This window comes from Rhinoderma darwinii, chromosome 3 (assembly GCF_050947455.1).
Source record: "Rhinoderma darwinii isolate aRhiDar2 chromosome 3, aRhiDar2.hap1, whole genome shotgun sequence".
Taxonomy (NCBI): domain Eukaryota; kingdom Metazoa; phylum Chordata; class Amphibia; order Anura; family Rhinodermatidae; genus Rhinoderma; species Rhinoderma darwinii.
In genome coordinates, this window is record NC_134689.1 from 114,756,041 (window position 1) to 114,900,219 (window position 144,179).

The following is a 144,179-nucleotide window of genomic DNA, read 5'->3' on the forward strand; positions in this document are numbered from 1 at the left end:
TAAATAAATACTGGTCATTGACCAAGCTTGAATTCAGTAGTTGAAATTTCCAGTAATCAGCCTGCATTTCTTCTGCCAGTGCCACATTCTCGATGTTTGGTTGAATGCCACAGCATTTTTTTTATGTAAACTGCAAGTTTGACAATCATGAAACTTGACCTTCCATGTATGGAAAGAAGCAATACATTAAATTAATACCATAAATAAAATAAACTTTTCCAAGATCTGTAGAAGATGACAGGCAGGCTTGAGACGCATGTATGCCTTCTTATGCTTTAAAACAAAATAAAATAAACTGATTTGATGGGCCAGATGGTTCTTATTTGCCATCAATTTCCATTTCTATTATTATGTATGCGAAAAAGGCATTTGAGTACATTTTTCATAACTCTTTTTCCCAAGGACTAAGCAGAAAATAAATTTGATTTAACACTTTGTTGTTAAGAAAATTGTTAGGCTAAGGAATGGAATTTAGATAGTGGTAAAAGATCGCGTATAAACAAACGTGGGGACTGGGGAGCAAAAGCTGTGTCTCACTGATGTTAATATTTTCTGCTTTTATTGAAAGAAAGCTTATGAGATTATATTTTATTAAAGTAGCATCCTAACAATAATAAAATCCCCAAATTTAAAAAATAAAGTTTTTTATATACAATACTTATCTAATTTGCTCTGATATTTTGCTCCTGATGAGATGAAGTGTCCTCTATAATGACATTACATCAAAAGACTACATTGGCGAGTCGTCATAGTGACTTTATGTCTATAGTGACATCAGGGGACCGCCATAGGACATCAGCAGAGGACTGCAGCGGAATTTCAAAGGTTATTGTTATAAGTTTTTTATATAGATTTAGATGTTTTTTTCATTGTTGGAGAACCCCTTAAACTTTAAATTAGAAAACTTTCCAGTATGATGCTTATTATTCTAAATTCATTAATGAATTGTGTATAAGATCACTCTCATTTACTCCATAATAGACGATCCTGTCCCATTCAACTCTTGTGAGATACAGCTTGTGATACAACAGTCGTGTGACTTGTATGATATTTGTCTACACCCAATTTCTTGCTATCATAAATACTATTAATTAAAGCCATATTGCATGTTTAATATTGTGTATGTGTCCAGAATTGCATTTAGTGCAATAACCATAAGTAATCCTAACTCAGCCCATGAGTATTAATTTAAGTCATTTGATGTCAATATTCATTCAACATGCTGATTGGCCAATGGGCATAATTTACAGAAAGTCGTATGATTACTTTGACATCAGTAAACAAGTTACTGTGGCATAGATTGTATTATATAGAGTTAAAATCTGTATGCTTCAATTCCTTTAGTTGCACTGGGTAAATGATCACGACGCGTGAACTGCCTATTATCTCCATCATGAAATGGGCGTGGCTTTAAACTGGCGTCGATTTCACTCTGTGGGGCATAGCAAGGTAGAGGTTCATGCCGGGTTCGGTTTCTTGTCCCTCCCAGAAAAAAGTTGCATACTTCTCTGAACCAACATGCATCCATTTTAGACATTCTACCCTGAGACTAAAATGTTTAGCATCGGTGTAAGGTGCTCAAGCATTAATATGTTCCAGTCACACTGAATGTACAATACCCCAAACAAAAAATTGTTACCCTCGGCCACCAATTTTAGACTATTCTATCCAAGTCCTATCAACTGTTTTGCCTTTACTAAAATATTTCTGTACTTGCATGATAATCACCCAAGTACAGAGACTGCATCTAAAGCTAAGGGAGGGAGATATATTTAATACTAAAATAGGGTTGTTGTTCTTGGCGCTATAGCGACGTCAGATGTTATACAATGTACACATATTTGGCATCTCCCTGCGTGGGAGAATTAGAGGATTATTTTCAGGGTAAATATTATTTATTGAACAAAATGTGTCCTGCAAAAAAGAAGCAAACCATTTTGAGGGCGACTGAGAAATAAGAACAAAATTCACCAATAGAATACAGTATACCAAAAGGTGAAAATTTGCTCTGGATATGAAGGCCATAAAAGGTTAATGTTGTTCAAGTGACTTAATTTGAATCACTGGATTTATCATCAAAACGGCTATCCAGTGACAGAAATTGATGGCCTATCCTCAGCATAGGCCATCAATACCTGATCGGTGGGGGTCTAACTATCAACACCCCTGCCGTTCAGCATTTATAAGGGGCATTGGCGCTCTGGCGAGTGTTGTGCTCCCTTCACTTCTTACACAGCTGAATGCTGTAAACCGCCCACACATTTGTTGCAGCAGTTCACGTTGTTACAGCTTCCTCCCATATACTTGAGTGGAATCAAGCTGTAATTCTGTGAATATGTCTGTGTTTTACAGTGCTGAGCTGTGTTAGAAATTAAAAGGAAGCAGTGCTCCGGTCCCTTCAAATAGCTAAGCAGCGGGGGTGCTAAGAGTCGGACCCCCACCAATCAGATCTTGATGGCCTATCACTTTTATCAATCCCTTTAATTGTCAATTGTGATTCCACTAGATAAATCCTCTAATCAGGATGAGTTGGAAGTACTTGAAGTAAGAACTGAAGTACGGACACTGCTCTGTCTGCTGGTTATTTTTTTCTCTTGAAAAGCTATCTATAGCTACAGGAGATTTGAATCAATATATAAACTCCAAAAGCAGTTCTGTTAAGGGCTGGGTACTGTTTATAACACAAACATCCCCCCATGATTTACCCTGCAGGCCGCTCCATAACTATATCAACCATACAAAAAGGAACGAGAGCTTATAGCCAGAAATATATAAAAGTATGAAAATTTTATTGGACAAATATGACAAACAATATATTAAAATACATATAAGGACAAGACCCTAGTATAGTTAGTGGAGCGAAGCATGGAAATTGCTGGATAACATGTGAAATCTGTACAGGCTGTATTAAGTGGTTAGAAGATTTATTTTAGACCTAAAAAGGTTTCCATACTGATTATCCCTGATCCCTGTAAACATAACCGATTAGTAGAAGGGGGAACAGGAGAAAGTGTCAGTGCATAGATATATAATTTAGAAGACAGCCTTACCCATAGCAGCAAAGAGATAGTGATCTACGTTCGCTCTACCACATAGACCCCAACGAGCATTTCGCTGTAGGTGCTTCCTCAGGGGGTGTGTGTTGTGTCCTGACAAAATCCAGCGCTTATATAGTGTAGGGAGAGTATACCTGGTGTGTCTCATCATTATAGCGAGATCAGCGGCACATGCTCACTGAGGCGGCCGGAAAACGAGGCAGGCCCCACTTCCGGCTTCAAGCACTGGAGCACACATCCGAATTCCCGACGCGTAACGGGAGTTCCGGACATGCGCAGTGTGCCCAGGGAGCCGAAGAGGGCTATGCATCGCCGCCAGCAGCCACAGCGAGCATGCACACCTCATCGCCAGGGATGGTTCCAAGTAATGTAAATCAAAGATACTAAGATTTATTCGCTCCATAGATCAACACCTCGGATTAGAATAACGAACCCAAGAAAAAGGTAAGTTGAAAGCATATGTCCCGGATATATTGCTGGAATAGATATATATGATGCTAAATATATAGAGAGAAGCCCTGTGGAGTAGAAATTTATCATAGGAATATAGTGATAATAAAATAAGTGAAAATAATATAATAAGTGAAAAAATAAGTCAATACACTAAACAAATTAAATATGAAGAGTACTAAAGTGTATCAATGCAGAAAATAATGAATACTAAAAAAATAATAAGATGAAAAGAATAAATAAATAAAAATAAAATAAATAAAGTGAACGACCACACCAAAATAACCTACATAGCTGTGTTGCAATTAAAAACAATCAATACATACATTAAGGGGTTAATATTAAACCCAATAAACACAATTACAGAGTGAGTTGTCCCGCAATAGAGATGAATAATCATATTTCTTAAAGGTGATAAAAAGAAATATATTGAATTATACATATGTGATATTAAATCCTAATGCTATACAGGGGGACTCTCCAAAAATATGCAGCATTTTTCATAAACAAGGCAAAAAATAATTATGGCTAAATACAGTAAACAATGAAAAAATGGTAGAAGAATAATAAAATAATAAAAAATAATGTTGAACCAACTACAATATACATATCAATTCCACATAAAACGAAAAGGGGCAATGAGGAAAAGGAAGATTTGGTTGCACTTATCTACATGCCCCAAATCGTCATGTGTCTTCAATATATACTGACTTGTCTTTATTGGTTACAAGAAACATTAAAGGGGTTTTTTGACATATTACATTGATGGCTTATCCCTAAGCTAGGTTATCAATTTATGATTGGTGGGGGGACCAACCCACTAGACACTAACCCTAACTCTAACTGAACCCCAATAATAACCCCACTGGACCCCAACAATCCTCAAAACGAATGGGAGCCGCCCCTTCCCTTGGCACAGCAACATCCATTCAAGTGTGACTGTGTCTGGTACTGCAGCTCAGCCACGCTTAGCCGTTCAATGAACTGAGCTTCAGTACCAGGCACAACGAAACTAGTATGGACCCCTAAACCCTTGTTGGGGGGGGGCTAACTAAGTTTTAATACAATATAACTCTTGCAGGCATATAGAGTCTATTAGTAGTTGAAGTGGACTACAGCCTCTGATTTAGAGAGCAATGAATTTGCTGGAATTTGTGACAGCGCAGTACTAGTCAGACACCTGGTGTCTGTAATTCACTGTTCTGCCAGTTTGCAATTGTGTGGTGTATTACTGTTACTCAATAGAGGTTACGTTTTAATAAGATAATAGTACAAAATGGGTAGTTGGGAAATAGGGCTTTTTTGCCTTTTTGCAATTAGGTATTATAATTGCTATTTTCTACACGCAAACTACCAGGGTCTTCATAGGCATTAGCCTCCCACCGAGCATACATTGATGGTCTATCCCTAGCTTAGGCCAGCAATGTGATATGGTGGAAATCCATTTTAAGTACTAGGGAGAAGAAAACGGATAGGCTGGGTGTATTACACAGTGAGAGGTATAGGTCAAATAAATTAAGGTTGTAAAAGTGCATGTGATCAGAGCCATTCATCATTTCCTTTTTATTATTCATTATTGAATATATGTCCTAATTTTCTTGTATTACATTATTTTAAAGGGGTTGTACAGGAGTAGATTAACATGGCTGCTTTCTTCCAAAAACAGTGCCACTCCTGTCCACAGTTTGTGTGTAGTATTGCAGCTCAGCCCCATTCACTTCAATTGAACCCAGCTGCAATATCAGACACAACCCATAGACATGTGTGGCGCTGTTTCTGGAAGAAAGCAGTAATATTTCTGTAGTTCTGGACAAACCCTTTAACCATTTAATCACATGGCCTGATGAGCCACAATTTGGAAAACGCAAGCATTAGACTGAATGTATTGTAGCTAACCATCACAAAGAACAGAGCCCATATAGTTGTGCAATATGCATTACCTGGAATCTGTTTACTGGACAATTAACACTGTGTGTGGTATAAAGTAGATGGCTATGAGATGGAACTGTTTAATGAATGAGGGTTTGTGCGTTATGTAAAGTAAATAATGTATGACGTGTAGAGAGCACCTGAGAGTGTATATTGTGTAATAACCATTGGAGCTAGTTTTTTTAAATAGCTGACATCACAGAGATCTCTATTATTGTGTAAAGGGTATCAGAGTAGTCTGCTTACATCTGGAATTTGATATTTGTATTTTCAAATCTGGCGTATATCACACACGAAGTGCACATTTAGTGCTCAGCTAAATGAGTATTATTGGTATAAAACTTTACAATTCCTTTAACCCCTTCCTGCACCGCATACTATTACAGAGTGTCACGTTTGGTACGTGGACGTACCCACTGGGCCGTACCACCTTGACGGTATGGTAGCTGGCCAACAGGATACAGGTCACAGTCTATAGTTCATATAGTGTACCTGTGGCAGCTCGGACAGTAGCATGACAGGCTCGGCGGGGACTAGACAGCAGGCAGACGTCAGGCGTGGTGTAGGAGGACAAGCGTGGTATATAGCACAGCACGACTTCAGCTCAGCACGGCACTTAACGAGGATAGCAGGGGATACAGGATACAGGTACAGAAACGGGGAACACTGGGAACTGGGACAAACTTTGCTTAGACAAACTTTGGGTACGACAACAATGCTCAGGTATGGGAGGAAGGGGCTGAGCCCTTCTTATAGTCCAGGGTGCTCATGGGCTAATTTTGACATTAACTTCCGGTGCACGCGCTGGCCCTTTAAGAGCGGGCACGAGGGTGTGCGCAGACCCTACGGGACGTAAGCGGAAGTGAGCGCTGGCATCTCCTTAGGAGGAGACTGGGGCCAGCGCTCGCAGACCCATGGCTGCTGCCTTCAGGAGGTGAGTGAGCCTGACGGCCTGCGGCCATGGACATGACACAGAATAGGAATGACACGGGTAGAAGCTATGTCCACCCACTCAGCAGTGGGTGTAGGCTGTAATATACAACGAACGTCCAGCTGAGATGGCAAGGATCGGAGATAACGCTGATCCTGGTCATTTAACCCTTGCAGTCATGATGTAGGGGTTAAGTGATGTTGCAGTCATTAGTAACTGTGACACCAGAGGGAGGAGGACCCCACTATAAGCCCATAGCCTTGCCATGTCTGTGAGCCTAGGGCCCAGCTTAAAATATACATGTTATTTTTACTGAACAGTGAATGAAGTTGAAAAAAAATTCTATGTACCCCGCTATGGTACATGCCAACCACAACTTGTCCTGCAAAAAAAAAGTCCTCATATAGCTATATCTACAGAAAAGTAAAAAGTTATGGCTCTTGGAATGCCGTGAGACAATAAAAAGCTCTTTCCTTGGGGAAAAGTAGTTAAACAGTATACATTTTTTGTATCTATATAATCGTAACCACTCATACAGTAGAGTTAACATATAATTCAACCGACAAGATAAATGTTGTAACAACAAATCCCCCAAAAACTGTTCCACAAAAACAAAAAAATGAAATAAATAAAAATCACTGAAAATAGGCCACATACACTACTGTTCAAAAGTTTAGGGTCATTTAGAAATTTTCTTATTTTTGAAAGAAAAGCACAGTTTTTTTCAATGAAGATAACATTAAATTAATCAGAAATACACTCTATACATTGTTAATGTGCTAAATGACTATTCTAGCTGCAAATGTCTGGTTTTTAATGCAATAACTACATAGGTGTATAGAGGCCCATTTCCAGCAACCATCACTCCAGTGTTCTAATGGTACATTGTGTTTGCTAACTGTGTTAGAAGGCTAATGGATGATTAGAAAACACTTGAAAACCCTTGTGCAATTATGTTAGCACCGCTGTAAACAGTTTTGCTTTTTAGAGGAGCTATAAAACTGACCTTCCTTTGAGCTAGTTGAGAATCTGGAGCATTACATTTGTGGGTTCGATTAAACTCTCAAAATGGCTAGAAAAAGAGAGCTTTCATGTGAAACTCGACAGTCTATTCTTGTTCTTAGAAATGAAGGCTATTCCATGCGAGAAATTGCCAAGAAACTGAAGATTTCCTACAACGGTGTGTACTACTCCCTTCAGAGGACAGCACAAACAGGCTCTAACCAGAGTAGAAAGAGAAGTGGGAGGCCCCGTTGCACAACTGAGCAACAAGACAAGTACATTAGAGTCTCTAGATTGAGAAATAGACGCCTCACAGGTCCTCAACTGGCAGCTTCATTAAATAGTACCCGCAAAACGCCAGTGTCAACGTCTACAGTGAAGAGGCGACTCCGGGATGCTGGCATTCAGGGCAGAGTGGCAAAGAAAAAGCCATATCTGAGACTGGCTAATAAAAGGAAAAGATTAATATGGGCAAAAGCACACAGACATTGGACAGAGGAAGATTGGAAAAAAGTGTTATGGACAGACGAATCGAAGTTTGAGGTGTTTGGATCACACAGAAGAACATTTGTGAAACGCAGAACAACTGAAAAGATGCTGGAAGAGTGCCTAGCGCCATCTGTCAAGCATGGTGGAGGTAATGTGATGGTCTGGGGTTGCTTTGGTGCTGGTAAAGTGGGAGATTTGTACAATGTAAAAGGGATTTTGAATAAGGAAGGCTATCACTCCATTTTGCATCGCCATGCCATACCATGTGGACAGCGCTTGATTGGAGCCAATTTCATCCTACAACAGGACAATGACCCAAAGCACACCTCCAAATTATGCAAGAACTATTTAGGGAAGAAGCAGGCAGCTGGTATTCTATCTGTAATGGAGTGGCCAGCGCAGTCACCAGATCTCAACCCCATAGAGCTGTTGTGGGAGCAGCTTGACTGTATGAAACGCAAGAAGTGCCCATCAAACCAATCCAACTTGTGGGAGGGCCTTCTGGAAGCATGGGGTGAAATTTTTGTCCCGATTACCTCAGCAAATTAACAGCTGGAATGCCAAAGGTCTGCAATGCTGTAATTGCTGCAAATGGAGCATTCTTTGACGAAAGCAAAGTTTGAAGGAGAAAATTATATTTCAAATAAAAATCCTTATTTCTAACCTTGTCAATGTCTTGACTATATTTTCTAGTCATTTTGCAACTCATTTGATAAATATAAGTGTGAGTTTTCATGGAAAACACAAAATTGTCTGGGTGACCCCAAACTTTTGAACGGTAGTGTACTTAAAGGGTTAAAGGGTTTTACCGGGCATTTTATATTGATGGCCCCGGATAGACCATTCTTAGTTATCCTTAGGATAAGCCATCAATATCAGATTGGTGAGGGTCTAACTCCCGGCATCCCCGCCGATCAGCCGACTGAAGGGGCCCACGGCCTCTTCAGTGTTTACCAGGCACAGCGCCGTACATATACATAGCGGCTGTGCCTGGGATTACAGCTCAGCCCCATTCACTTGAATCGGACAGGAATGGCAATACCAAGCACAACCACTATGGATGTGTGCGGCGCTGTGCCTGTAAACTGGGAAAAGGCCACGGCAACGAACAACGCAGTCCCATCAAACAGCTGATTGGCGGGGGTTCCGAGAGTTAGACCCCCATGATCTGATATTGATGGCCTATCCTAAGGATAGGCCATCAATATAAAATGCCTTGGGAACCCCTTTAAAGCTATTCTGGAGCTTTTAGTGAAGCTAGTTTGTGACAGGGGATGCTTCAAATCTTGTAGTAGCCAGAGCATTGTGTCACATTTATATACAGCAACACTGCATATCAATTGTTTGTATCTTAATGGGACACTATAGCCCTACTTCAATTCCTCATTAAGTTATACGAAGGGTAAGTTTAAATTAAAAGAAACCTGTCTCATTGCAGTGTCAGCATCTCATAATGCCATCAGGTCTGCCAACAAATTTGTGAACAAATGCCATGATGCATACCCTAAATTCTACTTGTATTTCTCCAAGTCCCTGTGCTGACTGTATATAGAATATACACATTGTGCAATGTGACTGCCCACATACCAATATGACAGACCGCATACAATTCCCAGTTCTTTTAAGGGGTCTAACATATATTAATTCAGAAGAAAGTTTAGTGGTATATTTATGATACAACATTGAGGGACATTATAATAGGGGGTTGATGAATTTGACTAAAATAACACAGACGTTACACCCTGCGAGATCAGAATAACAACACTTAAAACCACTCACCAAGAGTAGCCGAACTGTTTAATCATTGATAAGGCACTATATTTAGATGCAGTCCTAAGAACCTCTATCTATTCATCCTAGGCCAGAACTTAAAATCTCTCAGCAAAAATAGAAAAGAAGTACTTGTTGTAGAATACATATTTATATTTATGGGTAATTTGAAGGGGCATTTTAATTTGCTTAGGGTATTTCTCACGTGAATACTAAAATTATCACAATAACAACAATCAAGTACAAATGAACAACCTACATAAACCTCTAACCAAACCAATGGCATAAACAGGGGTCCCTATTATACAAGTAGACAACCTAGACGCGAACCATGAGGGAACATATCCCATAAAGAAATAATGATCAAAATATATGCAAAAGTAGAAAATCTTTATTAAATATGATATACAATGACATATCACGGAATAAAAAAGGATGAACCATACACGGAGAAAAAGAGAATGTGGTCAGATGTAAAAGACCAGTGACAAACAGTAACGACCAACCGTCAGTGGCCAGAAACCACTCATGTAACCCACAATAAGAATTTTTTTTTAAATGGAATTAGATGGTACGTGCTGGGATATTAAGCCCAAATGTAAGTGTAAGCCCACATGTTAGTGTAAGCGTTTCGCCCTTAGACCGACTTTGTCAGGAGGTCTCCTAGACGAAGCCGGTCTAAGGGCGAAACACGCGTCGAGGCTCTTTTTTCATCCAGTCCTGAGTTTACCATTTCCACTCCCCACTATGTCTCAGGGTACGTGCTCATTTCTATAATTGATTCTGTATGATTATCATTTCAGTTTACTTTCTTTGTCTCTCTGCCTGCATTCTTGTGTCAGGTTATTAGGACATCTTACTCTATTTATTGTGTATTGTACTTAGGTTGCACTTCATCTATTTGTGGGCACTGCTACCACTTACATGTGGGCTTAATATCCCAGCACGTACCATCTAATCCATAAAAAAAAAAAATCTCATTGTGGGTTACATGAGTGGTTTCTGGCCACTGACGGTTGGTTGTTACTGTTTGTCACTGGTCTTTTACATCTGACCACATTGTCTTTTTCTCTGTGTATGTTCCATCCTTTTTTATTCCGTTTTATGTCATTGTATATCATATTTAATAAAGATTTTCTACTTTTTCATATATTTTGCTCACTATTTCTTTAGGGGATATGTTCCCTCATGGTTCACGTCTAGGTTGTCAACAATTAAGTACAATACTACTATTTCTGTAACATTTGAGAAAAGTGACTCCCCCCAAAATGTGTGTCATTGTCCTATAATATATCTTGCTTATTTATGTTTTTCCTAGGTTTCTATTTTTTATTATTAGGTTTTCATGAAACTCACCATGCTCACACACTAAGGGCTAGTTCACACAGCGGATTTTGCTCGGCGGGTCCTGCTGCAAAATCCACCGCGGAACTGTTCCTCCCTCCCATTGACATCATATAGAGGTTCGGGCGGAATCTGCCCAAAGACCGAGCAGGACGCTTCCTTGAAATTAATGGCAGGCGGAATTTTGGGGCGGACCCTGCCTGCAAAATTCATCTGTGTGTACATACCCTAATTGTGTATTGCTTTACTATCGACTGCGCTATTGTTTCCGCCAAATCAACGGAAACCTTATGGAAAGGAGACAAACAGAAACCATTAGCAACGTAAGCATTACCATTGAAATCAACAGTAATGCAAACGGAAACTATGGTTTCCGTTTGCCTTTCTGGTGATGGGTTCCTGCGATGGAAAGGTTTGACCGAACCCATCAACGGAAACCGAACGGTGATGTGAACACACCCTGATTCTGCAGTGTTTAGAAATATCCCATATTTGGCCCTAGTCAGCAACTTCACTGAAACATAGGCCTTGGAAACTAAAAAGCACCTTATGGATTTAATGGCCTCTTTTTAATTAGTATGTTTTCCAGGCACTATTATAGGTTTACAGAGGCCTTGAGGTGCCAAATATAAGAAATACCCCCAAAATACCCTATTTTGGGAACTACACACCTCAAGTAAATTATTTAGGGGAATAGGGAGAATTTTGACTCCACAGGTGTTCATAAATTTTATTAGAATTGGCCTGTGAAAATAAAAATTAAATTTTTTCAACAATATGTATTTTTAGCTCAAAATGTTTCATTTTGATGAGGAGTAATAGGGAAAAAACACCCCACAATTTGTTACGCAATTCCTCTCAAGTACAGCAATACACCATATGTGGCCATAAACGGCTGTTTGGGTACATGGCAGGGCTCAAAAAGGAAGGAGTGCCATTTGGCTTTTTGAGCGCAAATTTTGCTGGATTGGTATTCGGACACCATGTATAATGTAGCAGAAGAATTTATTTATAAAACTTAGCTTTTATCAAGCTTGGTTAAAACATGGAACATCACATGTTCATTACAAGACATACACTGACATACAAAACATATAGATGTCAAAGAGGCATCGGTATATATTCCTGTGCTCTGTAGATAGTGTTAGGTCATGGCATACTTTGTCATGTAGTGCAATTGTTCACTACCTTTCGTGCCCTGTCCTGTCTATTATCAGGTCTGCATTCAAACCAGATAAACCTACTCAGAGTCGGAATTCCCTAATATGCCTAAAGATTATCTGAGTACAGTAAATAACTCCTCCTCCTACGCGTTTCACCCTATTTTAGGTTCATCAGGGAGATGTCGGGAGTTTATATGGTCTGACTCATTGGTGTTTGGCAGTGGCCATTGCCAAACACCAATGAGTCAGACCATATAAACTCCCGACATCTCCCTGATGAACCTAAAATAGGTTGAAACGCATAGGAGGAGGAGTTGTTTACTGTACCCAGATAATCTGTAATGAACATCTGTAATGAACATGTGATGTACCATGTTTTAACCAATCTTAATAAAAGCTAAGTTTTATAAATAAATCCTTCTTCCTCATTATACTATAAATGAAATTTGAAGGAACTAACGGGAACCAGCCCAGCATTTAATATCTGGGAACGTTACAAATCGGACACCATGTTGCATTGCCCTGAGGTACCAGTACAGTGGAAACCACCTAAAAGTGACCCCATTTTAGAAACTACACCCCTAAAGGAATTTATCAAGGCGTTAAGTGAGCATTTTGCCCCCACCTATGTTTTCCAGAAATTGATACGTAACGGATGGTGCAAAGTAAATTTAGCATTTTTTTCCACTGATATGCCATTCCAGTGCCCAATATGTTGTGTCCAGCTTGTGCCACTGGAGGCAAACACTGCATAAAATGTTAAGCGAGTTCTCACTGGTATGTAATGCCATACAGTATATGTGGATGTAAACTTCTGTTTGGGCACACTGTAAGGCTCAAAAGAAGTGCAATTTGACTTTTGGAGCGTGGATTTGCCTTGGTAGTAGTTTTATTTGGGGTTTTATTGGTATTTCCATTTATAATGTGGGGCATATGTAAGCTGGACGGAGTACATCAGGGCATAATATTGGGGTAAATAAATAATAAAGATAATCCATAGATGTGTGGAAGCAATCCTTTATGCACAAGCTTTTGTCTGCACCTTATTTGGGACATTCCCTTCTTTGTAGTTTGGAGAATTTCACTGGCAATCTATTGCCCTGGTAAAATACTGGCTCCCTCGATTCGAGCAGATGTGTTTGCGGTCCCCCTTCTTGGAGGGACTTGAAGGTCCAATTATCTGAAAGCCGCCTGATCGATGTTATAATACATTGCACTACTTATGTACAGCTACATTCAAGTGATATATGTGAGCCAAAATACTTACCTCTAATTTCTCTGTCGAGCTTCATACGGCAAAGCCTAACCAAATCTCCCCATTAATAACCAAGGCACAATTTTCAGAACCTGTTTCAAGAAAAATCACATTATCTAACCCAGTAACTACTGCTAATGATGTCATAACTCATGACTTGTCCTGGTTGAAGGAAATAATGGTCCAAAATAGGTTTATCAAAAAAAATGTGAATAAGGCTCCTGTGGTCGATGGTTTACATCCTCGTGTTCTTAAAGAATTTAGATTGGTGATGGCGTACCTATTATTTTTGTATTTTAAGGATTACCTAGATAGAGGTATGATGCTATTGCATTGGAAAAAACTAATATGCTTGTTTTTTAAAAAAGGTTCAAGGATAATGCCCAACAACTATAGACCATAAGTTTAACATCCATAGTTGGAAAATTACTTGAAAGTATAAGATACTTTATATTAATATGTAAATTGTATCTATAAAACAAATGTGATAAGTTATTCTTTTTGCGGACCCCACAGAGAACACGGGGCCACTGCTTATGGTTAAAGGAAGTGCAATTGCATCAGAAAGTTCAAAACTATTACTTTACTGTCCTTGAGAAACACAATATACAGGGCTACTGGTATTAATGTAGAATGTGGATCCAGGGATCTGTTAAGCTTGAAGAACTTTGAGCTTTTTTCAACCCCTATATAACTTTGTCTAGTGAAATTAGCACTTCATTTTAATTTTAGTATAAACATTCTATAGAAATGTAGTGAAAAGTATGGTGTACATTAGTTTCCTACAATTGCCAAACTATAAAGACATGTTAACCCGGCTCAGACACGCTGCATAAAGGCACACAGCGTATCCACCTTGTGAGCCACAGGGAATTCCGGGTGAAAAAGTGCACCAAACTGTGGTGCAGTTTTTCGCCGGGAATGTCTTCTCCGGGAAAACTGCTGCATTAACCGGACTGCTAGCTGACCGGCTTCCTGGGATGATGTTTTATCCCATGAGACTGCTGCAGCCTGTGATTAGCTGCAGCGGCGATCACTTGGGATGAAGCGTCTTCCCAGGAGGCTGGCTTTCTGACGTCATCCAGGCCAGCTTCCTGGGATGATGTTTCATCCCTATGACCGCTGCTACAGACTGTGATTGGCTGCAGCAGTCACACAGGGATGAAGCGACATCCCAGGAGGCCAGCTTTGAGGAAGAAACACAGACTCCTAGGTAAGTATAGTGGTTTTTTTATTCAGAGTTCGCAGAGATTCCGCCGCAAAAACGCAACTCTGGATAGAAAAAACCCACTATACTTACCTAGGAGTCTGTGTTTCTTCATCCAAGCTGGCCTCCTGGGATGTCTCTTCATCCCGTGTGACCGCCGCTGCAGCCAATCACAGGCTATAGCAGCGGTCACATGGATGAAATGTCATCCCAGGAGGTCGGCCTGGATGACGTCAGAGAGCTGGCCTCCTGGGATGACGCTTCATCCCATTTGACCGCCGCTGCAGCCTTCTCCTGGGATGAAACTTCCTGCCTAAGAAGGCTACATTGAGATATGAGATCACTATGTGTGTGGTCATCATTTTCTGTGTTTTCTCTTCTCATTTATGATATAAATAGTGTTTTGGCTTATTGTCAGTAAGAGTTGACTCATCCTAAAATCAAATCATTAAGCAAATAAATACTATTTAAAGGAATAGAACTAGGATTTTTAAAATCTGTTATTACTTTAAATACAGTTGAATAATTGAAAATCAAGTTCTCTGTAAATTTGCTAAAATTGGACCATGGAGCCTTTTCTGGTCTTATCCACCCATAAGGAAAGTGGTATTTAAATTCGGTCACGTTACAATGCAGTTAGTGCCAATATTAGCTCTATATACTATTGGTTTTGAGAGCTAATACAACCAAATTTTAGGGGAATAATATGGCGTAGTTTTTTTTCATTAGATAATAAATGAGCGGATAATGCAAGCTGTAATAAAATGGAAGTCCTCACAATCTCTGCTCACATTTAAAATGGCCCATATGCGACTCCGGTTGAAGTATTATAAAAAATGATCCAAAATACAATGAACCATGCAAAGTGGAACATGAACCTACATTAAAGCGAGTTATTTTGTACTAGGCTGAAGAATGCATTGGGCCATGGTTGCATTTTTAGAAACACTGCATTTAAAAATCAAAACACAGTTATGAAATAGTGTTACATACTGTAGTTACATAGTAACCTTTAAATTGTAACCTTTAGGGCGGGTTCACACATGGCGGATTTTCACTTAAATTCCGCTGCGGACACTCCGCAGCGTTAATCCGCAGCGGAGCCGTTTCTCCATTGACTTTCACTTTAATTTCGCAGTGTTCGTTTACACGATGCGTACAATTCCGCTGCGGAGCATAGGCTGCGGAGCGGAATGTGGTGTCCGCAGCATGCTCTGTCTGTTGCGGAGCAGTGGCGGACTGGTTGCGGACTCATGGCGGAATTTCTCCATTGACTTCAATGGAGATTCTAAGTTCCGCAATGAAGTCCGCAGCTGTCATGCACATGTTATGTGTGGTGCGGAGCGTATTGGTTTTTTAACATGACATTTCTTCATTCTGGCTGGACCTATGTATTTCTAGGTCTACAGCCAGACTGAGGAAGTCAATGGGGCTCCCGTAATGACGGGAGCGTTGCTAGGAGACGTCAGTAAATAGTCACTGTCCAGGGTGCTGAAAGAGTTACGCGATCGGCAGTAACTGTTTCTGCACCCGGGACAGTGACTACCGATCCCAATATACATGTATCTGTAAAAAAACATATAAGTTCATACTTACCGAGAACTCCCTGTTTCTGTCTCCAGTCCGGCCTCCCAGGATGACGTTTCAGTGGAAGTGACGGCTGCAGCCAATCACAGGCCAAGCACAGGCTGCAGCGGTCACATGGACTGGCGCGTCATCCAGGGAGGTCGGGCTGGATGCCGAAGGAGGGACGCGTCATCAAGACAACGGGCGGTAAGTATGAATTTCTTTTACTTTCACTAGGGAAAGTGCTGTCCCTTCTCTCTATCCTGCACTGATAGGGAGAAGGGAAGCACTTTTCCTGCAGTCCGCAGCGGCCAGTCCGCATCAATTTTCTGCACATTTTGTGCAGACCCGCAGCCGTAATCCGCAACCCGGATTAGGTGCGGCATTGATGCGGACAGTTGCGGAGGAATTCCGCCATGTGTGGTCATGCCCTTAAAGGGTGAAGTCTTTGTGCTTCGCTTTGCGTTGCTAGGGTCTTAAAAGATCAGTGGCACGATCACTGAGGCTTATATTTACACCCCACCCCCCCCCCCCCCCCCCCGAAAAAGAAATACATTCTTACATACATATCGGAGTTCGCATATCTATAAGATTAAGGCTCTTATAGCTACATCGCTGGATAGAATTGGATGCATTGTCTCAGCAGACAGTATCACACGTGATAGGCTTAGATACTTAGCCCCAGCAGACAGTATCACACATGATAGACTTAGGGTATGTTCACACGCCGTGAGCAAAAACATCTGAAAATCCGGAGCTGTTTTCAGGCGAAAACAGCTCCTGATTTTCAGACTTTTTTTTAACAACTCGCGATATTCGCTGTGTTTTTTACGGCTATTTTTGGAGCTGTTTTTCAATGGAGTCAATGAAAAACGCCTCCAAAAACGTCCCAAGAAGTGTCCTGCACTTCTTTTGACGAGCCATCATTTTACACGCCGTATTTTGACAGTGACGCATAAAATAAAGTCTCGTGGGAACAGAACATCGTAATTCCCATTGAAAGCAATGAGCAGATGTTTGTAGGTGTATTAGGGGCGTTTTTCAGGCGTAATTCGTGGCGTAAAACGCCCGAATTACGGCTAAAACCACTGCGTGTGAACATACGGCGTAATGTGTTACCAATGGTTTTCTCGGTGACTGTGGTCCCAGCTGCCTTGAGATCATTAACAAGTTCCCCCCGTGTGGTTTTCGGCTGAGCTCTCACCTTCCTCAGGATCAAGGATACCCCACGAGGTGAGATTTTGCATGGAGCCCCAGATCGATGTCGATTGACAGTCATTTTGTATGTCTTCCATTTTCTTACTATTGCACCAACAGTTGTCTCCTTCTCACCCAGCGTCTTACTTATGGTTTTGTAGCCCATTCCAGCCATGTGCAGGTCTATGATCTTGTCCCTGACATCCTTAGAAAGCTCTTTGGTCTTGCCCATGTTGTAGAGGTTAGTGTCAGACTGATTCATTGAGTCTGTGGACAGGAGTCTTTTATACAGGTGACCATGTAAGAGCTGTCTATAATGCAGGCACCAAGTTGATTTGGAGCGTGTAACTGGTCTGGAGGAGGCTGAACTCTTAATGGTTGGTAGGGGATCAAATACTTATTTCTCTGTGCACAATGCAAATAAATATATATAATTTTCACAATGTGTTTTTCAGTTTTTTTTTAAATATAATCTATCTCTCACTGGTAAAATTAACCTAGCCTAAAAATTCTAGACTGTTCATGACTTTTACAGTGGGCAAACTTACAAAATCAGCAAGGGATCAAATACTTATTTCCTCCACTGTATATAACAAGTTCTTTGTTCATGTCGGACACATCTATGGAAGACACCGCCCCCTGGAATGCAAGAAGAGTGTGCATAAGAATTTGCAGCTGAGAAGCCGGTTGGGGCTTGGGCACTGCCACATCCCTAGGGAGGGGTCTTTTCTGTGTGTTTCTGTTTTCTGAATAAAGGGCAGTGTTTTCCTGGCTGATCTAGGGAAAGCTGTGTACCAACACCTTTGGCTGGTTTACTTCTTTCCAGGCATGCCTTCAGCTTTCAATTTACAGAGGTGGTTATTCGGTGTGAAATAACAGGGAGAAGGGAGCTACCCTGATATACGGACCTGACACATGAACAGATTTACGTTCGTTTCTTACGCACGGAAATCTGTCATGCTCATGTGAATGTAGCCTTAGATACAGGGCCCCAGCAGTAAGTATCCTTGTACTAAGCCTCAGGGGCAAATTTGGCATTTCAATTATGTCTTGGGGCTCTAATCAAAAATACATGTAGAGAGTTCCCCACACAATGCCCCCTGTATATAGTGTTATAACACCCCTGTATTGTTCCTCAGTCCCCCTGCCATATATCCCCCTTGTGGACATTGCCATGCAGTCCCCTGTAGGTAGTCCCGCATAACCACCTTTTCTCAGCAGACAGCATCATACATGATAGGCTTAGATACATGGCCCCAGCAGACAGTATCACACATGATAGGCTTAGATAAATGGCCCAGCAGACAGTATCACACATGATAGACTTAGATACAGGGCCTAAGCAGTAAGTATCCTTGTACTAACATAAGTTCACACCCCCGGAAAAAAAAAGTGTGTGCGTGCATGTATATGTGTGTGGCGAGGCTTAATGTTAGCTGGAGAAAAGGCTAGCACTAACCACCATTATTACCCCGGTATCCACTGCCACCAGGGGTACCGGGAAGAGCTGAGTATGATCCAGTACCGGACCATCTGTAGTGATGGTCGGGTTCTGGGGCAACTGCAGGCTGGTATCATTAGGCTTGCAAAGCCAAAAAACAATGACCCTTCCCACACTGGTAATGCCAGCCTGATGCTGCTATGTTGTATCTGGCTGATTATGAAAAATGAGGGGACTGCACAATGTTTTTTCCATTTAAAAAAAATAATTATGTTGGGTCTCCCTGTTTTTGATAACCAGCCAGATACAAAATAGCAGCAGCAGGCTAGCATTACCAGGGTGGGAAGGCCCACTGTTTTTGGGCTTTCCCAGCCTAATAATACCAACCTGTAGCTGCCCCAGTACCCGGCCATCACTACAGATAATGGGGTAATAATGGGGGTTAGTGTTAGCCCCTGCACCGGCTAACATTAAGCCCCACCTTGGTAATGTTAATCAGTCAGTGGCCATTAGTAAGGCGGTAGTAATGAAGTTCAACACGTCATCGAAGTAGTGCTCGAATCCGAAGTAGTCCTCGAATCCGAAGTAGTCCAACATCCAAACCTGTAATAAAACACAAACACACAAAAAACCTCATTAGTAAGGGCTTATTCAGACGAACGGGATATACGTCTGTGCAACACGCTTGATTTTCACGCGCGTCTCACGGACCTATATTAGTCTATGGGGCCGTGCAGACATGTGCGTGATTTTTACGCAGCGTTGGTCCGCTGCGTAAAAGCCACGACATGTCCGTTCTTTGGGGGTTTTTCGCGCATCACGCACCCATTGAAGTCAATGGGGGCGTGAAAACCACGCATGTCACACGGAAGCACTTCCGTGTGAACAGCGTGATTCGCGCAACAGCTGTCAAAAGGATGAATGAAAACAGAAAAGCACCACATGCTTTTCTGTTTACAAACATCCAAATGGAGTGTAATAATGATGGCGGCTGCGCGAAAACCACGTAGCCGCGCATCATATGATGCTGCCACACGGAACTATCAAGTGCCTTTTTCGCAGGCAAAACGCCGCATTTTTTGCGTGAGCAAAAGGCACACGCTCGTGTGAATCCAGCCTAACACAGGTGGTAGGCTTAGAAACAGGGCCCATGTGTGATACTGTCTGTTAGACCATGTATCTAAGCATACTGTATAAAATTACTGTTTGCTGTGGCCCTGTTCCTTAGCCTACCATGTTTAGGCTTAGATACAGGGCCCACCAGACAGTATCATACGTGGCAGGTATCTAAGCCTACTATGTGGTAGGCTTAGAGAAAGGGCCCATGTGTAATACTGTCTGTTGGACACTGTATCTAAGCCTACCACATGTTAGGCTTAGATACAGGGCACCAGCAGACAGTAATCTTATACAGTATAAGATTACTGTCTGCTGGGGCCCTGTATCTAAGCGTATGTTGTGGTAGGCTTAGATACAGGGCCCTTCAGACAGTATCATACATAGTCATGTATCTAAGCCTGCCTTGCGGTAGGCTTAGATACAGGGTCTAACAGACAGCATCACACATGGACCCTGTATCTAAGCCTACCACATGGTGGGCTTAGATACATGACCATGTATGATACTCTCTGAAGGGCCCTGTATCTAAGCCTACCAAGAATATAGGCTTAGATACAGGGCCCCAGCAGACAGTAATCTTATACAATATAAGATTACTGTCTGCTGGGGCCCTGTATCTTAGCCTAATATGACCCCAGCAGGCAGTAATGTTACATTTACCCTCCTCTTCGGCTCCGGGTGCAGCAGATGTCTCGACACCATCCAGCGTCGTGACGTTATGTCGTGAGAATATGTCAGGACTTTCGCTGTGCTTGGGAAGGAGGGTATGTATGGTTTTATTACTATAGTAGCAGGGGCACGTGTATTTTATGACATAGGCTCCAGTTACTATAGTAACTTTTACAGACACGGTGGGGGGGCCGTGGCCTGGTCGCAATTGCGACCGCTGTAGCTACACCACTGAATGTGGCAGTCGCCCGGGGATCCGGGGCACCGGGGCAAAGATCCAGGGGTTTGGCCCCGGAGGCCCGGTGCTAGCGACGCCCCTGCTTCCAATAGTGACTGTTATCTGCATGACACAAATTGTTTCAAGGCTAGTAATTGTGTCAATTACCTCTCCCTATAAAAATATCAGTTGGCAGGTTCACACAGCTAAGCTCCCTCCAGGCTGCGGAAATTGGCAATGTGAAATTTATGTATCATAGGAAAAATAATGTAAAGAAGATTAGGATTTTGTACATGATAAAGTTTTCTAAGCCCCATCGCTGGTATCTTCTTAGTATCCTGCAGAGAGGTAGTGATCATCAAAGGCTTGCAAGAGTAGTATATGGGCCTCTTGCTTTCGAGCAGCTTACCATAGAGCAATCCATCAGTTATTGTGAGCTGTAAAATGCATTAGCTTAGTCTCTTACATGCAATATAATATATAAGTTGGAAGCTGCCTTTACAGTTGCATTGGGTCCTATTAGCTACCAGGCCCACAAACTTTAGAGACATGTAGAGTACATGACTGTAAAGAAAGGCTGAATGTTTAGTGTGACTCTTTCAAACATTTAGCCCTGGACCCAGATGATCATACTGAGGCCCATGCTCTATGGACATTTTACAATATGCTATACTTTGGGAGGAACTGCTACATAAGTGACAGTCCTTTATAGCCAGCTGTCCAGTCCTAGCAGCTTCCTGTTACACGCTATTAACTTTCATGCACATGTTGGATATCGGTGTGCGTAGGTACTGTATGGGTTATAGCCTGTGTGCATGAGCTCATGAATTTTTGTGCACATGAGCATATACAAGAATGTCCATGTGCAAGAGCGTAAGGGTAAGTTCACACGGCAGAATTTTACAGGCGGATTCCGCTGCAAAATTCCATCTCCAATTCATTTCAATGGGTGTCGGACGCTCCTTTTTCCCACTAGCTGATTATTTCATGATTGGCAGCATGGGTGTATGTGTGTGAGAGAGTGTATGGGAAAATGTGAGAAAGCACTTATCCTTACATGTCCAGACGAGAGCACAACTGTACATTGTATGGTGGGGGTGCAGCAATGGAGAGTTTCAGAGCGCCATTTAACCTAATGTACGTCCTGATCTGTAGGAATCATTCAGTGATAGCAAGCAAGTAACAACTGCACCCTGCAGTGTTTTAAATGGGGCGTTACAGGAAAAGTAGCACAAGATGTTCTGTTCAGAGAACAGTTGAGACTGGGACCCAACATGATCATCTATTCTACGGTTTCAATGTTTAAAGACAACTATATTCCAAAACACTCTTTAGCCTAGTACAAAAAACATATTTCAAAATAGTTCTATACTTAGCCATATGTTTTTAGAGTACTGAATTCAATTTACTTTATACTACCAGCTAATAAATAGTTGTATTATAGTGGCATCCAGCATATGGTATGATATGAGTGACGCTCTCTTCCCTTGGCTATAGACTAAAGAAAAATGTAATTATGAATAAGATACATTGCAGTTAATTAAATTTACTAATTAAAAAGCCCAGACACCTCTGTTTCCTCGGGGCATTTAAACTAAAACATGAATCCATTTCATCATAATCCCATTGTTCTCTTACTGATAATACACTAAGCTCCTGTATGGAGGAATTGCTCACATTGACTGCGTTTACTTGTATATCAATTAGTAGAAGCGCAGTTTGCGTTAAAGCCTTGCTCAGTATCCCATTTTTACAAAAATAAACAGAAAAGTAATTTACAAATTCCCCGATTTTTTTTTATAACACAATATACATGGTCATTTATAAAGCATATGAAAGACTCCATATCGAAAGTTGCCTTCTGACCATTTTTTCATGGAGTATTCCAAATTTTAGGCTAGAGCTTGTAATTAAAAGTAGAATTAGGTGCTACCGCGACCTAGGCACATGGGGGGTGGGACATGGGCGACTTGTGAGGTTTGCAAGAGTTCCAAAATGGTTCAGATTGGTCCCCAACATAGACACAAAGATAAAATTCTGACTTCCTACAGCAACCACTAGGGGGAGTTTAGGAGCTTACTGCATACTCTTTATGCAACCAATAATAAAACAGTATGCATTATACACCTAAGCTCCCTCTAATGTCGGCTGTAGTTATACAACATTTGATCAAATAATGCTATGTCTATACCGAGTATTTGGATCTCTGTATAAGAAAATTGAAGCTCCGACCTCTATAAAGATATATATTAAAAAAAATGACATTGTGTTAAAAGGTAGGTATACCTAGAGTAGGTAATGTTATAACTTTCATCATATACCTTAAAATGACCTATACTTATATGTTAGAAAATTACAAAAAATGTAAACTTCTTTATACACTGATACAACAAAGCTAAATTTGTAAGTTAACTAAACAAAATAATGGTTTGTTGACAAATTTAGATGTCGGTGATAATTTGCAATGGTAAATGATATAAGGAGAAACAAAGAACCGCAAAGGGCATATACTGTAAAACAGGTTATTACCATATTTGTTTACAAAGGAAACTCTTTTTAACTTCCATACAGCTGAGAACCAGATTATTAAAATTATTGCCACTAATAGACTTACTCAGAGCACAGACGGAAATCAATATATTGCTCAAAACGTCATTTGTAATGTGAACCTCAGAACACAGAAGTCTTAAACCCTTTTTAAACACCGGCAGCAGATTGTAATATAATTCATATTATGTTTGGAATACTATTTAGCATACAATACTTAGTTATTAACATTACTATGACAAATATATATAGTACATCTACAGTGTGTGTATTTAATATACTATAAAAATGTATATTCTGCTTTACAAAATAATAAAAATGAACTATATGGTGGATCGAAATCACCATCCATAATAATGTTTGTGCACGTTTAAGCCAGTTGAATTCACACAAGGTCTCCAGGACAACTCTGCACCAGTTATTTGTTCCGGTAAGTCTCCTTTAAAGAAGAAATCTATAAGTTTGGTGGTCTTGACAATGGTGCTTAGCAGTGGTATACGAGTGCCACCAAGGCTATGGAGATCCATTTATCCTTACAACCACTTGACGAAAGAGAAGTTACAATCAGTCTGGGAAAATGTCATCTTTAGAATAGGGGCGTTGTTTTTTTAAGATGCAAAAGTGCATATTTCACTCTTTAAAAGATAGTGCAACATTTTTTAATTAAATCATACCTTCAAAAACTGACCACCATGAAAAGTAAAAAGTAAATTCTATTATTCATCTCATGCATAACGTAATACGAGGGCATTGATGGGATCTATGATGCTGTAAGTTCGGTTTATTAGACCCGCGGTTTGGCAGTGATAATATGAGCTAAACAAAGTGTCCATATTACGCTTGTCTGTAACCTGGCGTAATACTTCTATATTGATGGGGCGGGCTTCCAATAATTTATAAAGAAAAGGTATTCGCATTTGCCAATGTAGAGTGTTTCTATCTTGGACGGGTGACAGCAATATCCTAAAAATTTACAAACCGTATAATGTGAAGATACTCTAACTAGTCTATTATGGAATGGAATTGTCAATAATTCCACAACATAAACATGTTTTCCAAATAGATCTCTTTTCTAGTTGGAATAATCCGTTCACATATGCGTCGGGACTCTGTTCATGGGTTCCGTCAGACCTTTCCGTCAGGGGAACCCATGAACGGGATACAAACTGAAACAAACGGAAACCATCGTTTTCCATTTGCATCACCATTGATTTCAATGGTCACAGATCCGATGCAAATAGTTTCCATTTGTCACCGTTGTGCAAGGATTTTGTTGTTTTGACAGAATCAATACCGTAGTCGACTGCGCTATTAATTCCGTCAAAACTACGAAACCCTTACACAACAGTGACAAACGGAAACCATTTGCACCGGATCCGTCACCATTGAAATCAAGGGTGATGCAAACAGAAACCCATTCAGTTTGGAAAGCTCAGACGAAACCCATGAGCCGTGTCGCGACGCGTATGGGAACGAAGCCTAATAGAGCAAGGGAGCAGCTGATTTTTGCACTGCGGCTTTTTATGCTCTGATTTTAAAAGATGTCACGTTTACAGCAAATGTACTAAAGAAATAGACAGAGCAGATGGACTGCAATGCCATATCCATACTGCAATGTAAAGCCTCATTCACATATGTGTTCTGGTTTAATATGGCCCGGCTCCATAACAGCAGAACAAAGAAAAAAACGTATGATAGACACTAACAGCGCCCAAGTTTCCATCGGGTTTCCATCATGGTGTCTGTCATTTTACCGGAAAAAATAGCACAGCATGCTGCACTATTTTGTCTTGCATTTATCACCGGATCGGCTAACAGCACCTCTGATGCAGATGTGAACAGAGCCTAAGTGTAAAATCTTTTCTAACCCCATATAACTGAAGTGTCAACACAAGTATCTCATAATGGAATGAAGGTCTGTGATGACAGAACACTATAATCCAGTATAAAGACCACCACATACAAACAGCCTTTTATACATCAAATGAAATAGTTTCTTCTTAAGACTAGAGTCAGTAGCAGCTTACATTCATCTGGAGAGTTTATTCTCTTGTAGATTTATGCGCCTCTTATCTGTCTACGTAAAGTAGGCCAAATAATGTATTAAGACGAACTAAAAGGTTATAAAGCAAATATTTTTTGTCAGGAATTAACAATATTTATGCAGGCAGATAATGGATAGAGCTAGTATTTCTTTCCGCAATGTGTTCACTACAATGTTTCACCTGTTTCCTTATTATCCTTTCCAGTCATCCTCATCTCATGGAGTGCGATCTCCCTTCTTCCAAGAAAAATTATAATTGCCTAATAACAGGTTCCCAGATGTTTCCAAATAGAAGATATGTTTATGTTGTCTGTCTGTTGTATGTGAACCATTTAACCTTTCCTTTATAGCCACTATAACTGAAATGAAGCCATTTGCATTGCATAGAAGATGTAAAATAATGAGTTTCAAGTGTAGTTTCCATATTAATGATTACCTACCATGTTAGCATGAGCTGATCTGTCATCCCACATATACAAACATAACAATGTGACATTGTCAAAATGCTAAGCATTAAACTAACGGTGTTGTATCTGCAAAGTCCTTCACCCAAGGAGACCAAACGTGACAGAAAGAGTTGACGAAAATGTATTCCATATACATAATGTAAGTCTAAACTTCACTTAATATCTACCGGTAAAATAAGTGCCCAAAATTTAGGCAATATGGCAGCCAGGGGCGGACATACTGTTGTTGCAACCCATGCAGCTGCACAGGTGCCCAGTAGGTAAGGAGACCCACTGTTAACTTAAAGTTCCTCTGTCAGATTACATGTAAATGCTTCAGCTAAAAGATTGTATGGCTAATAGATTGTTAAAGAGGCATAAGGGTGATTTATGATGAGATACTGGAGATCAGGAGGCCCATATACAGTTCTTGCACAGGGTCCCACAGCTTTCTGTGTCCACCCCTTATGGCGGATATGTAAAAATGTTAGATTTTATATGTATTTCTTCTCTGCGCTGTAATTGAGTGACTTAATGCTTAAAAGACATTAAGCTGTAGCTTTGGGTTAGTTATATGTGGTAGATGAAATGTTTAACTAATATACAAGGGTATAAGTACAATAGAGGCAGACAATACCAGTTTGGCTGCATCCTTTATTTTAATGAGTGGTGAGAACCTGTGCAGGGGTCCCCTCTCCATAAATCCTACAAACAAGGGTGTGGGGAATTAACCCAAGGATCATGCAAAGGAGATGGTGGCTATGGGTATGGGGTATATTCCAGCACTAGAAAGGGGCTCAATTTCAATATCTGCTATATGGCCCCCTTACCTCTCTGTACGCCCCTGATAATATGTAAACAAATGTGCCCTCTGGGGGATATTTTTATTAAGTTATTTGCGTCAGTTTTTGGCAGAATTTTTTTTGCCATAAGCCCGTTTCTGAAAAAAATTGTGCACGTTTTTACATTTTCTGCCACTCTTGTCACTTTTCAAGATACTGGATGGGGCTTAGCGAAAGAGGGCCATCTGTGACCCAATAGATATACAATCATTTACATCAGAAATTTGCATAAATGATAGCAGAAAATTTCACCATGGCTACTCATGGCTGGCGTAAATTTAGGTTTTTGGTGCCTTTTCTTGGAGCGCCTTAATAAACTTAGCGAATCTAATGCCAATGGACTTGTATTTAAGACTGACACAAAAAAAAGGCAGTCTTAGTAAGTCTGACCCTTTATTTTTAACACTGAAAAAAATATACTTTATATATTTTGTAAGCTTATCAGAAACTCACATTGTAGTTACCCCTCGCAGATGTGTGCAGGAGAGAAATATATGTATTGAACTTTCCTACTTGTCATCCAAGGGAAAATATTTACTTTGTACAGTCTGAACCAACTCATGGTTACCATTTTTCAGTTTGAACTTTGCCTCTGAGTTGAATATCAATTTATCTAATTTGGTTTATTTGGGCAATTGATTGCTTCTACACAGATCTATCTGACAACGAATCTTTTGTAACATATTATACATGAGAGCTCTGTATCGTTCTTGAACACAAAATCATTTTTTTTTTAAATATTTTTTAACTAGATACACGAAAGTGTTGAAAAAAGTTTGTTTAGTTCAAATTATAATCCTGTAATATTGAGGTAGTTGCCAATTATCCGCTCTTTCTTATACACACGTGCCTACAGCTGTACAAAGTATTCCATGTGTGGCCTGACCAGTGAGTTATATAAGGTGTATATTAGGGAATATGAATATCATAGAGGGGGTCCCTCTGTCAGGGACCCACTCTATGAGCAAGAAGGGAGAGTCGCTCTGAATGACCATCTGAATGGCCGTCATGCAATACCATATTTCCTGTGCAGTAGCTGCTACAGGGGAAATGCCTGGCTGGCAAGGGCTTACCTTGCCAGGGGTGCCAGCAGCGACACCCAAGGTTTGTCACCTGATCATTCCAGGGGCCGCGTTCTGAAAGTAGTTGTCACTAATGAGGCAACACCTTTCACCCCTTAGTGCCTTTCCACGGTGGTCACTAAGGGGCCTTAGGCTAGGCCGCTACATTTTTGCGGAAGCCTAGTCTAGGTCTTGCACAGGTGTCCCGTGCAGGCTGAAGAGGGTCCTCGGCTGCCTCGTGACAGCGGTGCTCCTGCAGTAATGGTAGTGATTAATGTTTTCTTCAATTGCATCTGTTTAACCCCTTAAAGGAAGTGTTTCGTAAATGAATTTTTTTTTTTAAGTAAGTTATTTATTTTTATTATATTTTTTTACGTTTTTTGCTGCATTTTTTTTGTTCCACATGATGGGAAGTATAAAAAATTAAATAATAATTTGACATGTTTTCCTATATTGGCCACCAAAGGGAGCACTTCCCAGAATTACAGCAAGGTGAATAAGGGAAAGCTAGCTGACTCACAGCTGCTGTAAATGTGGGAGGAAATCTCACCCCCTCCGTGTTTTTGGCTACAAGCCAGGAAAAGATGTCTTAAAATTGCTAAGCATTGTCCGGCTGACATTTTGGGAGTGATTGTAAAAATTGCAGCTGGCAGAAGCTATAGGACACACCAAATAGCTAAGAATGATGAAAGTTAAGAGGGAAGCCCCTGTGGTGAATGACTTTTCAGTTGACCAGTTCACACGGCATGTATTTGACGTGTTTTTTTGCGCATGTTGCGTGCCAAAAACCACATTAAAGAAAACGCTTGATTACGCTTGCCATTTACATAATTGGTGAAGCGCGCTGTTAGTACATACAACGCGCTTTTTTACACACGCGTTTAAAAAAAAACCGGCTGCAGGCTGGTATTATGAGGCTGGAAAGAGCCAAAAACTGTGACTTTTCCCACCCTGGTAATGCTGGCCTGCTGCTGAAGTGTTGTATCTGGCTGGTTATAAAAAATGGGGGGGACCCCACGTCTTTTTTTAATAAAAAGTATTTTTTTTTAATACGACGTGGGGTCCCCCCTCCTTTTCATAACCAGCCCGATACAACACAGCAGAAGGCAGGCTAGCATTACCAGGGTGGGAAGACCAACAGTTTCTGGCCCTTTCTCAGCCTAATAATACCATCTTGCGACCACCCCAGTGCCCGGCCATCACAACAGATGGACAGGTACTGGATCGCACCCGGCTCTTCCCGATATCCCTGGTGGCGGTGGGTTCTGGGGTAATAATGGGGGTTAGTGCTAGCTTATTACTGGCTAACACTTATCCCCGCCTTAGTGATGGATGTAGTTAAACTGACAACTGGCATTATTAAGATTGTAATAAAGTATTAAAAAAACAGAGACATGAGAAAATATTTTTATTGAAATAAAAACTCCCCCACACAATCCTCGTTAACCAATTTATTAAAAACAAAAACACGTAGATCATCACAGTAGTCCAACAAATCTACGATGTAGTCCAATATGTCCAGCGGAACCTGTAAAACAAACAAAAAATAAAGTTAGTAATATGAAAAATATAAATACATATACTCACCTACAGCAACTTCTGTCTTCTCCCCACAATAAATACTAGAGGTCCCCACAAGCACCCTGCACCCCCCCCCCCCCACACACACACGGCCATGCAAACCATCACACTAGTCCCCCAAAAAAGCACCCTACACACAACCCCCCCACAGTCACCCACCCCAACAGCACCCTTCATGCACCCCCCAGACACACATGCCCACGCAAACCATCACACAATCCCCCCACAAGCACCCTGCACACAACCCTCACACACACACGCCCACATCACACAACCCCCGCACAAGCACCCTGCACACAACCCCCCCACAACTCTGCCACACGCGCACACACAGCTCTGCCACACGCACACATATTCACAGCTCTGCCACACATGCAGCACTCTATACACACACACACACAGCTCTGCCGCACACACAGCTCTGCTACACACACACACACAGCTTTTCTACACACACATACACAGCTCTGCTACACACACACAGCTCTGCTATACACACACAGCTCTGCTACACACACGCACAGCTTTGCTACACACACACACAGCACTGCTAGACACACAGCTCTGCTAGACACACGCACACACACACACACACACACACATACAACAGGTGTGGGGGAAGTCGCAAAGGGGGGGGGGTTGTGAGGGGGGGTCAGAAGGGGAGGGTCATGGGGTCGCAAGGGGGTCATGTGGCTGGGTCGCGAGGTCGCAAGGGGGGGTCACAAGAGGGGGGGCTGTGAAAGAGAGACACAGACACACACACCTTACCTGCAGATGAAATAAAAAATGGCAGCCCCCAGTAAAGTAAGAAAGTGTTAATTAAAAAAACATTGTGTGTGAAAAAGTCAATATAATATTTTATTAGATAAAAACACATAAATTTATAAAAATAAAAATCATGACACCTTTCCTTTAAATGCTGCGATCAATATCGACTGCGGCATTCAAGTGGTTTACAGAGGGAGGGGGCTCTGATCGCGGGCCTCCAATGGGGTGCCAAGTAATTAATGTTGAATACAAATTATTAATAAAGTTGCCCATTAAAAAAACAATAATAATTTTTTTTTCCCATTAAATTGTGTTTTTATTTAGTAAAAGTGTAAAAAATAAATAAAAATACACACATATGGTATCACAGCGATCATAATGACCCAAACAATAACGTTAACATGTATTATAAATCGCAAGTTGAACGCCGTAAAAAAAATGGAAAAAATCAATGGCAGAATGGCTATTTTTTTCCATTGCCCCTCCAAAAAGTAATTATAAAAGCGAATCAATAAGTCCCATGTATCCCAAAAACGTACCAATGAAAACTAACTCTTGTCCCGCAAAAAACAAGCCTGCATATCACTATATTGACGAAAAAATTAAAAAGTTATGGCTCTAGAGAAAGCGACGATGCAAAAAACAAATAATTTTAGTTCAAAAGTGTTTTTATTGTGCAAAAGTAGTAAAACATAAAAAACCTCCACATATGTGGTATCGCCGTAATCGTACCGACCCATAGAATAAAGGTAACATGTTATTAATGGCGTGAATTTAAAATGCATAGAATAATGGCGGGGTTTTCTTTTCTATTCCAATCAAAAAAAGTTAATAAAAGTTCATCAGAAAATATGTACGCCAAAATGGGGCCATTAAAAAGTACAACTAATCCCGCAAAAAAACAAAAACATCATGTCGGCGGAAAAATAAAAAAGTTATAGCTCTTTGAATGCGACGATGGAAAAACAAGAAAAATTGGTTGGTCATTAAGGCCTAAAATAGGTTGGTCATTAAGGGGTTAAACTATGTTATAATTTTGTGCATTTATGCTGTACAGAGCTTAGTATGGAAATATAATTAACTACTGCATGTAAGGCATTGTCATTTTTTATGTATTGTATCTTGAAATAGAAATGACGAAGTTGCACAAATTTATCACAAGGCGAAATGCTTCTGATTTGTTCATGTAGTCAACACAAAGAAGTGCTACTTTGTTTTTACCTACTTAAACTTTAGGTTATAGATGAGAGATGCATAATTGAATAATTCTAGTTATTAGAATAGTCCATGAACTCTTATTTTATTTGTTTTAAAGTGAACCTCCACATTTGGGTAACTTTTTGGAAGGAATAAAGGCTTAGTGGTCTTTCTTGGATGGAGTAAAGGATTATGGTCTATTAAAAGTAAATTGATTTATCAGCAAATTACGTAATGTGATGATAAATCACAGCAATCTGCTTTCTTCTACTCTTTTTAACCAATAGAACCTACAGCTGTGGAGTTACGAAAGGGTTCCAGAGCAAAGACTTCTCCAATTCTCATGGTGGTTTGTATAGTAAATGATGACATACTTTAAACCAGATAGCATTCGTATTACTTTAAGTAACTGAGTTTACATTAGCACACATCTTTATAATGTATTATAAACAATTTAAAATTGTATTGTATTAGTAATACATGTATATAATAATCTGACAATTGTAGACTTTATCATTGTTACAGTTGTTACATAGTTGTGGACCAAATGGATCAATAGAATAAATAACTAGGTCTTGTGTCCAAATTGTTAGACAAAATACATGAAATAGGTACATTTCAATTTTCAATACGTTCAATTAGATGATTGCATGTGACATTATTTATTAAATATGTGAAGATAAGACATTATTCGGGGGGCTATCCTTTTCTTTATAGATATACTATAATTCATAAACTTGAGCTCACACTGCCACCTTAGGGCCAATTCACAATGAGTTTTTTGACACGTTTTTTGACGCGGAAACCGCGTCGGAAACCACGCCAAAAACGTCTGAAAATGCCTCCCGTTGATTTAGATTTGAGGCAGAGCGGAGAAACCGTCTCGCGGGAAAAAGAAGCGACATGCCCTATCTTCGGGCGTTTACGTCTCTGACCTCTCATTGACATCAATGGGAGGCAGAGGAAGCGTGTTTCGAGGCGTTTTTTACCCGTGGTGCTTAATGGGCGCAAGCGAAAAACGCAGCTAAAACGGCGTGCAGGCATATCAAAATCTGCATTAAAATGCCAAAAGGAATTTTTAAGCAGAATTTTCAGAATCTGCAGAGTACATATATAGTCATGTCAAATAAATATTTTAAATCTAGCTTTAATACGTATATTATATATATATGGTAAACATGTGTATTTTCCACTTTTACAATATATGTTTGAAAAGTAAAGTTTACCAAAATATAATTTAAGAAATACTGCATTACCCAGTACTAACAGTAAGGTCAAACAAGAATCAGAAAAAAAATAATAATATGAAAAGGCACACACTACCTTCTCATAGTAAAAGTAAAATATTTGTATAACAGATCAGTTGGAACTCTGTGTGCCACTGTATGGTACCTTCTTGAGCATTGCTTCTAGAGGGGAATACCACCCTAATATGGCAACGGAATATGCAGAATATTTTGTTTTCTTATGGTTTCCATAGGAATCTGTGAAGAAAAAAACCACAATGTGCCCATTATAAAAACGGAGTCACATGGATGTACAGTGTGGGTCCACGGCAGCCTGTGTACTTGAGGATTGTGTACAGATGAACAATGGAATTTTGGGTTCCAAATGTTGTTTTATTAGTATATCAGTGAATTAAACATTATTGAATTACTGTAATGCCAATAGAATCTGAAATATATGCATTCCAGATAATCAAAGATTTGCTCAGCCTAGGACTTCATACGAAATTCCACAAGGTCTTGTAAAACAGCCATCCATATAATCATTTCTCATGAGAAACAGTCACTGGGAATGTCAGGAGGAGAGTTTTTGTAGGTCAAACATATGGAGATTTTACAAATGTATATTTATTAGCATATATGGTTGTGTTCAGATGGCACTGGTTTCTTTGGGTGCTCGAGGTAGGGTCCCAACCCGGGTATAGGTTAAGAATTTGTACTCGGCACACCTTGCTTGTGTTACAAAAATATATTTTTATTTTTATTATGGATGCCAGAGGCTGTATGTGCGACGTCGACGTTTCGGTCAGACAGACCTTCGTCGGGCACTGAGCCGTGCTGGGGACTGGATCGGTACAAAATGATGCGTGTATAGCGCTGCTGTGGTCAGTAACCGCCGGTTACTGACCACAGCAGCGCTATACACGCATCATTTTGTACCGATCCAGTCCCCAGCACGGCTCAGTGCCCGACGAAGGTCTGTCTGACCGAAACGTCGACGTCGCACATACAGCCTCTGGCATCCATAATAAAAATAAAAATATATTTTTGTAACACAAGCAAGGTGTGCCGAGTACAAATTCTTAACGTATATTTATTAGCGTTCGTTTAATTTTCTTCGTTTCATTTTTTCAAGCAAGTGTCAAGTCAAGCGATTGGCATCTGTGAACTGGATATATATATATATATATATATATATATATATATGTACTATATGTCAAAATGTATGTGGACACCTGGCTGTCAAACCTACTGTATATATGATATCAGACTGCCGGATAGTGAAAGTAGAGAACATATTTCCACTGTCCAGTGGCGGCATGCTTTACACCACTTGAACCGGTGCATGTGCAGCTTCTCAACAATGGAGACCCCACTTTTTTTTGTGGTCTACCGCTACATGGCTGAGCAGTTACTTCTAGACAGTTCCACTTTACAATAACAGCATTTACAGTTGATAGTGGCCGATATGGCAGGTTAGACATTTCATGGAATGTCTTGTGGCAAAGATATCATCCCGACAGTGCCACATTTAAAGTCACTGAGTTCTTAATTATGATCTATACTACTAGCAGTATTTGTCGAGGGAGATGGTTGTGTTAACTGAAATTAATAGCTAGGAGGGGTGTCGGCATACTTTTGAACACTTAGGGGCAGATTTACTAATACTGTCTACGTTTTAGACAATGTAAACTTAGACAAGGCAGTCAGAAAATTTGCCCAATTTTTCAAAGTGGTGTATGCTGTCCTTGTCCCACTAAGCCACACCCCCTTATCAAGCATGTCGGAAAAAAGTGTCAAAAAGCGTTATTAAATGTGGCGCACGGCATGTAAGCTAAAATTCTAGCTCAATTAGAATAGTAAATCTGCCCCACTGTGTGTGTGTGTATATATATATATATATATATATATATATATATATATATATTGTCACATTGGGTTCGTGGACCTACTGAGCCGTACCAGTCTATAGTTCATATAGGGTACCTGTGGCAGCTCGGACAGTAGCAAGGCAGGCTTTGCTGGGACTAGGCAGCAGGCAGACATCAGGCATGGTGTAGCAGGACAGGCATGGTATGCAGCACAGCAGGACCACAGCTCAGCACAGCACTTGACCAGGATAGCACGGGATACAGGATACAGGTACGGGGAACACTGGGAACTGGAAAACACTAGGAGACCATTTGCATAGACAAACTTGGGTACGACAACAACGCTCAGGCATGGGAGGAAGGGGCTGGGCCCTTCTTATACTCTAGGGTACTCATGGGCTAATTTTATATTAAAGTCCGGTGCATGCGCTGCTCTTTTAAGAGTGGGCACGAGCGCGCGCACCCTACGGGACCCGGCTGAGGTGAGCGTAAGTGAGCGCTGGCGTCTCCTGAGGAGGAGACTGGGGCCAGCGCTCACAGAACCATGGCTGCGGCCGTCAGGAGGTGAGTGAGCCTGGTGGCCCGCGGCCTTGGACATGACATATATACATGTGTGTGTGTGCGCGTGTGTGTGTGAATATATATATATATGCATACATATATATATTCATATATATATATATATATATATATATATATATATATATATATATATATATATATACGTATATATATATATGTGTATATATATATATATATATATATATAGATATATATATATATATAGATATATACACAGACACACTACCCCTGAAGGCTGCTCAGTTCCTCCCCCATCTGCTCTGTGACTACTGCACATGTCACAGAGCATGTTCACAACGCTCTCCCATAGTCAATAGGTCATTTTATGACTTTCTTCTGTTTTCTTATGTCTTCACACCTGCTATAACTGCTGTTGCAGCATTTCCGGAAAGATTGATGCCCTATAATTATGTAGAGAAAATAGAAATGTAAAATATACAAGCAGAAAATATAAGAAAATTGGTATAAAAGAAATTACCCAAAAAAATGTAAACGATGCATTCCGTTTTAAATAAACTTCAGTAGGTGGCATACTATATATAATTTCCCCCTGACGACGCCTTGTGGCGAAATGCGTTGGGTGTGTAAGTGGGCTCCTGGCACATTTCTACTCGTTACCCCATTGTTCCTCTGCATTTTATCTTGCCTGTTTCTCTTTCACCTTTTGTCATTGTGCTTTTAAACTGTATCCTTACCTGATTGGACAAATTTGGTTTTGTCCTCATACATGCAATCTTTTTTGGGCACTCTTTTGCAGACTATTTACAATGTATTAATTTATGGTATAGGTGTTATTGCAAGTAGCCCACTCAGAAACTGTCTATGTGGACTCTTTTTGATACCCCTTTTTTTTATGCTATTGTTGTAACTTTTAATATATGTCTCAATAAAATCATGTTTTTTATTTGCTCAAACGTTTAACACTGTCAATTCTTGGTGTGTACCTATGGATTTTGGTGTAGACCTATATATGTACCTCTAGGGCCCATACTTCGTGTTTATATATTAAGAAAATATAATGTTAGAGCAATGTTCTTATAGCCACTACATTTAATGTTTTCTCCTCAGTGTGTAAATGAGGTTTGGTAATACTCCATTACATGAATTGGATCACATGAGTTGTACTGTACTTTGTTGCCGGTACCCTGTGGATTTTGGACTAAACATTCACAACAAATCTGCAGCATGTGAATGTTGTCTAATATTTATGGCTAATATACACACCCTTTCTTCTTACCCCCTTCTGTGCCTTTACAACCGTGTCGCAGTTTCCGCTTCTAATGAAAGCCATGGCGCAGTAACTGGCGGGCTCCATTGATTCATGATTCAGTTCTGTTTTGGTGGGCGTCTTTTTATTGAGAAGAATAGCACTGCAAATCACTGAAAAGTAGATCAAATTTATAACATATCACTAAACAAGGCCATACTTACTCATTCAAGAGCAGGTTAAAACACCAGTTCCCAGGAAAATACAGAAAAGTCACAATACTACATAGAGGGAGAGTGCTCGGGTGCAAAATACTGATGAACATACACTCTCACACCTAATATTCATGAGGGGGGTGGGTGCTTGGCATTATCATTGTACACAGATAAGGCTTCTAGAGGGTACCATTTACACGGTTACGCATAATACACCATGCTGGCTCACAGCCTATTTGCTACGTCAATACTAGTAGATCAGGCGGGCTGCCCAGCACCTTTTAAGTTTACCACACAAAGTACTGACACACCATTCTCCCCCAACATCACACTACAAGACAACATCCTGCCAAAATTCTATACTTTGAGGTATCAGTTGATATTTTGACCAAAATACGCAAGTTCGCAACCTACGTCAAGGGTCCTCAGTGTTTTGTGAGTCCCTTCACTAAAATTAGAAGCAAATCACTGAACAGGGGTAAAATTTACAAGATATCACTGAAAACAGGCCATACTCGGTAACGCTGTAATCTGATGGAATTTGTGACGCAGGCTCCTAACGTAGTCTCTGAGGCAAATGTGAACTTAGCCTTACCCACACTTTTATTGGCTGTTGATACTGAACACCTTTGACTTTCTGCTAGGTACGGTGCTTCCCGTCAACCCCTTATACTTTTTCAAGGTCAAAACACTAAACCAACCCCCTCTTCTGCACCCTTCCCAACTCACTCTGCCACTCTTTGCTGGTTTCCTTTAAAGGTTATGAATCCATATTTTCTTATTAAAATGAGTACTGTTTGCTAGTTAAAAATAAATGTCGTGTATGTTCTGCGCTTCTACTACTTACTGTAAATTTTTAAATAGTGATATCCAGATGTCTCATTGTGGATTGCACAAACCTAGTAAACGCTGCAAATGTCCTCAAATTATTTGCAATGCATTCTTTTCTACAATTTTTTATAACAAAAACTTAGTGGAACAGCTGTGGTTTTCCAATTTCTGACATGCACCTCTTACCGAACACCTGTGTGTCCTTTTTATAGGCATCACATAACCTATAGCTTTCCAGTTTACAGCTGTTCTGAGTCAATATAATGAATTTATTACCGTCATAAAGATTAGTTAATTCAGCTTGAGCTTGGCATTTACCTCTTACTAGCTGTTCTATACAGGGACTTATATATTTTTTTATTTGAGCTGAGTAGTAAAGTAAATGGGAAAAGGTGTAATCCTACTTAACTCTCTCGTCTGTCTCATGGGCGGAAAACAAGAGAGTTCTTTTATATAATCAAGTCTAAAAACAGTCTATAAAGTGTACAATATGTACAGTAAACAGACGCTTAGCCAAGTAGATAACACTAGAGCTGCGCGATTATCAGAACAGTTTTGGCAAGGCACTGACTGCATGTGTCAAATCTTTGTTTCCACAGTATGCAAGAGACACTGGGTCCTGTATGTTTGTTTATAATATTTTGCACATTATTTGATATTAAGGATTCACCCTTCTCCTTTTAAACCTTTTTATCCTCTACTACTTATTACATGTGTCTTCTATAAAGGATGCTAGTTGTAATATATGAATTATGTCAGTTACGAGGTAGCTGGGTAGCGGCCGCGTTACTGCATTTACAGGAGTTTTCCAGTTCTCCGTAAATTAAGCTTAAAGAGAAACTGTCACCAGCATTTCACCTATTAAACCAGCAATACCTGGTGGAAGTGGGTGAAAAATTATTTTTATGTAACCTATAATTGTCTTCTAAGAAGGCTCTGTACCTTTAGTATTCAGTTTTTTAGTGTTCCCGTGCTTTATGCTAATGAGTATAAAATAGTCATATCTTCGTTTGAAAAGAGTAATTTCTTCATTAGGCTTCCTCAAGCCTTTTCGAGCTTACCATGCCTCCCTACTTTTGATTGACAGCTCCCCACCTCCCCCCAGCGCACACGAAATGCCGCACTTGCACATCGATGTCCTGTTGTGGTGCATGCGCACAATGGGACACAATAGTAGCGCATGCGCAGTAACTAGATTTGAGGCCCGGATGAAGCAGGGACGGGCGCATCCACGAGTTCTCAGATGAGTTTTCCCCATTCGACAAATTTTGGCGCAAAATGTTTGCAGACCGTTATTTACGATAGGAGGGGGAGTTTATCAGAGGGGATAACTGCAATGAACTCTTGACAGCAGCTGCCAGCGAGGGTGGGTAGAGTTTAATGAAATGCTATTGATAGGTTCCCTTTAATCATTTTGTAAAGCATATGTAGGTAACTTTCTAATACACTTTGTGTAATTCTTCATCATGTTCATGATCTTGTTTAAATACAGTGGCTGAAAACCCATAGAAGTAAAATACTCCTCACAGCTGAGAATTAAATAATATTGTATCCAGTCTTGTCAATCCCCAGGGAGCTACATACATCAGAAAAAGCACTGCGTCTAGGCTGCTCTAAGGGGTTTTCCCATCACATAATGTAGTTGGCATGTTGCTAGGATATGCCTTCACTTTCTGATTGGTGGAGGGCTGACCTCTGGGGTCCCACAAGTACTGAGAAAGAAGCCCCTTCATACTCAGAATCGGAGGTGGTCCAGGCAGAAGCCCTAGCAATATGCCATCACTTCTTGTGATGGAAAACCCCTTTAAATCTGAGGAGGACTGCTACTTTTTTTTTTATATGTAACCTCTAATAAAATAACCGGATAAATGAAATACACTTGCATTAGTAAATATGCCACATTTTTCATCCATATTAACTTCCTTTTTTGTCTAAATAAAAAGCTATATATAGTCCTTTTTAAAAACATATTTCTATTATATTCACATATACAAGTAGAATAGACCTTTAAAGGGAAGGGGTTTCCTATTAAAGTATATGATAACATATCGCTATCTGTCCCATTGTTCTCCGGATTGGCAGGGGTCCCAGGAATTTAACCCCCACTGATCAGAATGTTTTAGCATAACCTAGCTATTTGCCATAACACTCCCAGATGAGATTACTCCATGTCACGATCTGTGGGTATGTGGACCCACTGGGCCGTACCTCCGTAGCAGTATAGCAGCTGGCCAAACAGGGTACAAAGTCAATATCTATTGTTTGGATAAAGGTACCTGTGGCAATTCAGACAGTAGCGATGGTTTAGGCTCGGATGGAACTCTGGCAGCAGGCAGACAACAGGTGCGGAGAAACACAGCGGGTGTGGTAGGCGACACAACACGACTCCAACTCAGTATAGCACAGGAAGACAATAGCACGGGAAACAGGATACAGGTAGCAGGAACGGGAACACTGGAACTGGAAAACACTCAAGGAACCATTTGCAAAGACAGACACGGGTAGATACAAAGACGTTGAGGCAATGCAGGGAGAGGCAGAGCCCTTCTTATTGTGCAGGGTGATCTGGGAGCAATCAGCTCAATCTCACACATGTGTGCGCTCTGGCTCCTTAAGCTGGACTGAGCTCGTGAGCACACCCTAGTGGTCACTGTTATGTGTGGTATTGCAACTCAGCCTGGGGTAGCAGATACAACCCATGGACAGGTACTATAGGGTCCTGTTTTTGGAAAGTTAGAATTACATTTGTGAATGTACAATTTCAATATTAAAGGGGTTTCAATTTGTTTAAGTAATTTATTTATAGCATAGAAAAACATACAGATTTCTAATACATACTTATTTAAAATTCGAATTACATATCTTACTTATACCAGTATAGTTGCCTTTGTCTAAAAAAAAAAAATGGTATAGCCCACAGAATAGTCAATAGAAATGCATCCATAGGATAACCGAATGGACTAAAGATGGTGTCAGTCATGTAACCCACATCATCTGACCCCCTGGCAGACATTATAAAGTATTTCTACCTACTGTGTTGGTGCTTCCTCTACAGCAACGTCTTTTGTCGTCGCTGTAGAAGAGGCCGATGAGCGTTCTTGTGAGCACTCATCCTCTAAGCAGGAGCTGTAACTTACAGCTCCTGATTTTAGAGTAGCCTGCTAAAAGCAGCTGGGGTCAGAAAACATTTGGGCCCCAGCTGTTTAACTCTTTGATCGCCGCGCTCCGTGACCGTGGCATGATCAAAGGGAACTCCCCTCTTTGATCGCGTCACTGGAAACCCGGTGACATGATCAAAGAGCAGGAAATCCCTTTGCAGTCAGCCCTGGGGACCTAGAAAGGACCCCAGGGCTGTCTGTTCAGATTGCCTGCTGTTAGGGCACACTATGTGCTGCCCTAACAGCAGCCTGTGTCAAAGTGACAAAGTGTAATGTATTAGCATACAGGAGTATGCTAATACATTATAACTACAAAATAAAGTTATAAATAAAGTAATCCTTTAATAGGATTAAAAAAAAGGAACAAAAAAATTAAGAAAAAAAAAATGTCCCAAAAAAAGTCATTATTTTGCATAAATGATATTTTATTGCCCCTACATTAAATAAAAACAAAACAAGTCTACACATATTAGGTATATAAACGACCGTAATAACCTGAATAATTAATTGAGCAGATTATTTAGTGTGAAACGTGAATGGAATAAAAAATAAACAATAAAAACGTTGCCAAGTATCGCTTTTTCATATATTCACGGCGTAAAAATATTTTTTTCTACCCCCAAACTGCAAAAAAAAATAATACAATTTCTCCCGCATAAAACAAGGCCTCAAATGGCCACATCAATGAAAAAATAAAAAAGTTATGGCTGCTGAAAGGCAGAGAGGTAAAAGCTAAAAAATGTAGCTGGTCATTAAAGGGGTTGTCCGGGAATACATTTTATTTCAATTTTAGCATAATTAGTCCTATTTAATAATATTTCTAATATAGTGTCTGCTTACCTGTGCTAGCGTTACCGTGTTCCGATCTGCCGTCACGTGACCGCACCCAGGGTAAATTTTTTATTTCCTGTGAGGTACCGTGTCTTTGCTCAGCCAGCACTTCCATATGAGAAAGGTACGGCGTGTCATCAACTACATTTACAGGCAGTGGGCCGGGTGGATGTTTCATGAGCTCTTCAGAGCTCCGCCTCCTCTGGTCCCGCCGCCTGTAGATGTAGTTGATGACGCGCCGTGTCTTTACACAGCAGGAAGTGCTGGCTGAGCAAAGACGTCTATCTCGTCGTCCACGCCTACTCAGCCCTCTTCACACTCGTAGTTCCCGCACTGCCTGGCCGTCTTGTCTCTTCCCTAACAGACCCCCTCCTCCTTTTATCTTGTCCTCCACGCTCCCTCTTCCTCCTCTATTGTCCTCCTATCGCTAATGGCCCATTTTTTTTAATCTATTAGCCTAACTACTGTCTGCAACAACATTTGTTAATTGAATAAAGTGTTCAAACTGTTTTCATCTATCTGTTGGACTGGCTTATTTCTCTACAAACCACAGCACTATATTATACTTTGCTCAACACAAACCATTTATGTAAGTATAAAAGGGATGTGCCCTATCAGGGCAGATTCACACGAGCGTTGCGTTTTTGCGCGCGCAAACAACGCGGCGTTTTGCGCGCGCAAAAAACATTTGACAGCTGCGTGTGTCATCCGTGTCTGATGCGCGGCTGCGTGATTTTCGCGCAGCCGCCATCATAGAGATGAGGCTAGTCGACGCCCGTCACTGTCCAAGGTGCTGACAGAGCTAACTCTTTCAGCACCCTCGACAGTGAATGCCGAACACAATATCGAAAAACCTGTTGAAAAAAAGAAAAAGTTCGTACTTACCGAGAACTTCCCGGCCGTTGCCTTGGTGACGCGTCCTTGGTGACGCGTCCTTGGTGACGCGCCTCTCGACATCGGGCCCCACCTCCCTGGATGACGCACCAGTCCATGTGACCGCTGCAGCCTGTGCTTGGCCTGTGATTGGCTGGAGCTGTCACTTGGCCTGAATTGTCATCCCAGGAGGTCAGACTGGAGGAAGACGCCGGGAGTTATCGGTAAGTCAGAACTTCGTTTTTTTTTTACAGGTTCATGTTTATTGGGATCGGAAGTCACTGTCCATGGTGCTGAAACAGTTTAACTCTTTCTGCACCATGGACAGTGACTATCTCCTGACGTCGCGTACCGATAATTTTTTTGCCGGGTTCGGCCAAAACGAGTTCGGCCGAACCCGGTGAAGTTCGGTTCGCTTGTCCGGCTTCGCTAATCGCAAAGACACTCCGTTTGGATGTTCGGAAACAGAAAAGCACGTGGTGCTTTTCTGTTTACATTCATCCTTTTGACAGCTGTTGCGCAAACACGCAGTTCGCACGGAAGTGCTTCCGTGCAACCTGCGTGGTTTTCACGCACCCATTGACTTCAATGGGTGCGTGATGCGCGAAATACGCAGAGTTATTGAACCTGACGCGCTTTTTGCGCAGCAGACAAACGCTGCGCAAAAAGCACGGACTGTCTGTACTGCCCCATAGACTTGTATTGGTCCATGCGTGCCGCGTGAAAACCACGCGGCCCGCACGGACCGAATACACGCTCGTGTGAATCCCCCCTCACTCTTTATACTGGATTGTGTGTAACAAGATGTCTGAAATAGGTGGACTGGGCAGAATTACATTTATCAGTCAGTGAAAGGGGCGGGGGAGGGAGATAAGTGTCTGTAATTAGATCAGAGATAGATGGAGGCACAAAGGATAATGATGATTATTAGTGTGTAAGACAGTGTGTAGGGAGCTGGGTGCCTGTAATTAGAGCAGGGAATCACACTGTGAACATAGAGGGGCGTGGCAGTGGCTGAGATGCTTTGGAGAAAGGGGGGATGTAAGCTGTCTCCTCAGATGCAGCAGGGGATCATGGGTATGGTGGGTTACAAGACAGGAAACAGCCAGGACCAGAAGCAAGGGATGTAAACAAACAGAAACAGCAACAGTGACTATTTAGATCCAATTGAAACTGGTTAGAAGGTTAATAGGGTGTATTAGGGAAGGCAAACCAAGGCTGGGGGACAGTTTTTAGAAAAAAAAAATTCCTGGACAAACCCTTTAAGGCCTTTTCAGGCCCAGTCATTAAAGGGTTAATATTTAACTTTATTTTTATTAGCAACATGACAACATCTCATAGAGACAAGCAGCCGTTTTATAAATCATCTAGAGACCGTGAATACAGGCACAGTGAAGTAGATGTTTATTATTACTCCACCACTAGCCTATGTATGTGTCCTCTGTGGCCCCAACACATGTATGTCATGTAACCCTGTTGCTAACTGAATGCTAGGGGACACATAGTGTGTGTGTGTGTGTGTGTGTGTGTGTGTGTGTGTGTGTGTGTGCGTGCGTGTGTGCGTGCGTGCGTGTGTGTGTGTGTGTTTGCGGTCACATGACTGACGCCATGTTTACTCATATTCAGTCAGCCTGTGGATGAATTACACAGAACTAATCCGTGGGCTGTACCATTCTACTGTGACAGGGCCCTCATGCACTATAAGAAATGTATGAGAGCAGAATTTCTAATATATGTGTATTGGAAAACTGTATGATTTCCAATTCTACAAAGAAATAAAAATTAACTAAAAACTGGACAACTCCGTTAAGTTTTACAAAATATGGGTCACTTAAATTTAGATGTTTTTCCTCTTTTTTATCCTCTCGCTTTAGTTAATCTGGATAAATGAGTTCCTAATTCCCTTTTGACCTATTCTAGATCACTTTGATGTTAGATTTGTCTGCTCCATTGCAGTAAAAGACTTGGCGGATACTCTGGAAATTTTTTCTTGAGCCAGTCCAGAGCAAGGTAAATTGTTAAACAGCACAGCGGCTGCTCAGTGATACATTGCAAAGGCAGACATTACATGTGCTTTATGGAGCTGGACTAATACCAGCTGCTGCAGCGTTCCCAAATAGGAATTTACAAGGCAATCAATTACGTTAACCCAGTGGTCAAAGTGACTTTGCGCTGCAATGATAATGTGCGTTTTCAACAACTCATAAATCTGTTATATTCTAGGACAAAGCTATGCAGATCCTATTAGAGTTCGGTGCACTAGTAACTGCTTTCATCTTGGCGGTATTTATGTTTTTACTGCTCATGGATGTGGCGGGCAGCATGCAGGCCTCTTAGCTGTCCTACTCATGTGCTTGTTCCAGTAATAATGCCAATATTGACTTAATTAAAAATATGTCAAGTGCGGCAATGGGTTTGCATTTAGGTTCTGAGTCTCCCACAGAAATGGCCTCAGCGCTTCAGTAGCTCTCTTTTATATAATTCAGATCATGACCTTCCGGCACAAGGTCCCTGAGCACTTCTCGAGTACTTGTATTAACTCATTTATTGAATTATAAATCCCATCCTAGACTGTCTGGTCATATCTCTGGTGTATATAATTACGCACTCCCTTGTGATATTTGCCTGTAGATATTCCTCGAATACTTTTCTGACACTTAGAAATGAGGGGTTGTGCTTTCAGTGTTCTATCGTTGTGCTACTTGTGAGAGCTTTAGACGATTTTTAGGACATAAAAGGTGTTCTTAGTATTACCAGATATGCTTTATCTAATATTAATTAAAGTAAGGAATTATGCACATGTCCATACAACCTCTGAGTTGTACGGAACGGTAATACAGCGCCTATAAATGTGTATGGGACCGTACTATACCTCCGTATACCTCCGATTTGTAAGAAGATATATATAGTTTTTCTTTATGTCAAATTCTGTATGAATCAAACGGAGATAAAAATGTGGCATCAGATATCATATGTAGCATTGCTTCTAGGATATGAGAATATTTTCCTGCATACAACACCCCACGGAGCCTATACGGCTGCACACGGAGGCTGTCCGACTCCAGCTAGCTCTGGCATGAGCCCTTAGGTCGGTTTCACTCACAGAGAGATTTATTAATACTGTCTTAAAGTTAAACAGGATAAAACTAGACCGGACAGGTAGAAACTGCTCCAAATTTATGACAATGGCCCATGCTGAGTGAAAAATTTGGTGCAACTTGCTCGACATATTAGACACTTTTCTCTTCCTTACGCTACCTCATGGGTGGCATTCTTTGCATTGATATTTTGTGTTAAAGCAATGGCACATGTCATTAATAAATCAGGCATATTTTATGACTCCTCTTATTCACGTCTCTTTTTCTAGACATTTTTCAAAACTAGGAAGTTGAAAAAAGTGTCTAAAAACATATACAAAGCGGTGCTACAGTTCGATGGCTGCTGGGAGTCTATAATAAATTATGATCAGGTCTAGCCACACAGGGTTTTGTTTTTTTAGCATTTTTGGAGTCAGCGGTATCGTCACGTTCCTTACCTTGCGACGCCCGCGACCACAGACCGTTGGCATCCCGCCAGCGTCTCCCTCCCAGGAGACGTCAGCACTCCCGAACTTCCAGCCCTGCTCTGTCTGTTAAGGTGTGCACGCTCGACCCCGGCATTAAAGGGCCAGCGCGTGCACATGTTAAAGTTCCCTAATTAACCCCTGTTCCTCCTGGACTATAAGATGGACTCCGCCCTTCTACTCCCTGCCTGAGCGTTGTTGTCGTTTTCACATGTTTGTATTGAAAATGGTCCCTTAGTGTTTCCCTGCCCCCAGTGTTCCCGTGCCCTGCCTCTGATATCCTGTATCCCATGCTGTGCCTTGTTTCTGGGCCTGTTTAGTATCTGAGCTGTGCCTTGCCTCGCCTGCTGGAATACACCACATCTGGTATCAGCTGCCATCCGCCACGTCTGGCGCAACATGCCACGTCTGCTGGAATACACCATCTCTGGTGTCATCTGCCATCCCGGATACCATCTTCCATGTCTGGTGCAACCCGCCACATGTAGCCCCATCTGTGCCATACCCCTTGCTGCAGTCTGGACTATACCTGGTACCCTTGTGCTACACTCCTTCCATAGACTTTTGCATAGCCTGTGAGTTGGTCAGCTGCCTCTCTGCTATGGCGGAGCGGCCTAGTGGGTCCACATACCCCTAGATCGTGACAGGTATTTTGTATAAAATGCTACATGCACAAGATATGACGTTTTTTCAGGCGTTTTTCCTCCATATGGTTTTCAATATAACCTACTAAATGCCTGTACGAAACAATACTATTTAATAAAGGCCAATAAAAATGCATGTATAATACGCAATACAAAAGGCTTCACTAGGCATTTTTTGGTAGGCCTTTTTAAATGTGTTGTTATAGGAGTATTCTCAAAATCATAAATGATCACCTTTCCACAGAATAGGTGATCCTTTTCTGCTCGATGGGACCCCCACTACTGGGACCCCCCACCGATTGTTCCAATCCCCCAGATCCCCTCACTGCCTGCAGTGAGGAGGATGTTGAATAAAGCGGTAGTTGAGTATGCTCGCTGCCGCTTCATTCAGTCTATTGGAATGATGGAAACAGCCGAGTACAGTGCTCGGCTGTTTTCGTCATTCTCATAGACAGTGAATAGAGCAGCGACCGCATGATCAACTGTTGCTCCATTCAAGTTCCTCCTCACTGTGGGTAGTGCAGTGAGGAGGTTATGGGGGTTCGGGACCCCCATTCTTACAATCAGTGGGGGTTCTCACCGGTGCTGCCCCCAGAAATCAGAAAAGTATCACCTATCCTGTGGAAAGGTAATAATTTATGATTTTTGGATTACATCTTTAAATGCTACAAATATGCCTTATAGTAGTATTACTAGTATGATGACCATATACTGAACATACCATGGGGGGAATTTATTAAGACTGGCGTTTCAAAATAGGAATAAGATGCGAACGCCTCTTAATAAATGTGTTGCCTCTTTAAGACAGTTGTGCGCCACAATTTTTGAAGCAACGACCGCAGCCATGTGCCATCCATTCCCCCCTTCAGCATTAAAAGAAGAAAAAAAGCACATTCTCACCTCACTGCTCCTCTTCTCCCCTCCGGGCTCCTTCAGCATTTCAACATGGCTCATACAAGGTAAATTATACTAAATTTGTCGGGCCGATGTGGTCCCGCCCCTTTTGTGAAACCACACCCCCTTTCCACAGAATGGGACGGGGGCAGTGCAAAAAGGCCAATATTTGCAATGCAAAGTTGAAGAATTCTCCCCAATATTTTTAAATCCTACACATAGAATAAATTGATTTACGTCTCAGTTCATGGCATATTAAGCATTTAATGTCAACTTGATGTAATGCAATTGAATATTGTTTTCTGTTTATGCTACTGTGTTGGATTTCCTAAGAGATCTTTATTATCATCCGCACCTGCAAATGTTATTTTGTTTTTCTTAACTATAAGTTGTGCGAAAAATGTCTTCATGTGTAATTGCCTCCAGTTAGAGGCTCCTTGTTATATTTTTCTATGACTTGTAAACTCAATAAAAACTTTCTTGCTAAAAAAAAATTGATTCACACCTCCACATTTAAAAAATAAATAAATTGTATTCGCTTATGCCTCACTGTGTTTGCTCACTAAATAGCACATACTGAGCCCTAATCAGCACACTAGATGAACATATTACTCTCTTCAGTGGTAAATAATTTATTTTTTGTTTTCAAGGAACTTAGGCTGGGCTGGGGTGATGCAAAATAATTTTAGACCCAGGCTTCCTTCTGTAAAACCCTCTAAGATAAGTGTGATTATCGACAAGGAGTATTTCCTTATACAAATAAATGTGTTCAGGCACTGTGCAGCTTCTACGGCACAGCTTTCTATCTGTATGCTTGCCAAACCGCTCTGACAAAATAACACTTTTAACCCTGTCCCTGCTGTATCTGGACACAGATGAAACCAAATTACTTTTTCCAATTTCATGAATTGGATTATTCTGTGCTAAATTAATGAAATAGGGAAATTCTCACAATTCTTCCTTTTTATAATAACTGATTTTGTTTTGTCTATGGTGTTCTAAAACATGAGCCATCCAAGAACGTAGTAGTTTGTATATATTACGGCTGTGTACTCGCTGGTCAGTAGTACTAATGTAATGTTGTTTGATGAGCCCATAGTAGTTTGCATGGAAATGCTTTATTCCAAGTGTTTTTTATTTTATTTTCACATTGTCTATGAGAGGAAGAATTACAGGAAAATAACTAGATAACACCAATTGTTGGGAACAGGGTTAGACTGGCCCACCAGAGTACCAGTTGATCCTCCAATGGGCCCAAGCTCCTGAAGGCCCCAAAGGTCCAGCTAAAGACAGCTCAATTTGGTGCAGACTTTGCAGACAATTACTTGTCATCACCAGGGCTATTATTTATTTTTTTAGCACAAATAACCTATTAGACCTTATTTATGACAGGTCCTGTGTGCGCAATGATAACAACAAAACTTATAATGTAGTTAAAAGAAGTTCTGCATAGGCTCTATAAAGTTGGAATCGATTCCTCTAGTGAGCTTAAGGAACCCCAGTCCAACACTGTTAGGGTATGTTCACACGCTGAGAGGCAGTTACGTGTGAAAAGACAGACTGTTAACAGCTGCCTCGTTTCACACGTAAAAGCTCCTCCTCGTAATTTACGAGGCGTCTGAGACGCTCGTAAACCTTGAGCCGTGCTTCATTGATTTCAATGAAGAACGGCTCAAATTACGTGGCAAAGAAGTTCCCTGCACTTCTTTGCCGAGGCAGTAAATTTACGGGTCGTCGTTTGACAGCTGTCAAACGACGACTCGTAAATAACAGGTCGTCTGCACAGTACGTCGGCAAACCCATTCAAATGAATGGGCAGATGTTTGCCGACGTATTGCAGCCCTATTTTCAGACGTAAAACGAGGCATAATACTCCTCGTATACGTCTGAAATTTGGCCGTGTGAACATACCCTTAGGGGACATCTTTCTGAGCCCTGACTTCTTGGCTCTCCTGGCATTATGACCATTAGGTACAAGCGGTCTGTGTCAAGAGTGGATTACTGTTATTCTTCCAGTGGTCTCAATTCATTACTTATATACACATAATTTTGCACAATTTGAAGACAATTACCACACAGAGGTTCTTGCTTGATAAAATAAATTTATTTTAGGTTTGCTTTGTGCATTCATTTCCATAGAGCGTGAGTGAGTTTATTTATTGGAGGGACCGAAGGTACAAGGCATTTTTTTTTTTTTTTAAAACAGGCTCCTACTATGTTAATCTAAGTTACAGTGGAAAAAAAAGTCCATCAAGTGCAACATATTATCCTACTGTGTGGATCCAGAAGAATAGAAAAGAACCCATCTGCATTTGTTTTTTTCTCCGTTGTTCTGTAGAATAATGAAAGAAAAAACAAAAGCATTGGATCCATTGCATGACGAATACCAATGGCACCCAATGAAACCACTCAATGAAACCCATTGACTTTAATGGGTTCCGCCGGGCTTTGGTCATGGTGTACGTTGTTTTGCCAGACAAAATAGAGCAGCAACATAGAGTCCAAAATTGTACATAATATTCCATGTGGGGTCTGACTAGTGATTTGTATAGAGGCAAAACGATGTCCTTGTCATTCAACTATTCCTCTTTTGATGCATCCCATGATGCCTGGCACTGGTTGCTAAAGTCAAGTTTACAGTCCACCAATATCACCAAGTCTATTTCAGTGGCAGTTTTTACCCAGTGCTTTACTATTTAATACATAATTGTAGAATTTGTTTCCTCGGCCGAAGTGCATAACCTTACATTTATCCACATTAAATCTATTTTCCAATTTCTCTGCCCACGCCTCCAGCTACCCTATATCCCTCTGTAATATTATATTATCCTTTTATTACTTTATAGAGCTTAGTATTATTTGCAAATATTGACATTATACTCTGTAGACCCTCTACAAGGTCATTAATAAACATATTACAAAGAAGATGGCCCAATACTGACCCCTGTGGTACCTACCTGATGGTAACTGTGACCCACTCTGAGGATATACCATTAATTACCACCCTCTGCTTACTATCACTGATCCAGTTGTTAAACCAATTGCACATATTTTCCCCCAGTCACAGCATTCTCATTTTATGTACCAAGCTTTTATGTGGCACAGTATCAAACACCTACTGCTAATATGCCAATCAGAAAAAAAACTATTTCCAGTAATCTAGTACATATAAATGTAGTATTATTTATTTCAAGGAATGTATCCAGGTCAATTTTAGACCTTCACAACATTCTATGGGAGATGGTTTCCAAGTGTTAGTGATCTAATATGCTGAAAAAAACAAAAACAAATAACCCCTAATTTGATATTTTTGGTACTTCAGTCCACCTGTTTCCATAATTACTTTGGTTGGTCTCTCCTATACCTGTTCCATTACATCTATGTCTTTCTGTAGAGACAAAACTATGTGCGTCTTTGCCTCTTTTGATGCATCCTGTGATTATATTGCCTTTGGTAGCAGCTGCCTGGCACTAGTTGCTTACTTTCCACCAATATCACCAAATTCCGTTCAGTGTCAGTTTTACTCAGTGTTTTACCTTTTAAAGAGGCTCTGTCACCACATTATAAGTGCCCTATCTCCTACATAAGGAGATTGGCGCTATAATGTAGGTGACAGCAGTGCTTTTTATTTAAAAAAAACAATCTATTTTCACCACTTTATTAGCGATTTTAGATTTATGCTAATGAGTTGCTTAATGCCCAACTGGGCGTATTTTTACTTTAGACCAAGTGGGCGTTGTACAGAGGAGTGTATGACGCTGACCAATCGGCGTCATGCACTACTATCCATTAATTTAGGCAGCACATAGGGATCCTTTTAGATCAGTATGCGCTGTCTTATACTAACACATTAACAATACTGAAGTGTTTAGACAGTGAATAGACATTCCACGGGATGTCTATTCACAATCTCTGCACTTCGTTACTCTGTCTGTGGTAGTTACAGCAGAGGAAGAGTAATCTCGCGAGATTACGCGGTAAATGACAGATTACAGCGAGATTACACTTTGCTCTGCTGTAACTACCACAAAAACAGTAACGAAGTGCACAGATTGTGAATAGACATCCCGTGGAATGTCTATTCACTGTCTAAACACTTCAGTATTGTTAATGTGTTCGTATAAGACAGCACATACTGATCTAAAAGGATCCCTATGCGCTGCCTAAATGAATGGAGAGGAGTGCATGACGCTGATTGGTTACTGATTGGTCAGCGTCATACACACCTCTATACAACGCCCACTTGGTCTAAAGTAAAAATACACCCACTTGGGCATGAAGCAACTCATTAGCATAAATCTAATATCGCTAATAAAGTGATGAAAAGAGATCGTTTTATTAAATAAAAAGCACTGATGTCACCTACATTATAGCGCCGATCTCCTTATGTAGGAGATACGGCACTTATAATGTGGTGACAGAGCCTCTTTAAATTGCAATTGTGAAATTTGTTTTCTTGTCTTTGTCCAGTACATCCTAATTCCCAACTGAAATTTTGGCTTTAGCTATGAATGTTGAAACTTCATTAATACAAATCAAATAATATTTTATCTACTTTCAGCAAGAGTATTGATTTTAAAAGCTTTTGTAAATACTTCATAGATATTGATTTCCTATACTAGTGTGCCCATAGGTAATGGAGTGCATATTCTCCTTCTACACTGGTAAGTCATAGAAGATGATCTTAACATGACTAGACATTTAGCTCCAGTTCTAGTCCACCCATAGGTTATTGTGTCCTTAGGTAAATATCCAACTCTTGTACTAGTACTTTCATATGCAATATAATGGTTTCCACTGGAAAATATTAACCTCGATGTTGCTAGAGAGGTAAAGATTCAGTTAGTAGGCTCATGTGTCCATAGATAATAATCTTTACAGATAAATATACATTTTCTTATACACTATTCTGTGGTTTCTTTTCTGGTCACTAGATTAGTGTCTTATATTGTGATAGATAAGGCCTTTTTACACTGGACAATTATCGAGCAAACGAGTGTTCATCAGCTAATCATATCATTTTAAATACTGAAAATACAATTTAAAAAAATAATAATTCAACCACTGGGGCCCCCAACTAGAACGGGGGTCCCGAGTCCCCATTCCTCCTCACTGCATCAGTACAGTGAAGAGGAGTTTGATTATAGCAGCGATCAATCATGCGCGCTGCAGCTCTATTTAAAGTCTATTGGACTTACGTAGATAGTGAAGCACTGTACTCGGCTTTCTCCATCAGTCCCATAGACTTTGAATAGAGCGGAGAGGCACATTCTCAACCGCTGCTCCATTCAAACTCCTCCACACTACGGTCGTGCAGTGTGGATGAATGGGCAGTTTGGGACCCCCGTTCTAGTGATTAGTGGAGGTCCCAGCGGTGGGGCCCCCAGCGATCAGACCTTTATCACCTACTCTGTGGATAAGTGATAAATGTCGATCTTGGCACAACCCATTTAACCGACACACAGGATTCCAGTAAAACTCCCTTAACATTTATCTTCTCATTTCCAACCTGCTTTACAAAATGTTTCACTACTTCTTTTTTTCTATTGCATTATCCACCTTCAGATGTATTCACAGGGGATTTTGGAAATATTTTTAGCCCAGTGCATTATTCAGAAATGTTGCTAATAATTATAGCAGCATACTTTGTCTAGGAATGCTGTGTGCAAACATTTTTGTACTGAAACAGTCGGAGTTTAAAATATATGCAGAGTACTAGTCCAACATTACATAGCATACTTATAAATGCAAAGTACATCTAAACAACACAGCATAATTACATCAATATTGACTGCATAGCAACTCAACATATACCTCTGACCAGTGGTGGATTAAGTAGACCATAGGCCCTGGGCTGTTCCACAAACCCCCTTCCCCACCACCAATCTGCGGTGTCTATAGTGAACACCACCATTTTGTGCGAGCATTGACAAATGGGTGTTACTATTCCTCTTGTCAAAGGGCTGTGTACCTACATACTGACAGTTTCGAACCATCGCTGACAGTATCACACTGTGTAGGGACACATCCCCCTGACCAGACCCCTAAATACAGACCCCATAAACTAATACAGACCCCAGACCAGACCCCTAAATACAGACCACATACCTGACCCCCTAAACTAATACATACCCCAGACCAGACCCCCATCTAATACAGACCCCAGACTAGGCCCCCTAAATACAGACCCCATACCTGACTCTCTAAAATAATTCAGAACCCAGACCCCTTAAATACAGCCCCCCCTAAATACAGACCCCAGACCTTCTAAATACAGACCCCCAGTCCCTTTAAACTAATATAGACCCCCTAAATACATACACCTTAAACTAATACAGGCCCCCTAAATACAGACCCCTTAAACTAATACAGACCCCCTAAATACAGACCCCTTAAACTAATACAGGCCCCAGACCAGACCCCCTAAATGCAGACCCCCTAAATACAGACCTCCTAAACACAGACCCCAGACCCCTTAAACAATTCCATGATCCCCTTATACTTACCTCACAGCTCACTTCACCTCACGGTCTTCTCTCTTGCTGCTGTTGTAGGATCTGCAGCCATGTGACCAGCAAGTCTCTAATCAGTAACAAGAAACTGCAGACATAAGGTCATGTGACCTTTATGTCTGCAGGTCCTTTACAGGACATACACAATGCCGGAAAAATCGCGTCAAAAACGCATTGAACTTGGAGCAGCAACGGGCCCCACCAGGAGCCTCGGGCCCCGGGCGGCCGCCCAAAATGCCCGATCATGATCAGCCATTGCCTCTAACTTTATACTAGAAGACAACCCTATAGATTGGTTAAAGGGGTTATGTGGGGACCAAAAATTATTAGCAGTCTGATCATTGCAGTATGTGAGTACACTGGCTAATATACATTCCGGTCCCCCGTCGCGGTGATTCTGAGATTTTTCATAGATTTTTATAGCGCTGCCGGAGGACTGGAATTCGAATTGCACAGACTTCTTTGATACGACTCTTCGTCATGTAATAGGCCCCACTGTACTCTAACTAAACAATGTACTACTGCTACTGCTTATACATAGAGTACAGCAGGGCCGGCCACATGACAAAGAGTTGTATCATCATCAAAGAAGACACAATAATCACGTCCCTAGCCCAACAAATAAAAAAGTTATAGTCGTTTAACCGATTCCTGACCAACGGATGTATATAAACGTATGGCGGTCGGGGGCCTTAACCCCTTAGGGCATGTTCACACGTGGCGGAATTTCTGTGGAATTCCGCTGCGGACAGTCCGCAGTGGAATTCTCCAGCGGACGTTTTTTACATTTGTTTCAATACATTTTTAGGCAAGTTAGTTCAGACATTGCGGAAAACTCCGCTGCGGACCATAGGCTGCAGTGCGGAATTTTCCCTCCGCAGCATGCACTGTCTGTTGCGGAGAAGAAGCGGAATTTCACTGCGGATTCAGCCTTTGCAATGCAAAAACTGAAATCTGTGGCACGTCCGCTGTCTTTTCTGCAATGTCTGAATTACCTGTAAAATATGCAAATGTTGGTGCAGATTCGTTGCATAATTGCCCCAAATCTGCACCAACATTTGCAGCGGAAAATCTCCGCCACGTGTGACCAGGCCATTTTGTGCGTTAATGACCAAGGATTATTTTTTGTTTTTTCACTGTTGCATTCCAAGAGTCGTAACTTTTTTTTTATTGTGTCGACATAGCTATATAAGGGCTTGTTTTTTGCGGGACGAGTTGAATTTTTCAATTGCATAATTTTTGGGTGCATATAATATTTTGATTAACTTTTATTAACTTTATTTTAGGAAAAAAATTAAAATAAAGGGCAATTCCATCATGGTTTTTCACGTTACAAATTTACGTCGTTCACTATGCAGCATAAATAACATGTTACCTTTATTCGATGGGTCGGCACGATTATGGGGACACCAAATATGTAGAGGTTTTATGTTTTCCTACGTTTGCAGAACAAAAACCCTTTTAAAAAAAAATATACTAATTATTGCATCACCGCATTTCAAGAACTGTAACTTTTTTTTCTCTCTGTCGATGTAGTCATATGTGGGCTTGTTTTTTGCGGGACAAGGTGTAGTTTTCATTGGTAGTATTTTGGGGTACATGGGATTTATTGATTCACTTTTATAAAATTTTTTATGGTGGGAATGGGAGAAAAAAAGGAATTTTGCCATTTTTTTTTTTGCATTTTTTTTTGGACACCGTTCACCTGGCAGTTTAATTAATGCATTAGCTTTATTGTTCGAGTCGTTACGATTGCGGAGATACCATATATGTGTATGTGTTACCTTTTTTTTACACTTTTACTTAATAAACTACTTTTTGGGGAAAAAAGTGGTTTTATTTTATTTTTACTGTGTTTTTTATTTTTTTTCCATAAACTTTAACTATTTTACTTTTTTTCTTAGTCCCACCAGGGGACTTCACCATGCGATCTGCTGATTGCTTATATAATGCTCTGGTATACTTAGTATACCAAAACATTATTGCCTGTCAGTGTACGGCCTTATTCACACGAACGTTTTTAACGTCCGTGATACGCACGTGAAAATCACACGCGTCGCACGGACCTATGTTAGTCAATGGGGCCGTTTAGACATTCCGTGATTTTCACATAGCGTGTGTCCACTGCGTAAAACTCACGACATGTCCTATACTTGGGCGTTTTTCGCGCATCACGCACCCATTGAAGTCAATGGGTGCGTGAAAATCACGCGCAGCACACGGAAGCACTTCCGTGTGTCGCGCGTGACTCGCGCAATAGTAGATCAAGACATGAAGGGAAAAAGAAAACCACTTCCTTCATTTCTTTTTATAAACATCAAAACCGCATGTCATAAGGCTGTCATATGCGTGAAAATCACGCAGCCACGCAGCAAACACTTATGACACACGGAACTGCAAGATGCAAAAAACGCAGCGTTTTTTGCGCACACAAAACGCAGACGTTCGTGTGAATAAGGTCTAAAACTGACAGGCAATCTATTAGGCACATGCCGCTGCAGCCAATTTCTGGTCTCAGCTGTGATGCTGCCAGGAACGGCATGTGACCACTGAAGCCAGCTATTGGCTGCAACGGCATGCGACCAATGAATGGCACATGACCGTTGCAGAAGCTTCTGGGACCGGAGCAGCGGTGAATGAGGTGTACCCGCCGGAAGTTCTGCCCGAAAAACTGCACCATAATATGGTGCAGTTTTTTGGCCGGAATCTCCGCTGCGGAAACCAGTGCTTGGAAAAAAAATGTCTATACTTATCCCAGGCCGTTGTCATTCAAGACGCTTCCCTCTTTTTTCCGTGCAGTCCGGCCTCCTGGGATGATGCTGCAGCCCATGTGACCGCTGCGGCATGTGATTGGCTGCAGCAGTGACATGGGATGAAACATCATCCTGGGAGGCCAGCCTGGATGGAGAACAGAGAAATGCGTCGCTGTGACAATGGCCGGCTTTTTAAAAAATAATAAGTATTAAACCCCAAAAAGTTTTTTCTTCATCATTTGCGATTTTTGAGGCAGAATCGCAGCACTTCTGCCATAAAAGTCGCAATACCTACTATTTGTTACAGGTCTTTACATCCCCATTTAATTCAATTGGGAAAACCTCCTACAGGAGAGCAACGAATCTGCAGCATTTTAAAATCCACACTGCAGATCAATTTATGAATGTTTTTTCTGCAAATTCTTTCTGCAGCGTGTGCATGAGATTTCTTTAAATCTCATTCACTTTTCTGCTACTGTAAATGCTGCAGAATTTCCACACAGAATTCCGTTGAACCCAGCCTAAACCACACCTATTTTGCTCTCAACTATTACAAACTGACATGAATGGCGCAAGTGGCTCTAAATTCTGGTGCGAAATGTCACAAAGCAGATAGTAGATACTATTTTGGAGCACAATACACCAAAAAGAGGTGCAAGTACAGTGATAAATGTGGGCCTGTGTGTCAGGTTATGGGCTCAGTTTTATTTTGGTTTCTATGCCATTATTTGAGCATTATATGGCTGTGGTATTCAGGTTCTTTAGAGCAGTATTTTTTTCCAGGTTTTTTTTTTATTTCATAAGCTGCTACCCAATTCTTAAATGCCAAATGACAGTTGCATTTTTAAGTTTCGGGTTGGGGGGAAAAGGCTTTTTTTAGTCTTTAGCTAGATGCATCCCTATGTACTTTAGGGTTTTTCCTAATCGTTTTTTTGCAGCCCGGATTCTGGTATTTTTGATGACAAGAATAGTGTAGGTTGAAGTGCAAGTTTTGTTGTAAAAAATACTGCAACTTTGATGTAGCCCATTATAAGTCAATGGGATATATAAGGATTTTTGGGGATTTGTTTGAAAACGGGTCCAGTGTATCTGTCATGGCTCTGTTTCGATCAGCCATGATGCTAATATGGACAATGCCATAGTAATACGTTTCAAGTCAATTAATCTCCCCTTCAAAATGTGTCAAAGCTTCATACAAAGATAAGTGTGAACATCATTGTCTTTTTTTATGCTAAAATTTGTAATAATTCATGGACAGCTTGACAAAGAAAAAACTATTAAAATGACACAGAGGTAAAACAGTGTTATCATGGTGGTGATCATAGAATGTAATCATGTTACAGCTTTCTATATATTTATGTGTGAATCACATGACTTCCTTTTCTTTAAAGATTTTTACAAGAATATTGTTAACACTATGGAAGTATCCAAATATTAAACAGTGCGATGTGACCAGTTCATTTTTCCAGACATGTTGGCTTCCAACTTGAGATGTGGCATTCCACACAAAGGAAGGAAGTAATGCATATGTATCTTTGTGGAAAAGACAGTAAAGTTGAGATTCCACTGTAAGATTTAGTGTATGTTTCCATAAAATATTTAAATGCATGTTATGCGTTAAAAGGATATCACATGGGTCTCTTAGGTTCTGGATATTTGCCTAAGCAAAATTTGTTCAATAAGATTGTTGTAGTAAATGGAAGTAATACCTGATCTTGTAGGAATACACCGAAGGTAATATATAAAAATTGTCATTGTGCGAAGTGGTACAAGAATTTCTTGTCTATGTTCAGAAAAATGGGGCATGATTTATAAGAAAATATGTTATGCATCCAACGTATGGCACTATTATCAATCATAAAAAAAATTAGATGCCCTTTCTGCAATTTGCAGAGCCAGCATTTTTTACTCATGACACCCATGATCTTTAAACAGGGTTACCAACTGTCTGCAAATTCCTGCAAAGTTCGTAAAAATGCCTGTTTTAAAAAAAAAAAGGGATGCGTGTGATTTTTCTTAAAACTGGAGGAGCTTCTATAGCTAATTATGATTTTACAGTATACAGTAAATGCTGATAATGTGTTGATATTAATATTCTGACTGATGGACATATTTCTTATCATCGTTAGGATTTTCTTTGAAACCCCATTCACATGTAGTGGATTTCTATGCTGCGGATTTGAGATTATGCTGCAGATTTTCAAATCAAAATGCATGGACTCATCATCTACAGGAAAAATTTTCCCTCTAACCTCGACTAATCACCAGCTGAAGATGGGACCAGTGAGCGCTGTTTCTCCTCTATTTTAAGCATCTTGTCTTTTTTTTAACCCCTTCCCGCCGCAGCCCTTTTTCAGATTTTCATTTTCGTTTTTTCCTCCCCACCTTCCAAAAGCCATCATTTCTTTATTTTTCCATCGATATAGTCCTATGATAGCTTGATTTTTGCGGGACGAGTTGTAGTTTTTTGTAGCATCATTTATTGTGCCATATAATGTACTAGGGAATGGGAAAAAAAATATTTGTAGGGTAGAAAATGAAAAAAACATTGTCTTTTGCGCGTTGTTTTTACGGAATTCACTGTGCAATTAAAACATGTTAACTTTATTTTTTGGGTCAATATGATTACGGTGATACCAAATATATATAGGTTTTTCTATATTTTACTACTTTTACAAGTAAAAACCTAAGTGTAAAAAAGAAAACTTATTTTGTGTCGCCAAATTCTGAGAGCCGTAACTTTTTTATTTTTCCGTCATTAAGTAATATGAGGGCTTATTTTTTTGCGGGATAAACTGTAGTTTTTAATAATACCATTTTGGTGTACATGCAACCTTTTTATTTCATTTTTTGTGGGAGATTAGGTGACCAAAAAATAGAGATTCTTGCTTTTACATTTTTTTTTACGGCGTTCACCGTGTGGGTTAAATAGTGATTTATTGTAATAGTTCAGACTTTTACGGACGCGGCGATAGCAATTATGTTTATTTATTAATTTTTTTACTATGCTCTAGGGGGAAAAAGGGAAAAGGTTTTTTTTTAACGTTTCATTTTTTTTACTTTATTTTACTAATTTTTACTTTTTTTATTAGTCCCCCTAGGGGACTACAACCAGCGATAATAATGTATTACAGTATATCGTGATTCTGACAGGCTTCGATTAAGCCCTGCCGGAGGAAGCGTTTAATAGGAGCACAAAGATGGCGAACCTGGGGGCCTTCATTAGGCCCCCAGGCAGCCGTAGCAACCATCGTTTCCCCGCGATTGCATTGCAGGGGGCGCGATGAGCTATTAGAGGGGGTCACCCCCCTATTTCTAACAATTTAAATACTGCGAGTTAAATGAGCGGGATCAGCCGACACCGGCATTGTATGGAGCGAGTTCACTCCATGAGCCCGTAACATACTTCCCCTACCCGACTTTGGCGTATGGATATGTTAAATGTCGGGAAGGGATTAATGAGTATTACCGTTAAGGCCCTTTTACACAGGCCTTTTGCAAACAGGGGGATGTGTTGAGGACATGATGAAAATGTATGGGGACAAGCAATCGGAGTAACGATCGTTCGTCCCTATACATAAGCAATCATTGCTCCGTGTGAAAGGAGCAAACAAGCGCCAGTTGTCTCGTTGATTGGCGTTTGTTTACACGGCCTATGTCAGGCGGTGTAATAGGAACCTTGGAGTCCTTTAAATATTAAAGTATTCTTATGCACTTCTTTCTCTGATGCTCATTTGGTAATTTATCTAATGAGTTATACAGATTATTGGGGTAAACAGATTAATCTTTATAAGCAAAGGATGATAATCACTGAGCTACCACAGTATTTGCTTGCGTTGTTATCAGTTGTTTAAGCAAATATTCTATACAGATATTGTCACATTACTGCAGTTTATCTTTACCATAGCTGAAATAATTATTTTCTCGTTTGACCATACATAATGGGTGGATCTCGGCATTCGTGGTTGTCAAATGATGAGTATATATGGTAAACAGAATATTAACAGTTATTTTCCCAAAAACAATAGCTCGTACGTCACAAAGCATAAAAATAACAGTATTAAGCCAGCCCCACACTTAAAGGAACACTAAAGATAAAAAATAAATACTAGCATCACTATTGATGTCCATGTTAATGTTCGCCATGTGAATTTCTTTGAAAGATTAAGAAAAAGCAGTTATCATACACAACTGGTGCTGCCTTTTTTTGGGGAAAAACAAAAATTTGCTGAAAAATTCTAATTTACTGTCTCATCCTTCACACAAAAATAGTGAATGCCTGAGTAGATCTTCATATACATTCAGTGATTTAGCGATCCAGCTAAATACAACATGATCCGCCAACATTAATCTAAAGTATACGGGAATACATTTATTGTTACCTGCAGTTGTATGTGCCATGGGGTCAGAGATGGTATCGTCTGATCCTAACTTATATGTCAAGATTAATTTACCACTCCAAATTGACTGTAGTGATTTGCACATGTATATGAACTGGGCTTATTGTTCGTTTTTATGGGTCAGATTGGCTTGACAGTTGTCATTTAAGACATGATAAAGGGTTTCTTGAGCAGAAGTAGGAATTTGTGTGCTTGGGGTATATGAATGTCATAGAGGGGAGTCTTCTGCAGCTACTACTCATGCAGGCTCAGAATGACCATGTGATACATTGTGGCCAATTCAGTTTAACCCCTTCCTGACGTATACTCACCTCATAGCTGGGTAGTGAAAGTATGGAACAGGCTCACGTCTGAGCCCGCTCCATACAATGCGGCTGTCGGCTGTATGATACAGCCGATACTTCACTGTAAGGAGCGGGATCCCAATCATTTAACACCTTAGATGCCGAGGTCAATAACGACGGCGGCATCTAAGCCGTTAGGAAAAGGGGGCGACCACCTCTGAATGCCAATCGCCCCCGTGGGATGCAATCATGGGGTGCTGATGGTTGGTATGGCAGCTTGGGAGCCTAATGAAGTCCCCCAGGTCTGCCATCTTTGCACACCTATTAAGCCCTGCCAGAGGTTGAAGTCCTGTAGGGGGACTATTAAAAAAATAAAAAAAAAATAGTCAAATAAAGTTTTTTTTATGTACAAAAAAAATATATTAAAAGTTTAAAAAAAAGAACCCTTTTCCCATTTTCCCCTAAAGCTTTGAAAAAAAAATAAAATAAACATAATTGGTATTTCCACATTCGTAAAAGCCTGAACTATTAGAATATAACATTTAACTTGCATGGTGTACGCAGTAAAAAAAAATAAAAAAATGTAAAATGCCAGAATTGAAGTTTTTTGGTCACCTCATCTCCCACAAACAATGGATGAAAAAGTGATCAAAAACTTGCATGTACCCCTAAAGGGTGCTATTAAAAACAAGTATCGCATATCGCTCAATCGATAAAAAAGTTATGGAAAAGATCTTTCCGTGTAAAAGTAGTAAAATATATTTTTAAAAAAACAATATAAATTTGGTATCACCGTAACTGTATTGACCCGCACAATAAATTTATCATATAGTTTTTCTCCAATTTAAAAGAATTTTGAAAGAATACAGCATTGTACAATCAAATATGCCAGCAAGGCATAATATGGGACAACATTGATAAGAACATGAAGCAGTAATAAAAAAAAAACAGAGAAGGAACCGTGACTGCTGGAGAAATATTGAGCAAAGTCGAGTAGATGGTAGGTAAAGAAAAGAAAAAATTATATATCAATACTGTTAGTAGGATACATCAATGCAGGGTAAATACATCTCAAGTGCCAAATAAGTATGGATGTACATATTGTCATGGAGGATAAAGACCAGGACAAACCTACTCATATACAAAGGTCTAGAGACTATGGGCGAAGAACAGTGGGTTGAGCCGTAAAATCGAACCAAATAGCCCAACGCGAGACAAAGGCAGGGTATGTATTGTTTCGTGATGCCAGCATTTTTTCCATGGTCCGATCCAAATGAACCTGGATGATAAGTTCCCGAGTTGTAAGAGGTGACGAAGATTTCCAGGATTTGGCAATCGTGAGCCTGGTAGCCATCAGAATATGTCCCGTAACTATGCGGGTACGTCTCGAAAGATCTAGTATGCCGATAAAGCATAGAGCTAGAGCTGGGAACGGGAGTATTGAGCACCAAGTAACTTTTGCAATAAACATGAAAGTCGCCTTCCAAAAGCTATGTACTAGGGGACAGTTCCACCATGCATAAAAAAAAGTCACTTCTTTCACCCAGCATACTGGGGAGTAGGATGGGATGAATTTTGGGAGTTGAGCTAGTGTTTTGTACGATCGCATCAGGATTTTAAGAGCAATTTCCCAGTGGGTTGAGCTGTGAGTAGTGTGTTTTGAGCCTTCGATGGCCTGCTTCCTATCATGTAGTGTGAGAGTGACGTTTAGGTCTTTTTCCTATATCAAGTAATGTCCTGGTTCATGGGATAGCTGAGTTTGTTGGAGAGCGGAGTAAAACATAGAAATACCTCTGATCTGTGGGGAGGCTCTGTTAAAGTATTCGAAGGCTGATATAGGAATAACTGGGGAGTCCGGCGACCAAGACTGTAACAAATGTCGAAGTCTTAGATATTTATAGAAATCCCTTTTAGTAATATTGTACTTGTCTCTAATATCTTGGAAGGAAACAAGGCCAGTAGGTTCCAAGAGAAGGTTTATCCGAGATATACTCGTAATTTCACCATCATGAAAGAAAATATCAGGGAATTTAGTTGATAAATAGCGTAGTGGTAGAGATCCCAGCAGTTTAAATTCCCCATGTGGCGTGTTTATGGTCAGGTATCACCAAGCGGCCACAGATGCAGGGATTGTGGATGATCGATACAAAGGTCGAGTGGGAGTATGGTCATTGGAGTAGAGTAATGAGATTAGAGGGACAGCAGCCATGTCTCTCTCAAGGGCAACCCATCTTAGATCCAAGTTGTTGTTCCACCATTGTCGGAGTTGGGAGAGTATCGTGGCGATATAGTACTTCATTATATCTGGGACTCCCATCCCTGCATCCAACCAATGGCGAACCATAGTGGAAATACGTATCCTAGGCTTCCTTCCAGCCCAAACAATAGCAAAAATTTGTGAGTAAGCTTTGTAGTTTAATTTCACTGTCTAGTTTGATAGAAATCTAATTGTGCTCCCACAATATGAGAAAATTATATAGTTCACTGAAGTAACAATAAAGTAAAAAATACCTTTTAATTAGTAACTAGTTAAAAACAGGGGTAACACACCACTGTGACATAAGCCCCACCGTGATTGTTAAAAAACGTATTAAACAAAAAACACTGAGTCATTGTGATACATCTAACTCGGTGTTTATAACAATATTATGTCTGGAAACAGCATATATCCAGGGCTCATCAGTAGTACAATCCCAAAATAAAGCACAGGCGTCCGAATAGATCGGGTCTCCTAGTGCTGGGTGTAACACGATATGACTATCCCCAATGCAAACATTCCATAAATAGAACAACGACCCTACGCGTTTCAGGTACTCATCCTCAGGGGTCCGTATAATGGTAACTCTGGCCTTCACACCAGCGATAGAATCCTTTAACAGCAGATATTCTGCTGTGCGTCACGGCAAAGATGCACGTATTGATGTCAACGGCATACTTCATTGCAGGCGCTACGTTACTATAAACGCTAAACTCCACCCCTCGTATTCTAGCGGCAAACATGAACTGACCAATCCCCACACCCTCACGATTAGTGACACCTGCCCATGTGACCCCCCGCCGTCAGCTGACAACCAGGGGTCATCATCGGCCGCATCAAACCGCACGCGCAGGCGCAGTAGAAGTCAGGGACAATTCGCCCAGACTGCCAAAATAGGAGAAGGTAAGCGCTACACGATAATAGATTGTAAGTAAATCTCGCGGGACAGTTAAACACCGCAAGTAGGCTACCTCACAAAGCAACTAAAATTGTAATTAAACACATGTAGGGTGGAAGGAAATACGATCCCTCATGACATGGGGGACCGAGAGACGATCGCCGTTAAAAAACGGCAGACCAATAGGGCCATCTCAAACCTACATGTGTTGGGCAAAAATGAACTCACCCACCCCCTGGGCAACCCAAGGGAGATAGGTCGTCCATACGGAGTGTTAAATAAAACATGTATAATTAGTCTGCTCATTTAAACCTGCTGGATGTATGCATTCCAGTCTGTGGATCCATTGTGCTTCTTTGCGTAAAATCAGGTTATCCCAATCACCTCCTCTTTTGGGGGGTCTAACAAGTTCAATAGCTTGAAACTTTAAACATGCTGCCTGGCCTTGGTGTTTGGCATGCACATGCTTAGATATTGGGGTGTCCCTATCATGGACAATGTCTCCAACATGCTCCCTAATACGGCGACGAAATTGTCGTGCTGTTTTTCCCACATAGTTAAGGGGGCATGGACATGTGATTAGGTAGACCACTCCCGCAGTCTTGCAATTGACATAATCCCGAATAGTGTATTGTTTCTGTGTGGTGACGCTAGTGAAGCTATTACCTTTAAAAATGAAATCACAGGCTTTGCAGCTACCACACCTAAAGGTGCCTGGTATTTGTCTGTCCAGCCACGTGCCCCTAGGTGAAATGGGGTCAAAACAGCTGTGCATGACTCTGTCCCTTATATTTTTCCCTCTCCGATAGGTGACAGACGGCCTCTGTGTGATTTGATCTGCCAGATCTGTATCAGAACTGAGAATACGCCAATACCTATTCAGTATCTGCATAATATCATTTTGTTTGGAATCATAGGTACCTATGAGTCTTGTGACCTGTTCTTCTTTCCGTTTTTTAGGGACCAGAAGACATTGCCTATCAGCATCCCTTGCTCCCTCATAGGCCTTCCTGATAACCCTCTCGGGGAAACCTCTGTCCTTCAATCTTGTTTTGAGCTCCTTGGCCTGGAACTCAAAATCACCCATAGAACTACAATTCCTACGTACTCTCATAAATTGGCCTTTTGGTATGCCACTTTTGAGGGAATGGGGATGACAGCTATTCCATTGCAGGAAACTATTTGTTGCTGTTTCTTTCCTATGTACCTTAGTGTGGATTGTGCCATCTGATGTTTTTGTGATTTTCAAATCTAAAAAAGACAATTCTTTCTCACTGATCTCACATGTGAATTTAAGTCCTACATCATTCTTGTTGAGGGCTGCTACAAAATTATGGAACTCATCCGCTGTAGAGTTCCAGAGGATCAACACGTCATCAATATATCTAATCCATAATCCAACAGATGAAGTCCAATTGACAAATTTGTCCCCAAAGACAATTGTCTCCTCCCACCAGCCAAGAAATAAATTTGCATAGGTGGGAGCAGCAGGACTCCCCATTGCAGTACCACATTTCTGATGGAAAATTTTGTCTTCAAAAATAAATATATTTCTTTCAAGAACAAACTGTAATAACTGCATGACAAACTGGTTATGAGCTACAAACTGGGTACCTCTAGATCCCAAATAGTACTCGACCGCTTTATAGCCACATTTGTGCGGTATGGATGAATACAACGCCTCGACATCCAGACTCGCCAAAATTGTATCTTTCTCCAGGGAAATGCCATCAATCTGTTTCAGGACATCCATTGTGTCACGCACATATGATGTGAGACTCAAAACAAAGGGACGCAACACTTGGTCAACATACGTGCTCACATTCTGAGTTAAATTATTTATGCCTGAAACAATAGGTCTGCCACGTAAAGGAGGATAACCTTTGTGGATTTTGGGCAGGCTATAGAAACACGCCATAACAGGAAATTGTGGGTATAAAAACCCAAATTCCCCTGCACTAATCAAGGATCTGCTCTTTGCATCACTCAAAATGCTCAGCAACTCTTTCTTGAATAATGCCGTGGGGTTATCCTTTAAAATGGTATAGCAGTCATGGTTAAATAAAATGTCCTCACACATCTTCTTATAGCCATCCCTGCTCATGACCACAATGTTCCCACCTTTATCGGATGATTTGAGAACAATATTCTCTTTTTTCTCTAAAGTGGTCAGAGCTAATCGTTCAGACCAAGACAAATTATTATCCATTCCCCTGCTATCCTGACTGAGACTTTTGATCTCATCTCCCACCATATCCACAAATAAATCCACATTGGTAAAGTCTCCTATAGGTGGCAATTTCCTACTCTTCATTTTAAGGTTGGTGAAGGGACCTATACCTGGAGTGCGTCCAGATTCCTCTAATAGCCCCTCAAGGGCCGAAAGACCTTCCATATCAGACTCCTCTAGGCCTAATTCCATGCATTTTTTTCTATTATGGTGTTTAAAAAATTTTATCCATTTAAGTTTGCGAGCAAATAAATTGAGATCTTTTATCCACGAAAATGAGTCAAATTTAACTGTAGGGACAAAGGAAAGTCCCTTTTCTAATAGTGTAATCTCTGATGCACTCAAATTATATTCAGAAAGGTTAATGATTTGAAGCCTATCCATGTTGTTCCCCTTCACTAATCCTTTTGACCCCTCAGCATATAGCGGGAAATGGGAGGATTGTTGGCTAAAAAATTATTGCCACTATTAGAAGAGGCTCTCCCACGGCCTCTGTTTCTACTTCTTGCTCCTCCCCTAAATTTGTGTTTCCCACCACTACCGCCAAAGAATGGGCCCACTCTTTCAGAGTCTGTAGTTTCACTCTCTGATGTGGAAGGGTCAGATTCCCTCGGCCCCCTATTGGTCTGTTGATATTGCTGTTGTTGTGTAGTGACAAAATCATACGCTTTTTTCTCCCTAAATTCCTGTAGGTCTCTCTGGAATTGGAAGTGTTTTCGTTCCTTAAGATGATTAGTAAACCTTTCCAAAGTTTGTTGGAGGATTTTGTCCCTTTTTTCAAAACCTGGGGTATCTACCAAGGACTTGGCTGCCTCAATCTCTTTTTTAAGCTCAACACTAATAAAGTCAAACTGGACTTTTTCTTCCTCTACCAAGATCTGCATCAGCCTAAGTGAGCTCCCTGTAATCTCCTGTTCCCACCTTTCTTTAATATTAGCGGTTTTTAATCTTAATGCTGGGACAATGGGGACCCTGAGACCTCTGGGAACTATCTTATTCTTTAAATAGTTTTCCAGACTCTGGATCTCCCACCAACTTCTAGTATAATCTTTGTGCAGTCTATTAAGATTTTTAAAGGTGGATTTGAGAGATGCACCCTGAACTGTATACGTCAGTTCACACTCTGAAAAGACGCTTTTGGCCTCACTCATCCACCCATCTGTGTTTAATTCAGAAAGTGCAAAGGCTGCCATACCTAGATAAACTAAAATTATTAACTGTATGGATTAAATGTAATTTCACTGTCTAGTTTGATAGAAATCTAATTGTGCTCCCACAATATGAGAAAATTATATAGTTCACTGAAGTAACAATAAAGTAAAAAATACCTTTTAATTAGTAACTAGTTAAAAACAGGGGTAACACACCACTGTGACATAAGCCCCACCGTGATTGTTAAAAAACGTATTAAACAAAAAACACTGAGTCATTGTGATACATCTAACTCGGTGTTTATAACAATATTATGTCTGGAAACAGCATATATCCAGGGCTCATCAGTAGTACAATCCCAAAATAAAGCACAGGCGTCCGAATAGATCGGGTCTCCTAGTGCTGGGTGTAACACGATATGACTATCCCCAATGCAAACATTCCATAAATAGAACAACGACCCTACGCGTTTCAGGTACTCATCCTCAGGGGTCCGTATAATGGTAACTCTGGCCTTCACACCAGCGATAGAATCCTTTAACAGCAGATATTCTGCTGTGCGTCACGGCAAAGATGCACGTATTGATGTCAACGGCATACTTCATTGCAGGCGCTACGTTACTATAAACGCTAAACTCCACCCCTCGTATTCTAGCGGCAAACATGAACTGACCAATCCCCACACCCTCACGATTAGTGACACCTGCCCATGTGACCCCCCGCCGTCAGCTGACAACCAGGGGTCATCATCGGCCGCATCAAACCGCACGCGCAGGCGCAGTAGAAGTCAGGGACAATTCGCCCAGACTGCCAAAATAGGAGAAGGTAAGCGCTACACGATAATAGATTGTAAGTAAATCTCGCGGGACAGTTAAACACCGCAAGTAGGCTACCTCACAAAGCAACTAAAATTGTAATTAAACACATGTAGGGTGGAAGGAAATACGATCCCTCATGACATGGGGGACCGAGAGACGATCGCCGTTAAAAAACGGCAGACCAATAGGGCCATCTCAAACCTACATGTGTTGGGCAAAAATGAACTCACCCACCCCCTGGGCAACCCAAGGGAGATAGGTCGTCCATACGGAGTGTTAAATAAAACATGTATAATTAGTCTGCTCATTTAAACCTGCTGGATGTATGCATTCCAGTCTGTGGATCCATTGTGCTTCTTTGCGTAAAATCAGGTTATCCCAATCACCTCCTCTTTTGGGGGGTCTAACAAGTTCAATAGCTTGAAACTTTAAACATGCTGCCTGGCCTTGGTGTTTGGCATGCACATGCTTAGATATTGGGGTGTCCCTATCATGGACAATGTCTCCAACATGCTCCCTAATACGGCGACGAAATTGTCGTGCTGTTTTTCCCACATAGTTAAGGGGGCATGGACATGTGATTAGGTAGACCACTCCCGCAGTCTTGCAATTGACATAATCCCGAATAGTGTATTGTTTCTGTGTGGTGACGCTAGTGAAGCTATTACCTTTAAAAATGAAATCACAGGCTTTGCAGCTACCACACCTAAAGGTGCCTGGTATTTGTCTGTCCAGCCACGTGCCCCTAGGTGAAATGGGGTCAAAACAGCTGTGCATGACTCTGTCCCTTATATTTTTCCCTCTCCGATAGGTGACAGACGGCCTCTGTGTGATTTGATCTGCCAGATCTGTATCAGAACTGAGAATACGCCAATACCTATTCAGTATCTGCATAATATCATTTTGTTTGGAATCATAGGTACCTATGAGTCTTGTGACCTGTTCTTCTTTCCGTTTTTTAGGGACCAGAAGACATTGCCTATCAGCATCCCTTGCTCCCTCATAGGCCTTCCTGATAACCCTCTCGGGGAAACCTCTGTCCTTCAATCTTGTTTTGAGCTCCTTGGCCTGGAACTCAAAATCACCCATAGAACTACAATTCCTACGTACTCTCATAAATTGGCCTTTTGGTATGCCACTTTTGAGGGAATGGGGATGACAGCTATTCCATTGCAGGAAACTATTTGTTGCTGTTTCTTTCCTATGTACCTTAGTGTGGATTGTGCCATCTGATGTTTTTGTGATTTTCAAATCTAAAAAAGACAATTCTTTCTCACTGATCTCACATGTGAATTTAAGTCCTACATCATTCTTGTTGAGGGCTGCTACAAAATTATGGAACTCATCCGCTGTAGAGTTCCAGAGGATCAACACGTCATCAATATATCTAATCCATAATCCAACAGATGAAGTCCAATTGACAAATTTGTCCCCAAAGACAATTGTCTCCTCCCACCAGCCAAGAAATAAATTTGCATAGGTGGGAGCAGCAGGACTCAGAGATTACACTATTAGAAAAGGGACTTTCCTTTGTCCCTACAGTTAAATTTGACTCATTTTCGTGGATAAAAGATCTCAATTTATTTGCTCGCAAACTTAAATGGATAAAATTTTTTAAACACCATAATAGAAAAAAATGCATGGAATTAGGCCTAGAGGAGTCTGATATGGAAGGTCTTTCGGCCCTTGAGGGGCTATTAGAGGAATCTGGACGCACTCCAGGTATAGGTCCCTTCACCAACCTTAAAATGAAGAGTAGGAAATTGCCACCTATAGGAGACTTTACCAATGTGGATTTATTTGTGGATATGGTGGGAGATGAGATCAAAAGTCTCAGTCAGGATAGCAGGGGAATGGATAATAATTTGTCTTGGTCTGAACGATTAGCTCTGACCACTTTAGAGAAAAAAGAGAATATTGTTCTCAAATCATCCGATAAAGGTGGGAACATTGTGGTCATGAGCAGGGATGGCTATAAGAAGATGTGTGAGGACATTTTATTTAACCATGACTGCTATACCATTTTAAAGGATAACCCCACGGCATTATTCAAGAAAGAGTTGCTGAGCATTTTGAGTGATGCAAAGAGCAGATCTTTGATTAGTGCAGGGGAATTTGGGTTTTTATACCCACAATTTCCTGTTATGGCGTGTTTCTATAGCCTGCCCAAAATCCACAAAGGTTATCCTCCTTTACGTGGCAGACCTATTGTTTCAGGCATAAATAATTTAACTCAGAATGTGAGCACGTATGTTGACCAAGTGTTGCGTCCCTTTGTTTTGAGTCTCACATCATATGTGCGTGACACAATGGATGTCCTGAAACAGATTGATGGCATTTCCCTGGAGAAAGATACAATTTTGGCGAGTCTGGATGTCGAGGCGTTGTATTCATCCATACCGCACAAATGTGGCTATAAAGCGGTCGAGTACTATTTGGGATCTAGAGGTACCCAGTTTGTAGCTCATAACCAGTTTGTCATGCAGTTATTACAGTTTGTTCTTGAAAGAAATATATTTATTTTTGAAGACAAAATTTTCCATCAGAAATGTGGTACTGCAATGGGGAGTCCTGCTGCTCCCACCTATGCAAATTTATTTCTTGGCTGGTGGGAGGAGACAATTGTCTTTGGGGACAAATTTGTCAATTGGACTTCATCTGTTGGATTATGGATTAGATATATTGATGACGTGTTGATCCTCTGGAACTCTACAGCGGATGAGTTCCATAATTTTGTAGCAGCCCTCAACAAGAATGATGTAGGACTTAAATTCACATGTGAGATCAGTGAGAAAGAATTGTCTTTTTTAGATTTGAAAATCACAAAAACATCAGATGGCACAATCCACACTAAGGTACATAGGAAAGAAACAGCAACAAATAGTTTCCTGCAATGGAATAGCTGTCATCCCCATTCCCTCAAAAGTGGCATACCAAAAGGCCAATTTATGAGAGTACGTAGGAATTGTAGTTCTATGGGTGATTTTGAGTTCCAGGCCAAGGAGCTCAAAACAAGATTGAAGGACAGAGGTTTCCCCGAGAGGGTTATCAGGAAGGCCTATGAGGGAGCAAGGGATGCTGATAGGCAATGTCTTCTGGTCCCTAAAAAACGGAAAGAAGAACAGGTCACAAGACTCATAGGTACCTATGATTCCAAACAAAATGATATTATGCAGATACTGAATAGGTATTGGCGTATTCTCAGTTCTGATACAGATCTGGCAGATCAAATCACACAGAGGCCGTCTGTCACCTATCGGAGAGGGAAAAATATAAGGGACAGAGTCATGCACAGCTGTTTTGACCCCATTTCACCTAGGGGCACGTGGCTGGACAGACAAATACCAGGCACCTTTAGGTGTGGTAGCTGCAAAGCCTGTGATTTCATTTTTAAAGGTAATAGCTTCACTAGCGTCACCACACAGAAACAATACACTATTCGGGATTATGTCAATTGCAAGACTGCGGGAGTGGTCTACCTAATCACATGTCCATGCCCCCTTAACTATGTGGGAAAAACAGCACGACAATTTCGTCGCCGTATTAGGGAGCATGTTGGAGACATTGTCCATGATAGGGACACCCCAATATCTAAGCATGTGCATGCCAAACACCAAGGCCAGGCAGCATGTTTAAAGTTTCAAGCTATTGAACTTGTTAGACCCCCCAAAAGAGGAGGTGATTGGGATAACCTGATTTTACGCAAAGAAGCACAATGGATCCACAGACTGGAATGCATACATCCAGCAGGTTTAAATGAGCAGACTAATTATACATGTTTTATTTAACACTCCGTATGGACGACCTATCTCCCTTGGGTTGCCCAGGGGGTGGGTGAGTTCATTTTTGCCCAACACATGTAGGTTTGAGATGGCCCTATTGGTCTGCCGTTTTTTAACGGCGATCGTCTCTCGGTCCCCCATGTCATGAGGGATCGTATTTCCTTCCACCCTACATGTGTTTAATTACAATTTTAGTTGCTTTGTGAGGTAGCCTACTTGCGGTGTTTAACTGTCCCGCGAGATTTACTTACAATCTATTATCGTGTAGCGCTTACCTTCTCCTATTTTGGCAGTCTGGGCGAATTGTCCCTGACTTCTACTGCGCCTGCGCGTGCGGTTTGATGCGGCCGATGATGACCCCTGGTTGTCAGCTGACGGCGGGGGGTCACATGGGCAGGTGTCACTAATCGTGAGGGTGTGGGGATTGGTCAGTTCATGTTTGCCGCTAGAATACGAGGGGTGGAGTTTAGCGTTTATAGTAACGTAGCGCCTGCAATGAAGTATGCCGTTGACATCAATACGTGCATCTTTGCCGTGACGCACAGCAGAATATCTGCTGTTAAAGGATTCTATCGCTGGTGTGAAGGCCAGAGTTACCATTATACGGACCCCTGAGGATGAGTACCTGAAACGCGTAGGGTCGTTGTTCTATTTATGGAATGTTTGCATTGGGGATAGTCATATCGTGTTACACCCAGCACTAGGAGACCCGATCTATTCGGACGCCTGTGCTTTATTTTGGGATTGTACTACTGATGAGCCCTGGATATATGCTGTTTCCAGACATAATATTGTTATAAACACCGAGTTAGATGTATCACAATGACTCAGTGTTTTTTGTTTAATACGTTTTTTAACAATCACGGTGGGGCTTATGTCACAGTGGTGTGTTACCCCTGTTTTTAACTAGTTACTAATTAAAAGGTATTTTTTACTTTATTGTTACTTCAGTGAACTATAAGCTTTGTAGTTTACATAGAAAGCCAACAGGCACCTGGATGACAACAGCTCGGTAAACATACAATACAATTGGCAGAATCATCATCTTTACAGTAGCCGTGCAACCAGCCCAAGATATCATAGGTTTAGAAAACTCTTCTAGTAAGCGAGAAATCTTAGAAATGAGGGGTAAGTAATTTTTAGAGTGCATTTGTGAGCTGGGACTCATCAGAGAAATGCCCAAATAGGCCAGGTACTGGGAAGCAAGTAAACTACGGGTGGCTTGATCCATCCCTACGTTAAGGATCAGAGATTTGGATTCATTAACCCGATAATACGATATATTTCCAAACTCGGAAAGAACCGTTTGTAAGACTGGCAGAGATAAAAGTGGCTTCGTACAAGAAATTATGACATCATCCGCATATAAGCCTATTTTGTGGGTGTAGTGACCAGCCTGAATCCCATGGATTTCTTTGGATGAACTAATTTTTCGGCCAGAGGCTCCATGACCATAGCAAAAATTATTGGGGATAGTGGGCAACCCTGATGAGTCCCATTAGAAATATTGAAAGATTCGGAAAGGAGACCTGAGGACAAAACTCCAGCTGAAGGTGTGGAGTATAGGGCCAAAATGGCAGATTTAATGCCACCAGTAAAACCAAATTTGGCCAATATTTGCGACAGATATCCGCAGTGGACCCTGTCAGACACCTTCTACATATCCAAAGCAAGAAGCGGAGAAGGCGTGTGAGAGGCCTCCACCTTCTGAATAAGCTGCGGTTTTTCTACCTTCTTTGTCTATTATTATGTACATAGGACTGAAGTTGCAGTCTTTTAAAGAGGCTCTGTCACCACATTATAAGTGTCCTATCTTGTACATAATGTGATTGGCGCTGTAATGTAGATTACAGCAGTGTTTTTTATTTAGAAAAACAATCATTTTTGACGGAGTTATGACCTATTTTAGCTTTATGCTAATGAGTTTCTTAATGGACAACTGGACTTTTTTTACTTTTTGACCAAGTGGGCGTTGTGGAGAGAAGTGTATGAAGCCTCTTTAAAAACTCTATCATGCTGGGAGACCAACAAGGTTTGTAGTTGGAGTCTCAGTCTGCGAAGCTCTGAGGTGAGATGAGGGCAAGGGGCTAATTTATTCTTGGCTTCAGTGGCCGCAATTGAGGAATGTAAGTCCCTGACTTCCTTCTATTTTTCAGCAGAACCCACTTTAATGAGTGCACCTCTCATACATGCCTTGTAGGCGTTCCACACAGTATGGGTGCTCTGCACCGATCCATCTTCATCTGTAAAGTAATAATTAGGTTATTTTTCAGGGACTGTTGATGATCGGGGTGTGGTAGGATGTACTCGTTAAGTCTCCATTGTGGGGGGGAGAGAAGTTTTCGAGCAATGTTAGGGAAATGGGTGCATAGTCCGACCATGTTATATTACCGATGGAAGAGGAGTGTGTTTGAAGAAGGGCCCTACCAGAGACCAAGAGAAGGTCAATCCTTGAGTAAGAATTATGCCAGGATGAGAAGAAAGTAAAGTCCCTTTCCCCACCGTGCTGGCACCTCCATGCCTCATACGAGCCTAAGTCATATAGTAACGAAGCTATATCCGGAGGATTTCTCACATGAGCTGGTATCTAAAGTTGGGTCAAGAATTAATTTGAAATTCCCTCAAATAATTAGAAGTCCCTGGGCGTAGGCCCTAATTTTGGGGAGCAAGGATCTCAAATAAGGACCCTGTCGTTTATTAGGGAAGTATACAGTAAAAATTGTGTATGTGATATTGTTAATGTCACAGATTATTCCCAAGAAACGACAATGTGGGTCCTGTAGAGTAGCCCTAAGACTAAATGCAACCGAATATTTGACAGCTATAAGAACCCCCATGCGTTTAGCCGGGCAGGAGGCCAGGAGAACGTGGGGGAAATGGTTATGTGTAAACCGAGGAGTTTTATCCACATGAAAATGTGTCTCTTGGACTAGAAAAACATCACAGTTCAATGATTCTGCCTCCTTCCATAATATACTACATTTAAGGAGCTATTCAGACCCCTAAAGTTAATAGATGAGTTTGTCAAAACCATCAGTGAACCATATAAAGCTACGTGATGTAGAAAGCATTAGCAACAGCTAACAGTAAGGCCTCATGCACACGACCGTGTTTTTGCGTCCGCAATTCCCCCGAAAATCCACGGGAGAATTGCGGCCCCATTCTTTTCTATGGGGCCGTGCACACGACCGTAGTTTTTGCGGTCCGTGCACGGCCCGGGAGCCCGGACCGCAGAAAGTACGGCCATGTCTTATTACGGTCCGGAGCTGCGGTCCGGGCTCATTGAAAACAATGGCCGCGGCCATGTGCATGTGCGGGCGGCCTGCGGCTGACAGTCCGCTGACAGTCCGCAGCCGGCCGACCCGAAAATCACGGCCGTGCACACGGCTACGGTCGTGTGCATGAGGCCTAACAAGGTGAAGTATGTAGGAACAGAGATGATGACATTTGTACAGAAAATACATTTCAAACACAAGAAGATATGTGGAAGTCTAGCAGCATTCACGGGAGAAAACCATGAACAGAAGTAATATAAAACAAACGATAAAACAAGTAAGCAATCAGCAGTTGGCAAGTTGCTTATAAGCACCATAAGCTCTGGGGAGGAGAGATTATATCTAAATCCTGGTATATAAAACATAAGTACAAGAGCATTTGAGAAAAATGAATTACACTATCTTGTGGTGAAATATACTGTGACCGGGTGGAAAGTCAATATGTCATTCTAGTCCTCTTACCGCCACTCAGGTGGGATGTCTCAGAGAACTAGTAGGGTGCCATTCAGGTGAAATTCTTGGAGTGGAAGAATGATTTCCAGCTTGGGGGGGGTGGGAGTCAGAAGTGATGATGTTCCAATTGTGCAGTAATGAGATTCCCTACTCCACCAGAAAGACAATGTGAGTGTAAAGGATCTGCCAGACACAGCTTCTGTGTCGACGCCCGTGGGTAATCAGTCTGCATCTGCTCCTAAATCTGAGAGAGTGACACGATCTTCTACCAGTCGGGCTGGGAGGCTGAGGAGTGGGAGAGCCTATCACAGCCTGGCCAGACGGAGATAGCTCCCGCCCTCTGTCTATTTATACCTGCATTTCCTGCTACTCCTTTGCCTGTGATTCTTTTCTATTTCCTGGCTCTGCTGCTCATGCTATGATTATTGACCTTGCTTCATTTTTGACCCTGGCTTTACTGACTACGCTCCTGCTCTGTGATTTGAACCTCGTGCACTCCTGGTTTGACTCGGCTCGTTCACTACTCTTGTTGCTCACTGTGTTGCCGTGGGCAACTGCCCTATTTCCCTTAGCTTCTGTGTACCCTTGTCTGTTTATCTGTCGTGCAGTTATTGAGCGTAGGGACCGTCGCCCAGTTGTACGCCGTCGCCTAGGACGGGCCGTTGCAAGTAGGCAGGGACTGAGTGGCGGGTAGATTAGGGCTCACTTGTCTGTCTCCCTACCCCGTCATTACAGTGAGACAAGCTTTTGTAGGAGATAAACAGCTTGGTAGGGAGTCGCGGGGAGGTTTAGTAATTGGAAGTAGATCCTTGCGAGCTTGCAACGTAATGGCGGGCAAGTCTGGGAAGATGGAAATTGAAGGGTAGGGATGAGACAAACGTCCGTGCTTCCTGGATGCAAACATGATGAGTTCTTTGATATGATAGAAGTGCACCCTTACCAGAGAGTCTCTGGGTGCTAAATCCGGAGCTTGTTTGGACTTAGGAAGCCTGTGTGCTCGGTCAATCATCAGGTCCAACTCTGAAAGCAATAGAACCAATGAGAGAAACAATTGTTTGATATATTTCGGAAGATATGCTGGGGAAACCTCCTCCAGGATTCCCCGGCTTTTTATATTGTTCCACCGCGATCTATCTTCTGCGTCTATCACTTTGGACATGAGCCATTTCACATCATCCAACAGGACATTGTGAGCGTCCACTAATTCATTGTGGGCTAAGGAGTACTCTTCCATCTTACTTTTCAGGTGATCTGTTCTTTCACCTATTGCATTTACATTAGATTGTAGCGTGCGGATCATGGAGGACATGCTGGTATTAATCCCATTTTGAAAAATAACAAGCATATCTTTGAGGGTGTCTACTGTGCAGAAAAAAACGCTCACGGGAAAAGGAAGCGACATGCCCTATCTTGAGGCGTTTTCCACCTCAAAAACCCCATTGAAATCAATGGGAGATGGAAAAAACGCTGTGATCGGCCAACGTGTTTTTTGTTGCGTTTTATGTAAAAAAAAACGCTCACAGTTTTTTCCTTTGCCTGTTGAAGAAATAGGTAAAAAACGTGTCAAACAACATGACAAAAATCACATAAAAAAACGTTTCAAAAAATGCCTGTGGTGCAAAATTATGCAAAATTAATCAGCTTTCTATATCGACTTCATTAAAAATGGCCTACTATTTTGCTGTTGTAGAGTCTGTGCAATTTATATATGTAGCCGGCTGTGCTGCTGTTTTTGACATAGTTTCAACGGGGCACAGCTCCTGGTTGTGTGGGCTCGTGGGCTCTCTTCTCTACCTGTTTTTTCTCTCAGTGTTAGGGTATGTTCACACGCTGTGTTTTCAGGTGTATTTCGGGGCGTATACGCATCAATATACGCCTGAAAAAGCGGTAGCTGAATGCCTACAAACATCTGTCCATTCAATTCAATGGGAAACGCAGCGTTTAATTCAGATGCAGTGTTTTTTTTTTAAAACGCAGCGTGTAAAAAATCGGCTTATAAAAAGAAGGAGCATGTCACTTCTTGAGCCGTTTTTGGAGCTGTTTTTCATAGTGTCCATAGAAAAACAGCTCCAAAAACGGTTCCAAAAAATGCCTCAAATAATGTTTTCAGCTTAAAAAACGGCTGAAAATCAGAGGCTGTTTTCTCTGAAACAGCTCCGTAATTTTCAGCCCTTTTTGATTTTGCGTGTCAACATACCCTTAGGGTATGTTCACACGGCATATGTTCAGCCGTTTTTCGGGCCTTAAACACCCTGAAAAATGGCTAAAAATGCGGAGGCTGAAAGCCTCCAAACATCTGCCCATTGAGAAAAACGGCGTTCCGTTCCCATGGGGCGTTTTTTTACTTGTCCACTTTTAAAAATGGCGCGTAAAAGAACACCCTGTAAAAAAGAAGTGCTTGTCGGTTTTTGGAGCTGTTTTTCATTGACTCACTAGAAAAACAGCTCCAAAAACGGCCGCAAAAAATGCTTGATGCTTAAAAAACGGCTGAAAATCAGGGGCTGTTTTCCCTTGAAAACAGCTCCGTATTTACGGACGTTTTTGGTTTGCCATGTGAACATAGCCTTAGAGATACCAGCAGCGGGCAGGGAGGTTGTACACAGCCGTTCAGTTTGTGGAGAGGGAGGAAAACCATCCAAGTATTCAGGGAGGGCAGATCACACAGGCTGTCAGTATGAAGGTATGTTCACACGGCCGTAAACGTCCCAAAAACGGTTGGAAGGTCGGAAGCAGAACGCCTACAAACATCTACCCATTGATTTCAATGGGAAATATGGTGTTCTGTTCCGACAGGGCGTTTTGTTATGCCTCGTTTACCAAAAACGGCACATAAAAAGACGCCCGTGAAAAAGATGTGCATGTCACTGCTTGGGATGTTTTTGGAGCCGTTTTTCATTGACTCTATAGAAAAACAGCTCCAAAAACAGCCGTAAAAAACACTAGTTAATTAAAAAACGTCTGAAAATCAGGAGCTGTTTTGACTTGAAAACTGTATTTTAAGAAGTTTTTGGTTAAGCGTGTGAATATACCCTCAGAGTAAAGACACTGCAGTCTTCAGGAGGGTGGATGTGAATAACACAGGCTATGTATCAGTATAGAGCAGGGGTTTCACACTCGGACAGGTAAATGGGGCGCACATAAAAAAAATGAGAAGTTGATGGGCCGCATTACTTTCAAATTTGATACAGTTCAAAATTACGGTTAATCAATTAGTTATTTGAACTACTACAACAATACAACATTACTATAATAATATTTCATTACTATAATAATACTACATTACTTTATTAATACTACATTACTATAATAATATTACATTACTATAACAATACTACATTACTATAATACTACATTACTATAATAATACTACATTACTATAATACTACATTACTATAATAATACTACATTACTATAATACTACATTACTATAATAATACTTCATTACTATAATAATACTACACTACTATAATAATACTACATTACTATAATAATACTACATTACTATAACACTATTGCATTACTATAATAATAATACATTACTATAATTATACTACATTACTATAATAATACTACACTACTATAATAATACTACATTACTATAATAATACTACATTACTATAACACTATTACATTACTATAATAATACTACATTACTATAACACTATTACATTACTATAATACTACATTACTATAACAATACTACATTACTATAATACTACATTACTATAACAATACTACATTACTATACTACATTACTATAATAATACTACATTACTATAACAATACTACATTACTATAATAATACTACATTACTATAACAATACTACATTACTATAATACTACATTACTATAATAATACTACATTACTATAACAATACTACATTACTATAATACTACATTACTATAATAATACTACATTACTATAATACTACATTACTATAATAATACTACATTATTATAACAATACTACATTACTATAAGGCTACATTACTATAATAATACTACATTACTATAACAATACTACATTACTATAATAATACTACATTACTATAATAATATTACACTACTATAATAATACCACATTACTATAACAGTACTACATTACTATAATAATACTACACTACTATAATAATACTACATTACTATAACAATACTACATTACTATAATACTACATTACTATAATAATACTACATTACTATAACAATACTACATTACTATAATACTACATTACTATAATAATACTACATTACTATAATACTACATTACTATAATAATACTACATTACTATAACAATACTACATTACTATAATAATACTACATTACTATAATAATACTACATTACTATAATAATACTACATTACTATAATACTACATTACTATAACAATACTACATTACTATAATAATACTACATTACTATAATAATACTACATTACTATAATACTACATTACTATAACAATACTACATTACTATAATAATACTACATTATTATAACAATACTACATTACTATAAGACTACATTACTATAATAATAATACTACATTACTATAACAATACTACATTACTATAATAATACTACATTACTATAATAATATTACAGTACTATAATACTACATTACTATAATAATACTACATTACTATAATACTACATTACTATAACAATACTACATTACTATAATACTACATTACTACCGTGTTTCCCCGAAAGTAAGACAGTGTCTTACTTTCTTTTTATCCCCAAAAGCCCCACTATGTCTTACTTTCGGGGTATGTCTTATATTGGAAAAAAATGTTTTGTTTTTTTTTCACAAACTTTATTTAACTGTTTTACATTTTTTTTTTTAGTCCCACCAGGGGACTTCACTATGCGATGTGCCGATCGCATATATAATGCTTTGGTATACTTAGTATACCGAAGCATTATTGCCTGTCAGTGTAAAACTGACAGGCAACCTATTAGGTCATGCCTCCGGCATCGCCTAACAGGCAGATGCTGAAGGCAGACCTGGGGGTCTTTGTTAGACCCCCGGCTGTCATGGAAACCCGACGGCGACCCGCGATTTGTTTGCGGGGGCGCCGATCGGGTGACAGAGGGAGCTCCCCCCTCTGTCAAACACATTAAATGCCGCTGTCACTATTGACAGCGGCATTTAATGGGTTAAACTGCCGGAATCGGCGCGCGCTTCGATTCCGGCAGTTGCAGCAGGAGCCAGGCTGTGTATAACAGCCGTGCTCCTGCCGCTGATCGCGTGGGTACAGTCTCAGTACCCGCGCCATCACAGGACGGATATATCCGTCCTCCTGCGCGAACTAGCAGCTGCTGAGGACGGATATATCCGTCCTTCGGCGTTAAGTGGGAGTGGAAGTGGGCAGGAGGCGGCAATACCCCCGTGTTTCCCCGAAAGTAAGACATACTACATTACTATAATACTACATTACTATAACAATACTACATTACTATAATAATACTACATTATTATAACAATACTACATTACTATAAGACTACATTACTACATTACTACATTACTATAATAATAATACTACATTACTATAATAATACCACATTACTATAACACTACTACATTACTATAATAATACTACACTACTATAACAATACTACATTACTATAAGACTACATTACTATAATAATAATACTACATTACTATAATAATACCACATTACTATAACACTACTACATTACTATAATAATACTACACTACTATAATACTACATTACTATAATACTACATTGCTATAATAATACTACATTACTATAACAATACTACATTACTATAATAATACTACACTACTATAATACTACATTACTATAAAACGACATTACTATAATAATGCTACATTACTATAATAATACTACATTACTATAATAATACTACATTACTATAACAATACTACATTACTATAATAATACTACATTACTATAATAATACTACACTACTATAATACTACATTACTATAAAACGACATTACTATAATAATACTACATTACTATAATAATACTACATTACTATAATAATACTGCTAGGTTTAAACTTACCGGAAATTTGCGCGTTTACTCCACGTTCTTATTTTAACAATCCAGTTTTCCAGTTTAAGTGTTGCTAAATGCAGCCTGGCTGCTCAGTTGGCAGCGTTTGGCAGACACAAGAATGTCAAGATTGGGCAGACGCTTTTTAGATACTGCCACAGTGCCCTCTGTAGATAGTGCCATGGTGCCCTCTGTAGATAATGTACAGTCATGAAGGAGCGCTAGCGCGCTCCTCCTTCGGCCTGCTCTCTCCTCTCCGGAGGGAGCTTCGGTGACCCGCGGGCCGCAAATGAAAACCTCATGGTCAGCCCGAGGGCTGCGTGTTTGAAACCCTTCTCTATAGAGAGAATGGAGAGAACCCACGGCAAATTCTGTTGAGGGAGGGAGGGAGCGAGGGGAAATTACCCACACACACCTCAGCATTGGCTGTAAATAGGAAAAACAGCTGATACATGAGAGCTGGTACAGGCAGCAGCTATCCTGAACACACAGACCTCACGTCCAGCATGTATAACTTGGAAGGGGGAGGCCCACAGGAGACAAGTCTGAAATTAAGAGCAAACTGAATATCAGGGAATCTGAAAATGAATGAAGGAATGAAGATTGCAGCTTGACACTTAGGGCAACATTTTTTTTCACTTAGTCACTACTAACATATGAAAAAAAAACATTTTTATACATCTTCAGAGAGGATCTCTTGGTGTCCCCCTCACTAGTGCTTTCCTTGCACAGTGTTTGTTCGCACAGTGTTTAACAGTCTGCTCCAAGCAGATTTACTGTTGGGCCATATGTTTTCCCTCTTAATGATTGACTGTACTGGGAATATTTAGTGACCTTGAAATCTCTTGAATCCATGCCATACTGTTTAATATCCTATCATGGACTGGTTTGGAGTGTCATTTTTTTCTTTATGGAGTAGTTTTACTTGGAAACTGCTATAAATATACCTGTACAGTACCTGGAAGGTCCAAGTGCTGATGAGTCAATCACTTGAAACATAAACTGTACAATTTTGTATTCGTGCAACTTCTAGAATATTCGGAAATGCTTAGACTACAGAAAAATGTAAATTCTGCTGTAACATACTTGTTATGGCGCCCCCTGGTTTTCTTTTGATTCCCGCTCAGAATGTCCACCTGATGTGTCCATTGCCGGTGGACATACAACTTCAGTAGCTCAGTACCAGCGCCTGGAGTCTTTTGTACAGGGGGCGTCATAACAAGTATGTAACAGAAATATTGAGACACAAATATAAAAACTCAACTAAACATGTAGAGAATATCACACTAAATGTAGTCCAGAGCTACAAAAATCTTATGGACAGTAGTTTGAGGACAAAAAAAATTGAAGTAAAGCTGAAGGAATTAGGGTACATTCTGCAAAATAAGAACCCTGGAAATTGTATTTCATGACTGAACATAGACCATAGTCCTTATTGGAAATAGATCACAATCCTTGCTGTTGCTACAGCTTTTTTTTTGTAAAAATTTATTGCCTCTTTGATTACCCCACAGCACTGTACAGCGTCATTGCTCTGAAGTCCTGTCTGAGGAAACAGTAAGGAAGTGTTTATGACTGGATTGTCCTTATTTTAACTTCATTCCAAGCAACTCCTATTGAACAAGAATCAAATGTAGGAAAACTGTACACTGGTCATTGTCTTATGCTTACATTCTAAATAATATACAATAAAAGGAACATGACTTCTCAATAGGATAGCAAGTACAACTTTACATACTCATATAAAAGTATAGTAGGTATGATACCTTTACTGTAACGGCCGGGATTGGAGATAACTCCGAACCCGGCTGTTTAAGCACTGAGATGTAGAATTCAATAGCGATCATGGCATCTAAGCAATTAGAAAAAAGGGTGCCTCTGTCATGCCATCAGCCCCCCAGCGATGCGATCGCAGGGTGTGATGAGGATTGCCATGGCAGTCTAGGGGCCTAATGAGAGGATCTAGGTCTGCCATTTTGTGCTCCTTATTTAGCCCAGAGGCAGGGCTTAATAGGAGCCGGTAAAAATGACAACATACTGCAATACATAAGTATTGCAGTGTATTCTATGGAGAACAATGGAGCGGAGCGAAGCCGTAGTGGAATGCAGCTTGACTGGGGTAAAGAAGCTATTGTAAGGGGTTAACGTTTTGTCAGGAAGTTTATGGTTAACCAGCAGGGGGAGTGTGGGTGGTCTCTGCAGGGGACAGGTTATGTAAGGGGTTGGAATAAGGAAGCAATTCAGTTGGTGCGGAGAGGAGTGAAGTTCTCACCCTCCCACCCTATGTTTTTATTTATGTCTGTTCATTATATTGCGCTAACACAATTTTTCTTTTAGGGATTGGAGATCTTACTTGCCATAGCGGCGGTTGGCTTTGTGTTGCGGGGAGAGTGGGTTCCTTGGAGGCAGAAAATGGATGGTCAGATGCACGAAAATGGGCCGTGCATCGGATTAGTGTAAAATACACCAGGTGGAGTTCCTCGGAGGATGGAGTCCCCAGGAGCAGTTTACAAATTGTATACGGTGCCTTTGGGTCAGGTGTGGACGTCCAAGGGTAAAAAGAGATTTGGCGACTGCCTTCAAGGAGCTTTTTCCTCCCCCATAGTTGATATATGCTATTTTATGTTATTATTTTTTATTAGTTGTGATCTATATTTAATATTTATGATTATGCTTAATTTGCATATTTGGTGGAAATGTTGTTTAAGAAATATGGCTGCTATTGCCTTTCACCACAACAGTTGTCTGAGTCTTATTCATTGGGTAAAGGTGAGGGGTCAAAGCTAAGCCGACTGAAGTATTCAATCCTTTAAAGTCATGGCAATCAAACAGTCGCTTGTTAAAGTCCCCCAGGGGGACGAAAAACCGCCCCCTGCCTGGACAATCCCTTAACTAAAGTTTTTTGTAATATACAAAAAAAATAAAACTTAGAAAAATAAACATAATTGGTATAGCCACATCTGTCTGAGCTATTCTAATATAACATTATTTAACCCACAGGGTGAACGATGCAAAACAAAACAAAAAAAACATTGGAATTCCTGTTTTTTGTTTACCTCAGCTCCCAAAAAATGTAATAAAAAGTTATTAGAAAGTCATACGTACCCCACACACTACTTCATCGATGGTAAAATAAAAGTTATGTCTCAGAATATGGTGACACAAAACAAACCCTTTTTTAACAAATTTTTTTCTGTTTTTTTTTTGTAAAAGTAGCACATCATAAAATATATAAAATATAAATTTGGTATCAGCGTAATCAAATGAATATGTAGAAACGCATGTCATTTTTTTTCGTTTCCCAGTGCTTTATATGATACATTGAATGGTGCTATTATAAACTACAACTCGTCCTGCAAAAAAAAACAAACATCATATGGTTAAGTTGATGGAAATATAAAAAAGTTATGGCTTATGGATGGCAGGGGATAAAAAAACAAGAATAAAAAAAAAACTTAAAATGACTGTGACATTAATACCGCTTAAATATCCACATTAGGATGTTTGTTATGTGAAATCCCTTTGTTGGATAATTGCCTGAAAATCTCTACAATAGTTCTTTTAAATGGGCCAATTTGCCAGGGTCATTTACTATTTCATTCGTGTGAGCACAGTTTTAAGAGGAGCCAGGAAGCTAGTTGTTGAATTCTGTCTGACAGCCATGTTCACTCATTTGAACTTCCCTTAAATTTGTCATATACTGTATTAGATATAAGACCTGGTATGCAGGGGTGGGGGCCATTTGGCCCAGTAGAAGTTTAGGACAGTGCCGGGCAATACAGGCCTCCTCATGCCCGGTGGCATCGCCAGCATAGGAGGGGCCCAATTGCTAACGACTGCCACATGCAATTGTATCTGCGTCCTCAGGACCCAGTATACTCGTTCCGGAGCGCAGTGTAGGTCCTGACGTCTTCTCGCGTCATGACTCTGTGCGCCGCGCATGACGTCACAACACTGTGCACAGGCCAAAAACAGTGGGCCAGAAAAAGGACCAAAAACAGTGGGCCTTCCCACCCTATAATTCTAGCCTGCTGTTTTTATGTTTTATCTGGCTGGTTATGAAAAATGTGGGGGACCCCATGTCATTTTTAAAAAAATTCAAAAATAAATAGAAAAAATGACGTGAGGTCCCCCGCATTTTTCATAACCAGCCAGATACAACATAGCAGCAGCAGGCTAGTATTACCAGGGTGGGAAGGGTCACTATTTTTGGCCCTTCCCAGCCTAATAATACGAGCCTGTGGCCGCCTCCATGTCCGGCCATCGCTACAGATGGTCGGGTACTGGATCATACCTACCTCTTCCCGGCACCCCTGGTGGCGGTGGATACCGGGTGAGTAATGGGGGTTAGTGGTAGCCTTTTCACAGGCTAAAATTAGAAACACATAAAAAAGCAATTATTATCTTACCTTTCCTCGGTCCAGAACAGGGGCTGCAATGTCAGCGAGCTGGGCCTTATATCTAAGCCTATCATGTGTGATACTGTCTGTTGAGCCACTATATCTAATCCTATCATGTGTGATACTGTCTGCTGAGCCGCTGTATCTAATCCAATCATGTGTGATAAGGTCTGCTGAGTTGCTGTATCTAAGCCTATCATATGTGATAAAGTCCGCTGAGACAATACATCCAATTCTGTCCAGTGGAGTAGCTATAGGGGCCTTAGTCTTATAGATATGCTATCTTCGACATGTATGTGAAAATATTGTTTTTTTTAGGGGGGGTAAACATATGTCTCGGGGCTCGTGCCCCTGATCTTTTAAGACCCCAGCAACGCCCCTGGACATCATAGAGAGTGAACCCCTTTTTAGCCAAGCGAGGAATTGCTTATAAGCAGTGTCTCCACCGCATTGGTGGAATTGAGCTGTATTACATGGACAGCAAGTCATCTAAATGTCTGCATGTAATAGTGAATGTATAGTTGTGGCTTCCCCGGCAAAACCAGCTGGTAAAGGGGTTGCCTGCAGCTCCTTTATTAAAGGTATTGTTTGTGGTAAGATAACCCCTTTAAGTGCAGTCACATCTGAATTTTTAGGTTGCAAAAGAGTTAGGATTTAAGGACAGAGCGGTTTGCGTTTTCCAACAGCCAACACAAGTCATGAATCCACATATTATTCATCTTTTCATTACCCTCCTCCCAACAGCAGAACCATAGGGACATATTAAAATAAACTCTGTGTGATGAGTTCCTCGTCATTTCTCCTTCTCTTGCTCTCTGCTTCTCTTTTTCTTGTGCTTTGACTCCAGTCACAGGGCTCTGAAATTCTCTGAGAGATAGTCTTTAGGGTATGTTCACACGGCCAAATTTCAGACGTATACGAGGCGTATTATGCCTCGTTTTACGTCTGAAAATACGGCTCCAATACATCGGCAAACATCTGCCCATTCATTTGAATGGGTTTGCCGACGTACTGTGCAGATGACCTGTTATTTACGCGTCGTCGTTTGACAGCTGTCAAACGACGACGCGTAAAAATACAGCCTCGTCAAAAGAAGTGCAGGACACTTCTTTGGACGTTTTTGGAGCTGTTTTCTCATAGACTCCAATGAAAACAGCTCCAAAAACGGACGTAAAAAACGCCGCGAAAACGGCGCGAAAAACGCCGCGAAAAATGCGAGTTGGTAAAAAAACTTCTGAAAAGCAGGGTCTGTTTTCCCTTGAAAACAGCTCTGGATTTTCAGATGTTTTTGTTGACTACGTGTGAACATACCCTTACCCTCCACTCTCATAAATATCTCAATTATCATCAGACCCCAAAATTGGTACTTTATTGTTCAGACACTGGACTTTTGACAAAGTACCACGCTTGCAGAATTTTACTGTACAACATTTTGGTTTCATTTTATTTCTCCTTACTGCCCCATATAAAGATTGAGTGTTCAATCTTCAGATTTATTTAGAAAATTGTTGATATTTCAGGGGCTCACCACTCAACTTTTACATGTGGAGAAGTAAATTGGTAAAATAATTAACATAAAACACACTTCTCTGTAGGTATCAATTACTGACATAAAAAAATAGTATTGAATATGGGCGCTAGCTCAATAATAAAAAGCAAAGTCTACTGAAAATGTATCCATTTATTATTTAAAAAAAACAGCTTCCATTAGTCTGTGTTTATATATATCAAACATAAAAGCTCAGTATTCCACAGCTATATCATTTTCCAATCGATTATGGCAGCAAAGTGCAGATCCAGCAGGCAGCGTGCTCACTCTTTGTCGCAGTCTCTCTAAAGTACATTGCCTATAAAGGAGCATATTTAACATTGCTGTCTCTTGAGAAAGATCCAGCTTTCCAACTTGTGAAAAGTTCAGCGCTGACATGCCACCTAGAGGAAAGTTTCCCTTCCATTTCAAGACTAGAAGCATAATGTTCCGTCACGTAAAACAGTCATTCTCAGGCTTGCAGGCTTTAACCCAGAATTATAGAACACCCACATGTTACTTCATCTACAAACATGTATGAGAATTTGCCTCTAGGTGATTTTAACAAGAAAAAATTGAAAATATGTAACTCAACCTGCGTTGGGTCAACCTATTTCTATGATAGCATAAAGAGTTGGAGAAAAATATATTAGGACCATTTAAAATGTTAAATGATTTACTGCACCAGGATATTAAATAGTATTACGCTGTGTTTACATCTGTGTTGGAGGCTCTGTTTGGAGGCTACATTGCAGATTCCATCACATTTTATGGACAAAAATAGAGCAGCTTGCAGAATCCACGGAGTCCAGGTTCCGACGGAGGCCGTTATGGTTTGTCGTGCGTTGGATCCGACAATCAATTTCCTTGTTCTGCTCCTACAAAAAAAAAATGTTTTTCTTATTTCTTTCTTGCATAATAGTGTGTTGTTTTTTTTAAATGGTTTACTTTATTTAAAAAAATGTAACATTAATTTTAGGCGCATTAGGGAGCTTTTAACTGCCATTTTTTTTTTTTTTTATAAAACATAGGTACGGTCATATGTTTACAGTATATAGGGCATAATAGAGTCTATTACTTGTCAGTCCTGGTTGAGGGCCGTTATTAGGCCCAGGGCTGTTACAATTTCTCCAGTCTGCTCATGATTGGGCTGGGGCTTACAGGGATAGGACAAAGGGACAAGTCCTCTCCCTTTGTCCACACCACGAGTAAGCACTGATCACGGTTCTTCAGAGGTTAAATGGTCGGAATCAGAATTTTTTCCGATTCTAACTGTTAGTGCAACAGCGCAGCTGTCATTCACAGCCACCCCAATGCTGCTGATGTTTGTTATTTTGTATTAAGGGGTTAAATGAATAATTAAAGGGGTTTTCCTATCTTAGACATTTATGGCATAAATGTCTGATAGACGCAGGTCCCAGCTCCTACAGTATGTCAAGAACGTGAGTCTCCCTACCCCCGTTTTGCTCAGGAAGGTGGCCGCAGAATCTGGGCGGAGACTAGTGGAAAGGGGGTCGCGCATTCGCGTGTCTCTCTCTTTTCTGTGCAATGGGAGTTCGTGAAACAGCCGAGCAAGTGATGATGGCTGTTTCCGTAACTCTCATTTAATAGAATAGAGAGAGCCGCGCACATGCATGACCACCTCTCCACTAGCAAGCAGCTGCACCCGGTAAAACAGGGGCCGGGAGGCCCCCGTTCTCTATATAGGTGCGGGTCCCAGAGCATTTATCAGACATTTATGGCATATCCCGTGAAAACTTATTTTCATATCCTGGGAAAACTTCTTTAAATGGCATTTTTTAGATACGAAACTCAGGGAGCAGTACTCATTTGAAGTCAGGGAGCAGAATGAAAAGTTTTACTTAATGGCTATGTGCCTGTGTAGGGAAGAAGGGAGCTGCAAGTGATATCAGGAAGGAAAGAGACTCTATAACGTACAACCTTTTAATAATTCCAGTAGGTGTGATACATGGACTTTTATTCATGTTATTACCCCACTTACCAATCAAAGAGGATATGTGCTCTCTGATTGTCACATATAGAGTGTCGGTTTTTTAAATTTATTTATCGCTCCTAATCATGCCATTTGTTGACCTGTGACTCGAATATTCACCAGCATCAGGACATTTTGATGATTTTGTGAACATATGTGCATGTAGATTTATACATAAGTGGCTTGTATGAAATCTGCACATCTTGAACTTTTATTTTTAGGAGATATTGTGCCTCTAAGTCTCTGCTTGGGCTAGGCTTTTAATTAAACACATTTATTTTTAGGTATTTTTGAACAAAATGTTATGATTTGATAACGAAAAGTGCTGGTGCTTCTTTTTCACAATTTGTCCACTGTCTACTTTCAGAAAATATATGGGTATTGAGGTTTAATATGTTTATTTTATTTTATAATTCAGGTTTTATTTGTGTATGTCAAAAGTGTGAAAATTGTCCCGAGTCCCGCATCAGCAAAAGGAGATGTCCATCACAATTATAAATATATCACCCCAAATAAAAATATGGCTATATCTGAAAAAGTTTGAGAAGTCAGGAATATATACCTTTCTTTTTTTTGTAATTTTGACATGAAGGAAAAAACAGATTGTATATCCACAGGATGAACGTTATCAGACCTGATGAAAAAATACAGCAAAATAACACATATCGTCATAGCTTAATAGAAAAATTGTAAAAGATACATTTTATCCGGAAACACTACAGTACGTTTGGGGCCATACAAGGGTTGGCCAAAGTACATTTTATTAATATGGTGCAAGCAAGAAAGTCTTGAAGTGCACGTCATCCATACATAATATTATTTGTCACAGCTAGCTCAAATAGCAACAATTCTTTTAACAAAACTTTCAGGTGGATTGTAGTTGAGAGAACTGTCTTAGGCTCGGTTCACATCTGCGTTGGGGTCCCGTTCTGACGTTCCGTCTGAGGTTTCCGTCAGAACGGGACCCCGAGCAGACACAAACTGACACCGACGGAAACCAGAGGTTTCCGTCTCCATCACCATTTATTTCAATGGTGATGGAGCCGGTGCCCCTGGTTTCCGTTTGTCTCTTTTGTGCACCGGATCAGTGCACAAAATGGTGATGGAGACGGAAACCTCTGGTTTCCATCGGTGTCAGTTTGTGTCTGCTCGGGGTCCCGTTCTGACAGAGACCTCTAACAACGCAGATGTGAACAGAGCCTCACCACACTCAGTTTGGTAACTCTCTGTCTTTTTTTAGGGGCAAGGCCGCCACCTTGGCACATGTTAGTTTTCTTTGACACCTGTAAAAGAGTGTAACAGGTCAATGACATGATATACCACTGTGTATGGCATGAGAATAGGATATAAAAATACATCAACATCATAATTATGACATCATTGAGTGATATTAATGAGTGATTGATCCATGTATTTGAATATGATCTTCTTCCTTACTTCCAGCCACCAATGTTAATCCAGACCAAGATGTTCTTAACAAGGTGCATGTTACTCCCTAACATGAGGAAAATTGTCTTCTGCCTCATGGGGAAAAACCCATGCTCTGGAACAGCACCGCAGGAAAATAGGTTGGATCAGATTAACGTATGTCTTTTTTCAATGTTACTATGCAAAATACTGAAATATGTCCCTATGAACCAACTCATGGCATTTTCTGCCAAATTAGCGACAGTAAAATCTTGAAAGACATCAGTAAAAGCATTAGACCTAGTAAAGCGGAAAATAAGTACGATTCTGGTGAATTACATATTATAGATTATTCTTATGAAAAAAAACTAGGTAAATTCCATGGATAAGGCTTCATTCATATTTGCATTAGGAGCCTCCATTGGAGATCCTTTAAAGAATAACGAACAAAAAAGCACAGCATGCTGCGCTATTTTGTCTGGTAAAGCGACTGTCACTATCAAGGAAACACAATGCAACCCATTAAATTGTTGTATGTCATGCAACATATGCTAGATAATAAACAATAGAAATATTGATAACAAAACACGTGTATATATCTATTGAGCTTCTATAATGGGAACAATTTTTCTTACAAAAAAATCAGATAGTTAAAGCGTGCCTAACTTTTCAGATGACTTTTCAGAATAAGCTGTCAAGTGTGTGTACATGAGGAATAATACTATTTCTGGCCATTAGGTGACTTGTATTCTGTAATTTTTTTAGTAGTTTTCCCTGCTGCCGTTTTCATTACGCTAGTGGTGGAGCCTAATTGCTATCATGTCTGCTATACACAACACACAGAGATGAGGAGAATCCTGCTCTCCTATATCTATTTATTACCTATCTATCTATCTATCTATCTATCTATCTATCTATCTATCTATCTATCTATCTATCTATCTATCTATCTATCTATCTATCTATCTATCTATCTATCTATCATCTATTTATCTACAGCAGCATGGAGAAGATTATATAGCAGTAATAGGCAGTGTAGCTGTAAATACAGCACTGGGGTGACTTAACACTTACCTGCAGCTGCAGCACAATTGTGTCTATCTGTATCTTTCACTTCGCTCCCTCCTCTTGCTCCCCCTACCCTCTCGATAGACTTATATGGGCAGCGTGTCTATGTCTATGTCAATCTGCTACTTCTCCCTCCTCCTGCTCCCGCTGCCATCTCCATAGACTTCAATGGGTAGCTCGTCAGTGTCTCTCTGAACCCTTCTCCAGGAAGACCCCAGAACTGAGCTGAAAGCGTAGGGTAGGTGTAATGGCAGGAAGGAGGTGAAGGGAACAAGTGAGCCCTAATCTACCCACCGCCCTGTCCCTGCCTACTTGCAACGACCCACCCTAGGCGACGGAGTACAACTTGGCGGCGGTCCCTACGCTGTCTAAGTGCAAGGGAGTACAAACAGGGAACACACAAGGGAATACAGTAGCCCACGGAACGCCGCGAGGAAACGGAGCGGTGAATGAGCCAGTCAGGATCAGGATGTAGTGGAGTATACAAACGGGAGCACGGAGCAGAAGCAAGCCAGGGGCAGAGTAACGCAGGATAAACGGAACTGAAGCAAGGCAGAAGCACGGCAGAAGCAGGCTGGAGCAAGGCAGCAGTGGGGCCAGGAATCCAAGAAGAATAACAAGCAAAGAGGAAGAGAAAACGGCAGGTATAAATGGACAGGGGGCGGAGCTAACTCTGACTGACCAGGCCGCGATAGGCTCTCCCACTCCTGAGCCTGCCACCCTGATTGGTGGGAGCAGGTGTCAGTCTCAGAGGTCTGGCCTCAGGTGTCGACTGATTAATCCTGGGAGTATACCCAGACGTAGTGCCTGGCAGATCCTTTACCGTACTCCCCCTTTTATGAGGGGCCACCGGACCCTTACTAAGAGGACCCGGTTTAGTGGGGAAGAGAAGGTGGAACCTCCTGATCAATACCCCAGCGTGAACATCTCGAGCAGGTACCCAAGTCCTCTCCTCCGGCCCGTATCCTCTCCAATGGACCAGGTACTGGAGGGAGCCCTGGATCATCCTACTGTCCACAATCTTGGCCACCTCGAATTCCACCCCCTCAGGGGTGAGAACGGGAACAGGAGGTTTCCTCGAGGGGGACCAGGACGGGGAGCAGCGTTTCAGGAGGGAGGCATGGAAGACGTCGTGTATGTGAAAGGATGGGGGCAGCTCCAGACGGAAGGATACAGGGTTGAGGACTTCAATGACCTTATAAGGTCCAATAAATCGGGGAGCAAACTTCCTGGACGGGACCTTAAGGCGCAAGTTCCTCGATGACAACCACACCAGATCCCCGACGACAAACCGGGAGTTAGCAGAACGTCTAAAATCAGCCTGAATCTTTTGTACGCTCTGGAACGCCTCTAGGTTCTTCTGATACTGGGCCCAGACTGTGCACAGTTCCCGATGAACGTCCTCTACCTCGGGATTATTGGAACAACAAGGGGAAACGGAGGAGAACCTAGGATTAAACCCGAAATTACAGAAAAACGGGGAGACCCCTGACGAGTTACTGACCCGGTTATTCAGGGAAAATTCGGCGAGGGGAAGGAATGAGACCCAATCAAATTGACAGTCAGAAATGAAACACCTTAAATATTGTTCAAGGGATTGGTTAGTCCTTTCCGTTTGGCCATTAGTTTCGGGATGGAAGGCGGAGGAGAAAGATAGATCAATCTCCAACTTTTTACAAAAAGCTCTCCAAAATAAGGAAACAAATTGTACCCCTCTGTCCGAAACGATATTGACTGGGGCCCCATGGAGACGCAGAATGTGTTTCACAAACAAAGAAGCTAACGTCTTGGCGTTAGGTAGTTTCTTAAGGGGCACAAAGTGGCACATCTTGTTGAAGCGGTCTACTACCACCCACACCACCGACTTGCCCTGAGATGGAGGCAAATCGGTGATAAAATCCATGGAGATATGGGTCCAAGGTCTCTGGGGAATGGGCAAGGAACGTAGGGGTCTTGGACCTAGCACAGACCTCACAAGCGGCGACGTAAGCCCTAACGTATTTAGGCAACCCAGGCCACCAATAGTTTCTGGTAATGAGGAGTTTGATACCCAAGATGCCAGGATGACCAGATAGAGCGGAGTCATGGTTTTCCCTGAGTACCCTTAGCCGGTATTGCAGAGGGACAAACAGTTTGTCCCCAGGGAGGTTCCCGGGAGCTGAACCTTGATCAGCCGCGATGTCAGAGGCCAAGTCAGAATCAGTGGCAGAAACAATTATACCAGGGGGTAAAATACAAGCAGGATCCTTCTCAGAAGGAGGATTAGCCATGAAACTACGTGACAGTGCATCAGCCTTAATATTTTTGGACCCAGCCCTATAGGTAACCAAGAAATTAAATCTGGTAAAGAATAGTGCCCAACGAGCTTGTCTAGGATTAAGCCTCCGGGCAGATTCTAGGAAAACCAGATTCTTGTGGTCAGTAAGGACCGTTACCTGGTGTCTGGCCCCCTCCAAGAAGTGACGCCACTCTTCAAAAGCCCATTTAATGGCTAAAAGTTTGCGGTTGCCAATATCATAGTTACACTCCGTGGGCGAAAACTTCCTAGAGAAGTAAGCACAGGGGCGGAGATGGGTGAGGGAGCTGGTACCCTGGGACAAGACGGCCCCCACTCCCACCTCGGACGCGTCAACCTCCACAATAAATGGCTCCCTTTGGTTGGGCTGAACCAGCACGGGGGCCGAGATAAAGCACTTCTTGAGGGTCTCAAAAGCCTGGACGGCCTCAGGGGGCCAATGGAGGACATCAGCACCCTTGCGAGTGAGGTCCGTAAGAGGCTTAGCGACGACCGAGAAGTTGGCAATAAATCTCCTGTAATAGTTAGCGAACCCCAAAAAACACTGTAGCGCCTTCAGGGAGGCAGGTTGGACCCATTCCGCCACAGCCTGAACCTTGTCAGGGTCCATGCGGAATTCATGAGGAGTGAGGATTTGACCTAAAAATGGTATCTCCTGTACCCCAAACACACATTTTTCGGTCTTCTCAAACAGATTATTTTCCCGAAGGACCTGGAGGACCTTCCTGACATGCTCCACGTGGGAGGACCAGTCCTTGGAAAACACCAGTATGTCATCAAGGTACACTACAAGAAAATTACCCAGGTAATCTCTCAGAATTTCATTAATAAAATTCTGGAAGACGGCAGGGGCATTACACAACCCAAAGGGCATGACTAGGTATTCGAAATGACCTTCGGGCGTGTTGAACGCAGTTTTCCACTCATCCCCCTCTTTGATGCGGATAAGGTTATATGCCCCCCGTAGATCGAACTTAGAGAACAATTTGGCCCCCTGAACCTGATTAAAAAGATCCGGAATCAAAGGAAGGGGATACTGGTTCCTTACTGTGACCTTATTCAAGTTCCGATAATCAATGCACGGCCTAAGACCACCATCCTTCTTCCCCACGAAGAAGAAGCCAGCACCTACAGGAGAAGTCGAGGGGCGAATGAAACCCTTGGCCAGGCATTCTTGGATATACTCCCTCATAGCTTTACGTTCAGCACATGAAAGATTAAATATCCTCCCCTTAGGAAGCTTGGCACCAGGCACCAAATCGATGGCGCAATCGTAATCTCTATGAGGGGGCAACACCTCGGAGGCCTCCTTAGAAAACACAGCGAAGTCCTGAACAAACTCAGGTAGCGTGTTTACCTCCTCCCAGGGAGAAATAGAGTTAACCGAAAGACATGACATCAGGCAATCACTACCCCATTTGGTGAGATCCCCAGTATTCCAATCAAACGTGGGATTATGCAGCTGCAACCAGGGAAGACCTAATACCAGATCGGACGATAATCCCTGCATCACCAGTACAGAGCACTGCTCCAAATGCATGGAGCCAACACGGAGTTCAAAAACAGGAGTATGCTGAGTAAAATAACCATTAGCAAGAGGAGTGGAGTCGATACCCACTACCGGGATAGGATAAGGTAAATCAATAAAAGGCATTTTTAGAGACATAGCAAATTCCACAGACATGATATTAGCAGATGAGCCCGAATCCACGAAGGCACTGCCAGTGGCAGACCGGCCAGCAAACGAGACCTGAAAGGGAAGCAAAATCTTATTGCGTTTAGTATTAACGTGAAATACCTGTGCGCCCAAGTGACCTCCCCGATGATCACTTAGGCGCGGAAGTTTTCCGGCTGCTTATTCTTGCGCCTGGGACAGGTGTTCAGTAGATGCTTGTCACCCCCACAATAGAAGCAGAGACCATTCTTCCTGCGGAACTCTCTACGTTGTCGAGGGGACATGGAGGCCCCGAGTTGCATAGGTACCTCCGAGTCCTCCGTGGAAGAGCGAGGAGACGGGACCTCGGGGGGAATCGCAGGGCAGTCAGAGGGGAAAACATTGAAAAGTTCAAGCTGACGTTCCCTGAGACGTCGGTCAAGTCGTACTGCTAGGGCCATAACCTGGTCTAGGGAGTCAGAAGAGGGGTAGCTAACCAGCAGATCCTTCAGGGCGTCAGATAATCCTAACCTAAACTGGCACCTTAGGGCCGGGTCGTTCCACCGAGAAGCTACGCACCACTTTCTAAAATCAGAACAGTATTCCTCAACAGGTCTCCTACCCTGACGTAAGGTCACCAGCTGACTCTCGGCTAAGGCAGTCCTGTCAGTCTCGTCGTAAATGAGACCGAGGGCAGAGAAAAACCGATCAACGGAGGAAAGTTCAGGGGCGTCAGGAGCCAAGGAGAAGGCCCACTCTTGGGGCCCTTCCTGGAGTCGGGATATAATGATACCCACCCGCTGGTTCTCGGAACCTGAGGAGTGAGGTCTTAGGCGGAAATAAAGTCTGCAACTCTCCCGGAAGGAGAGAAAAGTCTTACGGTCCCCTGAGAACCGGTCAGGTAACTTGAGGGTGGGTTCTAGAGGTGAGGTGAGGGGTACTACAAAGGCAGCGTCAGACTGATTGACCCTCTGAGCCAGGGCCTGGACCTGTAGGGAGAGGCCCTGCATCTGCTGGGTCAGGGTCTCAAGGGGGTCCATGATAGCGTCAGCGTAGAAGAAATGGTAGACTAGGTAAGGGCTTGTTATTATGTAATGGCAGGAAGGAGGTGAAGGGAACAAGTGAGCCCTAATCTACCCACCGCCCTGTCCCTGCCTACTTGCAACGACCCGCCCTAGGCGACGGGGTACAACTTGGCGGCGGTCCCTACGCTGTCTAAGTGCAAGGGAGTACAAACAGGGAACACGCAAGGGAATACAGTAGCCCATGGAACGCCGCGAGGAAACGGAGCGGTGAATGAGCCAGTCAGGATCAGGATGTAGTGGAGTATACAAACGGGAGCACGGAGCAGAAGCAAGCCAGTGGCAGAGCAACGCAGGATAAACGGAACTGAAGCAAGGCAGAAGCACGGCAGAAGCAGGCTGGAGCAAGGCAGCAGTGGGGCCAGGAATCCAAGAAGAATAACAAGCAAGGAGGAAGAGAAAACGGCAGGTATAAATGGACAGGGGGCGGAGCTAACTCTGACTGACCAGGCCGCGATAGGCTCTCCCACTCCTGAGCCTGCCACCCTGATTGGTGGGAGCAGGTGTCAGTCTCAGAGGTCTGGCCTCAGGTGTCGACTGATTAATCCTGGGAGTATACCCAGACGTAGTGCCTGGCAGATCCTTTACAGTAGGGGACACATTACAAAGGGAGTAGTGAGTTAAGTGTCAAAGAATGTTAAGGAAGGGTTAATGTGTACACTAAGATGTTTAGTAAATAAGGGTAGGAGGATTTGTAGAAGGTATAAAAGGAAAGGAATAGTTAGGGACGGTCTCTTTCCGGCAGAAGACCCTGAAGAAGAATTTCCCTTACCTGGCGATGGCGGATTCTGGGATGTCCTTGTTGGAGCAGATGAGTGGCTGCCTTGCTTCATGGGTCTGGCTGGCTTGAGGAGCAGGTGAGGCAGGCTACTGAAGTGTCGGTGGCGAGAGCAGTGCGGAAGGAGCCGGTGAGGACCCAGTCCGTGAGAGCGGATGGACGGTCGGCGCATACTGGAAGTACCCGGCCTATGAGGGAGAGTGTGGCCGAGGTCTCACCGGAAGTGGGGGCTGGCGGCCATTTGCAATTTTGCCGGTGGCCGGAAGTGTGCGGGGCGGAGGTGATGGCCCCGCCCCAGTGGCATCAGCGAGGAGGAGGACATGGCAATGGACAGGGTGGGCAGCAGCCCTCCCTCAGGGGCGCACAGGAGAGAGGCACAGCTAGATGGCAGTGGGATGCGTCGAGTGTCGGTGGCAGTAGTGACGTCTGGGCAGGGAGACTGTGACACTCCCAATGCGGAGGCATTCTGTACACTCAGGAGACCGGACGAACAAGTGTGATGTGTCTGGAATCAGCAGGAGGGTCCAGTTCTACGGCTGCTGGGGACAGGCCCCAGGGATGGCCGGGTGAGTCTAACACCTTTTCTATTGGTTTAAGAGTGGGGGAGGGTAGTATTGCAGTAGATAATTTGCAGTGGTTTTTTAAAGGGATGCAGGAATTGATTTCTTGACAAGGTTTAGGGGGAACGGGATCCCTGGTAGAGGTATGGGGGGCGACCCCCGAGATTAGTGGGCCATCTGCTGTAGCTACAGGTCCAGGGGGCAGTGTAGGGTCAGCGGGGCTCGCGGTGTCGGGAGATGTAGATGGGCAGATGGCGTCAACGTTGGTGTTGGCTACGAAAGCTAAAACGGCCGATGAGGTGCGCTTGGCGGATGCAGCGCAGGGTGAGGTATATGTGTGTTTTGAGGGGCCGTTGGAAACGCATTTAAAAGTGGTAGTGTGGGAAAAAATCTGGAGAGACGAATACGTTGACATTTTTTCCTTGTTACCGTTAGGGAAATTTAATTTGGATCAGGTTAAGCCGGGTGAGTGTAAAAAAGAGGAAGAAGAGAGGCGGCGATATCGGTTGATACCCCGTACCTTTCTAACTGGCTTCAAGCATTTGCCATCTTGGCAAGTGTGATAGGGGAGAAAGCTCCAGACAATTGTTCTGCACTTTTTTTTTCTTTAGACTCTGTGGGGGAGGCGTACAGGGTTTATGGAGGTACCGCGTGGCTGAGGTATGACGAGCATTTTAGAAAGCGGAAGGCCATGCGGCCTTCGCTATGTTGGGATCACAAAGACATCAGTCTTTTTGTTGAGACTGATGGCGGTGCCCAGGTGTGCGAATCAACCCTTTCATGGGACAGCCAGCGGGTCGGTTTCAGCAACAGGTCGGTTGGCTGCATCTGGGAAAGGTTGCTGTTGGCAATATAATGAAGGGCGCTGTAAATTCAGTTCAGATTGCCGGTACAAACACGAGTGCTAGGATGTGAAGGATCCCATGGTTTGCCGCGTTGCCTTAAAAAAGAACAAAGGAGGCGAGTTTCACCACAAGAGTGGCGACCCCAGTGAAGGTGCAAAAGATGCTGCCTTTCCTAAGGCAGCATCCAAATAGACGCGCGGCAGCGCTGTTAGTCGAAGGTTTTGATGTGTGTTTTTGGATTCCTAGTTTGTCAACAGCTCCAGATGGACTTATACGTAACTTGTCCACTGCATTGGCTCGACCGGCAGTGGTTTCCGAAAAGCTTCAGAAGGAGGTTTTGTTAGGGCGCATGGCTGGTCCCAACAAATTTCGCCTGATCCACAACTTGTCCTATCCGGAAGGAAGGTCGGTAAATGATGGTATTGACACAGAATTTTGTAAAGTATCGTATACTTCCTTTGATTCGGCGTTAACGTGGGTGCAAACATTTTGGAAGTGTTCGTTGTTAGCAAAAACAGATATTGAAGCAGCGTTTTGTTTGCTCTCGGTCCACCCTGATAGTTTTCATTTGTTGGGGTGCCAATACTTTGCAGATTGTTGTCTCCCAATGTGTTGCTATTGCTAAACTTGCGCTTATTTTATCAGTACATTCCTCGAGTGGGTGGTACGTCAGGAGGCGCAGATTCCTTCTGTGCTCCATTACCTCGACGATTTCTTATTTGTCGGCCAAGTTGAGACAGAGAGGTGATCCCGTGCCTGGAACAGCTCTGGCAACTGGTGTAGATGCAGCACTGAGGTTGATTCACAGGTCTGTCAGTGAAGCCACATGGATGGCTTAGAATAAGGTTTCGCTGGAATGAGAGGAAGTGTTGAACAGCATGGGGTGTGACACTTGTGACCGTGAGACATGTGTTTTGTATTTTGTGGGTAGGGCGTACAGTTCTGGGGTGTCTCCTTCGGGAATGTGCCGCAAGTTGTCGGCGTTCGCTTTTTGGTTTAAAAGTAGACACAAAGTGGACGTGTCTAAGGCCTTTTTGGTTCAGCAAGCCATGAAGGGTTTTAGGAAAGGTTGTGTGGTTCGGGATAATAGACGCCCGGTTTCATTTTCATTGCTGGAGAAGTTGGGATGAAAATTTCTGAGTGTGTGTTTGGACTGGTTTGAAAGGTGTTTATTTTGTATGGCATTTTCGTTGGCTTTCTTTGAGGCATTCAGGATTTCGGAGCTGGTTGCACCTAGCAGGTCAAGAGTTGGGGGTTTGCTGGTTGAGGATGTGTCATTGGATGGGTTAGTTCTTCGCTGTTTTTTGAGACGCACTAAAAAAAGATCAACGAGGGTATGACGTGATGATCTATTTAAGGCAACTAGAAGGTGCGGATATGTGCCCGATCCAGTGTTTTTAACAATATGTTGCGGTTCGCCCTACAGGGGGTCTTCCTTTATTAGTGCATATCGGGGGTTGTTTTTGTCTAAATAGCAGTTTGTTCAAGTTTTCACTAAGTGTTTTGGCGAGTTGAGTGTGGACAAGGCTAGTTACAGTTCACATTCATTTCCCAAAGGGGCTGCAATGGAGGCGGCTAGGTGGGGTTTGGCCCCGGATGTGGTAAAAAAAAATTGGGCGCTGGGAGTTGTAGCATTACAAATTGTATGTGAGGCCTCATTTAGTTTAAAGGATGTGGTTACAAGCGGGGGGAGTTTAGTACATGGTTTGCATTGCATTTGGAGATGTGTTGGTTGGATGTGTCGTTCACGTTTATGTTATCCGACCGTGTCTAGTGTAGATCATGGGACACTCGTACGTGTATTGGGGCGGATTGAGAGCTGATGTGTGGCAAGCTGGGCGTCAGCTTCGGATCAATAGGTCGGAGGCTCAGGTCAGATGGTTGGGGGTGCGGGGTTTGATGTGGAACTGTCTTTTGCCGGAGGTGCAGTTTTATGCAGGTTTGGACAGAGCGCCGGACGATCTGCTCATTCCTGCGAGTGGGAATGACTTGGGGGCCAGGATGTGCCAGGATTTAGTGAGAGACATAAAGATCGATTTGTTGCGATTATGGGCGGCGTACCCTGGTATTATGTTGATTTGGTTGGATATTGTGCCCAGAAAAGTTTGGCTTCAAGCGAGATCGGTTTCTGCTTTAAACCGGGTACGGGTGAAGGTAAACAAGGCAGTTGGAAGATTTGTGGCCCGCAATGGTGGAATTGTGGTGCAGCATCGAGACTTGGAGACGGTGGATGTATCTCTTATGCAACCAGATGGCATACATCTCAATGCCATCGGGTTGGATATCTGGTCTTTGGGTTTGCAGGAGGGTATCGAACGGGCTGTCCATGTGTGGAGGGACGATCAGGCATAAGGGAGTAATGCAAGATCGTCATGGCAGGAGTATGAGGTGTTCTTGAAGGTGGAGGTAAAGTAAATTGGAATAATGATGGTGGCAATTTGGGCTTGGAGAAGATTTACCCAGCCCATTGGTTAAATTCCTGTTTGCAGGGTCCCCAGGAAGGGGTCAGGTCTGGAAAATAATGGGTCCTCAGGCTAGGTGCAGTATGACTGAGGGCAGAGACCATAGGCCTATTAATGGATTTCAGGAAGTGTGAATGCCTTCAAGGACTCCTCATCATTTAAGCTAAGTAGTTATAATGTTAATTATAATGTTAATTATAGAGTAATTATAATATTATTTATAATGTTATTTATAATAATATTTATGGCATTTTTATATACGTGAATTGTTGTATATAAAATGTGTTTAATAAATTAGCTACTCTGGCCTTTCCACCAAAGTAAAGACTGTGTTTTTTATTGGTAAGTAGGAGTATGGTAGGAGGTTCACGGTAGGAATCTACTATCCTTAAGTCATTTTGAGAGACACACCCTTCATCATTACGTCTCTTCTGGTCTGTAACTAGAGACGGATTTTGCTTGACAACAGGTAGCGGAGAGCAGATGACAGTTAGGCCTTATTTACACTAGCGTATTTAACGTCCGTGATACGCGCGGACCTATGTTAGTCAATGGTGCCGTTTAGACAGTCCGTGATTTTCACTCAGTGCATGTCCGCTGTGTAAAACTCACAACATGTCCTATACTTGCCCATTTTTCGCGCATCACGCAACCCATTGAAGTCAATGGGTGCGTGAAAATCGCGCACGGCACACGGAAGCCCTTCCATGTGTTGCGCGTGATTCGCGTAACAATAGATAAAGAAATGAAGGAAAAAATAAAAGCACTTCCTTCATTTCTTTTTCTAAACAGCAAAATCGGAGTCATAAGGATGGCATATGCGTGAAAATCACGCAGCCACGCACCATTGACTGATGACACACGGAACTGCAACGCACGCAAAACGCAGTGTTTTTTGCGTGCGCAAAGCGCACAAGCTCGTGTGAGTCCAGCCTAAGGGAGACGCTTAGTGCCAGTAACTTCACACAGAATTTGCATAGATGCAACAACTAAATTTTAACAGTAAGTAAATAACAAAGTTGATATATATCAAGTATACTATTAGAGTAGCAAAAGTTTTTGAAAAGTTAGTGTCTATTTAAGATTAAATGCATACATTATTCCCAATAGGAAAATCTTTTCAAATGATCTCAACACTTAGTAGTAATCAATACTGAACATCTGCAAAGAAAAATGTTTCAATGTTTGATACATATTCCAACCAATGGAATGGACCCATAGATCTCCAATAAGAGAGGTTAAATCTCCAGAAAAAAAACAAAAAACATTTTCTAAAATGAGGGATACACATAAGGGGAAGTAAGAATTACAGGAACTTAGTATGCTGCTAACCTTTTACACCTAAAATGTCCAGTAAATATTTTGAATGCACCTATCCAAGAGAATGGACCAGAGTTTTTTTTTGTTTTTTTTTGGGGGGGGGGGGGGGGTTCATGGTGGAAAGGCATAACATTTTCTTGTATTTGGTGTTCTAGGGAGTCTGCATATCTGTCCTGTAGAACAACTTTCAGTAACTAATCTTTATGTTTTCCCCGAAAATCAATATATTGCTTAGCAGTATTTTGATGTTTTACTCGCCTGATGGGTCATTAAAATAAAATAATATAATGACATTTGTAAGAAATTAAGAAACAATTCTGGTGAGGGACAGATTAATGGAAGGACAGGGAGTGTGATCTTTCACTTGAATCATTGTACATTAAATACCTAAGTTAGGGGTAGATAAACTGAGGTCTTACGTACTTACGTAGCTCCTTATCTTACTCTATATATGCTATTTTTGTCCTAGTAAATGTGTGAAACAGTAGCGCAAAACAATTTTCTCAACTAATCTGTACCTATTTATTTAAGGACCAAATGTTTCTAGATTATTTCTATCCCTATAATATTTAATTAATTTTGCCTATCAGCGACACTACCTTCTTTACATGAAGAAATCTTATGTTAGGCCAGCACAGTGTAATGTACTTACCTGTGTATGGTCCAACCCTGTCCCTCTTCCCTCCTAGCTGCCACGGGTGGTGCATGCACCAAACAAAGTTAGAGGCAACATATTTAAAGTAACGTTGCACTGACCAATTATATGTGTTTGTACCCTAATTTGGTTTTACGCTAACTACTGAACTTGAACCTGTTTTTTTTTTAACTGGCTTTCTTAAATAGTCTTTTGGATTCTCCATTGTACCGCATCCTGATCCTGCCTAACTATAGGGATATGAACCTTGATTCGTTTGACTACTCTCTTGTCTTTCCCACGGTACCACATCCCGATTCTACCTGACCTCAGTTACCTGACCCTTGGCTCATCTGACTACACTCAGGCTCAGGATAATAGAGACACGCCATATGACTTCACAAGCTAGATCTAGGAACATCACATTGAGTTCAGTGAACTCCAAATATAAATGAAATCTTCAATAAAATGGGATGTGGAATGTGGTGGAACAGAAGAAGTTATACGATTACGATAGTGACACGATTCTCATGGAAGAAGTGAATCCTCTAAGCTATGTACTACCCACTTGCATGGGCTCGCCTGGAGCAGCGACTGATGAGTTTTTGAAGTTAGGAGCTAGATGGGGGAAATGTTTAGCATGTTCCTTTTCTTGAGATCGCTATTAAAACGGGTTTCCCACTTTCAAGCCAGGGATATCAGATCATCTAGAGTAGAAGGCAGGTCGCAACTCGCCAGTTCATCTTAGATATGACCTGATAAACCTTCATAGAATGCTGCAATCAGAGCTTCATTGTTCCAGGCTTATCCCGTTGTCAGGATACGAAATTTGACAGCACAGTAGCCGACCGTGGGAACACTTTGTTTGGGGTGAAGAAGAGTTAATGCAGCAGAAGAAGTGTGGCACGTTCCCAAATGTGTGTGCCCTAGCAAGAGCCTTTGCAGCAAGCAAGGAAATTAGGTCACATTTACTCTGAGTAGAACTGGTCAAAGTTCAAAATGTATGGTACTCTGGTTAATGAAACCACAACAGTCCTTAGGGTACCCTTTAAACCAGAAAGGAGAAGGGAGATGCAGTGATGGTACCAAGTTGGCAGACACAGGAAGGGTCTTTCTGCTAGAACACATATGCTGCGGATGTCACAGGAGATGCAGGTTGCAAAGTGTCCAAACAAGCCGTTATTTCCTGAAGTACATGGACAATGCCTTGTTGAATAACTTGATCGGCAAGTTCATAGACATCTACTGACAGGGGTGCAGACATTGCGGAATTTTTGGAATCCATGGCTTGTATGTAAGCCGAGCATCGCTAAGGCAGGGAGAGTCTGTCGCAATGATGACACACACAGCGCAGTAAAAATAGGGGAAACAGTTATTTACTTAAAATGTCATGACCACAACGGGATTAACATCAACTCAATGTTTTAGATCGAGTTGTCAAGGAGCCTCCCTACAAAAGAGAGAAAGAAAGGGCCTAGATTGCGTGAGGACGCTACCCCTGTATGAGGGAGGAGCTAAAAGATCTGTTCAAGAATCCCAGTTGGTGAGCCACCATTGTCCGCATTAACACCACTGTCATCTGTTTGTTTGCATTGTGTTCATAAACTGTACCTGTCATGCTTACAAGACTTATGGAAAAACAAGTTTTATTGATTTAAGCTTTTTTGATTTTTTTTTTGTCCCACAAGGGGACTTTACAATTCGATCTTCTGATCGCAGATATAATACTTTGGTATACTTAGTATACCAAAGCATTATTGCCCACCAGTGTATAACTGACAATCTATTAGGCCATGCCTCTGGCTCATGGCAGACTTGGGGGCCTTTATTAGGCCCCCAGCTGCCATGGAAACCCATCAGCACTCCCTCTGTCAAACACCTTAAATGACCGCGGCATTTAAGTGGTTAAAATGCCAGAATCAGAGTACTCTTCGATTCTGGCAGTTGCGTCAGAAGCCTGGCTGTGTGCTGGTCTAGTGGCAGTACCCATCAGATACGAGCAATGGATATATCCATCACGATGCGGGAACTAGAACCCGCTTGTGACGGATATATCTGTCGCTCGTCATTAAGGGGTTAAACAGGCAAAAATATATTTATTTAAATAAATAGTAGTATCTTCAGAGGAAAGAGGGACCACTCCACAACCCTTACAGCAAGAGACTGTTAGATGGCTACATAGTACAATTGGGAAAAGATATATGTCCATCAAGTTCAACCAAGTCATTGAAGAAGATGTTTATGAAGGGAAGGTGTATGGGTAAAGTATACAACTTTGTTTCCACTCTTTTGATCCCGAGGAAGGTTAAAAAAAAAAACAAGGCATTAGCCAATCTGCCCTAAAAGGGAAAACATTCCCTGCCAACTTCAAGTGGTGACCAGACTGGATCAACATTCAAACAAGAATTTTTACATTTACATAAACGATGTTATTTTGTTCAAGTAAATTATCTAAGCCTTTTTTTAAGCCATCAACTGTTACTGTTGTGACCAGATCCGGATGCAGAATATTCAACAAATTCACAGTTCTTATGGTAAAAAATGCTTGTCACCTCTGTAGATTGAACCTTTTTTTCTCCAGATAGAGGGAGTGCCCATCGAGGTCTTTTGATGGGATTTTACATGGAACAACTGTTTGTCACGGGTCATTTACAGTACTTACTATACTTATACAAGTTAATCATGTCGTCCCCCCCCCCCCGAGACATCTCTTCTCAAGACTAAATTCATTTAATTCTTTAAATCTTTCTTCATAACTAAGATCCTGCGTGCGCTGTAGTGGTGTAAGGAACGTAGCCAGGGGTCCTCAAATGGATTAGAAGTAAGGCTGGGTTCACACTACGAGCACATTACGTCCATAATGGACGGCCGTATTTCGGCCGCAAGTCCCGGACCGAACACACTGCAGGGAGCCGGGCTCCTAGCATCACAGTTATGTATGATGCTAGGAGTCCCTGCCTCTCCGTGGAACTACTGTCCCGTACTGAAAACATGATTACAGTACGGGACAGTTGTCCGGCAGCGAGGCAGGGACTCCTAGCATCGTACATAACTATGATGCTAGGAGCCCGGCTCCCTACAGTGTATTCGGTCCGGGACTTGCGGCCGAAATACGTCCATCCATTACGGACGTAATGTGCTCGTGTGATTCCAGCCTAAGGAGGATATGAGAGAACTGTAGGCAGAAGTCAGACCAGGAGTCGTTACCAGGAGTAAAACTACTGGAACTGGGTGGCAAAACCAAAGGATGAGCTAGGAGCATAATCCAGGAACAAGACCGAGGTGAGGTTAAAAGTTTCCATTTTTGATATGCAATTCTTTAAACAATAATATCTTTGCAACCACTTTAAATATCATAACTATTTTTACTTTGTTGTTTTTACAAGATTTAAGAAGCTTTAATTTTCTACATTAGTTTCATTAATTACATGTTTTTTTTATTATGTTAAGACATATCACTAAAAATGTGAAAAAAACAACTTTGTCATTTTTATATATATACTGTATATCTATATTATATGTATGTAGATATATATATATATATATATATATATATATATATATATATATATATATATACACTGTTGCAGCTCTGTAACAATTAGTCTTCTTCTCTCTCCGTCAGCCTGGATAGCTGTGAGGGAAGAGTGAAGAGGGCTATAAGGCTATATTCACATGGCAGTAAAAACAAAACAGCTGTTAAAAATGGATCAACTGCCAATTTTTCATGGCCATTTTGCATCAGTGTGTCTCCAAATTTTCATCTATTTCCTGGCTGTTTTAACTGCCGTTTGCCATCAGTTTTTCATGGCCATTTTTGTCTCAACTCCCTGAAAACACCAGTGTAGATAGTGCTGCAATGCCCCTGTAGATAATGCAACAGTGTCTACTGTTGATAGTGCCCATATAAATAGTGCCACAGTGCTCACATAGTGTCACAGTGCCCACTGTAGATAGTGCCACAGTACCCACTGTAGATAGTGCCCGCATATAAAGTTCCAGTGCCCAAGTAGATAGTGCCAAAAACAGTGCCCATGTAGATAGCACCACAGTGTCCCCTGTAGATCGTGCCCATATAGTGCCACAATGCCCATGTAGATAGTGTACCACACCCCTCCTGTAGATAGCGCACGTGATGTCCGGGGCTCTGTCTGGGAGTCACGGATTCCGCTGCTAGAGGGAGGCTTAGTGGCGCTTTCTATGGGGAAGGTGTGTGGCGCTATTTACAGGGGGTGGCGCTATCTACAGGGGAGTCTATTCCGGCATCTCAAAGCCCCTAATGTCACTGTCCATATATGGACAGTTACGTCAAGGGCTTTCCCAAGACAGGAGTCCCCGGCCAGAGCGCTTGTGATGCTCTGTCTAGGGATTCCATTAATACTCCACATTAAAGCAGTGCTGCACACATAGAAGCCCATTCCACGCTGCCAACGTTTATAAATACGTGACAACTTCACGGGACATCAACAGTTGGAACGTATACAGCCGTTTGGCTGATGTGAAGGGGTCAAATAGGCCCCAGAACTGACGTCATCTAGATTGACTGTTTGCCACGGCCACCAGATTCTGCAGGCTGTGCAGAGATGGAGGGCCACGGATGGATCCAGTAGGGCCACAGCTGAAACAGTAGCAGAAGAGGAGGAGTCTGGTTGACTAGCAACTGGTTGCGGCTGTCAGCTGAAGCTGAAGCAGATCAGAGGGATCGGCCGCTAGAACTGGTCAAGATGAGTAACAGAAATTTAAATGTGCAACTGACAAATCTAAGACAACTGCATGGTACCATTATGTCAACATGAATCAGACTCTCCAGGTAATATTTGATGTACACTACCGTTCAAAAGTTTGGGGTCACCCAGACAATTTTGTGTTTTCCATGAAAACTCACACTTATATTTATCAAATAGTCTGTCCATAATACTTTTTTCCAATCTTCCTCTGTCCAATGTCTGTGTGCTTTTGCCCATATTAATCTTTTCCTTTTATTAGCCAGTCTCAGATATGGCTTTTTCTTTGCCACTCTGCCCTGAAGGCCAGCATCCTGGAGTCGCCTCTTCACTGTAGACGTTGACACTGGCGTTTTGCGGGTACTATTTAATGAACCTGCCAGTTGAGGACCTGTGAGGCGCCTATTTCTCAAACTAGAGACTCTAATGTACTTGTCTTGTTGCTCAGTTGTGCAGCAGGGCCTCACACTTTTCTTTCTACTCTGGTTAGAGCCTGTGTGTGCTATCCTCTGAAGGGAGTAGTACACACCGTTGTAGGAAATCTTCAGTTTCTTGACAAGAATAGACTGTTGAGTTTCACATGAAAGCTCTCTTTTTCTAGCCATTTTGAGAGTTTAATCAAACCCATAAATGTAATGCTCCACATTCTCAACTAGCTCAAAGGAAGGTCAGTTTTATAGCTCCTCTAAACAGCAAAACTGTTTACAGTGGTGCTAACATAATTGCACAAAGGTTTTCAAGTGTTTTCTAATCATCCATTAGCCTTTTAACACAGTTAGCAAACACAATGTACCATTAGAACACTGGAGTGATGGTTGCTGGAAATGGGCCTCTATACACCTATGTAGATATTGCATTAAAAAACAGACGTTTGCAGCTAGAATAGTCATTTAGCACATTAACAATGTATATAGTGTATTTCTGATTAATTTAATGTTATCTTCATTGAAAACAACTGTGATTTTCTTTCAAAAATAAGGAAATTTCTAAGTGACCCTAAACTTTTGAACGGTAGTGTATATCTGGGTACATGTGTATTAAAATAAAAAAAACTATTTTAAATTCCCAATTAACAATGCAATACAAACATGCTAAATAAGTCTGATCTGAATTGACCAAACTGCCAAGGTTGTAAAGGGGTTAATAATAGCTTCGTTTTTCTTCTATGGATAAAACATGAATATATAAATATATTATATATGATTGTAAAGTGATCTATCTGACCTATGTATTGCATCTTTACACTGCTGCGCTTGTACTATCAGTTTACAATCATACATAATACTTCCTGTTCCAACACAACACTTGGCAATTCCTTGTATGCCAAGGGACTTCAAGATACTAGCACTGCTACTGACGTCAGTGGAAATTGCTAGGAGAATGCTTAGCAGAGTGAAAGGACTCTAGTCTGGAGCAGAGTCCCCATGAAGGGACACGTTCCTCTGTAACCATATGGAAACTTATGCTGTTGACCTTCTATGTCAGTTAAGTGATTTGAAATATGGCACCGAGGAGTTTCTTACTAATTGTTTATGATAATAAAATTACTTTACGAGCAGAATTTCCTGTTTAGTATTCTGTAACTGTTGTGCAAATAGAGATATTGTAAAAATTTACTAATATGTACATTGAGGTCACTAAACCCTAACATAATGGAAGATAAACCTTTCCAAGCTAATCTTCATAAAAGTGCTTTTATACAGCAACATTTTACTATCCCCGCATCCAGCAGTATGGCGATCCAGCTGTCTTGGCATTTGCCTATAATTATAATTAATACCATCTGGCGGGGGAAGTTTGGACCATTAGGAGCCCCAATATTAACCCCTTCCCGACATTTGACGTAAATGTACGTCATGGAAAGCATTGACTTCCCGCAAAATGCTGTACATTTACGTCAAATGTTTGGCACCGGCTCAGAAGCTGAGTCGGTGCCATCATCGTCGGATCTCAGCTGTATCTTACAGCTGACATCCGACTGTAACGGCGGGGACCGAAATTAGCTTCGATCCCCGCCATTAACCCCTTAAGTGCAGCGCTCAAACGCGATCGCTGCACTTAAGGTGTTTGCAGCTCATCGGAGCCCCAGCAATGAAATTGCCGGGGTTCCGGTGGCTGCAATGGCAACCGGAGGCCTAATACTGGCCTCTCGGTCTGCCTAGCACCAAAGCCGGTCAAGATCCGCCCGGCGGCGGAGCCTGATCGGCTTCCGTAGCTGCCGGCAAGATGGCGCCGGGTCAGGAGCTGATCCGGCGTCATCAGCGGTGGAAGTCAGCTGTACTGTACAGCTGACACCCACCTGTAACGGCAGGAACCGGAGCTAGCTCCGATCCCTGCCATTAACCCCTTCGATGCAGCAATCGAAAGCGATTGCTGCATCGTAGCGGTTACTAGCAGATCGCCAGTCCTGAGAGGCAATCGGGACTGGCGACTGCTGTTATGGCAACAGGAGACACAATGGTCTCCTGCTCTGCCATTACGGAAGCCGATTTAGGCCCCGCCGGGAGGCGAAGCCTAATCGGCTTGCTGTAGGTGAATGACTGACAGATCTAATACATTGCACTACATAGGTAGTGCAATGTATTAGAAAAAAAAAAATCTGGCTGTTGGACCTTCAAGTCCCCTAGTGGGACTTGAAGAAAAGTGTAAAAAAAAGTATAAAAAAGTGTAAAAAAAAGTGCAAAAAATAAAAGTTTGAAAACAATAAAAGTTTCAAGTAATCAAATAAAACACAATCCCCCTTTTACTCTTATCAAGTCCTTTATTATTGAAAAATAATAATAAACCATATGTATTTGGTATCGCCACGACCGTAACGACCTGAGGTATCAAAATATTATATTATTTATTGCACGCGGTGAATAGCGTAAAAAAAAACGTAAAAAACTTTACCAGAGTTTCTGTTTTTTGGTCACTTTGCCCTACAAATATTATAATAAAAAGTGATCAAAAAGTCGCACGTATCCAAAAATGGTACCTATAAAAACTATAGCTCGTCCCGCAAAAAAACAAGCCCTCATACACCACCGTCTACAAAAAAATTCAAAAGTTATGGTTCTCACAACTTGGCGACAGAAAAAATACATTCTTTTTACAAAAGTAATTTTATTGTGCAAAAAGTTGTAAAACATAAAAAAGTGCTATAAATTAGGTATCGCCAGAATCGTACTGACCCACAGAATAAAGTTTACATGTAATTTATAACGCATGGTATAAATGTATAAAAAAAACGAAAAAAGCTGTGCCAGAATTGCGTTTTTTTGTTTACCTGGCATCCCAAAAAATAGGATAAAAGGTGATCAAAAAGTTGCATGTACCCCAAAATGGTACCAATAATAACTACAGCTCGTCCCGCAACAAACCAGCCCTCATACCGCTACGTCTATGAAAAATAAAATTAGTTATGGCTCCAATAAGTCAGGAAATAAAAAAATATGCAGTTGTGCCTGAGGGGAACATTTCTTCTGTTTCAAGAGGCGATTTATCAAGGACCTAAAATTAGGGAACCAGGAAGGGGAGAGCCCAAACATATCCGCTGGAAGCGACGGTGCCCGTATTATACCAGGACAACACTTTCCCAGCAAAATTCCCCAAACTACAAAAGGTGCGGAGTGTGGACCAAAAGGGGGATAAGAAATGACACCATTTATCAGTGCAACACTGGCCTGTGCGGTAAGGATTGCTTCACAGCGTAACACACATCTATGGATTATTGTTTTTTTTTTATACCACCTGACTATGCCCCTTATATACTCCGCCCCGCTTACATGTACCCCCACATTATAAAACACCAGCAATACTCAAACAAATATAGTACCAAGCAAAATCCGCTCTCCAAAAGCCAAATGGTGCTCCCTCGGCTCTGAACCCTACAGCGTCCCCAAACAGCTGTTTCCTTCAACATATATGGCATCGTCATACCCGGGAGAACCCTTTTAACAATTTTTGGGGTGTGTGTCTCCAGCGTCATAAGCTGGGCATGACATATTTGCCACTGAATGGCATATCTTGGGAAAAATATAAATTTTTAATTTGCACCATCCGCAGCGCATTCATTTATGGAAATGACCTGTGGGGTGAAAATGCTCACTACACCCCTTAATAAATGCCTTGAGGGGTGCAGTTTCCATAGTGGGGGTCACTTATCAGGGGTTTCTTTTTATTATTTCACATCTGAGCCTCTGCAGTTGTGAACCAATACTTTGTAAATCGCCAAATTAGGCCTCCACTCCGCATGGTACTCTTCACTTCTGAGCCCTGTCATATGTCCAGACAAAAGATTAGGGCCACTTGTAGGGTGTTTCTAAAACCGGGAAACACCGCATAATAATTAGAGAGCTGTCTTGTTATGGTGGCACAAGCCGGGCACCACATATTGGCATATCTATGGAAAAAAAATCCCATTTTCACTCTGCAACATCGAGTGAACACTAATTTTTACAAAACACCTGCAGGGTTAAAATGCTTACTACACCCCTTGGTAAATGCATTGAGGGGTGTAGTTTCCAAAATGGGGTCACTTCTGGGGGGTTTCCACTGTTTTGGGCCCACAGGCGCCCAGAAACCAATCCAGCAACATCTGCACTCCAAATGGCGGTCCTTCCCTTCTGAGCCCTGCCGTTTGCCCAAACAGCAGTTTATGACCACATATGGGGTATTGCCGTACTCGGGAGAAATTGCTTTACAAATGTTGGGTTCTTTTTTTCCTTTATTTGTTGAGAAAATGAAAAAATTTGCGCTAAAGCTACGTCTTATTGAAGAAAAAGGACTGTTTTTATTTTCACTGCCTAATTCTAATAAATTCTATGAAACATCTGTGGGGTCAAAATGCTCACTACACCCCTAGATGAATTCCTCAAGAGGTTTAGTTTCCTAAATGGAGTCCCTTTTTGGGCGTTTTCATTGTTTTGTCCCCTCAGGGGCTTTGCAAATGTGACCTGGCCTCCGCAAATCATTCCTGCTAAATGTGATCTCAAAAAGCCAAATAGTGCTCTTTCCCTTCTAAGCCCTGCCGTGTATCCAAACAGCCGTTTATTACCACATGTGAGGTATTGTTTTACTCAGGAGAAATTGCCTTACAAATTTTGTGGTGCTTTTTCTCCTTCAGTCCTTCTGGAAATGAGAAAAAATTAGCTAAACCTAGATTTTTTTTGAAAAAATGTAGATTATTATTTTCAGGGCCTAATTCCAATAATTTCTGCAAAAAAACTGTGGGGTCAAATCGCTCACTCTACCCCTAGATAATTTCCTCAATGGGTGTAGTCTCCAAAATGGGGTCACTTGTGGGGGGTTTCCACTGTTTTGTCCCCTCAGGGGCTTTGTAAATGTGACATGGCCTCCGCAAACCATTCCTGCTAAATGTGAACTCCAAAAGCCAAATAGCACTCTTTTCCTTCTCAGCCACGCCGTGTCTCCAAACAACCGTTTATTACCACATGTGGGGTATTGTTTTACTCGGGAGAAATTGCTTTACAAATTTTGCGGTGCTTTTTCTCCTTCAGTCCTTGTGAAAATTATAAAAAATTAGCTAAACCTACATTTTCTTTGAAAAAATTTAGATTGTCATTTTCAGGGCCTACTTCCAATAATTTATGCAAAAAACCTGTTGCGTTAAAACGCTCACTATACCCCTAGATAATTTCCTCAATGGGTGTAGTTTCCAAAATGGGGTCACTTGTGGGGGGTTTCCACTGTTTTATCCCCTCAGGGGCTTTGTAAATGTGACATGGCCTCAGCAAACCATTCCTGCTAAATTTGAGTTCCAAAAGCCAAATGGCGCTCTTTCCCTTCTCAGCCTCGCTGTGTGTCCAAACAGCCGTTTATTACCACATGTGGGGTATTGTTTTACTCGGGAGAAATTTCTTTACAAATTTTATGGTGCTTTTTCTCCTTTAGTCCTTGTGGAAATGAAAAAAAATTAGCTAAACCTACATTTTATTTGAAAAAATGTCGATTTTCATTTTCACAGCCTATTGCAAAAATTTCTGCAAAAAACCTGTGGGGTCAAAATGCTCACTACACCCCTAGATAATTTCCTTGAGGTGTCTAGTTTCCCAGATGGGGTCACTTTTGGGGGATTTTTACTGTTTTGTCACTGCAAGAGCCCTTCAAACCTGACATGGTGCCTAAAATATATTCTAACAAAAATAAGGCCTCAAAATCCACTGGGTGCTCCTTTGCTTCTGAGGCCGGTGCTTCATTCCAGTAGCACGCTACGGCCACATGTGGGATATTTCCTAAAACTGCAGAAACTCGGCAACAAATATTGAGTTGCATTTCTCTGGTAAAACCTTCTGTGTTATAAAAAAAAATTGTATTAAAAATTTATTTCTGCAGAAAAATATGAAATTTGTAAATTTCACCTCTACTTTGCTTTAATTCCTGTGAAATGTGTAAATGGTTAAGACATTTTCTAAATGCTGTTTTGAATACTTTGAGGGGTGAAGTTTTTAAAATGGGGTGACTTTTTGGGGGTTTCTAATATATAAGGCCCTCAAAACCACTTCACAACTGAACTGGCCCCTGTAAAAATAGCCTTTTGAAATTTTCTTGAAAATGTGAGAAATTGCTGCTAAAGTTCTAAGCCTTGTGAGGTCATAGAAAAATAAAAGGATGTTCAAAAAACGATGCCAATCTAAAGTAGACATATGGGTGATGTTAATTAGCAACAATTTTGTGTGGTATAACTGCCTGTCTTACAAGCAGATACATTTAAATTGAGAAAAATTCTAATTTTTGCAATTTTTCGCTAATTTTTGGTGTTTAATTAAATACTGAACATATCGAGAAAATTTTGCCAGTAACATAAAGTCCAATGTGTCACGAGAAAACAATCTCAGAATCGCTTGGATAGGTGAAAGCATTCCGGAGTTATTACCACATAAAGTGACACATGTCAGATTTGAAAAATAAGCCTCTGTCAGGAAGGTCAAAAGTGGCTAAAGAGGGAAGGGGTTAAAATTATTAAATAGCATTGTTTTATGAGTTGCTATCTATTTCAGTTCCTTAGCGCATTTCATCAAATAATGCCCCTTACATTATCATCATGGAATATTAATTAGACAGAAAGAAGTGTTGGCCCTTATTCATACTTGTAATCCAATGGTCAATTGTTTTAATTGTACATTATTTGACTACATTCTGAACAACAATTCATACATATTTTATGCATTTTAATATGGGTATTCCAATAACTGGCACTTCCATTTAATATATCAAGAGAGCCAAACTACTGGGTTGGGGAGGGATCTTCAGAAACAGGTTTGGCATTGAGTTCCATGTAGAGCTGGTTGTATATGTGCAGCCACTTCTATTGGGGAGTCATGGAAACCTATCAGTAGGAGTATTCATAACTTCCATTAAATGTTCTGTTCAGTTGCATGATGAGTAGATTGGAGGCAGTGTCCCGACATAAATGTCAATTATTTCATTATTATAGCCCTGCGATGACAAATTCCCTGACCTTTCCCAGTAAATCCATCAGCAGAATACAGGAGTGGTTCATAGTAGCCTATTTTCTGCCAATGGAGCAGCGGTGACAGTCTGTCATTTCCTGTGTCTGCTGATTAACTAATAGGGAAGCCATAAGAAATTTGATCAATTTAAAGCTGTTTTTTTATTGAAACACTTTGCAGTGTAGAGGGAGGGATGTATATATATATATATATATATATATATATATATATATATATATATATATAGATAGATAGATAGATAGATAGATAGATAGATATACGCAGCATGTAGATATATATATATATATATATATATATATAAAAAGATACATATATATATATACTGTATATACTGTATATACACTATACAAGAAAGTTTGATTAGCACATTCCAACAAAATGAAAAAAAAAAGTGTACAGATGCAAGTACGCCTGTGACTGCAAACAAAACACCCAAAAAATGGCGACAGCACCCTGCAAACACCAATGCCACCTAAAACACTATGTATAAATAAATATGCATTACTGCTAAATCTACTTACAATAGCGAGCTTATTAGAGCACATTTTGTTCAAATTGTGTGAGCCCATCTGCCACGACAAGGTAACCTACTTATAAGGTGGGTCCCTACACTGAATATATACCTCTGTTCTGGGTCGAGGCGTGTAAAATATACTTGGGGAAGTCAGGAATATGTGGGGGTGTGACTGCCTCCGTGTTTATTCTTGCACTCCTCACATTCTGCCGTAGGCAGTGCCGCACCTGCCATCAGGCGGCACAACCTACCCGAAAACGGGGGTGTCATTTTCAGCCAGGGACAGACCGGACCGGGGGGAGGGGCCATGCAGACATACATAGCAGACGTGCCGCATGATGTGCACATCTGTAACACACCTCCTCCTCTCTGACGCTGTACGCAGCACATGCCGCCAGAGAGGAGCAAGTCTGCAGGAGGAGCGGTCAAGCACGAGGTACGTTCCTGCCTTGCTGGGACCGTGACCCGTGAGTATACTGCAAGGGGTGGGTCTGGACATTTTACCGACAGCAAAGGGCTATATGGGGCTGGAATAATTCACCCCATAGAGCCCTCACATCACAATAATGGAAGGATTAGTGGGGTAGGGGGGGGGGGGGTCTGGTCTGAGCATCTGATTTACTGCAGAGGGCTCTATAGGGGGAGATTCTGCCCCCCCTTTAGAGCAGTCAGTCAGATGCTCAGACCCCCCTAACCTTGCAGTATAGTAACTAGTCAGGGCTCTATGGGGGGGATAATTCCCCCCTATACAGCTCTCTGCTGTCAGTAAAACGCCCAGACCCCCCCTTGCAGTATACTCCCGGCCCCCCCAGCGTTGGCCGACTCCTTTTAAATTAGTTGGGGCAGGAAGCTGAGCGCAGTATAAGGGCCGTTCACATCAGCGTTGGCTTTCCGTTCCGGGGTTCCATCAGAGGTAACCTCGCAATGGAAAGTCAAACTGACACCACAGCTTCTGTTTCCGTCAGAAAACTGAAACCTGCCGGAATTGTGACGAACGGAAACCATTAGCAATGTTTCCGTCACCATTGATATCAATGGTGACTAAAAAGGGAAGCTGTGGTTTCAGTTTGACTTTCCGTTGCGGGGTTCACCCGACGGAAACCTCTGACGGAACCCCGGAACGGAAAGCCAGCCCTGATGTGAACAGGCCCTAATCCTTCCCCATAAACCTGCCCCCGCTAATTCAAATATATATATATAATATATATATATATATATATATAATGTATATAGCGCTGAATCCTGTATCCGTCAGGTCAGCGGGACTGACTGACTCAGTGTCAGCGGGTCCTGCAGGATCGAGCTGTTACCAATCACATCTAAGTTCATAACTTAGATTTGATCGATAATAGGCGACCTAATGGATTCAGGTCTCAGCGCTCATACAGGATACAAAGCAGCTGTATCTCAAAAAGTAACAATAATTTTCAATAAAAAGTAATTCAAACTTGCACCAATCACATTGATAGATATCTTTATATATATATATATATATATATATATATATATATATATATATATATATATATATATATATATATATATATATAATACGTTTTAAAGGTGTACATAGCCTTTAAACTGTAACTAAACTTTTATTATGTCATAGTGACATGTCCGGAGTTTTCATCGGTGGGGGACCGAGCACTGAGGCCCCCAACGATCACTAAAACAAAGCAGCAGAAGTGCTTGGGTGAGCGATGTTCCGCTTCATTTATGATCAACTTCCAGCCGAGTGAGCGATATACAGACTCAGACTTTCTATTGTGCCCGTACACTGCTCCAAGGAAAGCCAAACAGAATTGAAGCGGCACACCGCTCACCCGAGCACTTATGCTGCTTCATTTTAGCGACTAGTGGGGGGTCTCAGTGTTCGGACCCCACTCATCAAAACTTCTGACATGTCAAAAATTGTAAAAAGTTGTTACACTTTAAGCAGGGGTCTCAAGCACGCGGCCCGCGGGCCGCATGCGGCCCCTGGGGCTGTCATCTGCGGCCCGCGGGACACAGAGCCGCTAGTATCGGCTCTGCTCCGAGACTCTGGAATTCCCTGACATCGCTGTTCACATATGAACAGCGATGTCTGGGGCTTCCCCAGAGCCGGAGTCCCGAGCAGAGCGCTGGTGTCGGCTCTGCTCCGGGACTCTGTGGAATTCCCTGACATCGCTGTCCACATATGAACAGCGATGTCTGGGGCTTCCCCAGAGCCGGAGTCCCGAGAAGAGCGCTGGTGTCGGCTCTGCTCCGGGACTCTGTGGAATTCCCTGACATCGCTGCCCATATATGGACAGTGTGTCAGGGTCTTGCCCAGAGCGGAGCAGAGCGCTGGTGTCGGCTCTGCTCCTGGACTCTGTGGAATTCCCTGACATCGCTGTCCACATATAAACAGCGATGTCTGGGGCTTCCCCAGAGCCGGAGTCCCGAGCAGAGCGCTGGTGTCGGCTCTGCTCCGGGACTCTGTGGAATTCCCTGACATCGCTGCCCATATATGGACAGTGTGTCAGGGACTTGCCCAGAGCGGAGCAGAGCGCTGGTGTCGGCTCTGCTCCTGGACTCTGTGGAATTCCCTGACATCGCTGTCCACATATGAACAGCGATGTCTGGGGCTTCCCCAGAGCCTGAGTCCCGAGCAGAGCGCTGGTGTCGGCTCTGCTCCTGGACTCTGTGGAATTCCCTGACATCGCTGTCCACATATGAACAGCGATGTCTGGGGCTTCCCCAGAGCCGGAGTCCCGAGCAGAGCGCTGGTGTCAGCTCTGCTCCGGGACTCTGTGGAATTCCCTGACATCGCTGTCCACATATGAACAGCGATGTCTGGGGCTTCCCCAGGGCCGGAGTCCCGAGCAGAGCGCTGGTGTCGGCTCTGCTCCGGGACTCTGTGGAATTCCCTGACATCGCTGCCCATATATGGACAGTGTGTCAGGGTCTTCCCCAGAGCGGAGTCCAGGGCAGAGCGCTATTATCGGCTCTGCTCCGGGACTCTGGGGAAGCCTCTGACATCGCTGTCCATACATCGACAATGATGTCAGGGGCTTCCCCATAGCAGGAGTCCCAGTGATGTCAGGAGCACAGCTGGAGTCCCAGGAAGAGCCTACTAGCGCTCTGCCTGGGACTCCAGCTCTGGGCAAGCCCCTGACATCACTGGGGCAGCCTCTACAGAGGGCACTGGGGCAGCCTCTACAGAGGGCACTGGGGCAGCCTCTACAGAGGGCACTGGGGCAGCCTCTACAGAGGGCACTGGGGCAGGATCTACAGAGGGCACTGGGGCAGCCTCTACAGAGGGCTCTGGGGCAGCCTCTATAGAGGGCTCTGTGGCAGCCTCTACAGAGGGCACTGGGGCAGCCTATACAGAGGGCACTGGGGCAGCCTCTACAGAGGGCACTGGGGCAGCCTCTACAGAGGGCACTGGGGCAGCCTCTACAGAGGGCACTGGGGCAGCCTCTACAGAGGGCACTGTGGCAGCCTCTACAGAGGGCACTGTGGCAGCCTCTACAGAGGGCACTGTGGCAGCCTCTACAGAGGGCACTGTGGCAGCCTCTACAGAGGGCACTGTGGCGTTATCTACAAGTGGGTGTGTGACAGTATCTGAAGAGGACACTGGCATTATCTAGGGGTGTGTTGCATTATCTAAAGAGGGCACTGTGGCCTTATCTACAGAGGGCACTGTGGCCTTATCTACAGAGGGCACTGTGGCCTTATCTACAGAGGGCACTGTGGCCTTATCTACAGAGGGCACTGCGGACTTATCTAGGGGTATGTTGCATTATCCACAGAGGGTACTGCGGCAGCATCCACAGAGGGCACTGCGACAGCATCCACAGAGGGCACTGCGGCACTATCTAAAAAGGGGCTGCTCTCACACGCTCTCACTCTTCAGCTCTCGGCAGGCAAGTACAAGATTATGTGATCTCCCGTGAGAGATCAGTCTTGTCGTCCTTGTCTGCCGAGAGCTAAAGAGTGAGAGCGTGCATCGCACACAGCTCCAATGCCATGAAACAGAAGAAGAATTCACACTCTTCTTCTCCTCTTCTGTTCCTTAGTGGTGGCAGAGCTGCGCACTCGTGCGTACGCGCTCTCCAGCTCTTGCTGTAACACTGTCCGTAGCTGATTGGACTGTGTCACAGCGATGTTACACGCCCCCTTGCCAATTACCTCCCCATTGACAGTTCATGGGGTTATTTATATATCGGGCGCCAAATATTACAGCACCGATATCGAAATAACGAAGGAGGCTAGGAAAAAAATGTAAACTGCCCCAGAGTTTGTGCAGCCCTCCCCATTACATGCTGCATTCCGCTGCACATGTATTGGGAGGTGAAAGGTTCTCTTTAAAAGAAAGGTGTTATAAGTTTTATTTTATTTTTTTATATGTTTTATTTTATGGGCTTAATTTTTCTAATTATTTTAATATGTTCCCGAAGGTAACTATTTATTCATATGTTTGCACTTTTGTGGGGGCAGCCATCTTTAGTTTTATTTTTCATACTGCTCATTTTTGTTTTGCAGGTTCCGCTGGACCATTTGGACTACGTCGTAGATTCGTTGGACTACTTCGCTGATGTAAGCTTTTTTTCTTTTTCTTTTAATAAAATGGTTAAAGTGGATTGTGTGGAAGAGTTGTTATTTTAATAAAATACATTTCTTTATGTCCCTGTTTTTTAATACTTCATTACCGCCTCAGTAATGGCTGCTGTCTGATTGAGAGCATACATTACTAAGAAGGGGCTTAGTGTTAGCCAGTAATAAGGCTATCACTAACCCCTATTATTACCCCGGTACCCACCGCCACCAGGAGTACCGGGAAGAGCTGGGTACGATCCAGCACCCGACCATCTGAAGTGAAGGGTACTGGGGTGGCCGCAGGCTGGTATCATCAGGCTAGGAAGGGACAAAAACCATAGCCCTTCCCACCCTGGTGATGCTAGGCTGCTGCTGCTATATTGTATCTGGCTGGTTATGAAAAATGGAGGGGATCACGTAATTATTTTTTCAATTTATTTTTTAAAAATTATGTGGGGTTCCCCCTATTTTTCATAACTAGCCAGATACAATAAAGCAGCTGCAGCCTAGCATCACCAGGGTGGGAAGGGCCACGATTTTTGGCCCTTCTCAGCGTGATAATACCAGCCTGCGGCCTAACCGTCATTTCATAAGGCCAATTTAATGTCAGGGTAGGGAGACAGACAAGTGAGCCCTAATCTACCCGCCACTCAGTCCCTGCCTACTTGCACGGCCCGTCCTAGGTGACGGCGTACAACTGGGCGACGGTCCCTATGCTCAATAAATGCACGACAGACAAACAGACAAGGGTACAAAGAAGCTAAGGGAAATGGGACAGTTGCCCACGGCAACATCGTGAGCAACAAGAGTAGTGAACGAGCCGAGTCAAACCAGGAGTGTACGAGATACCAAACGCAGAGCAGGAGCGTAGTCAGTAAAGCCAGGGTCAATATGAAGCAGAGGTCAATAGTAATAGCAGGAACAGCAGAGCCAGGAAACAAGAGAGAATCACAGGCAAAGGGCAAGCAGCAAATGAAGGTATAAATAGACCGAGGGCGGGAGCTAGAACCGTCTGGCCAGGCTGTGATAGGTTCTCCCACTCCTCAGCCTACCAGCCTGAGTGGTAGCAGATCGAGTCACTCTATCAGACCTAGGAACAGATGCAGACTGATTAACCACGGGCGGAAGCTGTGTCTGGCAGATCCTTACAGCCAGGTACTGAATCGTACTCAACTCTTCCCGATATCACTGGCGGCAGTGGGAACTGGGGTAATAATAGGGGTTAGTGATAGCCATCTTTACTGGCTAATGCTAAGCCTCAGCCTTAGTAATTGAACGCTGTCAATTAGACAGCAGCCTTAAGGCCATAATAAAGTATTAAAAAAAACAGACACAAGAATTTTTTTTTATTGAAATCAAAACTCCCCCATCCAACCCTCTTTCACAATTTTTTTTTTTTTAAAGTAGATCATTGAAGTAGTCCAATGAATCTACGACGTAGTCCAAACGGTCCAGTGGAACCTACCAAAAAAAAGTTAGTAGTATAAAATTTAAAAAAAAGAAAAAATTTGCCACAATAGAAACCCCTGCTCCGCCGTTTGCTCTTGTAGGCTATAGTCCGGTTTAGGCCTGAGGTCTACAAGAGATCGGAAGCACGTTGATGACGTCAACTGCCCGGCACGATGAAGTCACTGCATCATGCCGTCCACGCCGGGCCACTGAACTCATTTAAAAATCATAAGTTAATTAGGTAATAAAAAGGGGGCATAGAAGATGTGTTAAACCATTTTCAGTGTTAATGCTGCGTTGCTGATCTATGATACTAAAGTAATACAGTAAAAAGTTCTTTACATTTTTTCTATACATTAAACAGTACTTTAACAAATAAACAACAAATGTTTTCCTATTTAAAAAAATGTATATATTGCGCGTTTGTTGTGTAAAGGCAGTAATGAGAAAACTCGGATAGATTGAGGGAGGGGGGGGGCATCTTTTTATAGTTCGCCTCAGGCAGCAGAGGTACTAGGTTGACCCCTGGCCGTAGGGTGATTTTAAGTAGTTTAAAGCTAGTTGCTGACTTCACGAAAACTTTTACATAAATGCCAGAAACCAAGTTTTCCAATATGCAGAAAAAACATAACAATCACAACAATTCCTTCTGTAATCTTCTCTTTGATCCCATTATGCTTCATATTGTAATCAAAACTGTGAGAAATATATAAAAATATCGCTCTGTCTCCCAGGAGATCAGCCATTTCCTTCCTCCTCATTTTTGCAATTCTATGTCTGGCTGAGAGACAACTGACTGCAGCAGGAGCCTTTCCCTACTCCTTTGTCTACAATGGGAGACTATGAACATTAAATCAGCCCCCATTGGCTTAGACTTGATCCCTCAGCCAACTGCCAGACGAAAATGGAAGAGATCCACTAAAAATGAACCCTTGTGTTTTCCGCAAGATTTCTACAATACTGTATCAGGAGCATGCAGAAAAGTCTGGAGAGTGACAAACAATGTGGACAAGATTTTCTTCAATTTAGTGTTAGGGTATGTTCACAAGCAGTGTTTTCAGGTGTATTTTGGGGCGTTTACGCCTCGAAAAACGCATTAAAAACGGATTCTGAATGCCTACAAACATCCGCCCATTGAAATCAATGGGAAAAACATAATTTAGTTCATACAGGGCATCTTTTTACGCGGCTGTTTTAAAAAACTGAGCGTAAAAAGACACTCCGTAAAAAGAAGTGCATGTCACTTCTTGAGGTGCTTTTTGGTGCTCATTTTCCATTGAACACTATGAAAAACACCTCAAAAAACGCCTCAAAAGAAGGCTGAAAAGAAGCCTCAAAAGAAGCTCCAAATTAGAAGAAGCTTCATTTTCAGCTTCAAACACGCCTGAAAATCGGAGGCTTTTTTCTCTGAAAACAGCTACGTATTTTCAGACGTTTTTTGCTAAGTGTCTGAACATACCCTTATCATTCCTTTTTAGATTTAGTGTACTTTTAAGGGTATGTTCACACGGGTGTTTTTCCGGAAAATTTTCGGCCCGTAGATTTCAATGGGAAAACGGCGTTATGTTTCCGACGGAGCGTTTTAAACGGCCGTAAAAAACGCAGCGAAAATCGCAGCGAAAATCGCGATAAATCTCTTGAAAACCGCTCCTGAATTTCAGACGTTTTTGCATGTACTCGCGTTTTTCGCGCCGTCTTTTACGGACGTAATTGGAGCTGTTCTTCATTGGAGTCAATGAAAAACGGCTCCAAAAACGTCCCAAGAAGTGCCCTGCACTTCTTTGATGCGGGCGTAATTTTACGCGCCGTCTTTTGACAGTTACACCTCGTCTGCACAGAACATCGTAAGACCCATTGCAAGCAATGGGCAGATGTTTGCAGACGTATTGGAGCCGTCTTTTCAGGCGTAATTCGAGGCGTAAAAAACGCCTCCATTACGTCTGAAAATAGGTCTTGTGCACATACCCTCAACTGTAAGCAATGTACTCCATGTCTGTAAATATCATATTATGGTAAGTATCGCTTGCTGAAGTAAATGGGATTTTTACCCAATAATTAATTTAAGTTTCAGAATATAAAAGAAAACGATAAACCTACTTAAGTATGATCTGTCACCAGATTTCACAATACAAACTTCATACGATATTAAATAGATCTCTTAAAACCTAATGCAGCTACTTCAAATTCCATGTCAGAATAGCTGCATAATCCTTTCTCAAAGTTTTCCCACCTGATATTAAAATGAGCATAGTATGAGTCATAAAATGCTAATTTGAATATGAAGCGGGAAAAATTTGAGAAAGCATTATACAGCCAATCTGACATGGATTTTCAAAGGAAGAACACCAGCTCCATCAGGTCTAAGAGATCTATTTAAGACTCTGCTCACATCAGTGTTGGAGGATCCAGTTAAAAATGCTGGAGAAATAGCACAGCATGCTGCGCTTTTTTGACTAGTAAAATGACATGCTTTGGTTGAAAACCGAAATGTGCCGCTAAGCGGGAGTATGGAGCCGGCTCACAGGCCGAGCTTGCTTCATACTCAGCAGTGTCGGCTGTATGTTGCAGCTGACACCTCACTGCAATGGCCTGGATCGGAGATAACTCCAATACCGACGTTAAAACACTTAGGTGCCGCAGTCAATAGCGGAATCTAAGGCGTTAGAAAAGGGGGTGACCCATCCCCCCATGTGAAGTGATTGCGGGGTGCCAATGGTTGTCATGGCAGATTGGTGGCCTAGTGAAGGCCCCCAGGTCTGCCATCTTTCTTCTCCTATTAAGCTAAAAAAAAATAGCACAATAAGCTGCAATACCTAGGTACAGCATTGCAGTGTAATGTATCAGCATTCATAAGATTGCTTGTTGAAGTCTCCTAGAAGGACAAAAAAATACAGTCAAATTTTATTTTTTATAATATGCAAAAAAAAAATTAGAAGAAAAAAAAAACCTTTTATAAAAACCAAAATAAATGTAAAAAATGAAAAAATATGCATTATTGATAACGCCGGGTTCTTTAAAGACCAAACCAGGGGTGGGATCCGGCCAGTTCACCCCGGTTCCCCCGAACTGGTTGTTAAAATTACAGCCGATTCGCAGAACCGGGTGAAGCGGGAAGCCGGAACCGGTCCCCTGCACTCAATTGTACCCACGTCCTTAGGATGCGAATACACTTGAGTAGCCTGGCGCTGCCTTGGCGAGGCACATGATGCCTTGCAATTCAGCGCTTTAGTGATGATGCAGTCGGCGAGATGACGTCATCGCACCGCTGCATTGTTCTGCTGGAGGAGGACTGGCGTCGCTGGAGGACAGAGCGGCAACGGGACAGGTAAGCATATAATGGTTTTTTTTCTTCCTTTTCCTTCTACTGTGGGCAGCGTTGGGGGCCTTATCTATAGGGGACAATACAGGGAACAGTAACTGCAGAGGACAATACATAGGTAACAGTAGCTACAAGGGACAATACATAGGTAACAGTAACTACAGGGGACTATATAGGGAACAGTAACTACAAGGGACTATATATGGAACAGTAACTACAGGGGACTATATAGGGAACAGTAACTACAGGGGACTAAATAGGGAACAGTAACTACAGGGGACTATATAGGGAACAGTAACTACAGGGGACTATAGGGAACTAACTACAGGGGACTATATAGGGAACACTAACTACAGGGGACTATATAGGGGGCCCTTATCTACAGGGAACGCAACAGGGGGCCCTATTTACAGGGGGCTCTATACAGCGAACGTTACAGGGGGTACTATACAGGGAATGCTACAGTGAAAGCCACAGGGGGCTCTATCTGCAGGGAACACTACAGGGGGCCCTGTCTGCAGGGAACGGTACAGGGGGCACTATCTACAGGGAACGCTACTACCTATAGAAGGCTCTACTGGGAGCACTATCTACAGACGGCTCTATGGGGAGAACAATCTATAGAGTGTTCTACTGGGAGCACTATCTACAGGGGGCAATGTGTGTGGTGTATTACATAACAGTATTTGACAAAATTTTATTCAGGGGCAAGGTGTATGGTACTATTATATTTAGGAGCACAGTGTATGGTACTATTATATTCAGGGGCCCAGTGTGTAGTGCTATTATATTCGGGAAGCAGTGTATGATACTATTATATTTGGGGGCATAGAGTGTGGTACCATAAGAATTTGCTCTTCGTTTATAGGTGCAGAAATGTTGAAAAAGTGAGCTTTCGTAGACATCTGAGCAGCAAATTGACCCATTTCCGCAGAAATGGGTCATGGCCAGGAGGCATCATGGAGTTCTGGACCAGATGGAAAAATAAAGAGTATCTGAGAAGTCGTCGCCGCTGAGTCACTAAATGTAAATGTTTATTCTCCCTGTGACTGCTCAGTACTGTAGTCACTGTATGATCTGCAGCGAGATTATGTTTGTATCATTCTGTTTTGTGAAACAGTAACTCCCAGCATATCCTTACCATCGTTCTGGCTATACTGGGAGCTGTAGTTTTATGCCGTACAAACTTCTATGACAGGGGTTAAACTAAATTTGCAAATTATCTGTGTACTGAGCTGTATTTGTAATGGTGCTGTATATACGTACTGAGCTTTGTTCTGGTGCTGTATATATGTACTGTGTTTGTTCTGGTGTTGTATATATGTACTGATCTTGGTTCTGGTGCTGTTTATAAGTTCCTAGCTTTGTTCTGGTCCTGTATATATGTACTGACCTTTGTTCTAGTGTTGTTTTTAGGTACTAAGATTGGTTCTGGTGTTGTTTATATGTACTGTGCTTGGTTCTGGTGTTATATTTATGTACTGAGTTTGGTTCTGGTGCAGTATATATGTATTGAGCTTGGTCCTGGCACCATAACTGTGCATTAGCTGCCAGATCCGTTGTGGCTTACTGTACACTCCGCACTGTCCTCCACCCTTCTCATGTGCACAGCCTAACTAAATGGGCTGAGCACGCTCAGGATATCGAATGTGCGCATATAGGTCTATACATAATGTGTGAGTTTAATATAATGTGTGGGTAGGTCTGTACGCTAATGTAATTATATACATAGTGTGGCAATCCACACTAAAACATTCTGGACAGGGAATTCCTTTATTTGGAGTCTACTTTAATGTAGGTGGTATTTGGAATATTGTCATTGTTTTATTCTATTGTTAGAACCATTTTCAATGGCACGATACACCGCAAAACACCATGAACCACCCCCCCTCCCGCGGCGCGTATGTCTTTGTCCACAAAACAGGGAACCTGTTGTTAAAAATTTGAATCCCACCCCTGGTCCAAACTATTATAATATCACATTGTTTTACCCGACAGATGAATGTCAATGGAGAAAAATAAATTCAGAATCTCAGAATTGCTGTTTTTGGTCACCTTGCTTCCAAAAATAAATGGAAAACACAGTGATCAAAAAATCGTAAGTACCCCAAAATAGTGCCAATAAAAACTACAGCTCGCTTCCCAAAGAAGCAGTACTCACACCGCTCCATCATAAAAATAAAAAAAAGTATGGGTCCCAGATTATGGCGACACAAAATAATTTTATGTTTTACAAATCGTTTTTTTTTATAAAAAAAAATATATACATTTGGTGTCACTGTGATTGTATTGACCAGCCGGAATATAATTTCACGTCGAGTTAGATTTTTTTAATGGCACCGTTTTGGGGTACATCTTACACCAATTACCTCGTGGTAAAAATAACATGCGTGACATGCCGCTTCATTCATTCGGAGGAACAGGACCCTCGTTCTCATTATCGGTGACTGTCCCAGGGGTCAGACCACCACCGATTAGCATGTTATCACCTATCCTGTGGTTAGGAGATAACGTTTAATCTTGGGACAACCCCATTAAGGGGTTACTAATGTATGCAGCTAGTATTGTTAAATTTGGTGTTAGATACTCATCAAAAAACGAAGGCCTCGTGCACACGACCGTAGCCATGTGCACGGCCTTGATCTTCGGGTCAGCCGGCCACGGAGTGTCAGCCGCGAGCAACCCGCAAATCGCGGGCTGTGCACCTGGCCATGGCCACTATTTTCAATGAGCCCAGACTGCAGAACACGGCTGTAATAAGGCTTGCCCGTTCTTTCTGCGATCCGGGCTCCGGGGCCATGCACGGACCGTGGAAACCACGGTCATGTGCATGGCCCCATAGGAATGAATGGGGCAGCAATTCTCCCGTGGATTTTCAGGGGAATTGCGGCCGCAAAAGCACGTTCGTGTGCATGGGGCTTAAGACTGAACTATGCTGGTTATTTTCATTGCAGCTGTGGGAGAAATTACAGTCACAGTATTTGTGTTGCTTGAAACCTTACGTTCTCCTACGGCTCATTGCCATTTTGCACAACTCTGTCCAAATCCAAAATTGAAGCAAGTAAGCATAGCCTTTTCTCTATGAATTACATTTTACTCATGCCTATGGTATCACTAGGAATATTGCCAGATCCCACCACCATCTAAGTCCTGTGTACCTTACACGCTCACACGTCTGCCTGTCAGAAGCATGGGAACTATGAGTTCTTGGCTTGTTTTCCCTGCAGGGTTTTCATCTGTCCACTTCCCAATAAGAGCAAAGTGATATGCTCTTTGATGGGAGGGGGAGCAGATCCCTGGAACCACATCTTCACAACAGTCCAGAGCAGCTGACACAGATAATCATTCATGTCCCGAATATTATTTCAGCAAAAGCGAATTATTTTTATAGATTTTTCCATTAAATCTTTGCAGACTAAATAATATAAAACAATTTGACATAAACTGTTTAACCAGTTTCTTGATTTGTCTTCTTATTAATTTAGTACAATGCAAAACAGGCATTAAAATGATTTGTAAATTTACTAGTGCATGAGAAAGATAGGCTCCTCTTAGTCAGAATAATTTGTACTTTGAGTTGTGGAACTTACTTGGCAGCTTTTACTTGATTTAGTCACCAGAACAGACCCTTATAACGTAGGACATACTTTAAATACTCTAAAAAATAAAGCCAGCAGATGAACTCCCATTGTGGATGTTTATAGAAAAGCAGGCCCTGTATGATCAAAGGGTCCTACTTAGTGGATCAGCCAAGTAGGATCGTGTGGTTGCATCCATGGCATTTTAGTATATATGGTGCTATAGATGGCCAAACAAGGTGTGCTTATTGCCAGTGCTTCAAGTAGCAGTTCAGAGGGAGGCCTTAACAGGTGCAGACACAGGGGCACACACTGGTCTAATTTTATATTCCAGGTTAACCCCTTCCCGACCACCCCACGTAGATTAACGTGCTGTAGCACTGGTCCAGAACACCCGAAAACAAATGCAGCAAACTTGAGCTCCAAAAGCCAAATAGCGCTCCTTCCCTTCTGAGCCTTGCGGAAGTAAATAGCGACAGTCAATAGTGACTGCCGCAGTCAATAGTGGCAGTCAATAGCGACAGTCAATGCGGCAGTCAATATCGGCAGTCAATGGCGACAGTCAATAGCGACCGCCGCAGTTGATAGCGACCTCCGCATTTAAGTTGTTATAACAATATTGACACCCTGCTACGTGATTGCGGGGGCCATTTGTTGCTATGGCAACTGGAATCTTAATAAAAGCTTCCGGTCTACCATCTTTAAATGGTCATTAGATACTGCCAGAGGCAGAACATAATATGCCCCCTGCTAGTGTGAACCTGACAGGTATAAAACCCTGCAATACACAAATAGCGCTCCTTCCCTTCTTAGCCCTGCCATGTGTCCAAACAGCCATTTATTACCACATATGGGGTATTGCCGTAATCAGGAGAAATTGCATTACAAATCTTGGGGTGCTTTTTCTTCTTTAAGCCTTGTAAAAATTTATAAATTCAACGTTTTATTGTAAAAAATGTAGATTTTCATTTTTACGGATGAATTCCACTAAATTCAGCAAAAAAACCTGTGGGGTTGGTTAAAATGCTCAGTATACCCCTTGATAAATTCCTTAAGGCCCTGTTCACACTGATTTTTTGACAAGTTTTTTGGCGCGAAAACCGCTCCGCAAAACTCGTCAAAAACCACCCGAAAATGCCTACCATTGATTTCAATGGCATGGTGCCTAAAATATATTCTAATGAAAAGGAGGCCCCAAAATTCACTAGGTACTCCTTTGCTTCTGAGGCCGGTGCTTCAGTCCATTAGCACACTAGGGCCACATGTGGGATATTCCTAAAAACTGCAGTATCTGGGCAATAAATATTGAGTTGCATTTCTCTGGTAAAACCTTTTGTGTTACAGAATTTTTTTTATTAAAATGGATTTTCTGACAAAAAAAAGAAATGTATAAATTTCCCCTCTACTTTGCCTTAATTCCTGTGAAACACCTAAAGGGTTAAGAAACTTTCTAAATGCTGTTTTGAAAACTTTGAGGGGTACAGTCTTTAAAATTGGGTGACCTATGGGGATTTCTAATATATAAAGCCCTCAAAGCCACTTCAGAACTGAACTGGTACCTGTAAAAATTGGTTTTGGAAATTTTCTTAAAAAATGTGAGAAATTTCTGCTAAAGTTCTAAGCCTTGTAACATCCTAGAAAAACAAAGGGTGTTCAAAATACGATGCCAACATAAAGTAGACAAATGGGAAATGTTAATTAGTAACTATTTTGTGTGGTATTACTATCTGTTTTACAAGCAGATAAATTAAAATTGAGTTTTGTGTTTGGTGTTTTTCACAAACAAATACTGAATTTATTGATCACATTTTTCCACTAACATAAAGTACAATATGTCACGAGAAAACAATCTCAGAATCGCTTGGATAGGTAAAAGCATGCCCAAGTTATTACCACATAAAATGACACATCAGATTTGAAAAAATCGGCTGCGTCCACAAGGCCAAAACAGGCTTAGTCCTGAAGAGGTTAAAGGAGTGTGTCTTGGAGATGGACTCTTGTTTTTATTTATATTTTTAGCCCCTATAATAGATTATATATTCAAAGCAGATAAAACATATTGTATTAAGTAAGATGTATAACTGCTTAAAAATATATTGAGGTTTAAGCACAACTTATATTAACAATAGCGGCCTCGGTAAGCATTCCTAAGACCATGCTGAGATAAGAACAATAAAGCAATACCTTCTCCCTTCATTGTGAATTTTACTTTTCTCCGAGTTTAACTCAGAGGAGTCATGCATTTTTATATTTTTAGTGTTTTTCAGTTTCTAATGGTAGAGTTGTTCTTATTAGATTATATTCAATGGCACAAGAGATTTCCAGAAGTGACGTGATGGCCTTTTTTTATAGAAATAGCACTAAATCTGGTTAAAATTAAAATCAATGTAATAAATGTAATTAACCAAGAAGAGAAAATGTTGACCTTTGACTGACTGCTCTCATGTAACTAGAATGAGAAGGACAGTATAACTTTCCAGCCATAGTGCATCCACATAACAGTGCCAGTGGCACATATGCACTTAGGCTGGAAAGTTATAGGGAAATTTTCGGATGCTGTTAATAAGAGGGCACTGTGGAAGACAGTTATGGGGGCACTCTGGCAGCATAGGAAGAATTGCTTTAGAGCAACTTCTGCAGCTGCACATTACTGTATATAGTAAAAATCAATGATATGCGGTGTGTTTTATAAAATAATGCACCCCTACTATAACTCCTGGGTAATTTATCCAAAGAGAGTATGGGCAGCACAGCAGAACAGAAAACCTCCAGGGTAACCGGTTGCAAGCCTTCAGGGATTCGACTTGTAAATCCCCAAATGTAGACAAAATAGGAAAAAGAGGCAGCACTCCAAAAGTCGTATCAAAGTGGAATAATTTATTCACCCATCAGTGAAAAAAGATTGCAACGTTTCAGCCTTTGTCAATCAAAATACAACTTACAATTCAGTGCATTTGCACAACCCATAGTGGGAGGAGTCACCATCAAAATTTGGATCTAGTAAAAAGTTTTAAAGTTTATAAGAGCACAATCAACTGATCATACAACATATATGGTGTCAATATTGTGTAACAATATATGCATGTGTAAATATATATAAACATATAAGTGGCACAATAAAACAAATATAAAAATACCATCACAATTCTTTAGATGGTAATTACAGGTTTATAACAAATAGCTGTAAGTCTGCAGGTGTGTGTAAAACAGTATACACATATATCTAATCACTGTCACTCACCCAAAGCAAGGGAATACTGCGCTCATGAGTCTAGTCTATCACACTGTCCTGATTCCGGCGTCCATAGAGTTCGATTGCGCATGCTCGAGATTAAACCAGGTGACAAAAATGATCACATCAACCACTGTCAAGCACATCGGTATCAGCGTCTAACAAGACAGCTAGCAACCGTAGTCATAGTCGATTGCGCATGCGTACAGGAACGCCGGAAGCAGGATACACATAAGAAAAAAAGAGACTACGTCTAGGTCCGACCCTCTAAAAGGATTACATTGACCCAACTTACAGTGCTCAAAAAGGGCAAAAAAGTCTGATACATTAGCATCATGTGGCAACGGAAGACTCACGCCACAAAAAAACTAAGTCATAAAGGGTTCCATCGATCCAAATAAAAATAATGATATCATAAGGACAGACATATCATCACTGGGTTGATTCAAAGGACAACCAACATATGTGTTCACGTAAATAGCCCCCAGCGCAACTGTATCCCTCGGTTCGTGGCAGTGTTCAGTGAAATAATCCAGTTCCAATAAATTTGTAAGCAAACCTGCAGAAACAAAGAACAAATAAAGAAAAATATGAATAAATAGTCAAAAAGAGATGTGTGGTATTATAAGAATATAAAAAAATAAGTGAAGATAAGTGTAAATAAACCCCTATTAAAAGATCACACATCTTACTACTTAAGGGGATCATGTAGAATATCCCTGAGTTGTAATCTAGGAAAAAAGCACCACATCCCCTCTTCCTCAGAATATATATTCTATAGAAACGCCTTCAAATTATACTCAAAATTGAGTCCATTGGGTTGTAACGTGTTGAGTTTACTGATCCATTCCACCTCTTTTCTCTTAAGTAGTTTCTCCCTATCACCCTCCCTCCTAAGTGGGGGTACATGGTCAATGATCCAAAAACGGAGCTGATTAACTCTATGACGGGCCTCGCAAAAATGTCTGGGGTTTGGTAATTCAGTCTTGTTCATATTAATGGTGGATTTGTGTGTATTGAGTCTAATCCTACATTCAGTGGTCGTCTCCTCAACGTATAATAATTTACACGGGCACATAAGAACGTAGATGACAAAATCCGATCTACAAGTCAGATAATGTCTAATTTTATAGATCCTGCCTGTAGTAGGGTGTAAAGGAATCACCCTTACACATCAGACTACAATTGTCACAACCCAAACACGGGTAACATCCACTGCGGGTAATCAAACCCTGCCTACCTGAACTCCCACTACCTTTAGGGCCATATATGTTGTATGATCAGTTGATTGTGCTCTTTTAAACATTTTACTAGATGGAAATTTTGATTGTGACTCCTCCCACTGTGGGTTGTATAAATGCACTGAATTGTAAGTTGTATTTTGCTTGACAAAGGCTGCATGGAGCAACTGAAACGTTGCAATCTTTTTTCACTGATGGGTGAATAAATTATTCCACATTGATTCGACTTTTGGAGTGCTGCCTCTTTTTCCTATTTTGTCTACATTTGGGGATTTACAAGTCGGATCCCTGGAGGCTTGCACCCTAATACCCTGGAGGTATTCTGTTCTGCTGTGCTGCCCACACTCTCTTTGGATATTGCTGGACTTTCTCTGGAGCTTTACACGTAAGAACCTCTTATAATTTTTTTATCATCTGATTTATGGAGTCCATTGGGATGGATATACCTTCAACCAACGTGTTTGCTTACACTACGGAGGATATTGATAGAATCTTGAGTGGGACTTTGGGTGATACTACATTTCTGAGTGTCCCTTCTAAGATTGACATCAAACGCTACTATGAATATGAGTCCAAACGTATGATTAACTTGAAGTTACATCTGGCCTTGCTGGCAGAATACTACAAACACAATAGGATTCCACGTGGCTTATGGTCACATCTGAGAACTAATTTGTTTCCTGCTAATGCCGACTTTTGTTCCCGTTTTGAAGGGCTATCTAATAAATATGCCCTGGATATAATCTTTTTGAATATCGAGTTCTTACAGAAGGAAATTGGGCTTACCACGCTTAAACTCAATGAGAGTGAACAGAAACTTACTTCAATTACGGAACAAAGTGAATTGCTCAGTTATAAAGATCGAGTAACACAACAGATGACTAATTTTCAATCTGAACAGGTAGAGGCAAAAAGACATAAATGCCTTTGGGACCAAGAGGATTATAACTCTGGACATGTATATGGCTGGCAAGCCAATGACAACAAGAATGCGAAAATGAATAACGATGGGAACATAAGATCTACTAAAAATAAGAAGAGTACCCAATCAACAGCTGCTGATTTTTTAGATCTACCAAGGGTGGCTATGTCGGAGAGAAATGCTGCACCAGAAGAGGCGGTAGATGCCACCATCGAAAGTCAAAAAATAAGGAGTGGAAGGTCCACTAAATTTGTGGGAGCATAGAAGAAACAGATATAATGCAACCATCATTGGTGGTAAATATATCTTCATGCACGCTATCATCTACACAAATATTCCTATTGGGTAAAGGACTTTCCTTTTGTCCAGTTTCAGCCACGGATTGGTGTCAACTGGACATTGACTTACATTCTTTTTTTGGATCGCTTAAATTAAAATTGTGGTTCCATGAGAGACAGCCCTTTGCTAATCCAGTGCCTTTATCAATGCCTGATCTCTGTTTAAGAAATTTTGGTCTCTATAATAAGAGCAATTTTACAGCTATGGTTAATTCTGATGTAATTGATGCTTTCATATCTTCAGTTAAGAAAGATATTTGTACATTAAAATCAAACGTGTTGAGCGATGGGGAACCTTTGATTTGCCCTAACATAACACGTGAACAAATTATGGAATTGCAGGAGTTGGTCCATAATGATGATCTCGTCATTAAACCCGCTGATAAAGGCGGAGGGATCGTCATTATGGACCGCCAACTCTATGTTAATGAATTGGAGAAACAGGTGTATGACCCTATTGTTTATAGGAAAGTCAACGGTGATCCAAAATTTGAGTTTATGATGAAGCTTAAACTCTTGGTTGATAATGCTAGATGCAAATTTTGATGGTGACTCCTCCCACTGTGGGTTGTATAAATGCACTGAATTGTGAGTTGTATTTTGCTTGACAAAGGCTGCATGGAGCAGCTCAAACGTTGCAATCTTTTTTCACTGATGGGTGAATAAATTATTCAACTTTGATACGACATTTGGAGTGCTGCCTCTTTTTCCTATTTTGTCCTGGGTAATTTAGTCTTCTAGTAGTCTTATAATAAACTCTAAGGTGTAAATTTGGAAAAAATTCTAAAATTGCAATTTGGCAGAAATGACCAGAGAGCCCCTTTCAACATATGAGAACAGTAGTGCTATAAGTGTAGCAGTGTAGAGGCACTATGACAATAAAGAGTGTAGTGGGCACCACAAAATGATTTTGGAAAAGTGACAGTCAACGTGTGCAATAAACATGTAAAACAAATGCGTAAAGCAAGGACACACGTATAACAGACTGCATATCTAGATATACATGAAATCATTTTATTACCGCAATACAAAATACAAAAATGCAAAGTATAAAGCAAACAGACAAAATCTAAATACACTTAAAAATGCACAAATGTGTGCTGGACCCCAGTCCTGGTCCCTGGTTAGACCACAGGACGATCACTCATGGGAAAAAAGACTGATTATATAGCATACAACTCCAATCAGATAGAAAACAATGTATGAGATATGCCTCCTGGGTTAAAATACCCCGATGTACACAAATATGTCTCCCTACCACGGTGTATGAGGTTAAAACCCTTATGACAACGCAAGTTATCAAACAAATGTATATACAACGTACTAATAAAATATACCAAAATACAAGAGAGAGAGGGATGTTGGTGGCTATATCAATGGTTAACAGTTAGGGTATGTTCACACGGCCAAATTTCAGACGTATACGAGGCGTATTATGCCTCGTTTTACGTCTGAAAATATGGCTACAATACGTCGGCAAACATCTGCCCATTCATTTGAATGGGTTTGCCGACGTACTGTGCAGACGACCTGTTATTTACGAGTCGTCGTTTGACAGCTGTCAAACGACGACCCGTAAATTTACTGCCTCGGCAAAGAAGTGCAGGGCACTTCTTTGCCACGTAATTTGAGCCGTTCTTCATTGAAATCAATGAAGCACGGCTCAAGGTTTACGAGCGTCTCAGACGCCTCGTAAATTACGAGGAGGAGCTTTTACGTGTGAAACGAGGCAGCTGTTAACAGTCTGTCTTTTCACACGTAACTGCCTCTCAGCGTGTGAACATACCCTTATACAGCCTTCACTCATTCACTTCAATTGGAGAGGGCTGTAATACTGTGAACCGCTGCTACAACTGTGTCAGCGATTCACCGTACGAGCAGATAAGAAATGAAGTAGGAGCGATACGGCCCGTTCTAAACAGCTGATTGGTGTGGATGCTGGGACTCCTGAGGATAGGCCATACATTTTTAGGGGCTGCATATCCCCTTTAAAGTTAATAGGTGTTCTGTCCCGGTATAGCTTTGCGCCGAGCCTTAGGCGCAAGAGCTGCACTTCTGAATAACATTTCCAATAGTACTAAACTAAGAAACGAGAAAGGTGTGATGTGTGTAGTTAATGGATAGAATTTTAGAGTTTGGATGCAAAAGCAGTATAAATCAGCATCAAGCTCATGGGCATAGGTAGCGAAACAATAAAATTATTTTAAAGGTTCATACAAAAATGGAGAAACATAAAAAAGGACTTCCAACAGTTACTTTGTGTTTTTCATATATGGTTCGAATGTCGAATACCTTATCATTTACACCTACTCCTACTCATTGTACCTCTGCAGGATCTTCTTCCAATCTAATTCATACTCCCACTCCTCAATCACGCTGCTTGACTCAGATTTGAAACGTCATCTCCCCGACCAGCAGTAACGTCAGGAAACAGTTAAAAAGAGGCTTATGTGATGTACAATAGCACTGAGATTCAGATAATCAATGGGAAGTAATGAGGTAGAGAGAATATCATGGAGCATAGTGCAAAGCAGACAAATGGAAGAACAGCGGTGCAAATGAAGAATAAAACATCTTAGAGATAAATACATCACTCATAATGAACAGAACATAAAAGCAGGATAGAAAATACAAAGACATTTTTACAATGGAGAATGGTAAATAGATGAGCTGAAATATGGGGTAGGGGTGCGGAAAGGAAAGATAGAGAGAAGTGACCTCTGGGTTATTTGTTAATATACAGTACTTCAAACTTAGCTTCCATCTAACTTGCTTCATGAAAATATTGTTCTTTTCGTTCATACAATGAGCTGTTCATGTTTCACGCAAATTCATTTAGCATATGGGCTAGAAGTAAGGTTTACCAATGGAACAAAGACGGACATAATGATAGCATCACCGGAGAGAACTAGAAAACAGCTGTTGCTCTTGCTGAAGTGGCTTTTCAAGAAGTCTTCTATATTATTTTGACCCTTTTTAGTAAATAGCTTTCAAGCAGAAGTACTAAGAACAAATGCAATAGGAAATACTCCTCTCATCTAATTGAAGCATATAATGTATACATCATCGCATCTTCAAATACAAACCCAGCAAAATATCACATGCTGTGGGGTTAATAGAACATTACTATGTAATACACAGTACATTCTAGCTGCATGGTAATGACTCTTCATGGCCAGGATGCCACATGCGGCTTTGTTACAGTTTTTAGCTCCGTTTTTAAACGAAAAAGCTAAAAGTGGATCCAAAAGGAAGGAAAGGTATTAAGAAAAGACTGATGCATCTTCTTTGATTTGTGTCCACTTCTGTGTTTGGCTATAAAAAAGCCAGAAACTGCATCAAAACTGTGTGTGTGATCCAGGCTTAATAGTGTTTCCTACCAGACATCGAGTTTGGCATCTGTATTTCATTTGCTATATTCCCATTAAGCTGTGATGTGCATGGATCTGGGAAAGAAGCTCTATATTTGTGTTTTGTGTTCTAATCTAAAAATTCTGTTTATGAAATTTAAAAATATATATAAACTGCAAGAGAAAATGAGTTGGAAGATCAAGCATGCTTGAGTAAGACCTAAGTAGTGCTTTTCCTGTTATTGTATTCTGCGAGCTGGGAACTGAGATTATTTGATAAAGAGACTTTAGTATTGGCATGCTTACTTACTGATGATGATTAAAAGGCCCTCCGTTCTATAATTGAACAGGGCTTCGATCAGTCGACAAATGAGCAAACACTTGTTTGTCGGCTGATGAAATCATTTTTACAGGCTAAAAAATCCTTGTCGTGTAAACAGGAGATATGCTGCTAACAATTATGCAAACTGATGGGGACTGAACAAACACTAATACAGTAATGCATTATCCCGTGTAAAAGGACTTATTAACGAGAACCGATTAACTTGTTTAGCGTCGATCATGCTTGTGGACAGAAATCCGCCCGTGTAAATCAATGCCTTTAGACACCTACATTTTCCCCCATTCCATGAGGTTAGATAAATTGCCTAGTCATATTTTAGTAGTGGGTGACCAGATCTTCCAAAGATATGGCCAAACAAATCATCACGAGTAGCTGATAAATATTTCCATAACTACAGTGATTATTCATATGCCACAATTTACAATTGCAGGTTCAAGTATAGTGGCATATGTATTCAGGGCCGTACTTAGAGTTTGAGCTGCCCTCGGCACTTTTAGGACTGACGCCCCCGATAACGCAGCTTTTCCGCCACAGAAATCGCAACATGTGTGTAATGACGGGGTAGGGAGACAGACAGGTGAGCCCTAATCTACCCGCCACTCAGTCCCTGCCTACTTGCAACTGCCCGTCCTAGGCGACGGCGTACAACTGGGCGACAGTCCCTATGCTCAATAAGTGCACGACAGACAAACAGACAAGGGTACACAGAAGCTAAGGGAAATGGGGCAGTTGCCTACAGCAACACAGCGAGCAACAAGAGTAGTGAACGAGCCGAGTCAAACCAGGAGTGCACGAGGTACAAGCAGGAGCATAGTCAGTAAAGCCTGGGTCAAAAATGAAGCAAGGTCAATAATCATGGCAGGAGCAGCAGAGCCAGGAAACAGAAAAGAATCACAGGCAAAGGAGGAGCAGGAAATGCAGGTATGAATAGACAGAGGGTGGGAGCTAGTTCCGTCTGGCCAGGCTGTGATAGGTTCTCCCACTCCTCAGCCTCCCAGCCTGACTGGTAGAAGATCGTGTCACTCTCTCAGACTTAGGAGCAGGTGCAGACTGATTACCCACGGGCGTCGACACAGAAGCTGTGTCTGGCAGATCCTTTACAATGTGCTAATTGTTGCAGGTTTTACCTCCCCATTGAATTCAATAGGGAAGACCTGCAGAAAATCAGCGAATCCACAACATAAATTGAAATGCTGCGGAATAAAAAAAAACGCTGCAGGTCAATTTATGAATGTTTTTTCAGTGAGTTATTTACACAGTGTGTGGATGAGATTTGTTCAAATATCATCCACTCTACTGCTACTGTATTACACTGTGGATTTTTCGCAATGAAATCAGTTGCGTAAAATCCGCAGTGTTTACACTACATGTAGACATACCCTAAAATGATTGCTCAGTGCTACACCATTAACATTCCCTCCCCTGCCCCCCACATGAACACTGGGGCCCATTTCCCCTACTATTAATTAGGTCACGGTTTATTATTTTTTAGAAAGAAAAAAAACACTCCTGCAGCGGCTGCCCTTTCTGACTGTAGCAAAAAGCGCCCTGCCGGTTACCTCAGTACATTGTCCTACTTTTAAAAATAAGCCGATAAACGGAGGTAATCTGAGACCATGTGATGTAAACTAAGCAATGACACCTTAGAGCTGTCACCGCTGCCACAGACCCAGGAAGGTAAGTATAATAATGGTTTTGCTTTTTCGTTTTTAGTGTTACTAATATGTTGTTTTTTTCCGTTTGTTTTTTTACAGGGCCAGTTGTTGTACTATGTCAGATTCGAGGACTACTTTTATGACGGTGTTTTTATTTTCAATAAAATGGTTAACGAGGGTTTTGGTGGGGGCTTTTATTTCTATAAAATATTTTTTCTGTGTAGGTGTTTTTTAACTTCATTACTACTGCCTTAGTAATGGCAGCTGTCTGAAAGACATTACTAAGGTGGGGCTTAGTGTTAGCCGGTGAAGAGGCTAACACTAACCCCCCCCATTATTACCCCGGTACCCACCGTCACCAGGGGTGCTAGGATGAGCCGGGTACATTCCAGTACCCAACCATCTGAAGTGATGGTTGGGTACTGGGGCGGATGCAGGTTGGTATTATTAGCCTGGGGAAGCCCAAAAACAATGGGCCTTCCCACCCTGGTAATGCTAGGCTGCAGCTGCTTTATTATATCCAGCTGGTTATAAAAAATAGGGGGACCCCAAGTTGTTTTTTCAGCTATTTATTTAACAAAATGACGTAAAGTCCCCCTTTTTTTCATAACCGGACAGATACAACATAGCAGCTGCAGCCCAGCATTACCAGGGTGGGAAGGCCCATTGTTTTTTGGCTTTCCCAGCCTAATAATACAAGCCTGCGGCCGCCTCAGTGAACATCCATCACTTCAGATGGTCAGGCACTGGATCGTACCTGGCTCTTCCCGGTACCCCTGGTGACGGTGGGTACCGGGGTAACAATGAGGGGGTTAGTATTAGCCTCTGCACCAGCTAACACTAAGCCCCGCCTTAGTAATGAACGCTGTCTATCAGACAACCACCATTAATAAGACAGTAGTAATTTAGTTTAAAAAAAACACAGAAAAAATATTTTCATGAAATAAAACAACACAACCCTCATTAATCAATTTATTGAAAATAAAAATGCCACCATCAAAGTAGTCCTCAAATCCAACGTAGTCCAATGACTGAACCTGAAAAAAAAAACCACAATAAAAAACCATTAGTAACATTAATAAATATAAAAAAGCAAAACCATTATCATACTTGCCTTCCTGGGTCTGTGACAGTTAACTAAGCAGTGACAGCTCTAAGCTGTCATTGGTTTATTTACATCACGTGATCCCAGGTTACCTCAGTTCATTGGCCTACTTTTAAAAGTAGGCCAATGAACATAGGCAACCGGCCACCTTGTGATGTAAAATAACCAATTACAGCTTAGAGCTGTCATTGCTTAGTTTACTAAGCCTTGTAAGTGACACAGGATCACCCGAGATGCACCACAAAATTGTGTTGAATAATAAGGAAGGGAACTAATGGTTCCCTTGCTTTACCTGCACTTTCAATTGTATCCTCTTCCTAAGGACGCGGATACAATTGAAGCCGTGCTTTCTCTCACCCAAGTGCATAAAAAATGCAGGGGTGCCACACAAAAAGTGCACAAGGATGCGGTCTATCGCAGCCCTTCTCTTAAAAGAGAGAGGCCCCGCATAACCATTCCCCGACCCTTCAAACAATAGGCCAAGAGGATCGAGGATCAATGATCCCCCTTGCCGAAGCTTAGGGAGATCCAACAACACTACAAGGCTTCTACCTTGGAGCCTGCATCTGGTTGCACCTCCCCTCCGAAGATGGGAGGCCGTGTTGCAGGGGAAAAAGGAACCAGAAGGCCACACATTTTCCCCCTAGACCTTGGAAGGGTCCAAAAAGGGCACCGAATCCAAAAATCCTGTGACAAACACACAGTGAAAAACACAATTAAATAAGTGGATGTGCGCTGTGATACAGCCTGGACATCTGCCAGGTATAAAAATTTCTCACCTCCCAGCCAAAAGGCCGGGAGAATAAAGGTGTGTGCTCAGAAATCTGAAAGAGGAGTGCGTGCAAATGTGCCTTCACTCAGTGGGATCCCACCCCCAGTGAGTTAGGGCACCCGAAGGTCACCAGCCCTGGGGCACATAGCAACTCGGGCTTCCAAACTACCCGACCTCCTGACCTCGATCCGGCAGTCACCTACAAATGGTACCTTTAAACCAAGTGCGTACACCAGAGTGATAACCATTGTGGTTCCCTGCCCTCACCTCAGCGTTCTGTTATCCCTCTCGATGGCCATCTTCCATCGGCAGGGATGATTACTAACCTCATGGGCAGATACTACACTTGATCTTAGCCAAAATGCAGAGAAGCTGAGAAGGGACCATTCACACATGCGTTGTTTTTCACGCAGCGCGAGTCCATTGCGTAAAACTCACTGCATGTCCTATATTGGTGCGTTGTTCAATTAAGTGAATGGGTGCGTGAAAATCATGCACAGCATACTTGCACTCGCGTGAGCTGTGCGTTATTCACGCACAGTTGCAAAGACTGTTGGGTAAAAAGCAGGAAGTGTTTGCAGAGCACAGCAGCGTGGCCAGATCCAGGAAGTGCAGTGTTGGAATACAGTCCTGTGCGCAGCCAGCTACAATGCCTCTCCCCATGGATGTGGAGAAGCTCATCACTTTGATGCAGGACAGGCCTGAGCTCTGGGACATGAGGTCAGAGGAATATCATGACCGTCTCAGGAAAGACACCGCGTGGGAGGCTGTAGCAAAAAACTTTTTCTATCATCAATGGACTAGTGCCAGATCCACAGAAAAAAGCAAATTAGGTAAGTGCAAGCATAGTTTATACTGTATTGTCTAGTTGTGTCCCTGTGTATCAAGTTTTGGCAACTTTTGTTTGTGGCAACTATTGATGTAAATGACGCCATGTGTCCCTGTCAGTGACGTTGTTTCCGTTACTGTCCGCAATGTTATTATCTTGTGGCCCTGTGTCTATTGTTTAAGGGAACTATTGATGTAATTGACGCCATGTGGCCCTGACAGAGACGTAGTTTCCATTACTGGCCCCAATGTAATTGTATTGTGGCTCTGTGTATCATGTTTTGGCGCAAGTGTTGTTGGCCCCAAATGTGTGTATCAAGCGCAAGTATATGCTATCTAAAACAAATAGTTTCTTTTAAACAGTGGAGGAAGTCAAAGGACGTTGGAGAAGTACAAGGGACCAGTATAGGAGAGCTGACCCAAAAAGAAAGGAGCGGTGCAGCGCCTTCTAAAAATTTACCGGACCTATTCACACAGCAGCTAGCCTTCTTAAACCCGATTTTTGCTATTTGATGGTAAGTATCGCAAATTAAAAATTACAATTAAACGTTTAATTGGTTTTTCATATCATGGAATTGCTGCCGTTTTTAGTCCAGATTAGCAGGCGGCTATCTCCAAATATCCATGATGTGCAAACCACTTTAATAAAATGTAACATATTAATTTGTTAAATTTTTCTAAAATTCTAGCACCCAAGACAAC